Here is a 144,179-nt window from a genome sequence, read left to right as displayed (position 1 = left end):
TTCAGAATGGCTCATTTGTTCAAGTAATTTCTGCCCCCGCCCCATTACATTTCCCAATTATCCAGGTCAAAGTTTAGAGAAAGAAAAAAAATGCTTGGAAAAAAAAAAGATCAGGTTCTAACATATTAGATTATGTTTTTACAACTGTGGTGAAAATACGGGCTAAACAAGCATTTTATCTCTGAGATAAAGGCTAAAAACAAGGAGGAGATAATATCGCCCGAGTCGTATGGGGGGGTGGGCGGGTCTTGCTTTTGCAGAGGGAGATCATTTTCATATGTAAATAGAGAGAAAGTTATTTTGGTTTTTGTTTGTTGCAGCAAGGAGATGATTTTTATTTTTGTTTAGATAATTACCCTGCAGGATCACAGAAATTGATCCATCAGAGTTCTCTCTATCGGAGTTTACTGATAATAGAAATGTTTAAAAGGAGGTCAGGCATAAAAGGAAATATGTAAGGAATGTGCAAAATAGATCGGATTGCAGCTGAGGTAACCTTTCTGTTCAGCCGTGATCTCAGAGTTTTAATGCTTTAATTTACAGCTGGTTTGTGTTTAGTTCTGATGCACAAAGCGAACTCCTGCACATGTCGCGATTCCTCTGTAAGGAGCTAACCTGGTAGGACTTTGCAGAAAGGCCTGGTTTTACAGAAAGGATTAACAGACCTGTGGTCATCAGATCTTCATCTTTCATTCAAAAAAAATCCCACAGAAAATTAAAAACAAGCGATCTAAATTTTTCAGTTTCTACATGGATCACAAACCATGAAATTCCATAAAAACACACAAGAAAATTATTAAAATCATGAACCATGTGATCAAAAAGTCTAGATATGATTTAATGGACCAACCAGGAAACAGATCCAAACTAACAACCAGGTGATTCCAGCCCCTTGTAGGTTTCCAGTTAGATCTATGGACGTCTGCAGCTCGCATACCACGAGCTGAACTGAACACACACGTTTTTATAAATGATGCATCCCTGTCGCCTCGCCTTTCACTGTTCCAATAAACACTGAGCTGCAGGTTCAAGAAGAAAGAGGTCCACTGCTCCCTGTCACCTTGCTCAGACTCCTTTCCTTCGCATTCATGGCTTCCCATCATGTCCTACCAATGCACACGTGTTAGGAATCTGCAGGATCCCATATTCAGCAACTGCTTTCTGCATCTTGTCCCACATTCTTCCTGCTCACCTGTTTCTGCATTGAGGCTGGGATCAAACCAGTGACCTGCAGCTGAACCACAGGGACCCAAAGCAGCAGAGAAACTGAATCTGCTAGAGGTCTGCCTGTTGCTTCAGTGTTATGAATGAAGGAGTTCCAGCAGCTAAACTTTGTAGCAGAGCTGCTGCTCTTCCACATGGATGGATGGATGGATGGATGGATGGATGGATGGATGGATGGATGGATGGATGGATGGATGGATGGATGGATGGATATATGGATGGATAACTGTTAACTGTAGAAATACAACATTAGCAGCTTTAAAGGAAAAGTCCGTTAATATTCAGAATTCAAACTTCTGAAAGTTCTTTAAATCTGAAATGATTCCATCCTGTTCAATAAATGATCAGTGTTTTTAATCCAGAGTAATTTTCATGTGAATGTGCTTTACTGGAGGCATCCATGTTTGTCAAAGAACACTACTGCCACCTACTGGTTAGTGACGTCACGGTGCGGTATCGGCTGTTGATCATCTTACCCCATCTAAAGATGGCGCCTGTGTGTGGGCTCGCCTCTGCCTGTCTCTCCGCTGGTCGATCTTTCTCACTGATCTCAGTAATCTACGCCGTTCTGTATTTCTTAGTACCCAATGGATGTGCCAGCGCTATTTGGACTTATGATCGCAGAGCTCTTTTTTGCATCAAAACGGCCATGGAATGCCTCTGCGGTGGCTGGGACAGCTACAAACGAACGTTCCCTCCACCGGTTGTGTGCCCGCCCTCTTGCCCTGAATACCTGCTCTTGTTGCGAGTCCCAGGAAACTCCAGGAAAAGGTCGCGGAGGAGAGGCTGCAGATCTGGTGTCCAGCTGAAGATCAAACATGCTGCACGGGCTACTGGCTCTTCTCACTCTGCCCGACGCTACCGCTGGTTACGACCGGTCCCTCTCCAGGAGGACGCCATCGGAACCGTGTCGCCGCCGCCACCCCTGCTCCAGCCCGTCTGGGTCGAGCCTCCGCCATGCCGCGATCCTGATGGAAGCGCTTCCCGGCGATCAGGATCATTCTCATCTTCCATGTCAACAACGGAGTTTCAGCTGAGCTGCTGGAACCGCTGGACACCGCAGCGTCAGCGTTGGCTACGACAAATCCCGATGCGCCCAGTGAGTACGACAGTGACGTCATCAACATTGAGGTGTGGGTTGCTGAATGCGCGCTCCATTGCAAATAAAGCTCTCTCTCTTGGTGAACTCTTCTCCAGAGAAAGTCTGGATTTTATGTTCCTAACAGAGACTTGGCAAAAGGATGGAGAAATGTATCATCTGAATGAGTTGTGCCCTGCTGGCTGTGCCATTTTAGGGAAGCCCCGCCCCTGTCGCCGTGGCGGGGGACTTGCTGCTGTGTACCAGGACAGGTACACATGCAGAATAACTGAAACTGAACTTTTTTACTCGTTCGAAGTGGAAATGCTGAAAAGTAGTCTTTCAAACACTTTTTATAGCATCTTGATCTACCGCCCTCCTGGCCCTGCTGGTGTTTTTATCAGTGAATTTAATAATTTTTTATCCTCTCTCATTAAACTGGAGAGAGTTTTAGTTCTTGGGGATTTTAACTTGCATTTGGATGATGATACATCCAACCCAGCAGTGGAGCTTTTATCTTTGATGGAATCATTCGGATTTAGACAACATGTATCAGGACCCACCCACAATAAGGGTCATACTTTAGACTTAGTCTTCTCACTTGGCCTCCATGTTACAGATGTCCGTGTCCAGGATGTCCACCTGAGTGATCACTACTGTATCTTCTTTAACTTAAATGCTCCTCCTGAGCTTAGGCCAGCCCCTACAAAGGCTAAAAGGAGGATCATAACAGAAGCTACAGCTGAAGGATTCTGTGCTCTGTTTGATTCTCGTGGTCTTCAGGAATGTGTGGATGTCAATGATCTCTTGCACCTTTTTAATTCTCAATGTGCCAAAATTTTAGATCAAATTGCCCCTTTTAAGACAAAAAATGCTGCCCATACACAGATGTGTCCTTGGATCAATGAACGTATTCTGGACTTTAGAAGGCTGTGCCGCAGAACCGAACGTCTGTGGAAGTCCACAAGACTTGAGGTCCACAGACTTTATCTTAAAGACCTCATTTCTTCTTTGAACAATATGCTGAAAGAAGCAAGATCTAAGTACTTTCAGCATTTGATTGCATCTAATAAAGGAAACCCGAAGGTGTTGTTTGACACTATAAACTCCCTTGTGTCTCATGCTAGTTCTGCTACCTCTGTGCTTTGCCAAGCAGATAGCAACGACTTCCTTTACTTTTTTACTGAAAAGGTCAGAAACATCAAGACTAAAATCCCACCTTCTTCTTACTCTCTCTCAGCTAGTGTTGCACTAATTCATTTAATTCAGTGTCCTTGGCAGACATTGCTGAACTATCTGCTAAAATGACCCCCACCGCTAATTTGCTTGATGTCCTTCCCTCCAAGCTTTTTGGAAATGTCTTTGACTCAGTCGGACCATGGGTCACCAGACTGTTTAATATGTCCTTGTCTTTCAGTGTGTTCCCCAGCTCCTTTAAACATGCCATAATAGAGCCAAGACTTAAGAAGCCCAGTCTGGACCAGTCAGAACTTAAAAACTATCGGCCAATATCTAAGCTCCCTTTTCTGAGCAAAATACTGGAAAAAGTGGTAGCTAACCAACTGACATCCTTCCTTCAGACCCATAACATCCACGACAAGTTTCAGTCAGGGTTTCGGAAACACCACTCTACTGAAACAGCCCTGCTGAAAGTGTCTAGTGACATCATGATGTCTGCAGACTCTGGAAACTGTACGGTACTGGTCCTGTTAGACCTGTCTGCAGCCTTTGATACGGTCGACCATTCCATCTTGATAAACCGGCTGCGGGATTGGGTGGGAATGACAGGTCCAGTTTTGGAGTGGTTTACTTCCTACTTAGCTGGTAGGAGCTTCAGTGTGGCAGTCAATGACATGATGTCTGAGCGGGGAGATCTCCAGTATGGTGTTCCACAGGGCTCAGTCCTGGGACCACTTCTCTTCTTACTTTATCTCCTCCCTCTTGGCCAGATTATCCAGCAGCACAGTGATGTGGCATATCATCTTTTTGCTGATGACATACAGCTGTACTGCTCCTTTAAAACCTCAAAGGTCCACAAATTACACTCTCTGATAAACTGTCTGTCCCGGATTCAGCAGTGGTTAAACAACAACTATCTCGCACTGAATACCGAAAAGACTGAGACACTCATTATTGCTCCTGACAGTGCCATCCCTGACATTAAACAGCACCTGGGTGATCTATGTTCCTCAGCCAAATCCAGTCTGCGTAATCTTGGAGTGATTTTCGATGAGGGGATGTCCCTTGCGCTACACTCAAAACAATTGATCAGGAACTGTTACTTCCATCTGCGCAATATCTCCAAGGTAAGGAAAATCCTCTCTCACGATGATTTGGAGAGAATCTTCCATGCCTTCGTCTCTTCAAGACTGGATTACTGTAACAGCCTGTTTACCTGTCTGAGCAAGAAGGAGCTGGGTCGCTTACAAATTGTCCAGAACTCTGCTACAAGACTCCTGACCCGTACAAATAGGACAGCCCATGTAACTCCTCTCTTGAAGTCCCTACATTGGCTTCCTGTTGCTTCCAGGATAAAGTTTGAAATCCTGGTCCTTACCTTCAGGGCCCTTCATGGACAGGCGCCTGGCTACATGACAGGTCTGATCCAGCCGTATACGTCGGTCCGTAGTCTACGGTCTTCAGGTCAAAACCTGCTTATGGTTCCTCGGACCCGTTTTAAAACCTGAGGAGACCGGTCCTTTAAAGCGGTGGCACCCCGTCTTTGGAATGAACTCCCCCTGTCCCTGCACTCTCTGGACTCGGTGGACATCTTTAAAAAACAGCTAAAAACACACATGTTTTCACTAGCCTTCCAAAGCACATAGCCTGTTGTTTTATTCCCTTATTTATTATAGCTTTTATTGCATTCTATCTGTTTTCCTTGTGTTGTTTTTATGTTATCATGTGAAGCACTTTGTGACTTTGTCTGTGAAAAGTGCTATATAAATAAAGTTTACTTACTTACTTGATCAAGTCCCAGTGCTGTATCTGGTGTTTGTCACAACGCGCTATTATCCAAGTCATCTTGAAAACATTCTTCTTCCAAATGTTGGCTACATATTACGGGTTTTTTCTCTGGCCAGAAGTTCGATGGCAAATCCTCCCTCTTCAAGTTGGCGATCCAACGACCAACCCGTCCGTGGAGGATCAGGAATCAGAAAGGTGGATAACTCTTTTTTTCACTTTTACCCGATGTATTCCAGCATCCAGCTGCCATGCACGTGGGCATTGTCAGTTTCACTATAGCTCTGGTGAATTTCAATGGTGAAGTCCTCTGGAAATCTTCAATAATTGTTGTTGATTGCAGATGTGTCTAGTAGTTCCCATTGATTTAGCTTGGAAAGCGGGGAGAATGGCGCTAGGCTTACCGCACCGTGACGTCACTGCTGGAAGATGGCAGGATATATTAAATTATTGTTATTTTTTTAATTAATGCTAAAATCATTAAATCACAGCAAAAATATTAGTTTTAGGTATAGATAATCTTTTTCTCTTAACTTTCTGTTAACTGCGTTACAGCTCGCATGTCCAGAGTGGATCCGAGGGCCGCTTTCTTACAGGTTTCTTTTTAACAGCTTCAGCACAGCTGATTCTTTCAGCAAACGCCTGTTAATCTGTTGTCTCTAGAAATCAGCTGTGCTGAAGCAGGGAAACCTCTAAAACTTGCAGGCCAGCGGCCCTCCGGCACCCACTTTAGGCAGGCCTGCGTCACGGTTATGTATCTTTATGTTATTTAATGTTTAATCAAAGTACCTTTGTTGTTCTGGGAGCAAAAACTGTGGAGGCAGCTTTAAAAGATTACAGGCCAGTTAAAAGGTTTTAATTGGCCTGATGGTCCACCTTTGACACATTAGAGAGGAAAAAACTGTATCAAAAAAGACCAGCAGCAAGTGCACCTTGAACCCCTTCTGTTATGCAGTAACTTTACATCCAACGCCCCCAAATGAACGTTGTTCAATTAAATGCTGTTGTAACTTTCCGCTATTTAATCATACAACTGTCTGACTGTCGTGTGTTGCTCTGTGAACAAACGTCCAACCGGCTGTGTGAGGACAACAGATGAAAATGGGATTCAAGCTCAAATCCTGGTCACACAGATACATCTGCACACATCTGCAGTAAGTAGTGAGTAGTAAGAATTTATTAACAAAATTTAGTTGATGTTGAGTCAACCATATTTCAGCTAAAAGCTTGTAACTAAAGTAGTAATAATCAACAAAACTTATGAGCTACTATGTACATATAGAGAAAAAGGCAACGAAAACAGTTGAAAACCATAATCAGCAAAATGATGAATCAATATTGTTCAACGTGGATTTTGTGTTTGAGAATCAAAATTTATCTTGAACAATTTGGATAGCGGTCAAATAAAAGTCGTAGGGAAGCGGCTGTTCCAACCGTTACATTTCCGAATTCTCCCAAGTGGTGCACGACTTTACACGAGTGAATATAGTAAATGTGATTGGTCGATTATCAAGGGGGCGGGATTGTTGTTGTGGAAGGTTAACAAGCAAGTTTGGTTGCTGCCGGTTTGTCGGAAGCATCTTCAGGGTTCGTACACCTTTTCCAAAGTCAAAATCAAGCACTTTTCAAGCACTTTCAAGATCCATTTTAAAACTTTTTCCAGCACCATGGCGTAGTAATACGCCATGGTGCAACCAGAGGGTGTCGCAATTCAGTATTATCAGCCGTACAGTTATCAATGCTGTTTTAAGGTCTGGGCCTGGGCCCTTTTTTTTTTTTGGAACGTTGGCGAGGCGGTAGCGTGAGTTTGGCGAGGCGGCCATTCTCGCCAAGATAGTGCTGCGGGAAACACTAACTTAGCCTGTGAATTCCTAGCTTGCAGTTACTAGCGTAAACAAATAGGCGCTAACGTTAACGTGTACTTGGCTACTTCAGTTGGCTTACTTAAAAGTCTATGACTTACTCTTCATGTGACTCGACGGCGCAGACTTGCCCATTGTGAAAAGCTGCACATCTTTTTTGCAGACTTTACAAGAGGCCACTGGTGGGGTTTGTCCCCGTTTAATCCATAATTTGTATTTTTCATCTTCCAGCCAACGTTCATTGAAACGACAACCTCCCGGCATGGTGCCGTAGTGGTTTCATGGGGGCGGAGTCACACGTGGAAACAGACTGGCAGATCGCAGTCACATATAAGCGAGCAGGTTTCATTTTCGGGCTCTCCAACATTTTATTTCTCCATTTAATAAACAAACGATTCAGTTTGATAGGTATTTGTTGCGAAAGAAATAGTTACAATTTCAAGCATTTTCAAGCATTTCATCCAAAATATAAGCACTTTTCAAACCTTGAAAACACAACGTCAAAATTCAAGCATTTTCAAGGATTTCCAGCACCCGTACGAACCCTTCATCTTGCTAACCAGTTAGCAACTTAGTGCTAGCAGGTTCCCAATGGGAAATTCCATTGGGACCAAGTAGCACTAAATTGGTGACTTAGAAACGACGCTGTCAAGGAACGCTATGGACAGAGGAAACATGCAAGAGGAGGAGAGTTTAGTGTCGGAGGTCGTGGATGAGTCTCCTCCGTCATCCATTTTTTATTTAGAGGAGGAAAGCGGGGACGAAGATGTTGTGGAAGAGGACGCCAGGGTGGCTGTGACTCCATCCTGGAGAGAAATATCAGCTGTGCTGCTGCCATCAACACCTTTGTTTCTAGATGTTGGAAAATCAGCCTGTTTTCCAGTGTAGTCATGTTTCTCTGACTGTGACTAACTGGATGTGCTCTCTTCATCCTCTGACATGGGAGCTGGCTCGGAGCTCGTCTGCCTGGCTGTGTGTTTCCTGGACGGGGCCGCCTGTGGAGCTGGTTGACAGTTGCCTTTTGTATCTATGCTTCTTTTTCTATGTCTGCTTCTGTCTCCTTGAACCCCAGTGGGCCTCAGCAGATGGCCGCTCACACTGAGCCTGGTTCTGCTGGAGGTTTCTTCCTGTTCAAAGGGAGTTTCCTGGTTTCACTACAGTGCAGTCACCATTAGCTTTCTTTTAAACAACATTAAAACCCATTAAATGATTGGAATTCATCAATATCACAAATTGTTTTGTTGTAAACTGTTTATTTTCCTGTCTTTTGCCAGAGGTGATACATCTGTTAATGTTCATTTTTGGAAGCTGAGGCATCAGCTGAGGATGTTCAGAATCATTTAGCATGTCCAGGCTGGGTTCTCTGTGGGCTGTGTGACTCATGCAGAGCGGCTCTCATTGCTTCTCTGCTGGATTAAAACTCCTCCCGTAAAACTCAGACACAGAGAAAAGTGCAGATAATCTGTTCCTTGAAACAGCTCAACTTTACACTGGAAGAACGTGGTCCGTTTAGCCAGGTCGGCTTTGGTTGCAGGCCTCTCATTAGGAGGGAAAGTGGCGGCCTAGTGGTTCGGGCTTTTTACTTGGAATCCAGATGTTCTGAGTTCGGGCCCCACTGTCACTCTAGGTACCTGAGCAAAATGCTCTTATCCCCACACTGCTCCCGGGCACCACACAATGGCAGCTCACTGCTCCCCAAGGGCATGAGTTAAATGCAGAGAGTTAATTTCGTTGCTCTGTACTTGTGACGGTGTAATGACAATAAAGGCTGGAAATATCTCCCAATATGGCTTCCTTGAGGGAGTTTTTACGAGCAAGAAGGAGACAGTTGGTGAAGTACAGCCAGATGTGTCAAATAATAAAGTAAAAATACTTTGTTATCTTACTTAAAGGAAAAGTCCGGTCAGCAAGGAGTAATTAATGGATCATTATTTATGCCTAAAAATAATATGTTTGCAGTGATTTAATGAATTTGGCATTATTCAGTAAAAAAAAAAAAAAAAAAAATTTTCCTCATGATCGCTGAGTCTTGGAGCGGCCATTTTTCCCCAAATATAGTAGCCCCTCCCTCCTGCCATCTTCCAGCAGTGACGTCACGGTGCGGTAAGCCTAGCGCCATTCTCCCCGCTTTCCAAGCTAAATCAATGGGAACTACTAGACACATCTGCAATCAACAACAATTATTGAAGATTTCCAGAAGACTTCACCATTGAAATTCACCAGAGCTATAGTGAAACTGACAATGCCCACGTGCATGGCAGCTGGATGCTGGAATACATCGGGTAAAAGTGAAAAAAAGAGTTATTCCACCTTTCTGATTCCTGATCCTCCACGGACGGGTTGGTCGTTGGATCGCCAACTTGAAGAGGGAGGATTTGCCATCGAACTTCTGGCCAGAGAAAAAACCCGTAATATGTAGCCAACATTTGGAAGAAGAATGTTTTCAAGATGACTTGGATAATAGCGCGTTGTGACAAACACCAGATACAGCACTGGGACTTGATCAACAGCCGATACCGCACCGTGACGTCACTAACCAGTAGGTGGCAGTAGTGTTCTTTGACAAACATGGATGCCTCCAGTAAAGCACATTCACATGAAAATTACTCTGAATTAAAAACACTGATCATTTATTGAACAGGATGGAATCATTTCAGATTTAAAGAACTTTCAGAAGTTTGAATTCTGAATATGAGCGACTTTTCCTTTAAGAAGAAATGTTTACTTTACTGGAGTCTTTATTTTTTAGACAACTTTTTACTTCTACTTCTTACATTTTTTGCAATTATCTCTACTTTCTGCTTCTTACATTTTTAAAATAGATACTCAATAATTTTGTTTAATTTAAGCTCATTTTCATTATGGCCTGTTGGTATTGAAAAAAAAAACAAAACAAAAAAAACGTATTAAAATTATTTGTTTCATCCAGCAGGGAATTTCTTTGTGGTTGGACTCGGTGCTGCCCCAACTTGTTGTTCACCACATACCAAAATAAATAGTTTTTCAAGATGATGTACAGCATAGATGCTACAGCATAAATATCTACATTTGAATACCATATTTGATCAACAAATGCTCGTGAACACGTGTCACAGAAGCTGCTGCTGCAGTTTCACGTTGAAGCTTTGATGCTTCAGTCGTAGACGGAAAAGAAAACAGAGACATTAACCTGCGGTGAAATGTCTTTTATCAAGTCCTCACAGCTCTTCCACACGTCGCTGATATCCATCAGCAAACAGTCATCCAGCCGGACGGCCTTTGATTGGTTGGCGAGCCATGAGTGGAGGAAGGAAAGTGAACAAGAGAAAGTTTTATCTCCTGCCTAGCAATGGAAGCAAACAGAGCGACAAAGCAGAGAAAAACAAAACGAAGAGGTGGATCCAGGGTACCGGCTGTAAGCATGCTGCTCCCTCAGCTGCTGTCTGCACTGAAACAGTGAAACTGCAGAAATCCGTTTAATCCTCTGTTCAATAAATCGGTGTGGAACAGAAACCGGCCCAGTTTTGATTGACTAACAGAACACGCCTCAAACAGTCTCCTGGACCTCACAAATAACGCCGCTGGAAAATGGGAGTCACTTCTGTTTATTCTCAGGAGAGGATGGAAGTTTCAAGCAGAAATAAATCTGATTTCATGTAATGATGTTTCTCACCATTTTCACGTGTGTTTTTGCTCCAATGGCGGCTAATTCTGCTCTCAGACCAGGTTTGGTGAGACTTCAGGCTGCCTCTTGTTCTTCAATCTCATCAACATTTGCATCGCGATCTGCAATGAATAGCCTCTCATTTTACACTGCAAAAAAATGAAATCTAAATAAGTAATTTCTTCTTAAAATAAGTGCATTTTTTCTTGAATTAAAGATTTAAGTGAGACACTTTGCCAATGGAACAAGACAATTTACACTTAGAATAAGAAAAAAACAACTGCATTGTCTTATTTCAAGTGAATTTTATCTAGATACCTTATTTTAAGAGTGAAAATACTAATTCCATTGGCAAATCATCTTATTTACCTGCTCAAATTAAAGGAATAGTACACCCAAAACATGATTAGCCTTCATTTTCTACTCACCCCCATGCTGAACAACACTCTGGAGTACTTTTTGATATCTCAAATGCATCTGGAGATCTGGGAGGCTTCTTGCTGTCTGCTGACATTCAAATAATGGAGGTCTATGGCGCCCGAGGCAGAAAGGTCCATAAAAGTCCACAAAAAACGTGTCAATATTCCTCCATACTGCTCGTCCAATGTATTCCAAGTGTCCTGAGTGGGTAGCATCCAGAATTTACTTGAAACAAAGTCATTTAGAATATTTTTAGAGCATAAACAGTAGTGTATAGGATTTCCTAAAAGCGCGTTCTCAAGTCTACGGAAACCGCGGCAGACCAAACCAGATGAAAGTGCGCATTCAGCGTCTGCTCTGCCAATAATGCAAGCGTAGAAGAAGAAATGTGCTGTTTACCTGTGCAAAGAAAGAAACAACGAAAGAAAAATGTCTGAGGACTTCAGTGTTGAGGAAGAGCATGAGTTCTTTGCCGAGCTGAATGCGCACTTTCATCTGGTTTGGTCTGCCGCGGCTTCCGTAGACTCATGTGCGCGCTTTCAGGAAATCCTATACACTACTGTTTATGCTCTAAAAACATTCTAAATGACTTCGTTTCGAGTAAATTCTGGACGCTACCCACTCAGGACACTTGGAATACATTGGACGAGCAGTATGGAGGAATGTTGACACGTTTTTTGTGGACTTTTATGGACCTTTCTGCCTCGGGCACCATAGACCTCCATTATTTGAATGTCAGCAGACAGCAAGAAGCCTCCCAGATCTCCAGATGCATTTGAGATATCAAAAAAGTACTCCAGAGTGTTGTTCAGCATGGGGGTGAGTAGAAAATGAAGGCTAATCATGTTTTGGGTGTACTATTCCTTTAAGGGTAAATACCCTTAATTTAAGACATTTTTACTCATTTTGAGATAATTTTTGCAGTGTAGCCTTCATTTAACTTCCCTGAATTTAACAGAGATATATATTTGATTCTAAGCAGCAGAGCTTCAACATTCGAACTTAATTAAAAAACTTCAAATCTTTCCTTTTGGTAAATAATCTCTTTAAGGCAACTGAAAGCTTAATAAAGCCTCAACAGATGCTACTTCTAGAGGTTTTTCAGGTCAAGGCGTTTCTTTTGGGTCTGAAAAGGAATCATTTAGTGCAGAACAAAATAAATATAGATTTTAAAAATCTATATTTTTCTTTCCTGATTTATATATAATACGTTTTTGTCTAAAAATCCTAGTCAAATATTTTAAGCTTTTATGGTTTACAGAGAATAAGCCAAGAGAATTTAGTGTCTTAGACAATGAATAAAAAAGCCTTAATCTGCTAATTATCTCCAAACATCTGCAGGACTGATGTTCACAAGCAGAGGAAGAGGCAGAAGGACATTGCTGAAAAAGTTTGTTGTTAAAAAGTTCTGTAGATCTAAGATTGGTCCAGAGAAAACAGATGAAAAATGGCCTCTAGGCTAATTCTGGTGCATTTGCAGCCATGCTAATTAATTCACTTTATTTATAGGGCGCCAATTCACAACATGTAATTTAAAGGCACTTTCCAGTTCACCAGATCATCTAGTCAGATTGATTCAAAGTTTTCTATCTAAAGAAAACAAGCTGATTGCATCGAGTCACTGATTCAAAGGCAATCCCTCACACTAACTATGCTTGTAGCGACAGTGGAGAGGAAAAACTCAGTTTTAACAGGAAGAAACCTCCAGCAGAACCAGGCTCAGTGTGAGCGGCCATCTGCTGAGGCCCACTGGGGTTCAAGGAGACAGAAGCAGACATAGAAAAAGAAGCATAGATACAAAAGGCAACTGTCAACCAGCTCAACAAGCGGCCCCGTCCAGGAAACACGTCAGAGGATGAAAGGGCTGGTTATACGCTCGCAGCGCGTGTCCCAGGGAGCTTGTCGCAGGTATGATGCAGACATTTTTGATTCATGCTCAATTTTGAAGTGTGGTCTGGGCTATGTCATTCCGTGCCACTAAACTGTTTATCTTTAATAGATTTGAATAAAAAAAAATTGTAACTCGGACTTCTGTGTGCTATTTACCTTTAAAGTTTTCATCAAAGTGAGTTGAAATTGATGAGAATGTAGAAATCATAAGAGGTGATGAAGATGAGGAGGACCAAACAAAGGAAGAAGCTGCTGCAAGGAGGTGCTAACCATTTAGAGAGCTAAGCTATATAGAGCTCCAGGCCATTTCTCATCAGTGTAATTGTGCGTTCTCATGTCCTCGTGAAACATCATCAGCCTCAGCCCTAGTGCTGTTCAAATTCACAAGAACAGCAAACCGAGAACGGGCAAAGTCCCCGGATGTTGTTCTCTCCCCTCCCTCTTTACCCAGCATGCTTCAGAGCAGACTTGTCCGTTCTCCAGACTGACAGCTTTCCCAGCATGCACTGCGGCAGCAGCAGCTTCCAGGTAAGCGCTCACAGAGCTCAGAGTTTTAAGCCTAAAGTTCTCTTTTCTGTTGCCGTTGTTTTATAAAAGGACGTATTAAGGTAATTGGAGGCGAGAATATTATACTTTACACGATATAGGCCATTTACTAATTTATTCCATAATTTGTAAAGAGTTCCGAAGTTGAGAGGACCATGGCAACCAGCAGACCCCCTAGGCTAACCGCAGCCAGTCTCGGACCTGCAGCAGCCAGGGCTAACATTAGCACATCTGCAGCAGCCAGGGCTAACGATAGCACGTCTGCAGCAGCCAGGGCTAACGTTAGCCCGTCTGTAGCAGCCAGGGCAAATGTTAGCATGTCTGAAGCAGCCAAACAAGCCTGACCAGAACCCCATGGAGGATCTAAGGAGTCCACGCTGCAAAAACGATCTAGAAATAATAAAAATGTCTTAAATTATGAGTATTTTCCCTTCATTTGAGTAGGTAAAATAGATTATTTGACAATGGAATGACTACATTTACTCTTAAAATAAGATAATTAGATCAAATGCACTTAAAGTGAGACAATGCAATTGTTTTTTTTCCTGATTTTAAATGTAAATTATCGTGTTCCATTGGCAAAATGTCTCACTTACCTCCTCAATTCAAGAACAAAATGCACTTATTTTAAGTAAAAATGACTTATCTAGGTTTCAATTTTTGTCACTGCAAAGGAAGATGAGTAACACCAGAACCAACGAGCCAGATGACCTCAGCAGAACCACAAGCTTTTCTCCACCACAGCACAGCGCATTGATGCAAAGGTTCATGCAAAAGGAGCTCGGACCAATTTCTGATGCATAAATAACATCCTTTGTCTATCTGTCCTCCATTATGGCGTCTGCAGGCAAAGCCGATCTGCTTCTGCATTACAAACCCTGCTCCCATTGGATGCCCTTCCTTTCAGATTTTACCCCGCTCCTTCCTCTACCCACATGGAAGTTACAAGACTTTTCCTAAAATGTAGGGATGCACGATATTGGGATTTTGGCCGATATCCGATATGCCGATATTTTAAAACTCATGTAGCCGATAACCGATATCGAAACTGATGTTAAAGCTGGACAAAAATAAGTACACTGCATGAAAAGTGGGATTTTCGTCAATATGCGGCACTGTAGATTGTCGTGGAACTTCAGGTTAGCGGCAGTTTACGACAATTTGCAGGCTTCGCCGAAAACTCCCGTAAATTGTCAGAAATTGACGTGGACTCTCTTAGGCAGTGTTCCCCCCATGCCTCCCCCCCATGGAATTCTAGGGGAGGCTTTAACATGTAATTCAATTCAATTCAATTCAGTTTATTTATATAGCGCCAAATTCACAACACATGTCATCTCAAGGCACTTTACAGTTCAACCAGATCATACAGTCAAATTGATACAAAGTTTTCTATCTAAGGAAAACCAGTTGATTGCATTGACTCATTGACTCAAATACAATCCCCCACAATAAGCATGCTTGTAGCGACAGTGGAGAGGAAAAACTCCCTTTTAACAGGAAGAAACCTCCAGCAGAACCAGGCTCAGTGTGAGCGGCCATCTGCTGAGGCCCACTGGGGTTCAAGGAGACAGAAGCAGAGATACAAAAAGCAGCTGTAAAAGGCGGCCCCGTCCAGGAAACACACAGCCAGGCAGACGAGCTCCAAGGCAGCTCCCATGCCAGAGGACGAAGAGAGCACATCCACTCAGTCACGGTCAGAGAAACAGGACCACACTGGAAAACAGGCCGATCTCCAACATCTATAAACAAGGGTGTTGATAGAAGCAGCACAGCTGATGTTTCTTTCCAGGATGACGTCACAGCCAAACAGGAACAGACGAGGCAAAGCTACTCTGAGGAAAAGAAGAGAGAGCAGAAGGTTAGAGATTGAACTAACAGATTCTGCAGAATAGGAGAACAGAGAGAGAATGAAGCAGAATGATGAAATGGGGGTCCCTATGTCCTCCAAAAGTCTAAGCCTATAGCAGCATAACTATAGAGATAGCTCAGGATCATGTAAATGAACATGCTGTGAGCTATACAAATGCAAACCAGGGTTGCAGGGGGGGTTTTACCCCAAGTGACATCTTTCTGGGTAAGAAATTCTCTGATACAAAGAGATCAGGCTTAGTATAGCCTCTTACATTTTAGCTTGAATTGATTTATTTAATTAAAATATAGAGACCAAAACAGATCTTTAGCTGACAGAGCAATACATTTAGAGCAGTTATTATAAAAAAAAAATTGCATTTAAGATAAAAAATAAAATGTTGTCTGTCAATATGCTCAATTCACAATTACTTAAGTGGAAAAGTTTCAAGAAATGAGTCTGAGATGATTTACTTTATAACATGGCGCATTATCCTGTTGGAAGTAGCCATGAGAAGATTGGTACACTGTGGTCATAAGGTCCGGCCAGGTCAAGATCCGCAATTGCAATCGCACCAAACAGGAAAAAGAACATCGACAAATTCCGGTTCGTCAAATTAAAATATAGCAGCAACAGATCGGTGACTAGAAATTATAGCACAATTCTTATATATATATATATATATATATATATATATATATATATATATATATATATATATATATATATATATATAAAAAAACTAACACCGTTTATTTAAATGATTGGATCCAAACTATTGGTTATTCACCAACGAGGACGCAGATTTCTCATCTCCATCAAAATATTTATTTTATACCGAGGGACTTAAACTTTAATCAAATCCATTCAAAAGAAACTTCTTATTACAGGAATGAAAAGAGATGCTGAGTTTGGGAGTAGAGAACAAGTTCATTAAAAAAAAAGCAGTTTTGAATTATCCTTATCCCCGTTACAAAAATCTACATATATATTTGGGCAGAAACTGAACATATGCTGGATGATGGTGGGATTTTTTTAATATGTCATATTAAATTAAGCGCTCACAGGGTTCATACAGGAATGAGTGACTCTAATTTAATGCTATTTTAATGCTATTTGAAATGATTTTAATGCCATCATCAAGAACCATGTACACAAGTTATTAGTGTACATGAAATATGAAGGAGCTGCAAGCAGAGTTCCATGACTCCTGTATGTATGTAAACACACACACACACATATATACGTATATATATATCCTTTAGCTTTTTCTCCGCCTGAAGCGATATAATATATCTGACGAAATTGTTTTATAAGCATTTTTTATTAAAGAATTATAAATACTTCGATAAACATATTTAAATAATTTTAGTGCCAATTAAGGCCTTGATTAAAAAAAAAAAAAGAATGATTTTTAAATTATTTTTATTGATCCGCGGACACCCTGGTTTATCTCGCGCATGCTCCCTACGATCTCCAAGAAACTCAGAACGGCGGTGTGCAGCCACAGTGGAGGATGTATGCTTTGCTTTGTGCAGCGGTCTGGAGCTTCTGGATTTCGGGGTAAAACTCCTCTTGGACGCGATGGCGACTCTGCATCGAACAAGACGAACTCAAAGAAGAGATGCTAGCGGTAAATACATGTTCGATTACTGCCTGCTAAGCTAATAGCAGCCTAGCCTAAGCTACCGGCTAATAGCGGCTAATAGTAGCCTTGCTAGAACAAGCTTTATTAAAGTGTATTTTTTGTGATTTACAGGAAGCAGTACGCCGTCTTCACAACTCGGAGACTAATTGCAGGCGCTATGAACCGGAGCAAGGGTAAGATTTAAAGAATATGCTTTCATTCTGCGGTAAAAGGCAATGGATACGGATGGATACCGATCATAGCTTTTACATTTTGTTTTCACAGACCTCCCATCTCGGCAAGTCCAGATTTGCACGATGTTGATAAAGACGACATTGTGTGTAAGTGACTTGTTTTAATGTTTTCTCCTTCCTTGTTACTGTGACTTGCGTTTGATTTTTTATTCATATCACTCTCATTTAATTGTTTTCCAGCTGCCTGTAAGACGTATTTTCAGACGGTACGCAGGAGCTTCAGATATACGCAGCCAGCCACACGCTGCGTGCGGAGGCTATCTGCTCGGAGTCGGGCCAGAAGAAAGAGGGTAAGACTTTATTTGGTGACTATTTTTCAGGTGCATTGATAGATGTGTTGTGTCCATACGCAGTGCACTGATTCATTGTTTTTTTTTCAGCTGCTGAAAGCGAGGCAGAGTGTGCTAGCAGATGAGGAAGTGGAACTCTGGAAGTCCGCCTTCCTCGGCGGTATCTCTGGATGGATTGTACGGTCGCCGCCATTTCGTAGGCCAGATCTCACTGAACTCTGTGTTAAGCTGCAGTCTCGGTTAGAAGCGATGCCGAAGTACAGGGCCACGCACAGTAGGCGTCTGCACATCGGACCTGCCTCGGAGGGAATGCTGCCTGTTACCTCCAACCCAGAGGAAGCAAACGGAGCGTTCACGGAGTTTTAATTTTTAGAAACGCATGTGTTTGGATACGCGTTGTATATAGTTGTGTTTCAATAAAGCTCTTTCTTTGCATAAACAGCTTCCTGGCAAATCTTCATTTCCTGTATAAATTCATTCATGTCCTTGATGGTAGCATAATAATTGTGTAGTAGTGTAGGATAACATAAATACACACCATATGAATGAATAAATATATGAATGAATAAATATATGAATGAATAAATATATATATATATGAATAAATATATATATATGTAAATTTATATGTAAATATATATATATGCCAACCAATCACGAGCGACTTTACTTGTTTAAAAAGAAGTGGTTCCGTCCAATACTCAGAAAGAAAATTAAAGCCTGGTGTGGCCACGTGTGGTTTTGCTGCCAATCACGAGCGACTTCATTTGTTTGAGAATAGTGGTTTCAGCCAATACTGAGAAGGTTATTCAAGCCAGACCTGGCCAGCCGCGCGGGTTTGCTGCATTCATATGCTAATTAGGGCCATTAGTACAGCTGATCGCTCTCCACATACGTCACGGTACGTTTCCGACAATTTGTGGCACGACAAACGCGGACAAGCACGGGTTGCAAATTGTCGGAAACTGACGAAAATCAGGCAGATCTGCGGGAGTTTACGGGGACGAAAATCTCACTTTTCATGCAGTGTAGTCAATGAAAATAGAGTTTTGTTATCCATTTCTGACACTTTGAAAAATAATATACTCAAATATATTTTCATATGCTGATATCAAATAGATTTTTAAAAACGCGGTATCGATCTATTTTACTTTCAAAATCTGGTGAAATTTCATCGTTCTGTTAGAAACTCTCGTGATATTTTGCAAATTCTTCTGAGATTTTGTTAGTAAAATAGATCGATACCGCGTCAATATATCAACATATAAAAATATGGCAACATTTGGTGAATTTTCGGGGGATTTCGTAGCATAACGATGACATATAGCAATATTTCATTAGAAAAAGAGATTAATATGGTGTTTTTAAATGGCAATATATCAGCATATGAAGATATTTGGATATTTTAATGTATCAATTTTTTTCCCTCGTCTTTAGAAGTTTTTAAGTCTGTAAAAAAAGAAGTTTTTGAGGAAGAAGAAGAAGTAGTATTTATTTTTTATTTTTTTAGACTCTTTTTTAGAAACTCAGAAGCTGATCAAATATCGGGTTAAATATCAGTGGGGGGTGGGCGATGTCCGATATTCAGTTTTAAGGCCGATACCGATAGGGGGCCGATTATATCGTGCATCCCTACTAAAATGTATTCAGATAAAAGTTAAATACACCACTTCAGCTCAGAGAGACAAAGCCTTCATTCCTCTGATTTACAGGATGCATTGATGCATAAATCTCAGTTTATCTCAGGGTTGAAATGACCCAAAAAGGCTCCACCTTCTTCACACGCAGTCACCAACCTTTGCTTAGATGTCCCTTCACATGCTGCACAAAGTTTTTACTATCCTCCAGTTCCAGAGGTGTCAAGTAAAGTTCTAATACTTTGTTTTACTGATGTAGAAATGTCATGTTGTTTCATTTAAGGTCATTTTTATTAGGGCCTGTTACTATTTAAAGAAACTCAAAAACCATCAAAATAATTTGTTTTATCCAGAAAATCACATACCAAAATAAATAGTTTTTCAAGATGATGCAAAGTTAAATTTGAAAATGTTACCATTAGTTATGACACTAAGAAAATGAAGTCTAAGGTAGTTATCATCCAGAATTGTAGAAAATTGTTCCTTTAATAGAGTAGAGCAGCAAAGCTTCTGTCCTTAACATTTTCTCCTGCGTTACTTTTACTTTTATACTTGAAATAGTTTTAAAACTTGTACTTTTACTGGAGTTAAAAGCTTAAGTCGATTCTCTTAACTGCTACAAAATTGTTTTTAAACAGAAGGATGTATCCTCCCTCTGGAGTAGCTAATAAACATGAAAACTTTTGACACCTATGTCCACACTGGAAAAACGATCTAGAAATAAGTAAAAATGTCTTAATTTAAGTGTATTTTACGGAAGAGGATTAGGGCCACTGAAAAAAAAAAAAAGAAAGTTAACTGGTTTTTAAATTTTATTTCATTTTAACTTGGGAAGAAAGTCAGAATTCTGACTTTTTTCTCGGGATTCTGACTGAATTCTGACAATAAAAAAGTCAGAATTCTGAGGAAAAAGTCAGAATTCTGAGATTAAAGTCAGAATCCTGAGATTGAAGTCAGAATTCTGAGAAAAAAGTCAGAATTCTGAGATTAAAGTCAGAATTCTGAGGAAAAAGTCAGAATTCTGAGATTAAAGTCAGAATTCTGAGGAAAAAGTCAGAATTCTGAGATTAAAGTCAGAATTCTGAGGAAAAAGTCAGAATTCTGAGATTGAAGTCAGAATTCTGAGAAAAAAAGTCAGAATTCTGAGATTGAAGTCAGAATTCTGAGGAAAAAGTCAGAATTCTGAAGAAAAAGTCAGAATTCTGAGGAAAAAGTCAGAATTCTGAGATTAAAGTCAGAATTCTGAGGAAAAAGTCAGAATTCTGATTAAAGTCAGAATCCTGAGATTGAAGTCAGAATTCTGAGAAAAAAGTCAGAATTCTGAGATTAAAGTCAGAATTCTGAGGAAAAAGTCAGAATTCTGAGGAAAAAGTCAGAATTCTGAGATTAAAGTCAGAATTCTGAGGAAAAAGTCAGAATTCTGAAGAAAAAGTCAGAATTCTGAGGAAAAAGTCAGAATTCTGAGATTAAAGTCAGAATTCTGAGGAAAAAGTCAAAATTCTGAGATTAAAGTCAGAATTCTGAGGAAAAAGTCAGAATTCTGAAGAAAAAGTCAGAATTCTGAGGAAAAAGTCAGAATTCTGAAGAAAAAGTCAGAATTCTGAGGAAAAAGTCAGAATTCTGAGATTAAAGTCAGAATTCTGAGATTAAAGTCAGAATCCTGAGATTAAAGTCAGAATTCTGAGGAAAAAGTCAGAATTCTGAAGAAAAAGTCAGAATTCTGAGATTAAAGTCAGAATTCTGAGAAAAAAGTCAGAATTCTGAGATTAAAGTCAGAATTCTGAGATTAAAGTCAGAATTCTGAGAAAAAAGTCAGAATTCTGAGATTAAAGTCAGAATTCTGACTTTTTTCCCATGTTAAACTGAAATAAAATTTAAAAATCAGTTAACTTTTTTTTTTTTCAGTGGCCCTAATCCTCTTCCGTAGTATTTACCCTTAATTTGAGTAGTTAAATGAGATAGTTTGCCAATGGAATCAGCATTTTTACTCTTAAAATAACATAATTAGATGATATACACTTAAAATAGAAAAATGAAATTGTGTTTTCTTATTTTAAGTGTAAATTGTCTTGTTCCGTTGGCAAAATGTCTCTTTTACATCCTCAATCCAAAAAAAAAAGCACTTATTTTAAGAAAAAATGACTTTTCTAGATGTTGATTATTTCCAGTGCAGATCCAAGCAGGCTCGGCCTCCTTCTTCCAAACTCCTTTAAAGACTGTGGGGCTGCTGGAGACAGAGATGGAGATTTAAGGAAGATTTGCCCACAAATCTGTATCACTGAATATGTGTTGTATTTTGGGGAAGTTTCAGTTTGTTTCATCTGGAGGAAAAGGCTTCAGTCTTTTTTAATCGTCAGATGAATCTTTGAAAAACCTCCTAACTTCTGCTGTTTCATGGGAAAAAGTAAGCAGTTGTTCTGCAGCTTTTGCTTGTTTCTTTTTGAGACGTTTCCTGAAGGCAAACGACCAGAAATCAGGATCCAAAGTTTGCTGCTGTTCTGTAAAACTTCTTTGCTCCTGATGGCTCACCTTCAGGGTTTCTCCCGTCATTCATAAAGGAACTTCATGCTGGAATCCTTCCCTCAAAGAAAATGAAATGAGTCATTAAAACCTGCAGATAAATGTGTACTTTTCCACATATTTATCTTGGAAATACATACAGCATGTATACGTTAAAAAGTTTCAGACTATTTGCTTTCATCATCCCTGGATATGAGTTAACTGTCCTCTGAAGCTCTGAGGATAATTTTTCACATTCTGAACATTCCCATCCTAAACGCATGCCTGTCTGTGGGATATTCCTGTAAGGCTTTTTGGTGTCTGTGTTTCTCCTGTTGAAGGGGGGGGGGGGGGGGGGGTCATTGCTGACTGGGTGCTGAGAGAGCTGCACAGAGGGAGCCTGCACAGATGACCATAATCAGACCATTGGTGGGACGTGATGACACATTAGGAACCGCTGATTGACTCCCAATCAATCCCCTCCGCCGGGTTTCGTGAGATGCTTTGGTTCACCTGGGAGTGCTGGTTGGAAAAACAGGGCGTGCGGAGTCAGAGCCAGGCGTTGGTTGGACGTCAGAGGCCGAGGCCGGTGGACCCCGCCCAGACGTTCCTCTCACAGACTCCTATTGTTTGGCCCCTGAGCTGGAGAATTCCTGGCGAGTCGAGGAGATTCCTCACTGTGTAATGAGCTATTATGTTAGCGCTCGCTTTATTCTATAGACTAATGAGTTCTGCCAGAAGCTCCTGTCTCAGGGGAATTATCTGCTCAGAGCTGCATGACAGAGAGGGAACCATTGTGTTAGGAACCTGTAGTGGGTGCAGGTAGAGAGAGGCTGCATGAAGCTGCAGGTTTCAGAGGGAAACGGCAAGAAATATACTCATTTATGGAGAGAGATGTGTTCCAGTATTATTGGAAGCATTGCAAAAAAGACAATTAGCTTTCAAACTGGAAATTTTAAGGAGTAAAGTTTCTGAATCCAAACATTGTTTTAGAATAAACTTTAATTTGTATGCAAAACTTCAACCAGTGTATTTCCGGTTTGATTTTTTTTCCAATTATTTAGTTTCTTTCAAAGCTTCTCATATTTTATTTCATTTTCCAAGTTTTCTGTTTTTTTAAATTCTTATTTTTTTATTTTAGTCTTTTGTGGTGTTAGACTGAGTAAAAAAAAAAGGTCAGTTTTACGTATTTCACCCTCCACACGTCTGGTTGGTCTGTGTACGTGTCAGGATTTGGTTATGGAGTTTAGACCCAAAAGCAGAGGCAGGAAGGCAGAGGGGAATTTCTTTAGATTTAATCAAAAAAGGGAAACTGAAAACAAAGGCGGGTTATCCAAAAATCCAATAATGAAAACGAAGTCCAAACAAGCATCAAATCAGAAGTCCAAAAATCCAAAAGAATCAAACATTAAAACTAGTCAAAATGAACCAGAAACCATGGAGACATCGGGGGAATCACTGTCACAACGAGGAAGACTCAGGAAGATGGAGTTGGAGGAAGTTTGACAAAGTTTGGCAGTGTTTGACGAGGACCCAGCAAAGGGGAACTGAAGAGAGAGGGCTTTTAAAGGAGACTGAGACAAAGAGGGGGCTAATGAGGAAACTGGGAGCAGGTGTGCACAGAGCAAGAGAGGGAAAGAGCTAGGGAAGAAGGAGAACACAAGAGGGCAGCAGAGAGCAACAAATAGAATCCTGGAAGACTGGAAATAACAACAAAATGATAATCAAATAACTAGGACTATAAAACATGGAGAAAAGGAAACTAAACAATAGAAAACAAGGAGTAAAGTAAGACTGAATACTCAAAAGAAAAACATAACAGAAACAGAAACCTGACAGTACGAGCCAATAGAAATGTTGTTGCTAACGTCCACATAAAGCAGAATATTTTCTATTGGTCAAAACATACAGAAATACGCTGGACAGACCTGTGAAATGGGATTTTAAAAAAATGCAGATTGTAGAATTTCAAAACAATAAATAGAAAAGATGAAATCCGAAAAATATGGAAAATAAAATTTCAAAAAAATAAAAAATAAAATAAGTCTCAAAAATATTATAAATGCAAAATACAATCTGAGAAAAAGAATCTAAAAAGAAATTCAATTGGAAAAATTAGCAAACTATATCTATAGGTTCAACCTTGGTTCTTGATTGAGAGGAATTTAATATTTCCTTTCCTCAAACATTTTCTTTGCTTTTGAGGTTTTATCTTCAGCTCATATAAAAATAAACGGTTTGAAATCAGGGCCTCCTCAGGACTCATTTAGCACCAGAATATTTTGTTTTATAGAGGAGTTCACCAGTTTGACCTCCAGGCCGTCTGTACCTTTGGCTGCAGGATCGTTTGCTCTGGCCTGTCGTGCTCTTCAGCTACTGTGAAGATCTTGTACTAATTTTTTTTGTTTTTGGAGCTTCCCATTAGAGACAAACATCTCTACTTTGGCCCCCAGCCATGGCTCCCTCTGCCCTGCATAGTTTCTGTACTTCAGTAAAACCAAATGCAAACTCTGAGGACCAAGAGAACCAAAGATCTTAGCAAGAACCAATAAACACCAAGGTTCCAAAAATAATAGTTTCAATATTTCTACAATTTAATTATTTAAAGAACTTTTAATTAGATGGTAGAGAAAATGTTGCAGTGATCTGGGTTAACTCTGCCTAACAGCGTTGACCGTTCCCCACCTGTTTCTATTTGCTGCCTGTCCCCTTGCTGACAATTAAGTCCTACTCATCACTGCAAATCAAGGTACCGTGTTTCTATTTGTTTACTACCAATACAGTAAGACCATCTTAGTTTAATTTGGTAGTATCCATTAGTGTTGCACCGCTACTGATACCAGTAGCCCTTCTGTTGTACTTCTGAGTAACAAAAGCTCTTAAAATATGGATGTGGAGTAATTAGCTAAGTGGCATTTAGCTGTTGCAAATCTGCAACATCTGCCTGGAGAGGGATAATGTAAATATCCGGCTAAACATTTACTAGCGTTCAGCTGATGCTAACCCTCTAAATGACTATGGCGTTTTCCTGTTACCTGGTCTGGTTGATAAAGGTAAACTCTGAGCTCTGGGAGCTTACTGGCTCTGTTGTTTGGCCTCTGTGTTCAACTAAAAATTAGTGTTGCACTGATACCGATACCAGTATCAGACGGGTCTCCCGATCTAGCTCTAAAATGGTGGTATCGGTATCGGTTTGTCACCCATTCCAGGTAGGCAATAAAAAGTTCTAATAGATTCACTTCAGTCTTTTTCACAAAGGTAGGCAGCATCTTGATAAAATCATGATGGCAATTATTTTACATCCAAATAGTATGCTGTTCTTCATATATACACAAACATCAATTTCAACCAGATGGTATCAGCCAATACTGCACAGCCAGGTGTCGGTATCAGGGCTAAAAAATGGCATCAGCTCAACAATAGTATCCATGTTAACTTGAAATAGTTCCTGTTCCCATAATCTAAGGTTTGGTGAATTCAGAGCTCAGCCGACGATGGTTCTGGATGGTTTTCTGTCAATGTTGTTATACTTCTAGGTTTCCACTGTACAAAGCAGAGAGAAACAGCTGACTGGCGTAGAATGCTGCCTGACAGGGAGGTACGTCTGCATTTAACAGGAATGTTGGATGGGGTGTTGCAGTTTGCTGGTGAAGATTCTCAGTCATCCAGGTCACAGTCATTCCAAAAATGTTCAAAATAAATCCACTGGACTTTGTTTCTGTTACAAATATTTTATTTATACTCCATTTGTGTTTCCTGGGTTGTGTACTAATGAACTATTATGATGTATAAAGTGTGATTTATCGTTTATTAACTCTTGCTAAAGATCGTTCCAGATAAAGGTCATGCAATGGACGGGTTGTGAAAGAGGCCTGCACATCCTCTATCACATGTGTTCTTGGAACAATTCAATTGTAAAACAACCATATGCTTTGTTTTAACCTATGTGCTGTGGTTTAAAGTAAGATAATTGTGTTTCCCTTTCCCTTAGTTAAACCTCAGCTTGTGTAATTAGGGACATCCCCTGACTTCAATAAATAATGAGGAGAAAGCTGAAGACTGGCAGAGTGGGTTGGAGATTTGTAAACTCTGCAGTCTCTTCCTACTCTCCTCGTGAGTAAAACTAAATTAATTGTCTCTGTGCCTTCTTTCTTTCCCTGTATGGATGTATGATGTTTTAGGTGCTTAGACCTGACAGTTTGGAAGTTTGAAGACGTTTCGTTTCCCATCCAGGAAGATTTTTCAATTCAAAATGTCAGAAATAGCGTTGAGTTCAATGCTTTATAGAGTGGACCAAAAACTCTTGTTTTCTAAGCCAAAACAAAATTGTTTGAAATTTTGAACATTTGAGCGAACTTTCCGAGGGGAAATTAGGGCGTACCAGAGCCACACATCCCAAAAACAGGGTGTATAATTTGCCGTTTTTTAGTACAATGCATGCCCATACAGTTGGAACTGTAACTATACAGTCATATGTTTACCTCACTATTTTTCATCACAATGTTTTTATCACTGCGGCTTACCTGCACTTTAAAAAATAAAAACATATTATAGAGCTGTACTTAACTTTTTGTTTACACCTTGGCGTACAAAATGACAAAATAAAATTCTTCTAAGTCTAACTCCATATGCATTGCTGGCTAAAAGCCTGGTGTGTACCACACTCAACATGGACCAGAGGAAACCAAGAAAAGAATCTCAGAATTAGAAAGAAAATTATAGACCAGCATGTTAAAGACAAACGCTATCAGACCATCACCAAGCAGCTTGATGTTCACCTGACCACAGCTGCACAGATTATCCAGAAATGTAGGATCCAGCGGAAGGGGGTTAGGATGATTCTAAGGGCCCTTGACTGAGGAGGGGCCCAAAAGAAGAAGAAAAGATTTGTCCCCCTATATTTTTCAAATATAAAAAGAAAATCCAGCAGTAAAATCATTAATGTTCATGTTCTCCCTCATTTTTCAGTCGTACTGGGGCTTAAATGCTACACACACGATTTGACGCAGTGATAACGAAAGAAATAAATGAACAAGAAAATGTGTAAATAAGCAGCAGTCAGGTAAAAATGTCCGCAGCTGAAAATGCAGCCCCCCCAAAGTCTGGGTTTAAAAAAGGAACAGAAAGGAAGGGGAAAGAGGAGAGAGGGAGAAGGCGTCCGATGCCGTGACCCAGATTTGACCCCCTCTACTTTTTTCAGAAAGTTTTGTTACTTGAATAGTTCAAATTAACGATACATTATTAACCGGTTGAGTAAAATAAGATAGCTATCTGCTGGATACATCTACTTAGTAATTCTTCCTCAATGTCGGAGGGGAATCACATCATTAATGATGCTGACCAGCTGGGTGCGTCTGAAACGGAGCATGATAGCTAGATTTTTATTATTATTTTGTTGTTTCATTATTAGCGTTGCGCCGTTGCCATGTTTTGGCCCCGATACCTGGCCGTGCATTATTGCATACCGATATCATCTGTTTTAAATTGATGTGTGTATAAATGAAGAACTGCAGACTACTTGGATGTAAAATAATTGCCATCATGGCTTTGTCAAGCTGCTGCCTACCTTTGTGAAGCAGGAAAAAGACTAAAACAAAGAGAATCCAGTAGAATAACGACCAACCTTTATTGGTTATTCATATACAGGTTTCAGATATTACCGGCTAACAATGGAACCAAACGACCCACTCATCGGTTTCCATTTGCATGTTTCCAAGCAATACAAGGCCTTGTCTATATAAAGACTCAAACTCACTGCGGATCCAGACATTTGAATTGAGAAAGCTTCCTGGAGAGGTGGAGAAACGTCTTTGAATCTTGGAAACCAAGTCCAGTGGATTGTTTTTTAAACTTTTAAGGAATGACTATGACCTGGATGACTGAGAATCTTCATCAGCAATCCAGTAGAACCTTTTATTGCCTACCTGGAATGGGTGACAATAGTTGAATAAACTTTTGGCTCTCAAAATGGTATCGGTGAACTACTTGTTGGTACTCGCTGATTAGCCTCGTGAGACCATCCTGATCTCGCGAGCTTTCAAGGTTTCACTCGCTAATCAGTCTAGAGACTCTCTGTTAAAGAAAATTTGGAGCCGTTCACCAAAGGAACGTCCAATCAGCGTTGGCTTTGAGGCGGGTTGAGGTGTGACGCAACAAGAAGCGCTACAGTTCAGTCTAAAGAACATGGCGGCTTCAGCCGATGAAACTAGCGTTAGCGTGGCTATTGAGCAAGTTTTATCGGAATTACAGAGTATTTCTTCACTGAAAGAAGAGCAAAACACTGCTCTGGAGGCTTTTCTCAGAGGAAAAGATGTTTTTGCTCTTCTCCCGACTGGTTTCGGCAAGAGTTTGATCTATCAATTGTCTCCTCTTCGTCGTCGCTCTGTTAGTACGTCATATGCTTCGTTGATCTGATTGGTTTATTTGGCCCGTCTATCACCAACATAGGCCAATCAGCTAACCAGTATTTTCGCCCCTTCCTAAAATTACTTCAACCGAAGGTTTACTCGCTGATACCTATACCACCATTTTAGAGCTAGATCAGGGGAACTGTACGATACTGGTATCTGTATCGGTACAACACAAATTTTTAGTTTTCAAGAAAAAAAAAAAAAACAGGCTTAATCCAGCATTTAATGATCCTATAGTGTGTCTGTAAATAACACAGAGGCCAAACAACTGAGCCAGAAAGCTCCCAGAGCTCAGAGTTTACCTTTATCAACCAGACCAGGTAAAAAGGAAAACGCTATGGTCATTTAGAGGGTTAGCATCAGCTGAACGCTAGTAAATGTTTAGCCAGATATTTACATTATCCCTCTCCAGGCAGATGTTGCAGATTTGCAACAGCTAAATGCCACTTAGCTAATTACTCCACATCCATATTTTAAGAGCTTTTGTTACTCAGAAGTACAACAGAAGGACTTAGTTGTGCATTTGCAACAAACAGTTTCTCTCCAGCTCACCACATGGCACTGCTGACTCACTTTCAACATGGCTGAGTCCTTGGTGTCACTGAAACAGATTTTCTAAGCACCAATTTCATGTATCACTACCAATTTCCATTATTTTGAAATCAATGCTACATCAGATGAATCATGAATGTGTTTAGATATGACACATGCCGATTAGTAGATTTTATCTCCTCTGGGTTTTTCACCAGAGGCCTCTCGATTTCAATGTTGTGGATTTGCAACGTGTGCCCAAACAGGTACCAATGGATGCTACATGCTTTATCTTCTAGTTTGCCTATATTTTGAGCAACTGTTTAACAGAAACGGCCTTCTCAAGTGGTTTTAAGATGTCATTTTGTGAGATAATTTTTTTTTCGAATTTTGTTTTGTTAATTTTTTGTTTGTGACACTCAAATAAAGTTAACCTTCATATCAGATTCAGTCTCCAGTGTTAATTTACCACTCCACTGGTTTACTATGTCAATCATGCATTATATCAAACTAAATGTGTAGACACTGGGAGCTTCTTTTACTGCTAAAAACTGACCTAAAAATAAGTAAACATTTTTAAGTGTATTTGCCCTTAGTTTGAGCAGGTATATATATATATATATATATATATATATATATATATATATATATATATATATATATATATATATATATATATATATATATATATATATATATATGATTTTTCTTCTAAATAATGGTCAATATAAATTGAAATGGCCTCCAGTTGTTTATATTGTATCCTGGGCACCGGCAAAGTGTTGGTTAGCCTCCAGCAGCCTGTTTTAAAATCTTTGTTAATTTTAAAACAGTTATGTTAGATTTTTATAATCAGATTTGTAGTGGCACTCTGCGTCCCAAAAGTTCGTTGTACCACCTTTGCAGTTTGTCTAACAGCCAATATTTGAATCACCCGACTGAAACCAAGTCTTCTTTTATGATGTTTACTTGAAGAACTCAAAAAAGTACACTTACAGAAAAAAGTGAAAAGGCTCGGTACAAATCGGTCAAAAAATTGTGCTGCTTCCACCGTATCCAACTGCAATCTGAACTCAAACGTAAATACTAGAAAAATATTAATGTTACGCATTACGTAGTGGAAGCCAAATTACTTTTCACAATAAAAGTATCCTTTTGTATTAACTAAGTTATACATTCTAGAACATATACTCATCATGAATTTCTTAAAAGTAAATTAAGCATATTTATACATTTTTAATCTAAATTATTATTCTATATGAACTCCCCATTAACTGGCTCTTACATTACCCGGCCCCTAAGTGGTTAGGTTGGAAAACTAAGCAATTATAAACTTAAAACACCAAGAGCCAAATCTTCAAATAAAAGAATGTCCACATATCAACTTGTCTTCTTCATTAGTCCTCTGGCATAGCTTCCTGAAGCAGGCATAGCTTGTTCACAGGTCGCTCCAGTGTGCTGGTATTGGTCTTCAACTTTACTCTTCTCACTGTTCCACTTGAGTCTGGCAATGTTTCAACTACTCTTCCCATGACCCAGGAGTTGCGGGGGGAGGAACTGTCCACCAAAAGCACTACATCGCCTGCCATGAGGTTTCTTCTAGGCTTCAGCCATTTCTGTCGCTCCTGAAGAAGTGGAAGATACTCGCGTGTCCAACGAGCCCAGAATAAGTCTGCAAGATATTGGACTTGCTTCCACCCTCTTCTGGCATAGATGTCATCTTTGCTGAAGACACCTGGAGGCAGGTTTGGTTGGGCCTTCAGAAGTACCAAATGGTTCGGGGTTAAAGGCTCAATATCATTGGTATCGTCTGAAACACTTGTGAGCGGCCTACCATTGATTATACTCTCAACTTCACACATTACTGTATGTAGGCCGTCGTCGTTGACAGACTGATCTTTCAGTAGGGAATTGAGGATTCTTCGTGCAGTGCGAATTTGCCTCTCCCAAACCCCACCTTGATGAGAAGCAGCTGGGCTGATGAATATCCACTTTATCCCCTTTGGTTGTAGGACTCTCTCAATCCTTTCATTATCCAACTGTTGGATGGCTTCCCTTAGCTCTCGTTCAGCTGCCACAAAATTTGTGCCATTGTCTAACCTCATGGTGGTAACTTGACCTCTCCTACATACAAAACGGCGGATGGCGTTTATGCAGGAGTCCGTATCTAGGCTGTCAGCAATTTCAATGTGCACAGCTCGGAGAGTGAGACACGTGAACATTACCCCGTATCTCTTGACAGTACCCCGGCCCCGTTTAACCTCAAACGGGCCGAAGTAATCAACGCCACTGTTCGTGAAAGGAGGTTGGTCTGGAAGGAGGCGATCTTCAGGTAAGCTTGCCATCTTTTGCTCACCAACCTTGCCAGTCATCCGACGGCACACCACGCATTGACCAATGATCTTCCTGATCGCGGAATTGGCTTGTGGAATCCAATATTTCTTTCTTATTTGTGCCAACACATAATTGCGTCCACAGTGGCCTGTTCTTTGATGTACGTCTCTCAAGATTAAAGTAGCAACTTTGCTATGTTTAGAAAGAATCACTGGGTGTTTGGCACTTTCTGGCATAGCGGACTTGTTAAGTCTTCCACCTACTCTTAAGGTGTCATCTTGAAGGATCGGGTCAAGTTTATACAGCGCACTGTTGCGGCTGAGTTGGCTTCCATTTCTCAGGACCTTGATTTCTTCCTCAAAGTGTTGTCTTTGACTGAACTGTATTATTTCTGTTTCAGCAGCATCCAGATCATCCAAGGTGAGTACTGTCCTTTTAGTTTGTAGTTTCTTCATATGTTGTTCTAACTTTTTTCTTTGTTTTTCAGGGTCAAGTTCAGTCTGGCTGATTGTTCTTAATGCCTTTTTGCGTTCTTCTTTATGCTCCCTCAGAGCATCCTTTACCTTTACAATCCAAGCCACTGATCGTTTCAGTTTGTTCCAATCCGAGTGATAGGTAAGTAGCTGGTTCATTGGTGCCATACTTTCTTCAACTTTGACCATGTGAACAGCGACTGTATTCTTGACCTCCAGGTCATCTTCTAGGCTTTCCTTCTTTCGCACAGGCTGTTCTGGCCAATCCTTTTCATTCAGCAGGAAATCATGTCCACTTATCCACATTCCTCCTTCGACCAAGCTTTTTGCCTTCAGGCCTCTGCTGGCTTGATCTGCAGGATTCTCATTTGTTCCGACATACATTCATTGTGAGGGCTTGGTTGCTTCTCGGATCATTGAAACTCTGTTAGCAACAAACGTTTTGAAACGTGCAGTGTCACTGTCGATGTATCTAAGCACCGTAGTGCTGTCTGTCCAGAAGACAGATTGTTGCAGTAGTATTTGCAATTCTTCGTGCAACATCTTGTCGACCTTCACTGCGACAACTGCTGCGGTCAACTCAAGCCTAGGGATTGTGACTTTCTTCAGTGGGGACACTCTTGCTTTAACCATAAGGAAAGCACAGTGTTTCTCGCCATGTTCATTCTCCAGCAGTAGATAAGACACAGTGCCGTAGGCATATTCTGAGGCATCTGAAAAATGATGCAACTGCGCTGCAGTATTGCATCCGAAGTTGATGGGTTTCCAACATCTACTCACATGGAAGTTGGAGAGGTAGGTGACATCTTCAAGCCATCTGCTCCACTCTTCAGCATGTTTTCCATCAAGTTTTTCATCCCAGTCAAGATGTTCCTTACAGAGATCTTTCAATAAAAGTTTAGCAGGCAAAATAACCGGCGCCAGAAAGCCAAGAGGATCGTAGATTGAATTGACGATTGACAAGATACCTCTTCTGGTCACTGGCTTGTTTTGCAGCTCTATTTTGTACAGGAAGGCATCCGATTCTGTATCCCACTGTACACCAAGTGTTCTTTCCACTGGTAGAGTGTCGTGTCGTAAATTCAGGTCTCTGACTTCAGTGGCTCTGTGCTCTGCAGGGATTGACGTTAACACTTTTCTGCTGTTGCTCATCCATTTCGTTAAAGTGAACCCTCCACTGCTACACAAAATTTGAAGTTCCTTGACCAGTCTCACTGCATCGTTTTCTGTGGCTACACTTTTCAGGCAGTCGTCTACATAGAAACGGCGCAGGACTGTCTGAACTGCGTCTGGAGATACAGTGTCCCTGTGATCCTCCGCAGTTCTTCTCAGTGCATATGAGGCCACACTTGGAGAAGAAGTGGCTCCAAAAAGATGCACTGCCATTCGGAATTCCTCTAATGGCTCGTCTAATCTGCCGTTGGGCCACCAAAGAAAGCGGAGTAAGTCTGCATCATGTTCTGGCACATTAACTCGGTAGAACATTAACTCAATGTCTGCCATTATTGCTACAGGCTCCTCCCGGAATCTAAGAAGGACACCAACCAACGTATTGGTCAGATCGGGCCCCTGGAGCAACTCACTATTCAGACACCGATCCTGGTAGGAGGATGTGCAGTCAAATACCACCCGAAGCTTCTTCTTTTTCGGGTGATAGACTCCAGGGTGTGGTATATAGAACACCCTGTTGTCCTCTCGGGTCAGTTGGTTTGTAGGAACCCGAACTGCATAGCCCTTGGTAATGATTGCTTCCATGAAGTTCTTGTAATCTTCAAAGAACTCAGGACTCTTCCTGAACTTCCTTTCCAAAGACGCAATGCGTTGCTCTGCCACACTACGATTGTTAGGCATCTGGAGCTTCTCATTACGGAGTGGCAATCCTACGCAGTAATGCCCATTCTTAAAAACTGTTGTCTTTTCCACAGACCGCATAAAAGCTTTGTCTTCTTGAGACAGCTCTTCCTTGTCCTCATAATTGCGTTCTGGGAAGTCAGTGTTGTACTGTTGGATCAACAAGTTCTCTATCTCCACCAACGAGATTCTGTTCACGAATGAGTGAGATGTTTCATTCTCCACTTCATTTCTCCTTACAGGTCCACTCACAACCCAACCTATGGTCGTCTTGATGGCGTAAGGACCTCCATCCTGGCCGTTAATGATGCACCAGGGCTTCATCGCTTTTGAACAGTTTGCTCCGATAAGTAGGCCTACATCAGCTTTTAACTCTGGTAAGTTCACTTCACTTAGGTAAGGCCACTGTTGGATATCAGACTGCTTGGGTATGTTTCCGGCATGAACAGGTATGCTGCTGTGAGTAAACACCTTGGGCAACTCGACGTACATACTGTCCTCCAGCCCACACACTTGGAGCTCTGATATAACCAGACTATCCATGAGCTTCTGGTTTTCTGGTGCATCCTGACCCATGGTGCTGAGACGTATTTTGGTTGGTTTCCCTTGCACATTCAATTTCTTTTGCAGGTCTTCCGTACAGAATGTTGCCGTGCTTCCCGGGTCTAGAAAGGCGTATGTTTCTACATACTTTTCACTATTTTTCGACTTGACTTTCACCGGTACTATCCACAGCACGCAATCAGCTTCTCCGGCCCCTGTGAGGGCGCAAGACTCCTGTGTGATGGGAACCTCAGCAGCTAGCAACTCTTCACCAGTAACGCCATCATTCTTTCTTGGTGAGGCGGAACTGCTATCTTTTTCTTTGTGCAGAATATCAGGGTGCTTTAAACCACATTCTTTGCACTCCATTTTTCGTTTACAGGATTTACTGAGATGTCCAGGGATTAAGCAACCAAAACATAGACCCTTTGATTTCAGGAATTCCACTCGTTCTTGATGAGACTGGCCTTTGATCTTACTGCATGAAGCAAGAGCGTGTGACTGCTGACAGTACAGACAGGGTTTATCAAAGGCGTTCACCGCTTTTCCATTGCTAGCAGGCTTGACCCTGGCAGTTTTTTCTTGAGGCTCCTTGGATTCAGGAACAACATTGGTTGCAAAACTGCTTCCACGAAACTCCTTTTTCACGGCCTGCTTTCCTTTTTGGTTCATCTTAGCAGCTATGGGTGAGCGACTATCAGATATGTCACCAAAGAGAGGATCGATTGCTATTTTAGCTTGGCGGTCTATGAAGTTCACCAAATCAGTAAATCTGGCCCTGTGACCACGTTGTTCTTTGAGGTTGAAAGCTTCTGTTCGCCAACATTCTTTCATTTTGTAGGGTAGTTTGGATATCAATGCGCGCAGATTGGTAGGATTATCCATCTCTTCCAAGAACTCAATATCTTCCATAGAGTTACGACATCCTATCAGGAACATTGCGTAAGCATTTAATGCTTTCCCATCCTCTGCTTTCACTTGTGGCCATTTAAGAGCTTTCTCCACGTACGCACTGGCGATCCTAAGCTCATCTCCATAATGCTTATGCAGGAGACGCTTGGCTTCCTTGTAGCCCTTGCACAGTGTAATGTGAGCGCAACTACGAACAAGCTCTTGGGGCTCACCATCTGTGAACTGTTCCAAAAAGTATAGTTTATCTTGGTCATTGTCTGTTTTCTGCTCTATGGCATGTTCAAATGCTCTCATGAAAGACTTGAACTGCAGCGCATCACCTTTGAACACGGAAATGTCTTTTATTGGTAGCTGCGAAAGCTGTTGTTGCTTTACTAACAATTCCGTTATTTCGTTCTGCTTCTGCATGACTGACACAATGTCATTCCCTGTTTGTGTTCTAGAGGTTTGGTTTGAAACTGGCGGTGGTAGTTGTGGTATTTGTGTGCGCTGCGCTTGTATTGATGCTCGAACATTCATTGTAGCATGTTGCGGTAGTGACATGCTAACTCTTTCCTTCTTTATGTTTCCACTTCTTGATTTTTGCACTGACACGTGACTAGCTCTGTCTTCTTCCAATGTTTCATACTCTTTAAGCACTTGTATTCTTGCTTGGCTTTCAGCTAATGCCGTCTCCAGTTCTAATTCTTCCTTTTCTGCTCTAATTCTAATTTCTTGGAATTCAAGCTCCTGTTTTTTCCTCAACGCTTCTTGTCGTTTCATCAGAGCGGCATGCTCTGCTTCTTGACGTGCACGTGTGGACGATACACGTGAGGTGTTGGAAATGTTACTTACATGAGAGTGTGCTTTAGCAACATTACTGGACCCTATCTGTGAAACACTGTCACTAGGCAAAACAGTATCTTCTTCATTTATCAGGTTTTCCCCCTCTGTGGAATCATGCACTCCTGTCAGCCATCTTTTTGTTTCTTTCATGAAGCCTGTTATCTGATCCATTTTAGGTTCGTACCAATTATTTTGGTCGTGAAATTTTTCCTCTTCAGACAACAGATTATAAACTTCCATATTGAGCCTATTAAACTCGTTTAGAGACTGTGCAAAATCGCTCTCCATCTTAAGCTGAACACTTTCCACATTTTGAGCATCACACTTCAATGTCTCTATCTCTTTAATTTGGCTGGTTAGAATGACTAACGCTCGTCTTTGTAATCCTATGAACCGTTGTAATCTTTCCTCAGCGCCCTTCTCAGTTAACTTGCGCTCTCTCTTCTGTTCCAATTTATCCTCGCCACGCGTGTCAGTATTTCCTTCAGCCATCTTTTAATCACGGAGTTAACGTGCAGTAAACAGGCACAGAGTTTGGTGCTTACTTCAACGTTGCCTTTCTTCTCTAAATGAGTGCAAACAAACTGTTTATCTTTCACAAAAGCTCCACATTGACCGAATCCGTTACTGACATGCACCTGCGTCTGGACAATTATCCGCATCCAGTGGAATTTTACTGACGGGCTTTAACTTTCATTTTCGTCAGCGCTCCTTCATTCATCCGTATAACGTCTCTTCTTGTCAATATTCAAAGATAAACAAGCCTTTTCGTTACCTTTTCTAGGAGAATCATTCAAAGGGTTACCCGTTTCAGTCTCTTTTTTCTCTCAGCGAGGCGTGAGCTTCTTTTTCTCCTTTTTTCCCTCAGCGAGGCGCGAGCTTCTCTTCTCCTCAGCCGCGTTGTCCAGTCAAGAAGAAACGAGGCTCCATTAGCAAATTTTTTGACTTTATGTAGTGGCACTCTGCGTCCCAAAAGTTCGTTGTACCACCTTTGCAGTTTGTCTAACAGCCAATATTTTAATCACTCGACTGAAACCAAGTCTTCTTTTATGATGTTTACTTGAAGAACTCAAAAAAGTACACTTACAGAAAAAAGTGAAAAGGCTCGGTACAAATCGGTCAAAAAATTGTGCTGCTTCCACCGTATCCAACTGCAATCTGAACTCAAACGTAAATACTAGAAAAATATTAATGTTACGCATTACGTAGTGGAAGCAAAATTACTTTTCACAATAAAAGTATCCTTTTGTATTAACTAAGTTATACATTCTAGAACATATACTCATCATGAATTTCTTAAAAGTAAATTAAGCATATTTATACATTTTTAATCTAAATTATTATTCTATATGAACTCCCCATTAACTGGCTCTTACAAGATTAAATTACAACCCTTACAAGAGATCTGTAAATCTTGATCGCTCTCATGAGCAGCCTGAAGCCGCCACACCAAAAATACATGTTTTATTGTCATTAAACGTATAAATGAATGAAAAATAATCAACATCAGTGTCTTTCATGGTGCCCCAAATTGCTCCCTGGACATGGCTGCAGGAGGAAAACTGGTGACAAATCAAAGAGAATGATAATATGGATGGAAAAAAAGGAGCTTAGGAAGATAAAAAAGATATTAAATGTGAACTTCAAGCTGAAGAAACATCCGAGTCAGATGCTGTAGGTTGAAACTCAGGGAATGTGATTTGTGGAGCATAGAACATATTCTGTGGAGACTTCACCTTTAAAACTATTGACTCAGTCGGGTTAATTCTTTATCTATCGAGCTAATTACAGATTTACATGATGCATATGATAGCAATGTAGCTGCCGGCCTCATTTTAAACCATTTTATTCTTAGATACAGAATGAGCCAACTAGCAGTGTTCATTTCCACCTTAAGGTAGCTCATATTTGCAGGTTTATATTTGCACGGATGTTACAGCGTTCCATGTTTCCACTTGGTTTTTGATCATGTTAAAAACAGAAAAGGTCCCTATGTCCTCCAGCAATCTAGGCATATAGCAGCATAGCTATAGAGAAAACTCAAGACTCAATACACAGTCAGTTCGCGAGGCTACAGAATTACTCCCTGCTGCATGGCGGATGCTAGCCTCGTGAGACCATCCTGATCTCGCAAACTTTCAAGGTTTCACTCTCAGATCAGTCTGGAGACTCTCCGTTAAAGAAAAATTGGAGCCGTTCACCAAACGAACGTCCAATCAGCGTTGGCTTTGAGGCGGGTTGAGGTGTGACGCAACGAGAAGCGCGACAGTTCAGTCTAAAGAACATGGCGGCTTCAGCCGATGAAACTAGCGTTAGCGTGGCTATCGAGCAAGTTTTATCGGAATTACAGAGTATTTCTTCACTGAAAGAAGAGCAAAACACTGCTCTGGAGGCTTTTCTCAGAGGAAAAGATGTTTTTGCTCTTCTCCCGACTGGTTTCGGCAAGAGTAGCCTGGCTGTTAGTACGTCATATGCTTCGTTGATCTGATTGGTTTATTTGGCCCGTCTATCACCAACATAGGCCAATCAGCTAACCAGTATTTTCGCCCCTTCCCAAAATTACTTCAACTGAAGGTTTCCAGATGGATATGCGGAACAAATCCATCTGGTGGAGTCAGGTTAGGCAGATGCACCTTTCCCTACTCTGAATAAGCCGCTTATAATTAATGTAACGACCAGTTGGAGGTCAGAACACTGAAGCCAAAGCGGCCCTGACTCAGCAGAAAGCAGGGAATTCCACACCCTTGATCCCAATAAACAAAAGGCGTGACGAGACACCTACTAAATCACCTTGATTCCTTCACATTCAGACCATAACATCGCCAACATGTCAGGAAACATAACAGAATCATGAAGTGATCAGCATTCAGTTGATTTATAGTTTTAAAACAATGACAGAAAAACCTGAAATGCTGTCGTTCACCTGAGATGGGAGCGAATAGCAACACACTTCAGAAACCTGAGATATTATTCTCTCTGATGCACATTTCAAAAACCTTTTGCATACCTTTATTGGGTTTTAACAGAGCTTAAACTCTAAACTTTGATGGAAAAGTAAATATTGAAGTGTTTGCATTGTGGCGTTGCTGCATGCGTCGGCAGATTTCCGTCTGCGAGGAAAAGAGTTTTGCAGCTTGATTGTCTGTCAGGCCTCCTCCTGCAGACACGTCTTCAAAACTGCTCCGAAAACAAATAGCAGATCTACAGGGTGGGGTGGGGGGGGGGATGACCTCAGTATTATGTTTAGAATCTGCAGGCTGCTGCTTTCTGTCACGATAACGCCCGCGGCGCAGAATCCTTCGCAGATTTGTTTGCTAAATGGGCCCGAACAGATTAGAACCTCTCAGCGGCGGACCGTTTTTCTTCTGCTGCCAGTCGGAGCAGATCCTCCATCATGAGTGGCGGCTGCAGGACGTGGGCGTGTCCATGTTTGAACCGAGCCCAAAAACAACTTGTATGACAGTCATTAACCGGGAGGGACAGATTCACGCAGCTCCTTAAAACATGACAACCCAGAGAAAGATCCAGCGCGTGTCAATCTGAGCTGCGTCCGGACTTGTCAGGGAGCATTAGGGAGGTGTTGCACAGCAGAGCAGATGAAACGACTTATTTTAAAAGAAAAACAGAAGAGGTTGCACTTGACTTTCTGCAGCAGGGAGATACAGATGTGTGGAAGAGTCTGTGACTCAGCAGCTGAACATAATGACTTGGATCTGAGGAGATAATAGAGCAAATTCTGCTGAGCTCAGTTTTTAAAGAAGACGAGGATCATTACAGGCTTGAAAACAAACACAGAGCTGGATATGTGTTTAAATCCAGCCTGCTGACAGAATCCGCTCCAGGATTGTTGGGATTCTGTGTTTACCTCTGATTTGGAGCCCAGATTAAAGGGCTGAGAGCTGCTCCTCATCCTCCACATCACATCGTTCTCTTTCTCCACAAACTCTCACTTTTTGTTTTGCTCTTTCCTCAGCTGGAGGTGAACCTGCAGGAATACAGATTGCTTCATTAAACACGCTGAGACTTGTTTGAACCTCACAGTCAGGTGGCAAAATGATCAACATTAATAGATTTATTACTTGCAAAACAAGAGCTGTGATTAACAAATTTCCCGGCATACCGCTGCTCCCTCAAAACAGATAAACAAGAATCAATTATTGCTACTACTGTAAAAACTTCAAGCTAACATTCATACATTACAAAGCTTTTCCAGCTCCTTTAAAGTAATTTATGTTGTACATTTTTCGGGGAAATGGGAAAGCGTGCAATTCAATTCTATTCAGTTTATTTCTATAGCTCCAATTCCCAACATGTCATCTCAGGTCACTTTCCAGTTCACCAGATCGTCCAGTCAGACTGATTCAACGTTTTCTATCTAAGGAAAACCAGCTGATTGCATCGACTAATTGACTCTTCAGCAATCCCTCACGACAGTGGAGAGGAAAAACTCCCTTTGAACAGGAAGAAACCTCCAGCAGAACCAGGCTCAGTGTGAGCGGCCATCTGCTGAGGCCCACTGGGGTTCAAGGAGACAGAAGCAGACATAGAAAAAGAAGCATAGATACAAAAGGCAACTGTCAACCAGCTTCACAGGCGGCCCCGTCCAGGAAACACACAGCCAGGCAGACGAGCTCCGAGCCAGCTCCCATGTCAGAGGATGAAGAGAGCACATCCAGTTAGTCACAGTCAGAGAAACAGGACTACACTGGAAAACAGGCCGTGACGTCACAAACCAGGAGGTGGCAGTAGTGTTCTTTGACAAACATGGATGCCTCCAGTAAAGCTCATTCAGATGAAAATTACTCTAAATTAAAAACACTGATCATTTATTGAACAGGATGGAATCATTTCAGATTTAAAGTACTTTTAGAAGTTAATATTCTGAATATTTTTCCTTAAAGTAAAGAAATTTGTGTGATTTTGCACTTAATACAGTTGCGCAGTAACAGTATAAAGTTTAAAGCATCTGTCCTAACATTTTGTTTCCTTCATTACTTGTATTTTTGTCATTTAAATAGTTTTAAAAACTACTTTTATACTTTTACTTGATTAAAAAGTTTATCCTTTAACTTCTACAAAAGTATTTTTAAAGCAGTAGGATTTATATTTCTACTGGATTAAATAAATATTAATACTTTTGACTCCTCTGCTGCTCTATATATTAAAGCATGCATTGGAGGAAGCTGGAGTACCAGGGGGGAGTCCAACCATGCACAGGGAGAACATACTGGTTAGAGTTTAAAGCTTTAAGAACAAAGTTTAAATCTTCATGGAGGATTTTTTTTTTTTGCTGCTTTCATGGCTGTAGTAAGATGTGAAAAAATAAATAAATAATTAATGATGCAACATGAAGATGTTTCTGAACTCTGCACTGCAAAAAGTGCCCATTTTACCAAGTCTATCAATCTTAGATCTATAACCAAAGTGTTTTTGATCTTCTAAAATGAGTTATTTTATTGTAACTTAGTATATTTTATTATTAAACAAAAAAAAAAACACAAAAAAATGAAATGTTAGAACTGTAAATATACATTAATATGTTTATATTACTCTTTTTATGTAATTTTGACTGATTTTTAAGGCTGCACTTAAAAAAAATGAAATTGTCTAGATAGCTGTTCTTATTCCTAAATTTCTTTTTGTATACACTTATGAAAACAAAATGACTACCGGTAAATAAATCTGTCTAAAAATCTATTTATTAATTTGATGCGCTAAGCAAGAGCAGATTCCGTTAGATTATTAATCTTATTTTGAGATGATTCTACCAAAATAAGAGCAACAGTGTGGAGCTCTGAGCAAAAATTGGATAAGTTTATGTCCTGAAATATGAAACTTCTATGAAGCTTTTTTAACTTCATGTTTATTTTTTTTTTAGATTAGTGTGTCTTGATTTCTCTTTGGTTTAATCGCTTTTTGAAGGGATTTTATGATCCGTTTTTATAATGACGAAGAGATTTGGGGATTTTTCTGTCCTCAAACTAATATTTACGGAGCCCCTCTGATGACATGGTCAAAAAAATGTTTAATTGTGGCCACGAAGTAGTATTTCGCGGCCACGCAATAAAGTATAACGTGCGCACGAAATACTTATTAATATCATTCCTGGACAACTGGGTAAGCAAATCGAGCGCGCCTTCTCTAAGGTCTAAGGCGCGCTCGATTTGCTTACCCAGTCAGTCTCCGCCAGTCACGTGACATTTGTTGCTAAGACGCCATTTTAGGTGGAAAAGGCGTAATGTAAACAACCGCAGCATAGCTAAACGAAGGACTAAAGGCCCGTTTACATAGCAGCCTGTCCAAGATAAGTCATTACAGTTAACATAAGCCTGAAAACAGGGGCGGATTTATTCATATTATTAATAAGTATTTCGTGCGCACGTTAAACTTATTGCGTGGCCACGAAGTAGTATTTCGCGGCCAAGCAATAAGTTTATCGTGCGCGCGAAATACTACTTCGTGGCCACAATTAAACTTTTTTTTTGACCATGTCATCAGAGGGGCTCCGTAAATATTAGATATTATAAACTTGAAAAAAACTGAAAAACAAATCACTGAAAATATACATAAACATTTCTTTTCTTGAAATTAGCATCTTTCCTCGTTTTGAGCAGGTAAGAGCTTTACCAATAGAATAAAATGATTTACGTTTAAAGCAACTCCATTAACTTTTTTTTTAAGTGAATAGTTATAAAAAAGTTATCTTCTTTTAAAGACAAAATATCTTTTCTTCTCATATTAAAGGACAAATAGATGCATTTGAAGAAAACATGACTCATTTCAGTCAAATTCTGCAGAGTTGGAGGAGTTCAGATTCTCCCTCTTCCTGCTTTTTCTGCTTCCGGAGGAAAAACCACCAACAGTAACCAAGGAGACGATCTGTTAGCGATAAATAAATTTATTATTGTTCAGCCAGAACTCGGCACCATTTCACAGAAATGAACCCAGCAAACATGAGACGGACCAATATGGCCTCCGTAGGAATAAATAAATAAATCAGAGGAGAACATAAATTACAGGAATGAGGTTAAAAATAAAAAAAGTCCAAGCAGCTGCAGGAGACCAAAGGTTCTGGTTTCAGTCATTAACACCTTCACTCTCCTCTTTCTTTTGAAATGCTTCTTTCCCAGTTTGACTCCTGGTCCGAGTTGTTTTCCCAGTAGACGGCTCCAGTGTCCAGGAAAACAGGAAGGGTCAGAAAACGGAGACGCGGTGCGGAATCTGTCCCGATACTCAGCAGGAGGAGTCTGCCATGTTTTCAGCTTATTCCAGATTTAAATCCATCAAAGCGTCTGAACAGAAGTGGTTTCATTTCTGGGCTTCACTGAGATGCTTTATTACCTGAGAATTTAAAAAAAGAGCTTTAAGGATCATAAAAGATCCTAAAATGTAATTTCTCTCCTAGAAATCGTGTTTCGTTTTATCTTACTGAAGAAAAAACTGATTTTATTTTAATGTGTCTAAACTTTGTCAGGCTGTGAAATAGGAGAGAAAATCAGCTTTCAGGATGAAGATCAGATTTTCCTTAAACCCTCTGAATCCGGACTTTTCTATATCTTCCTTTTATGGCTTTTTTAATTGTCTTATTAAATGTTTCTAATATTTTCTGTCTTTTTAGACAAACAATAAAAGTCTGAAAAAAAAAAAAGTCCGTTCATGTTTTCCGTGGGACTGGAATCCAGAGGTTTCTGTGTTTTTCTTCCAGTTTGGGAATCGGCTCTGCGTGTTTTCCACCTGAGGGGCTGAAGCTCAGGGGCCCGCCGCCCCGCAGGCACGTTCAGTTCTGGACACGGCCCTGCCGCTGCGTTCAGCGAGTTGTCAGAGATCGAAGCTGGTCCCGTTTAGGAGGCGGAGCTCTCGCCCTGCCACGCTCTCGCCCGGTGGGGACCCCTCGCCGCTGACTTCTCCAGCAGCAGGCGGGTCCTCAGAACGGCCCTGAGCGCCGCGGCCCGTTTGCTGCTGCTGATGATGTTAGACCTGCAGAGAGACACAAACAGACATCAGACACCAGAGCGAAGACATCTAGATAAAAACACCCGAAATCTGATTGGTTTCCAATTTTTTAGGTAGTTTCATGTTTTCAATCCTGGGATCTATGGAGCAACTTTTGGTCCATTATTGTACAAAGAGCACGTTTATATGGAAATATAAAAAAAAAAAAAATCCTGAAATGAAAATCTGAAAAACATTTTACTCAAAAAAGGGTTTTAAAAGTGACTTTGCCTTTTTCTTACATCTTGTTTTTTTTCACATATTTGTTGTTTTTCCATTTTATTTTTCCTCTTCCACAGATTCTATATTTCCTTTCTTAATCTTGCTTTCAGATTGAGTTCTAAGGTTTTCATTCATTGTAAACTGTGTTTTCTACGTTTTTTCAGCAACAATAATAGAACAAAATTAAAAAGTTTTGGATTTTTATCAAACTGAGTTTTTTTAGTAAAGTCGTTTTTTTGGCTGATTAAGGAAAAGGATGTGGATGGTTATGGATCATCTTTAAATTTTTAAAATGTATGTAAATGTAAACTGTAAATAGTTTGATCACCAAATGGTTTCAGCTTTAAGCCAAGTTGGACATTTTTATTTTTCTTATTTTGTTTTTATTTGTCACCATAAAAGAGACGTCATCCAGATGAAGTGTCCATTTCTGGAGCAGGGATTTAATCCTAATGCGTCTTCTAATGCAGCCAGTGGCGGTGCTAGATCAAATGTATCAGGGGGCCGGGGGGGCAGCGTGTTTTTTTTTTATGGGGGAACAGGAAAGCATGAAACAAAAAAAGGAATTCATATTTATTAAGAGAGCTGCATGAAGTGACATTTCCATTCAGTTAGGTTTAATTAAAATTCTACGTCTTCAAACTAAAAACATTTTGGGCTTGAAAATATTTTGGATTATCATTAAAATCAAAATCAAAATCCATTAGCAAAGCAAAAAAAGCAGCTCAAAAAAATTGTAGCTATATAAATATCTAAAAGATCAAATAAATATATTATTTGGAATATTAGGTCCATTCATAATTTAGGAATTTTACATATTTTTGACTAAATGTAAGTGAAAATTATTGTTTTTTTGTTTGTTTTTTTAATAAAATTTGAATTAGAACTAAAAAAAAAACCCTGATAAATTCAGCTGTAAAAATTATATTTTTTTTATTGTTTAAAAAAAAATAGCAGATGAAAACTGGGATCTTATCTCAATAGCGCTGAAGCTATAATCTTATTTTATTTAAAATAATTAGTAAAACAGAATTTGTAAAGAAAAAAAAGTGAAATAGATCCAAGGGACCCATCAGTAACCATGTCTGTTCCAGCGCAGATCATCATTAGAATTTCTTTTAATATTATGCATGGTTCAGGGGCCATAACATGATCTGCAGGGGCACTGGCCCCCATTGGCCCCTGTCTAGAGCCGCCCATGGCTGCAGCATGAAGCTGTGATTCATGGATCTTCAGTCAGAAAGGATGAAGTTCAGGTTTGTTCCTCATCTAATTGAGCTTAATGGTTTGATGGATCGCAGACACGCAGCAGAAGCGGAGCTTTCAGTGGAAACATGACGCGACACGAAGGTTCCCACGGAGGAAGGAATGAGCTGCAGGGATCAGCAGCCGTGGATGTTCTGTTCCTGACTCCCTGCGTGGAACTCTCTCACTCCTTCCAACACAAACTTTTTACCCACTCGGAGATTTTCCTCACCTGTTGGGCCCACCCGTGTCTTCTCTCTGTCCGTGGGCTGGGGAGCGGTTTCGCGCGCCTTCCACCGTCTCAGACCTGCGTGCACGTGATCACATTCCAGTCAGCGTCACTCAAACCAGTTCCCACGATCACGCAGGTGGCAGTGTTTTTTTTTTTATCTCTAATTATTATTTTCTCTCACCTGAGGCAGAAGTTCGTGCAGCTGCTGTCGTTTCCACGCAGACACAGACAGCGGGGGGTGCTCCTGGTTGCCATGGTGTCCGAGAGCGCGCGCTTTGCCCTGGGCGCGTTCCCCAGTCCGTAGGAGACCACGCGCCTGGATGGAGAGAAGAGATGATAGAAAAGTTAAAAAAACAACAACAAACTAAAGGAGAAAATCAGGAATAAATCAGCTGATCGGACCTTATTGCGCATGCGCAAAAAGATGAAAGCATTCCTGGTTATTTGATCCCTTTTTAAACTCCTGCTCTCATTGTTTTATTTTGATTTTTTTAAAAGGCTAATGTTTACCTTCTTTCAAATTTACTTTCAGGAAACTTATTTTATTTTTTCAAGAAAAATAAAATAATTTATTTCTACCACAGAAAGTTTCGTTTTTCTTTGATCATACTTTAATAGGGAAATAGACTCTTTATCTCTCAAATATCTTTAAACGAAACCAGATCCGAGCCTCATTAAAAGGATCTAATCTCTTTCTAACATGATATCCGATCATATTTGTTTTAATATTAAGTCTAAAACTAATTAATGGCACATTAATAGAGAAAACAGGAAAATGTTTATTTATTTAAAGTTAATAGAAGAAGCAATAAAATATAAAGTATTATTATAGGAACTAAATCCTCCTGATTTAGTTAGAAAGTTATTCTCCCGGAATAAACTAGAAACTGAAAGGAGTTAATATTTGTCCTGCGTGGATCACCTGCTCCACGGTTAAGATGTTCTGATAACAAAGATTTTCTAAAGATAATTTAAAAACATTTTTTGTTTAAAGCTCCAGTTGAGTTCAGGCCCCCCTCCCCGCACTCACTCAGGTGTGTTGACCCAGATGATGTCCAGGTGGCAGAAATAGACGCACTCTTTGTCCAGGAAAGTTGCGCAGGAGCAGCGCTTGTTGCGCACATGGCGCTGCGCCCGGGCGGCTGCGGCGGCAGCAGATTGCGGCTCTGCGGCTGGCGCAGACAGACCTGGGAGGAAAGCAGGTGGAAAGTCAGCTGCTGACAGTTTTTCACTAACTGTTTTAGTTTTAGTGAGCTAATCAAAGGGAATCTCTTACCTGTGCAGAAGATCCAGGAAAGCGTCACTGACAGCACGGAAATCCAAACCATTGAATCCATGTTTGTTTGTAAAATATGAGCAGAAATAATCCTTCAGATATGAACAGATGGTTATGAATCCGTCAGAGGTTCCCTGATGGTACTGAGGCTCCACATGTGCAGCGCTGCGGCTTTATATGCAGCCTCCTCCTCCTCCTCCTCCTCTGAGGTTTGTTTGTCCCTTTAGGTTTAAACTCGACCTGTGCCACAGTGGTGCGCTGCAGCTTTCAGCCAGCAGGCGGCGCAGTTTCCCCCGCAGAGGTGATCAGAACTGAAGTCAAACTGTTTAGAATGAAAGCAGAGCTGCCAAGGTCAGAGCCAGCGGTTTTATCTCTGCGGGTTTTCTCTCTAATCTAACCCAGAAACGGAGGAATAATAACATAAAAAACTCAAATAAAACCCTCAGGCCTCCATGGCCACTTCAGCAGGATTTAACTAATTTTAGGTGACTAAAAAAAGAATAAAATACTGCATGAAATGTTTAAGATAGTAATCATTTATAAACAGGTATGGTCAAACTTCCAGAACTACAGCTTCTAGATGCCTCCCTTCTTCAGTTCACCTGGATGAAGCTCTGCAGAGGAAACTGCAAGCATACAGCTGTCCTACAGGGGGCGCTCTTAGCTAAAGAGTCACTGCTTCCCGCAACAAGTTTAACAAAAAAGTTTAAAATCATTTCCAGCCAATAGTGTTTTTGGAATCCATGAGAAGACCTTATTACCTTTGGAAAATAAAAAAAAAATGGATATTTTGATGATTAAAAATTATGTCAATATAATAAGAAGAAACGCCAACTTGCCCGAATATATAAAGAAAGATAACTAAAGTGTTTTTATGAGAAATTCATGAAAAAACATTCTGAGAGTGAAAGAAATGCATTTTTTTTTCAGTCCAACATCACCTTAGAGGCATTAAAGCTGATACTGGCACTTACATGTTTTAGTTTATAAACCTAAATATAATTGTTAACTAGGCTTATTAACTTTTTTACTTTTCAATTAACTTTTTACCTTTTTTTTTACTTTTTTTTCTTCAGTTTAATTTACAGTAGATAATCTGTCTTTCAAGGGCTCTTCTAATTGGTCAAATGCCAAAAAAAGATGTACAGCCGGGTAGCAGCATCTATGCTGAATGTCTGGATGTAGATCTTGTGCTTCTTTAAATAATAAAGGGTTAAAACCTTCAACAATAAATGACTCTAAGAAAGAGATTTTAACCCAGACACCCAGATGAAACAAAATACTTTAAAAAGAGGAGAAATTAAACCCATTTTTATCTGGTTTGCACTAACTTTCAGGGGCAGATTTAGGAAATTTGGGGCCCTAGGCAAAGACAGGCAGGGGGCCCTCTGAATGGAGAAGAAAACACATAGAACAGACCCATTATCCAGATAGAGAAATGTTAATAGAATAGACATCCATTATCTGTTCTAGGTTTTGTCCCTCTCTTCTTTTCCCTTTGGCAAATGTTTAGAAAGTGACATAAATGTTTTTTTTTTTTTTTTTTTCTTCTGCTTTGTCAAAATTTCTAATTTCATATGTTATAGTTAAAAATATAAAAGATAAAAGTTTCGATTAGGGATGCACGATATTGGGATTTTGGCCGATATCCGATATGCCGATATTTTAAAACTCATGTAGCCGATAACCGATATCGATACCGATGTTAAAGCTGGACAAAAATAAGTAGTCATTGAAAATAGCAGTTTTGTTATCCATTTCTGACACTTTGAAAAATAATATACTCAAATATATTTTCATATGCTGATATCAAATAGATTTTTAAAAACGCGGTATCGATCTATTTTACTTTCAAAATCTCCTGAAATTTCATCGTTCTGTTACAAACTCTCGTGATATTTTGCAAATTCTTGTGAGATTTTGTTAGTAAAATAGATCGATACCGCGTCAATATATCAACATATAAAAATATGGCAACATTTGGTGAATTTTCAGGGGGATTTCGTAGCATAACGATGACATATAGCAATATTTCATTAGTAAAAGAGATTGATATGGTGTTTTTAAATGGCAATATATCAGCATATGAAGATATTGGGATATTTTAATGGATCAATATTTTTTCCCTCGTCTTTAGAAGTTTTTAAGTCTGTAAAAAAGAAGTTTTTGAGAAAGAAAAAGAAGTAGTATTTTATATATTTTTTTTAGACTTTAGAAACTCAGAAGCTGATCAAATATCGGGTTAAATATCGGTGGGGGGTGGGCGATGTCCGATATTCAGTTTTAGGGCCGATACCGATAGGGGGCTGATTATATCGTGCATCCCTAGTTTCGATTAAATAATTAATGAGAAAACATTTGAAAGGTTTTCATTGAATTAGAGCCATAAAATCCATGTTTTGATCCAGAGATCACTTTAGCAACACAAGTCTTTAACTTTGGTGCAAAACCTTTGTGGATCAGCAAGTCACTCCTTATATTCAGTTTATTTCTATAACGCCAATTTACAACACATTTCATCTCAAGGCACTTTACTAAACATTAAACAAACCTGCATTCTAACTCTAACCTACGTATAAAACTTGATCTAAAAATGTCCCTTAGATCATTTATTTAACAAACTGCTGATAACTGAACTGAAAGATGAAGCAAGAATGGATTAGATACAAAAAATAAAGGATTTCCCCGTTTAGATTTCAGCTTTATTTATTTCATCATCGTATTATATTAAATATATAATACGATGAATTAAATATTTAAACAAAAAAAACTTTTCTTACGGAAATAATAACTAAAATGATGGAGCACTGATGACTGAGACTGTCTGTGTAAAAGGCACATTGAAAAAACAGCATTCCTTTGAAATAAATTCAGCTCAGTTTATTTATAATTTATATATATTCTTCACAACACGTCAGATTTAAGGTTTAAATTTTTCTATGAAAGTAAAATCATCCGATTGCATTAATTCGTTAACTTTGCAGGATTCTCGCCCCCTGGATGAGCAGGTAGAGACAGTAGATATTCACTTGTATTTTGCCTTTTACTCTACGGCAATCCCTGAAACACAGAGCATGCATGCAGTGACAGTGGAGAGGAAAACTCCCTTTAAATGTGAACGTACGTCCAGCAGAACCAGAACCGGACTCAGTGTGAGCGGCCGTCTGCTGAGGCCAACTGAGGTTCTAGAAATAGAAAAGGATCATTGAAGCATTGATCCATAAGTATTTTCTATGTTAGAAAAGGTAGATCAGATCCGCAGGTGGCTGTCTGGCAAATAAACAACTCAACAGATGAGCTCTGAGCCAGTTTCATACCAAAAAACTATGAAGTAGATCACATTCAGTTACTCACAGTAAAAGCTGGACCCACAGGTATGTCTGGGAGAGAAACAGGACTAAACACTGGCCTGACTCTATCATCTATAATCTAAGTTGTTCATGGCAGCAGCACAGCTGATATTTCTCTGGGCTTATGTAAAAAAAAAAAAACTACTTAATTAAATGTTTTAATTCTATTGTTGGAGTCATTCTGATTTGTATGTTTGTAAAAACTAACTGTGAGTAACTGTGTTCCCTAGAGATATAGAACCTAAACTTCAGGCAGATACAGTGTTTAAACAGTCTGGTTAAAAGATAAACTGAAAAGTTCCCTTATTTAAAAGATTGATTCCAAACTGGGGGAACTAATAGTCTACAGTTTCTTTTCTTGACCAGGTTACAGTTAAAACAATACTGACAACTTTTGACTTCTGTAAAAGAAAAACATTCCTTGAAAGAATGGAAGGTAAAATATTACGCTTCTAATAACTACAGCACGGACCGGTCTGTGTTAAAGATAAACTGAGAAATTCCTGAGAAATACAGAAACTAGAATTAATTACTTCTATTGAATACAATCAGTTTATTTATAAACCGTCAATTCAAAACTTATCTCATCAGAAGGCCTTTATAGACAACTTCTGGAAACTACAGACCCGTCTTCATAAAAGAGGAACTGAAAAATGTTATTTCCTTATAATTGATAATAACAATAATAAAGCATCTGTGTAAAGGACAGACTTTTAATTTGTCTTATTTAAAAGGAAAGGTTTCCCAAACGAGGGGAAGCATTCTTTGCCATATTTTCCTTCTCAGGATGAATCAGAGTTTGGTTTTTATACAGCAGGACCTCTGCCTCCTTAAATGTCTGTTTCTAAATGTCCAGCAGGAGAAAATAAGCTTTGACTGTTGCTGCAACCAGGGGGGGATTTACCATTAGGCAATACCAGGCAGCTGCTTAGGGCCCCCAAGTTCCTGGGGGCCCCATAAACTCTGTTTCCATGTATGGTTAATACAAATATTCCTTAATTATGTTTTTGATAAAAGTCCTTTGGCTAAAATGCCATCAGAACGCTGATAACATTAAGTGTGTCTCAGCCCCCCCCTTCAGTGTCCACCATATTGGATCAGTCCATTTGCTGCACATGTTCAGAAAGGTCCAAACAGACAGCAGCAAACCATTTGAAAACAAACCATGCAAAGAGCAGTGTTGCCAACTTAGCGCTTTAGTCGCTATATTTAGCCACTTTTCAGACCCCTCTAGCACTTTGATTTCTAAAAAGCTCCTAGCGCCAAATCTAGAGGCTTTTTTCTGCTACTGGAGACTTTGGAGACAACATCTAAAAGCAGCGAACTCTGCTCTCCAGAGCGAGTAGATTGGTAACCCCGCCTCCTGCTCTCCTCTATCTTGTCTGCTGTCATGATTCATGCAGCTATTATTTCATCCAAATGAAAAATGGAGAACAGATAAGCAGATCATGGCTTGTCTACAGTGAAAAGAAGGACTGGGTTATTTACTTTGGCCTTTTTGGAAACACAGGAAAGAGCAATCAGCTAAGTGAGCTTAGTGCTTGGAAAAAATCTTTCATTCCTTTAGAGACAGCATGAAAAGTCAGCTGAGTACAAAACATAGAGAGGAAAACAAGAAGAAAAGGGACAAGAAGAGAGGGACACAACCTAGAACAGATACTGGATGTCTATTCTATTAACATTTATCTATCTGGAGAATGGGGCTGTTTTATGGGTTGTCTTCTCCATTCAGAGGGGCCCCTGCCTGCCTTTGCCTAGGGCCCCAAATTTCCTAAATCCGCCCCTGGCTGCAACTAAACAGTCAGGAAATCAAACATGTTGCTTCTCCAATACTGATGCATTGGATCCCAGAATGGCTGGAGCCATCAATAAATGAAACACAGCAGAAATAAGATTTAAAAACTCGCTGTTCATAAACATGAGATAGAATTCATATTTAAAAAACAAAAAAAACTTTAATTAATATATACTTACATGTGCATCCACTTTGCTGTCTCCATGGTGATATGCAACATACATTTCTTATTTTCTATTATTGCCCTGAATATGGAGGGAGTTTTGTTCCATTATTGTTGGCAAGATTTTTTTCTGGATTGCACTGAAAAAACACAATCAAGGAATGAAACGCTGAAAAATGCTTTAATCCTAAAGAGAGTAACTTTGCAGTTCCCTCTGTTTTCTGTATTTTAAATTTTCTCTTTTTCACAATGAGTTTTACAAGTTGCTTTTTTCTTCAAAATTTATTTTAGAGATGAAATTCTCTTTACGTTTGGGGGCGGACTTTCACTGGAGGGAGAATCTATGACGCATTTCTAATCATCTGTATGCACAAATTTTTTTTCCCTTTTTCTTTCTAATTTCTTGAATCATTACTTTTAGTTTTCCTGGAATAAAAAATGTAGTTCTCTTCTTACTGGAGTAGGATTGTTGCGTTCTGAGGTCAATATTTTTGCTGGAAACTGTGGTTTCACAATGTTCTATATTCCCAGGATGGACTAAAATACAATAAAATGGTTATGAACTGTCCCTAATTTTTATCTGAATGTGCTTTACTGGAGGCATCCATGTTTGTCAAAGAACACTACTGCCACCTACTGGTTAGTGACGTCACGGTGCGGTATCGGCTGTTGATCAAGTCCCAGTGCTGTATCTGGTGTTTGTCACAACGCGCTATTATCCAAGTCATCTTGAAAACATTCTTTTTCCAAATGTTGGCTACATATTACGGGTTTTTTCTCTGGCCAGAAGTTCGATGGCAAATCCTCCCTCTTCAAGTTGGCGATCCAACGACCAACCCGTCCGTGGAGGATCAGGAATCAGAAAGGTGGAATAACTCTTTTTTTCACTTTTACCCGATGTATTCCAGCATCCAGCTGCCATGCACGTGGGCATTGTCAGTTTCACTATAGCTCTGGTGAATTTCAATGGTGAAGTCCTCTGGAAATCTTCAATAATTGTTGTTGATTCTTGTAAACTTTGTTAAGCTAAGGGAAAAATATTAAATGCATAATAAAAACTGCAGAAGAAAAAATGCTGTTTGAGGCGTTTACTGACAGAAATATGCAGGAAATTTCCGTTTCTGAGCCTCCGATGAGCAGAGAGGGGTTGATCCCAGATCAGAGCTATTCAAAAAAATTTCAACCATGAAGAGACTTTTTTACTTTTTCTTTGTTAAGTAATTTTTCCTTAAGTTTCCAAGTTATTTTGAGCTTCAAAAATCTTTATCTGAATAGATTCAGTCTTCTTTCTTTCATGAACATCTAACTTATAAAGTTGTTCCAGGATTTTTGGTCTGACAGGCAGAAGAGGCCTGCAGTGACACAGGCCGTCCACCAGGGGTCTCTGTTGGGTTAGATTCAGCCTTGCTGAGGATGGATGAGTCACCTCTGAACAGGGCGGATCAGTCACATCCCTCATCTACTATTTGTAAAGAAATGAACATTAATCATCTTCTGTGAAGGAGGAGGAGGAGCTGATCTACCTGAAACCGCTGCTGCTGTTCATGGAACAGAGAGGTCAAAGGTCAGCAGCAGAAACAAAATGTCTGTTGAACCAGAAATATGCATAGAAGGAAAGTTTCTGCATGCAGAAAGTTAAGACTCATCCGGGTTTTTATGTATTCAACAACATTATTTGTCTGTTCGTCTTCTGCAGCACACAGAACCGGAGGTTCTCTCATCAGACTAAGATTCTTTGAAATAGAACTTTGTTTTTTTATGAATGTTAGTTTAAGCATTTTTGTTAGAAAAGGTGAAGGATATGGAAACTGAGGCCTGGTTTTAAAAAAATGTGGCTTTCTAATGTTCTGCAGAATATTTGTTCATTTTCTATAGTTCTGCTGCTATAGGCTTAGACTGCTGGAGGACATAGGGACCCCTTTTTCATCATTCTGCTTCATTCTATCTCTATTCTCCCACTCTGCAGAATCTGTTAGTTCAATCTCTAACGTTCTGCTCTCTCTGCTTTTTCTCATAGTAGCTTCATCTGGTCTGTTCCTGTTTGGCTGTGACTCCATCCTGGAGAGAAATATCAGCTGTGCTGCTGCCATCAACACCTTTGTTTCTAGATGTTGGAGCTTGGCCTGTTTTTCAGTGTAGTCCTGTTTCTCTGACTGTGACTAACTGGATGTGCTCTCTTCATCCTCTGACATGGGAGCTGGCTCGGAGCTCGTCTGCCTGGCTGTGTGTTTCCTGGACGGGGCCGCCTGTGGAGCTGGTTGACAGTTGCCTTTTGTATCTATGCTTCGTTTTCTATGTCTGCTTCTGTCTCCTTGAACCCCAGTGGGCCTCAGCAGATGGCCGCTCACACTGAGCCTGGTTCTGCTGGAGGTTTCTTCCTGTTCAAAGGGAGTTTTTCCTCTCCACTGTCGCTACAAGCATGCTTAGTGTGAGGGATTGCTGAAGAGTCAATGAGTCAATGCAATCAGCTGGTTTTCCTTAGATAGAAAACTTTGAATCAATCTGACTGGATGATCTGGTGAACTGGAAAGTGACCTGAGATGACATGATGTGAATTGGAGCTATAGAAATAAACTGAATAGAATCTAAAGACCTTGAATTAATCAGGAACTTCTTGAGTTTTCCTTCTGCTGATTCCAGTTGGTCTCAGAACAGGAACACAGAGGGGGAGGGGCTGGTTTATTTAAAGATGATGCAGTGTTGCTAGTGGCCTCCAGGAGCACTAAACCTAGAAATTACAGGTCTAGCGCCCCTAGTGGCTTAAAGTTACAGTGTTGCTTTGATTCAATTTTGTTTTTAGTTTTCATTTAGGTTATATTTTATGTTAAAAGTGTGAAAGTAATTCAGAAAAACATGAAATCTTCTGTAAGCACATTTTTAAAGCTGTATTTTTACTGGGATGTCAATCAGAACCTATTATTCTAATTCTGGTATATGGAGTAAACTTTGCTCCATTATTGTCATCTTTTGTAAATAAAAAAAAAGGCAATCGAGAAATGAACGTTTAAAACATTTTTTAGTAAAAAAAAAAAAAGGTTTTCAGAGTAATTAGATATATTTTCACATTATTGTTTTAAATCTGTTTTTGCTTGATTTAAAATAAATAATTTTTTTTACAGATTATATGTTTTCCCCAATTTTTTTCCCCATATTTCCTTTGATTGTGTTAAAGAAATAAAAGTTACTATTAATAGTTTATCAGAAAAGTTGGGCTTAGTTTATCCCTATTAGTTAAAATAAAACCCTGATTTTCTGTAAAAGATGCAGGCAGATGTCCGAAAGCTCCATAAACAAATATTTACTGATACAGTTAGGAATATTCATACAGCAATGTAAAGCTACCATAATGCACATACTTATATACTTATGAATCATATTGTGCACTGGATGGATTTTTAATAAATAGCTCAACACAACGTCTGTACACAGAAACATTTTCCCCCATAATCCATAGAAATCTACTCATACCGGTACAACATTAAGTCCCATCGATTTACGAGACAAATTTTCCAAAATAAATCTGAAATTCTTCTCCTTTCTTCATGTCTGTCTTCAAAATAAACACAAAGAACCACTGAATTATTTACAGCGTCCCAAAACATGAAACTCAGGAAAAAAGGCACGACCGTCTTTACAACATGTACAAAAGAAAAGCGTTGGTCATTGGGGGGGGGGGGTGATTGCACGTAACAACATCAGCATCTGTGCTTTGGCAGGAGGACAAACCCCTGAAGTGTTTTCAGTCTTACAAAGTGACGAGAGTTACAAAAAAAAAAAAAAAGAAGAAGAAGAGGGTCTCAGGTGGCGATGACGAGTCTGTCTTCGTCGTCGCTCGACGCCTCGTTGTATTCGTCGATCAGCGTCTGACGGCTGGTTGCTGTCGGTCTGGCTGCGGGGTCCGCCGGCGGCGGCTCCTGGCGCCACGGAGCTGCTGCTGGATGCTGCTGGGGGGATTTCTTCCCCTCCTCCTTCTCCACAGTCTGTGCGGGTCCCGCGGCTCCCCCCGCCGCCGTGCCACCGTGCTCAGTCCGCGGCGGCTCGCCGCTGCCCTGCCAGTCTGAGGAGCCCTGCAGAGGGCTGAGGGCCGACAGGGGGCTGAGGGAGGGGATGATGGCTGGCAGAGCGATGTTCACTATCTGCAGACCCGGCACCGCGTTCTGGGAGCCGCTCTGGGGGCCCTGGTTTGGCGTCAGGACCTGCAGGCCCAGGGCGGCGTTCAGCGTCAGCTGGGTGTTGGTGAGCCCCATCAGGTTGAGGGTCTCCAGCCCGACCGGCTGAATGGTCTGGGCCTGCAGGCCCGTCACCTGGCCCAGTGGGAAGCATGGCACCACGCTGCTGATGGGGGGCTGAGTCTGCTGGTTCTCCGGGTGCGGAGGGGGGGTCGCCGGGGGCAACGGGCTGGAGTTTCGGTGGATGACGCCCACAGCTGGGATGGTCAGCTGGACGGGCCCCGTCTGGATGGGGACGAAAGCCGTCATTCCAGCCGGAACCAGCTGGATCCCTCCGACCGGCACCATGCTGTAGGGGGAGCGGGTCGGCTGCTGGGAGTGCAGCGGCAGATGGCTGAACAGGTGCGTCTCTGCTCCCGCAGGTGGGGGCGCCGCCTGCAGGGGGAGCTGAGGCACGTAGGACGTCTGGGTGCCGCGGTCCACCGGCGTGCCGGACTCACCGGTCGCTGCAGGAGCAGCTGCAGAATCCTGTGGAGAAAGAAGCAGCGTCAGCTGTGAAGTTCAGAGCTTTATGAGGTCACTGAGGACGAGAGGTACGGAGGGAATTTTATTACAATATTGTTGCAGAAAAAAAAAAAGGTAAAGTCGTCCAGAAATTAAGTAACTTTGCAGTTTTTTTATTTCTTCATATCCATATATATATACATATATATATTAAAAACACATTTTAAAAACTATTTTTTCAAATGTTATGTATTTTTATCTTTGTATTTTATTTTTTAAATTTTCTTTTTCAGATTATAGCTTTTTGATAGTTTTAAGAGTTGCTTTCCTTTCAAATTGAGTTCCTCAGATCACCTTCTCTTCACATTGAGCCCAATCTAATGCTCACTATTGACCAATAAAAATTGTTTTGCTAACGTCTAGCCGACCAATAGAAATGCGTCCCACGCCCAGAAGTGAAGAGAATGTGATCCTAAAGAAATTTGTAAATAATACATTTTCTAAAACTCAATTTGAAGAACAAAAAATTTGAAATAATATGGAAAACATATAAAAAAAGAAAAACATGAAATTAACATATTAAATAACAAAATAAAACAACATTTAAGAAGATTTTTTAAGCGTCATTTCTGAATTGCATTTTTTTTTTTTGTTTAATATTCAATTTACAAAACATGTTGTTTTCAGCAATAGTGGAACAAGTTTTACTCCATAGAGCAGTGGTCCCAAACTCTAGTCTCTAAAGTCAGCTGTCCTGCACCCTTTAAATGCATCTGATGAAAATGAAAAAGAGAGATCATATCTCTCCTATCCTGGCTTCTCTTCATTGGCTTCCTGTTAAATCCAGAATAGAATTTAAAATCCTCCTTCTCACATATAAAGCCTTAAATGGCCAAGCTCCATCTGATATCAGAGATCTGATTGTTCCTTATGTTCCTAACAGAGCACTTCGCTCTCAATCTGCAGGTTTACTAGTGGTTCCTAGAATTTCTAAAAGTAGAATGGGAGGCAGATCTTTTAGTTATCAGGCTCCTCTCCTGTGGAACCAACTACCAGTTTTAGTCCGTGAGGCAGACACCCTGTCTACTTTTAAGGCTAGGCTTAAAACTTTCCTTTTTGATAAAGCTTCTAGTTAGAGTGGCTCAGGTTATCCTGAGCTATCTCTATAGTTCTGCTGCTATAGGCTTAGACTGCTGGAGGACATAGGGACCCCTTTTTCATCATACTATCTCATATACAGGAGTCACAGCAGGAATTAAGGAAGGATTAGGGAGGCTGGAAGGAGGGAGCATGAGAGTCTCACCTGAACGGCTTTGGAAGTCTGGCCCAAAATGGAAGCACTAATGGGAACGTCAAAGTCCGGATAGTCGATGGACATCTGCCTGCAGGGCGACACGGGGCTCATCATGTGAACCGACTCGGGGTCCGAGGTGTAGCAGTCAGAGGTGATGGTGGTGATGGGGGGGAGGGGAGCCGGACTGCAGCGAGACCCAGAGGGCTGCCGTCTGGGGGACGCCGGACTCGCCACGGGGACGGAGTCAGAGGCAGAGGACTCAGGAGGATTCAGGGGTAAGGACACGGAGCTGATGGACATCTGAGCGAGGAGAGCGCTGGGCGGGATGTCGGCCTCTTTGAGGGAGAAGTGCTGGGGGCTGGCGGACACCGACGGATTGGTGGACAGGCCCGACTCCGCCTGGCTGTCCTCCTCTTCCTCATCGTCGTTCTCCTCGTCGTCGGGTCCGTCCGAGTCGTCGCCGTCCGAGTCCTGACGATCGGTGCTGCTCATGTGACTGCGGTCACCTGAAGCAGAAGAAACTGGTGTAACTAACATCATCCACACCAACGCAGAAAACACAAATCCTGTGTACAACGCAGCTCTAGTTTTTTTTTCTTCTTCCTAGAACTGATTAAACGTGAATTTAAAATAATTTCAGAAGGACTGTTAAGTAAAATACCAGATTAGTCCTTTGAAGGGAGTCAGAGATCCACCATCAGTCATTATTTGATAGATATTGATTTTTAGATGTAAAAACTGTTCAGTCAAAATACTTAAAGCTGTTTAGTTTGAATACATTTGAATAAGACATCAGCATGTTGTTAACTCTGTAATGCATTCGTGGGAAATTATGTATGCTAGGTCCTGTAGCGCTAGCTCCATCAAGCTAAAACACTTCAAACTAAAATGGTTAAACTTTACATTTAATCTTTTTAGTTTGAACCAAAGGCGTTGAAATTCACGGAGCCCCTAAAGGGACATGGAGGGAAAAAATAAAGTTTTGCGAGATCCCGGCAAACTTTTGCGAGATCTCGCAAAAAATAAACGTTTGCGAGATCCTGCAATACTTTTTGCGAGATTTCGCAAAAGTATTGCGGGATCTCGCAAAAGTATTGCAAGATCTCGCAAAAGTATTGCGGTATCTCGCAAAAATATTGCGAAATCTTGCAAAAAAAAAAACTTTTGCGAGATCCCGTAATACTTTTGCGTAATCTCGCAAAAGTATTGCGGGATCTCGCAAAAGTATTGCGAGATCTCGCAAAAGTATTGCGGGATCTCGCAAAAGTATTGCAGGATCTCACAAAAGTTTTTTTCCCCCCTCCACGTCCCTTTAGGGGCTCCGTAGAAATTGATGAGAATGTAGAAAACACAGGAGCTGATGAAGACGAGGAGGAACAAACGGAGGAAGAAGGGAGAGTTGGCGGAAGAAGCTGTTGCTAGGAGATGCTAACATAGATGGAGAGCTATGCTACTAAGAGCACCAGGCCGTTTCTCGATTCACTAGAACGCGAGTACGGACTCGTGTTTTCGCCAGGTATGTTCTTGAGAAGAACACAGGAAAGTCTGGACTCTGGGAGAACGGGAGCACGCAGAACTAATATGGGTCAACTGGAGCAGAAGCGTACTGATGACATCACCACATTGGCTACTGCAGACAGGCTAACGTTAGGAAAAATCTGGAAAATTTGGGGGAAGAAACGCAGTGCATTGTCTAACATTGACACCAGTCAGAATAAATACAATTCAAAAAAGAAAAAAGAAAAGCTCTGGAAATGTTAGCTTTATCGCTACCCGATCCGTCCTGGAAGCACGATCCGTTCGATATATATCCTGGTTTCCAAAAAAATTTTTATTATCATGCTAAAATTAAGTATTTTTATCTTTAACTCGTGAACGAATGCTAATACACGTCTTTAAAAAAAAGTTTTATGACTCAAAGGACTAGATTTATGTTTAAATCGAAAGCCGAAAGAGTTAGCTCCTGGAAGTAGCGTAATATCCCATTTTATCAGAGTGATAAAACAGAAAGGATATTAAGACTTTTTAATTTTTTAGGAAATACATTCGTACGCTTACTATTTTTGGTAAAGGAGAAACGTCATTTAGATCTTTTTAACAAAATAAAATCGAGGGCGACTCGGCGCTAGGCTAACCACACCATGATGTCACTGCCGGAAGATGGTAGGAGGGAGGGGTTACTATATTTGGGCAAAAATGGCCGCTCCCAGACTCAGTGATTTTTTATTTTTTTACTGATTAAATTCTCTAAATTGAATTAGTTTTAGGAATAAATAATGATTCATTGATTATTCCTGGCTGACTGGACTTCTCCTTTAAAACGGTATGAAAGAGGTGGTCAGTGTTGATCAGTGGGCGGAGCTAACGTTAAGCCTGGTGTCTTAAAGCTTCCTTGTTTCCTCTTTAGTCCTCCAGTGTTCAGGAGGTAAGAGATGTGGGTCTGGTTCTGTCTTCGCCACCCGGCCGTCCTTATTTTCAACACTTTATGGAAAACTTTGTAATCCACTGTAGGTAATATTGTTACACTAAACAAATGGAATAATCACTAAATTGCAATAAAGGTCAGAAAAAAATATATGAAAATAGATTTTTTTTTTTTTAACAGGAGGTAATTCTGTTAGGGGACTGCAATGTGGAAAAGTCTGGGAACGCCTGAATTTGATTAAAAATCCTAATAAAGATGTATTTAAACATTTAAATAAGAGAAAATCTGATTTGGGGAAAAAAAAATTTTTGAAGGGAAAAAAAAGTAAAAAAAAAAAAATGATTGTCTCCAGAAAATCTGCAAAAATAAAAGCTATGATTTTGTGATGTCAAACACTGGCATGTCTGGTAGACCAGCTTCCCAAGGAAGGCAGGGATCACCATGGTGACAAATGACTTTGGAGCATCTTTCTTTAGTCGGTTTATGTTGTTGTTGTTGTTATGTTTAAATGTAAAATCAACCTTTGATCATTTCTGTCATTGGAGGAAAACGGGACGTTTCTGTGGCGCTCTGAGCCGCCAGCCTATCCGCTCCGTCACAAAGTTGGACTAAAGAACGCTCTCCGGCAGCTTCTGACTGGCTGTCTTTTTTCTAAAATTAGACGCAGCAATTTCCTCTTTCTGAACGCTGTGCCTGCCGCCCACATGCCCTCCGAGTTACCAGAGGAAGAAGCTGCCTTCAGACTTTCTAATTAGACCGAAGGAAAACTATTGATCCTCTCGTCTTCCTCTCGTTCCTCCAGAACAATCTACAGAAACCCATCATGTTTCAACATTAAATCCAACCACATATGATCCGCTGAGGCTTCATACCGGAGTCCTCTGCATCCTGATCCTCCACCACCCCTGCAGGGACCCCCATCTCCATGCACTTCTTACTGTGGGCCTTGGACTTCATGTGCTTGGTCAGATTCCCTGCAAACAGAAGAGGCAGCGAGGTGTCACAGGTGGGAAGAGCTGGAATGAAGGCAAAGAAGAGCTTTACATAACAGAGTGAGCTGCACGCAAAGGCTGAGTAACCAATGAAGACATTTTCAAACGAACGTGGGCTGCTGACTCTGAATACTGCTCTGCAGCGTTGCGTAGGAAGCAAGTTTGTATTGGAGATGGAGGAGTGACATCAGTCTGGAAGAGCTGCTGTGATGGTCATGTGCTGCTGCAGTGCATGCTCCGCCCATCAGGAGGCAGAAATGTGTTATTTTGAAACTTTATGAGTAGAAAATGTAGAAAGATGAGGCTGTTCAGAAGAGGTAAAATGGTCAGAACTGATTTTGAGGTTCATTCAAGTCAAATTCCTGCATAAAGTTTATAGTTTTTTCTTATTTAACCCTTTATAGAGCACTCAGTGAAACACTTTGAAAATAAAAAAATTCAAGCTAATAGTGTTAGAATCCAGGAAAATACCTTATTACCTTTCTAACAATAAAAAATATGGATATTTTGAAGGCAAAAGTGATTGTCAATGTAATAACGAGAAACACCAACTTGCCCAAATATGTTAAGAAAAATAACAAAAGTGCTTCTATAAGAATTCATGAAAAACACATTTTTTATTTTATAAACCTAAACATAATTGTTAACTAGGCTTATTAATTTTCTAAGTTTAAATTTTAACTTTTCAATAAGCTTTTTACCTTTTTTTCTTGTTCAATTTATTTTTTTCACCTCATCTAAATGGTCAAATGCAGAAATAAGATGTACAGCCATGTAGCAGTTTATCCTGAGCTATCTCTATAGTTCTGCTGCTATAGGCTTAGACTGCTGGAGGACATAGGGACCCCTTTTTCATCATTCTATCTCTATTCTCCCACTCTGCAGAATCTGTTAGTTCAATCTCTAACGTTCTGCTCTCTCTGCTTTTTCTCATAGTAGCTTCATCTGGTCTGTTCCTGTTTGGCTGTGACTCCATCCTGGAGAGAAATATCAGCTGTGCTGCTGCCATCAACACCTTTGTTTCTAGATGTTGGAGCTTGGCCTGTTTTCCAGTGTAGTCCTGTTTCTCTGACTGTGACTAACTGGATGTGCGCTCTTCATCCTCTGACATGGGTGCTGGCTCGGAGCTCGTCTGCCTGGCTGTGTGTTTCCTGGACAGGGCTGCCTTTTACAGCTGCCTTTTGTATCTATGCTGCTTTTTCCATGTCTGCTTCTGTCTCCTTGAACCCCAGTGGGCCTCAGCAGATGGCCGCTCACACTGAGCCTGGTTCTGCTGGAGGTTTCTTCCTGTTCAAAGGGAGTTTTTCCTCTCCACTGTCGCTACAAGCATGCTTAGTGTGAGGGATTGCTGAAGAGTCAATGAGTCGATGCAATCAACTGGTTTTCCTTAGATAGAAAACTTGGAATCAATTTGACTGGATGATCTGGTGAACTGGAAAGTGCCTTGAGGTGACGTATGTTGTAAATTGGCACTTTAGAAATAAACTGAACTGGATTTAATTCAATTATCTTTGCCGAATGGCCAGATATAGATCTTTTGCTTCTAGACCTCACTGAGGGACGGGGGTTGGGGGCGGCAACTCCATTTGTAAGGGGTATGCATGTGATCAAAAACGGTAACTTGCCCTATAAAGGGTCAATTTACGTATTTTCCGGACTATAAGCTCCACCCACTACATTTAATAAAAAAAATTGAAACGTATATTTATAAGCCACAGGGGGTTAGAAGCCGCTGCTATCTACTGAACTGTCCCCCACCAAACCTGTAGGGGGAGCTCTACGTATGGCCCCTGCAGTAGGGAAGAAGAATGCTAGCTCCTGTTAGCTTGTTAGCTCGCAGCAGTATGAGCTTCTACTGACAGATGGGGCTTCCTCAGCTCTTTATTTCAGCTCTGCAGTTGTTGAGCTTTAATGCTGCAAATAAATGCCAAAATGTGTGAATTCAGGATATCTGTTCTCCGTCGTGCCTGCTGCTAGCATGTTGTTGTTCTTTTATTCCCAAATATGACTTCCCACCTCTGGCGGGACCAGCAACGGGCCCATCAAGGAAAATGGGGAGATTTTGAATGGCTACTAGTGTGGCTTTGTCTCTCCCCGGGGGCAGAGTAACTATAAGGCAAAACTAGACTGTTGCCTTGGGCCCCAAGTTCATGAGTGCCGAATAAAACTCCTCATGCAGGTCTGGTTAATACAGTTATAACTTATTTTCCCACATTAATTATGTTTTTGATTGAAATTATTTAGCTAAAATGCCCTCAGAAACATGTTTTCAGTCTCCACTTCATTGGATCTTTCCATCTTACCTCACATGTGCAAAACATATATAGGAAAGCAGCAGCAAAACATGTGAAAACAAAAGGAGGCAAAGAGAAGAACCATAGCTGGAAAGAGGAAACATAAGCATTTTGAAGCCTTCGTGAAAATCATTGGTTGTGCTAAAATGTGCTGAACAGAACCCTGGGGGAGGGATGCGCTGAGCCTGGGACCAAGCAAGTCTAGTTCTGATTTTCCTCAGACTTTTCTGACCCTTTTTTGGTCCTGAAATCTCTTAACAGAAGAAAAGAGAGATTTGTAGCTCATGTCCTGGGTATGTCTCATGGGTGGTGGACCTTCTGAATCCATCTGCTCTCCACACATTAAGAATATCCTCCAAACTCTTTAGACTTTGATTTGCAATTTTATAAAGGCAGCTTAAAATCAGATGAAAATCTAATTTTGCTGCTCAAACAATGGATTCAAAAGACAGCCAACCACAGATGTCGGTGTACCATCCCATTACTGTGTGTGCAAACAGCTAAAGGTTAAACCGATATAATGACTTACCTTTCGTCTTAAAGGAGAAGTTGCAGTGGACACAGTGGTACGGCCGAACATCTGAGTGGGTGCGTATGTGTTTGCGCAGCATGCTCGGCTTCTTGCAGCGAATGCCGCACTCCTCGCAAATGTATTTTCCCCGTCCGCGGCCGCGTACGTACACGTACTCCTCATTGGATTTGTACCTGTGGGTTTGCAGGGTCAAGATGAAGCCGACGACGGAAACACAAAAGATCCTCAAAAAGAAAGTAGGTTGGTAACCATAAACTAGGTCTTACCCGCCATCAAATATTTTGATGCGACGTGGCTCTGTTGAAGGAGCTACTTCCTTTTCTGAATCATTACTGGTCTGAGGTTCTGGTTGTAGTTTACCTCTGGTTTCTGCTGATACAGACTTCTGGGTAACTAGAGCCTGTAAAAGGACAAGGAAATTGTATTTAGTAAATAAAAAACATAAAATCTGTCAAATGAATATATGATATTTTTCTGGTGACTCACCTTTGGCATAATGTCCTTGAGTTTGCCTGAGTAGGACAAGGTGTCAGACTTTCCACTTGTCTTTATCGCAGAGGTGTAGTGGATTTTTTTGGAGCTCTGCTTGGAGTCAAACAGAGATATTACCACCTTAGTGGGTAGCCCCAGGGGGTTGGGATTGTTGGGGCTTACACTCCAGGAAGCATATGCTGACGTCTTCTGATTAGCCTGCTGAACGTGAAGAGGCTTCCTCTTCATCAGGTAACACCATGTGAAGGTGGTGGTGGTCTTTAAACTTGGAAATGACAAGCGGTGGGTGTCCTTTGTGTTCACCACAGATACAGATGTGGTCAGTCTCCCTTGACCAGAGTGAAAACTGGCAGTTCGGATCAGGGATTTGGCCGGGGACCACCTGTGCTCATCAATTTTCTCCTGCGGCTTTAGGGCAGAGGTGGTGATGGTGGTGTCCTGACTCCCTGGCGTAGCAGTGAGAACAACCTCCTCCGCATTCACACTTCCCTTGTCTTTGTCAAGCCCAGAACCGTCAGGTGACATAGGTTTCACATCGTCTGTTGCTTCAGTGTCCTTCTCAGAGGTCGTTTTAACATCCGGCACAGGCGGAGCTTCGGTCTCAATTGGGCTGTCTGCTGGTTCTGTTGTGCAAACCTGCCGGACGAGCATTAGTTTCCTTTGTCTCGTAACCTCAGACATCTTTGAGTTCAGGTAACTAAGGGATCTTCCGTCTGTCAGACAGGCGACTCCGTGCTCATCCTTGGCCCGTTTCTGGTGCTTCTCCATGTAGATGTCCAGACTGTTGGCAGGGGACAGCATGCGCTTACTGGAAGCAATTGGTTCCTGCTGGGGGCAAAGTGTCACTGAGGCCAGTTTCTGCATGCAGATTGAAGGAACTTGGTCTGGATCTGGTAGAGGAGTTGTCTTTGCCACCAGCACAACTGGAGGGTTGCCCTCAACACTCTGAGATGATGACATGCTGTTCTTTTTGGACAGGGAGGAAGACGGATTCATCTGCTCATGAGTGATCAGAATCTGCGGCAGTGGGACAGGTCCATGTTGGTTCTGCGTATTAGTCTGCTCCTCATTTGACACAATAGTTTGGGTCTTGACCTCAGAGGCTTGGTGACTGGCAACAAAAACATTCGAGACTGCATCTGAAAATTTGGGAACGCTTAGCATGGGATTAGTTATTGGAATAGTGAAAATTGGCAAAGCAATCTGAGCTCCCTGGGTGCAAGAGAAGGAGAATGTTTGGTTTGTTCTCAGAGAACACTGGAGTTGGTATTTGGGAATAAAACATTTCTTCTCTTCAATGATGGCTGGTTTGTTTTGGACAGTTTCCCGACCCACTGAGATCTGGTGTAAGGGCTGCTGGATCTTCTGGGTAACCTTAACCCTTGACGCTTGGTGCCAAGGATGTGGAAGACCGTGGACTTGTGTTTGCTGAGTCGAACTTCCCAGATTAATGCTTTGCACCATTTGCTCATTCTTTTGCAGTGGCGCATCTGCCGGATGAAGGACAAAAGGCTGAGCTGCAGGGCGTCTGCTGGATATGTGAATCTGCTGGGATTTGTTCTGAGGAAAGGAGCTGACATTTGTGATTGAAGGAACTGCACTTTTCAGCACAGGCAGCTGACTCTCAGGGCCAATCTTTAAAGACATCTGTCGGACCAATGGCCCGCGCCTCCTCTCTATAAGTGGTACCTGAGAGAGTTGTCCAGTCTTTGGTTGACCTACAGGGGACAGCGATCTGCTGGGAGACACGTTTCCACAATCAAAGGATTTGCTACGATAATCACATGAAATCTCAACCGAGGGCTGGGTACAGGTAATCTGCTCAGATGCGGCACGTCTCATCATTCCAGGCACACCAAGGGTGTTGAAGGCTGCTGACAGACTTTGGGTATCCGGGACCTTTCCAGAATTATCAGCTCTGGATGGACTCTCAGATCGAGAAAGCTCGTCTCTGTCAAAAGAGGCAGAGATGCTGGAACAACGAGAGAGACTGCTGTCCCTACTGAGACTGCGTGAGAGTGTGGACTCAAAGCTGGATTCACCCGAAGAGTGATCAATCTGGGCCAACCGGATCCTTTTCTTTTTTGGGGGAAGTTTCTCCGCTGGTAACTTTGACAAACTCTCGCTTCTCTGAGGCCAGTTGAACTGATCTGGAGGCTTGTCTGCGGGCTCAGCAGCCTGCGTCTCGTGCTCCCTGTCCGAATCTTCTGTAACTAAAATCTCAGGAACTTGGATGTTACTTTGTCGAACAAGACGAGACTGATGGACGGGTGTGGAGTTTATACTCGGCCTGCCGTCACCGCTCGGCTCCTTTATCTGGTTCCCAAAACCAGTACTGCTGAATGGCGCCATTTTTTCATGGTAGGTGTTGGCAGAGCCAGCTGTTGTTCCATCTGTTTTAGCTTCATTCAGGGAATCTTTATTTATGGCTATGACTGGAGACACCCTATCGATAGAGTCTGTCTCAAATGAGCTGTGGCTGGTCAGAGAGTTGGTGTGTTTAATCACTGATGTGCCACTTCCCTGCCTCTGTAGCTCTCCTTTCATTGAGCTGCAGTTCTGGTTTTCTCTGATTGGTGATAGTCTAGAATCTGTGTTCATCCCTCGTGCAACAAGCTGGATCTGAGGTAGCTTTGACTGGTTGTTTTTAAGTTGGATGTCAACTATCTGAGTATGGCGAGGGAGCGTTCTGTTTGTAGGATCTATAGGGGATTCAAAACTAACAGAGCATGGTGGAATGGTGTCAGTCGGAGACTGATCGTCTTCATCTCCAACACTTTTCATTATCCTCCTCTTCCTGAAAGATGTCTGATGATCCAGTATCCCTGAGTTGATTGCTGACCTCAGGATGGTTGGGTGCTGTACATTCACGTGAAAAACATCTTGATCGCTCTCTTTAACAGCAACCGGCTTGTTCTTAGGGGCCCGGAGCTCAGAGCAGTAGAACTTTCTATGAGTTTCAAAGTTCTCCAATTTCCGGTACCGATTCCGACAGGTTTCACACTCGTACATTGTGCCTTTGTTCTGCTGTGGCTTCTTGTTTTTGTCCTGACCATGCTCAAATGACTTACTCCTCTGCATCAGGTCAGCAGAGATGCTTGGTCCATGATAGCCTTCATCCATTGAGCGCACAGAAGGGAGGCAATGACCCTCACTTGTTGAAAAGTCTTCCACCGCCACCTGTCTCACCAGGGTGCGGGAATGTATGGCAGGGTTTGGAGTTGGTGGAGCTGATGAGAATACCTCATCATTTAGGGAACCAATTTTATCATCAAATGATTGACAGCCCCTCAGAGGATGGGGGATGGGAGCAACATTTACAGGTAAGGCCGAATGTCCAGGTGTCGTTGGCATTGAGTTGCTCCGTGTTATTGGCAGACAGTCCATTGGAGGGTAGGGAGAAGGAACGGAGAGCAAGAACACTGGCTTTGACTTATCTGTGGGGGTGAATGGGGACTTTGGGATGTCTGAGCTGGAACTCGACCGTCTTCCTATCGGTTTTAAATCAAACTGAAACGAGTCTTTAAAAATGTACGATTTTGGGGAGTCTATGCTTCCTCTCCTGGACAGAGAAGTTCTCCGTGGCTTAACGCTATCCAGCTGTTTGTTGTCCACCACTGCTTCATTGTCAGATATCAGCTTCGAAATGCGTTCTTCCAGCGAGCGTGCGCTCGCTTCCAACAGTGGCCGCATTTGTCTCTCCGTGGGCCGTGATTTTTGCTCGGCTGCAACATGCATTACCGTTGTAGACAAAGAGGGGATGCTTGGAGGGGTGTTCTTGGTAATGTCAGGGTCAACTGGGGGAGTTATTTTTACAAATGGACTTGTGGGGCTCATGGCCTGGTCAGCACTTTCAGAGCGAGAGAAGTAACCAGAATCTGTGCTTCCTAAACTGCGGGGACTGAGTAAACACTTGGGCTGCTGCTGCTGCTGAGAGAAGTCTGTCGCTTGCTGTCGCTGGAGTTGAGCATGCCCAGCCAATAGAGGAGACTTGCACTGCTGGTCTTCATCTTCGCTCACAGTATCAAGTGAGAGATTTGTACCTTCCACCTCCTTCAGGGAGGACAGAAGGCCTGATCGCAAATTTGTGGCCTGAAATTCTCGTTGCCTTTGCACAGCAGCTTGCTCAGGTGCAGCACCAGTAACTCTTGGACTATCTGCCCTCAGAGGCGACACGTTAACTGGATACACAACAACTTTTGGAAGTGCAGCGGTCACTTTCGGTTCATAGGCCTTCTGACTTGGAGAGGATTTTACTAAAAAGTTTGGCTCTGCTGATGTTATGCCTGTACCCTGTAAACTGGTTTCAGAGGAAGCGGCTGTACAGCTTGGTGTAGCGTCTGGGTCCAGATCTGCAGTGCTACCCTCTTCGTCGCTGTCACCGCTCTCCTCTGCCTCTGAGTGTGTACTGGCAGCTTTGTCTGATTCTTGAGACAAAGATCCACCTCCAGATTCAGAGCGTGCCATAAGCCCCAGCTTTATCGCGTGAGCATGGGATTTCTTGTGCTTGTACAAATTACTCTTGGTTTTGAAGGAGAAGCCGCAGGTGACGCAGGGATATGGCCGCTCTCCTGTGTGAGACCTGATGTGTTTGAGCAGGACGCTGGGTTTTGCACATGCCCGGTTGCAGTATTCACACACATACTTTCCAGGCTTTTTAAGTTTTTGGTCCTTGGCAACTTGCTCAGCACCAAAGTTCATGACTGTGGTCATTTGCATCTGGTTTCCAGCTGGTGTTACTGGAACCTGAACAGTGCAGGGAACATTAGCAGGAACAGACTGGCATGTTTGTGCTACTGGGGGTTGGCTTTGGGGCAGAGCATTGGTGCCCATTGGAGCTGGTGGTCCACTGCTAAAGTTCATGTGCAAGCCGGACATTTCTGAACTTGAAACAACCGGGACAAACTGTGGGGCAGCAAGAGGAGCGGCGCCCTGCTGGGATGTCTGTAGATTTCCATGAGGAGCTGCTGCTATGCCAATTACATTCCCTTGTTTGTCGATGTAATAGGTCTGCATTTGGGGTGGCTGGGTCTGGAGACCTATGTTGACTGCAGGGAGGGGCGTTACTTCCCTTCTGAGCTGAGGATGAAGAGCAGCAGGTGGTTTGTTGATGGCATTGGCCTGTGAAGGACTTTTCCTCTCTGTCAGCTTGCTGAAGTCCGGTTCCATGGCCTTCAGCAGGGCGTCCAGAGGATCACTGCTGCGGTAAGACTCTCCCACGAAGCTGTGCTCTGGGCTCTTGCTGTCTTTGGCAAGAAGCTCTTCAGCGTTAACCTGGGAGGTCTCCTTACTGGCCGAGGGATCACGCGACGGTGGCCTAGAAGATGTTCCCTCTTGGTTTACCTTCTCAGCATCAGAAAAACGTGACCCCTCCTCGAGGGATGCTGCAGTTTGTAGGACATCTTCTGGATCTTCTTTTATGGGCTGAGATGTGGAAGAATCGTCGTTGGGTCGGTTAGGTAGGGACGGCGGTGTTGTTTTTCTAGGTGAAGAGTCGCTGACTGCAGCTGCACATATTTTTGACTTCAGGGGCTTCTTCACTGGAGATTTGGGATTTTTTTTCAGCTGATTCTCCGCAATAACTTTTTTCCTCTTCAGACCCTTTATGCTGTCCGCAGCCCCCCGAGAGTTCTCAGCTATGCCTGTGGAGACAGACAGAAAATGCATCATCTGTACAGAAGAACAGCTTTGTTACTTCTAAGAGCAAAAAAAAAAAAACATCCTTTATGAGCTGAAAGTAAATCCCCACAGGATTCAGCTTTTTTTATAATTAGAAATTAATATATTCTAACATTGAAATTCTTTCCTTAGCCCCAAGTGAACCATTAATAAAGCCAAATTGGGGGAGTGCTGGCCTTGTGGTTAGAGCTGAGAAGGATGAAAGTGTCCGATTTGATCCCCACAGCCACTCCCCAGGCGCCGCACAGTGGCAGCCCACTGCTCCCCATGGAGATGGGTTAAATACAGAGATAAATGTCTCAAATGTGAGATCAATAAAGTTTATTATAATTATTATAAAATAGGATTATATTGAAAGTGAGGAGAAATAATAGTATTTTTCATTACAACAAATAAAAATAGGGACAGATAGTGTGTATCCTATTGTAAAATGGTTAAGGTAAAAGAAAAATATAGAGTTTAGCATTTTGTTTTTTTCAGCCTCATCCTTTGGTCTCCCAAAAAAAATCTCCAATAAAATCTCTAAAATTTTCCAACATTACTATCGAGCAGCGTTTAAACTCGCACACTGAGCCAAATATACAGGAAAGTTTGTTCCATTATTGTTTTTTAGAAAAAAAAAAGGTTTTGAAAAAAAAAAAGTAAAGTAAATCCAGAAATTACACTTTGAAAAACTTCTAATTCAAAAAAAAAAATTGTAAGTAGTTTTGCGGTTTTCAAATTAAATTCAAATATTTCTTTTTCATATTTCAGTTAAAAAAAAACTTTTTACAGACATCATATTTAAATTATTTTTTTTTTCAAATTTCTGTTTTAAATTCTCTTCAGTTCAACGCGAACACAAACTCACGCTTGACCAATAAAAATGTCTCTTTGCTTTTCATTCTAGAGGACAGCCGCCCCCCCGAAGTAAAGAGGATTTCATCTACCGTATAAAATGCAATTTGAAAACAATGAGATTCTTAGAACCCAATCTGACAAAGACAAATTTAATTAAAAAAGAATTATGAAGTCTGTAAAATATGAAGCAAGAATTAATTTGAAATAAGAAATTCTTAGAAAACCTGTACACCCAATGAGAAGCTGGGAAGCCTTTAAAAGGGGGGAGAAAAATGGAAACCAACAAACTGGGATCAACTCCCAGAACCAACGAGAAAATAAGTCTGCAGTTGGTCCAGAAGTTCATAAACAGCCGGTCACTGAGAATCGAGAGTAAGGAAGAACATCTTTTAAATGTTGTATGTGTCCGATTTGTCCCAACAGCGTCTTTATGCAACTCAGATGTACAGTAGAAGCCATTTAAAATAGCCCTTCCCAGTCAAACGCCAGCAGAATGGCTGCCCACTTCCCTGAAAGCCCACTTCCTAGTCCATGTTACTTCAAGGCTGAACTATTGTAATTCTTTACTACCAGGAAGTCCACAAACTGTAGTTAAAAGTATTCAGCTGATCCAAAATGCTGCAGCCAGAGTTCTGATGAAAATGAAAAAGAGAGATCATATCTCTCCTATCCTAGCTTCTCTTCATTGGCTTCCTGTTAAATCCAGAATAGAATTTAAAATCCTCCTTCTCACATATAAAGCCTTAAATGGCCAAGCTCCATCTGATATCAGAGATCTGATTGTTCCTTATGTTCCTAACAGAGCACTTCGCTCTCAATCTGCAAGTTTACTAGTGGTTCCTAGAATTTCTAAAAGTAGAATGGGAGGCAGATCTTTTAGTTCTCAGGCTCCTCTCCTGTGGAACCAACTACCAGTTTTAGTCCGTGAGGCAGAGTTAGAGTGGCTCAGGTTATCCTGAGCCATCTCTATAGTTCTGCTGCTATAGGCTTAGACTGCTGGAGGACATAGGGAACTATGTTCCCTTTTTTCATTCTGTAAAAGTTTAGAAAAAACGATCCACTGGACTTGGTTTTCAAGGTTTGAAGACGTTTCTCCACCTCTCCAGGAAGCTTTCTCAATTCAAATTTCCGGGTCAGCAGTGAGTCAAGGCTTTATATGGACAAGGCCTTGTAGTGCTTGGAAACATGCAAATTGAACCGATGAATGTGTCGTTTGGTTCCATTGTTGGCCTGTAATACCTGAAACCTGTCTATGATTTTTGGTCGTTAACGGAGGGATTGTTCACCTTGCTGAAGAGATTTGGTACTTTGTTCCTGTGTGATGGGGTGGGGGTGTGATGACACCTGGAAGGGATCAACTCTATAACTGGATTGTAGGTTTTAGGAAGCTGGAATCTGAGTCCACCACCTCTGCTTAAAGTTGGTATTTCTCTCTTAAGATAGATGGCTTCCTTTTTTCATCATTCTATCTCTATTCCCCCACTCTGCAGAATCTGAAATATCAGCTGTGCTGCTGCCATCAACACCTTTGTTTCTAGATGCTGGAGCTCGGCCTGTTTTCCAGTGTAGTCCTGTTTCTCTGACTGTGACTAACTGGATGTGCTCTCTTTTATCCTCTGACATTGGAGTTGGCTCAGGGTTCGTCCGCCTGGCTGTGTGTTTCCTGGATACCTTTTACAGTTCTTATCTATGCTTCTTTTTCTATGTCTGCTTCTGTCTCCTTGAACCCCAGTGGGCCTCAGCAGATGGCCGCTCACACTGAGCCTGGTTCTGCTGGAGGTTTCTTCCTGTTCAAAGGGAGTTTTTCCTCTCCACTGTCGCTACAAGCATGCTTAGTGTGAGGGATTGCTGAAGAGTCAATGAGTCGATGCAATCAGCTGGTTTTCCTTAGATAGAAAACTTTGAATCAATCTGACTGGATGATCTGGTGAACTGGAAAGTGACCTGAGATGACATGATGTGAATTGGAGCTATAGAAATAAACTGAATTGAAACTTTCAGCTGAATCCCCTCCAACTTCCAGCCACTGGAGTGACCCCCCCCTCTTGCATGCTTTACTCTGACTCCACTCTTTCACTGAATTTCAGGTTCTGACCAGGAGATGATGCTTCTCTTTAAATCGTAATGTTCACAAATCATGACAGAAATATTGTAGGGGACCAGCGAAGGACCAGACCCCATAAAGGAAACTAAGAACACTTTGAATGGCTCCTACTGTACTAAAGGATCTACTGGTGGTTCGAACAGAAAGAAAACAAAGCAGGACATGTTATGTAACGCCGGTCGTGCTCCGTCACAGTTTCCTGGCCTCTGATGGTTTTACCCATGATGAGATCAGGGTTCCTTTAAGTTTCCCTGGCATAATTAGATTAAGGAACGCCCGCTCTTCCTCCAAGCTAATCCCTTCATTACGCACACAGGCTGCACAGGAACCCGCCCACCAGGGCCAAAGCTCCAGATTAACGCCGTCTGTGATCGAACACAACCCAGCAGGGACATCGGGTCGGTACCGGAATAACTGAGAGCATCTCATGGCCTTCATCTGCCTGCAGAGCGAGCGTTTGGACGGCGGGAAGAGGAGAGAATGTGATCCGTAAAACATATTTAAAAAAAAATGCAATTAGAAAAATGTAATTAAAAAAGAGAAATATAATATTGTAGAAAAGAATAAAAAAAATATTACTTTTGCCAAAAAAAAATAAAAATAATACGCAAAAAAATAAAACTTGAGAAAAGAACAAAGATTCTCTGAAAACCTTTTTAATTCAAAGTTTAATTTCTGGATTGTATTTCTTTGAATTTTCTAATAAATTCTTTTCTGTGGAACAATAGTGGAACAAAATTTACTCCATACAGCTGAAGTAAAACCTAAAGTCTAATTTAATCTCATAGAAGTCATTTTTGAGATAACAGCCACATTTAAAAAAAACAGTGGCTGATTTGTTTTAACCTGATTTAAAAAAATTTAAACCTAAAGAAAAATAATACATATCATTCTGTTTAATAAAAACAGCAGCGCTCTTTTTTCTAACTCATTTACTGTAAAAACTAAACTACTTTACTGTAATGTTAGTCAGAAAATACTAACTTTCAACAATAAATTAAACAAAAACTATTAAAAAAAAAAATTAAAAACACCCTAAAAATCAACATTTCAAGCCAATAGTGTTATTGGAATCCAGGTCAAGACCTTATTATGTTTGTAACATTTAAAAAATATGGATATTTTGATAGAAAAAATTAATGTCAGTCTAATAAAAGAAACGCCAACTTGCCCGAATATATTAAGAAAAATAACAGAAGTGCTTCTATAAGAAATTCATGGGGGAAAAAAAGAGTTTGACTTATTGTCAAACTCTTTTTTATTATTGTATTTTCAATTAGCTTTTTACCTTTTTCCTTGACTTAACTTTATTTTTTTCAACTTAAATTCCAGTAGGTAATAAAGGCCTCATCTAAATGGTCAAATGCCAAAATAAGATCTACAGACATGTAGCAGCATTTTTGCCCTATAAAGGCCAAAAGAAAAAAGTATATATTTTTTTACCTTCTTCCAGAATAACACGTTCATTCAGTCATATATCTGTCTAACATATATTCTATTTTTTTTAAATAAAAATAATGAATAAAGACATATCTAACTGCTACACCCGGCTACACTGCTTCGCTTCTTCTTCTTCTTGTTTACTACTGGTGGTTGGCTTTGGTCGCAGTACCGCCACCTTCTGCTCTGGAGTGTAAACGCTTCGCCTATGAGAAAAAGGAGCAGCGCATGAACCGAACGCAACACACGCGAACCGAACCGAGACAGTCGAACCGAACGGTTCGGACGGTTTTCATAAACCGTTCCATCCCTATTATAAACACGTTTAAGCCAGAATGATTTGACATTTAAAGATGATTTCGCTACGACTTTAGAGAAGGTATTTAGAGAAACAAATATTCTGCCCGTTTTTTCGATAATAACATTGTCCACACAACATTGTTTTCTCAAGTCGCATAAAAACGCTGTCGAGCGCCATAATAGCTATGCCAAACCTATAGGTGGCACTGTAGGGAGAGGAATAAAGCCAATCACTGACTAACATGAGCGTCTTTCGGTCCTTTTCTAAACAGCAAACATGGCGCCAGGTTGGTTTGTATGGACAGACAGCGAAGTAGAGCTTCGTGTAGCGTTAGACTACAAGGCAACTAAAGCCCGAGACAATGTCCACTGGGAATCTTTCCAGTCCAAATATGTTGACATCTTTATCCGATTCTTACACTGCAAAAAATTGAAATCTAAATAGGTAATTTGTTCCTAAACTAAGTACATTTGTTCTTGAATTGAGGAGGTAAGTGAGACACTTTGCCAATGGAACAAGACAATTTACATTTAAAATAAGAAAAAGCAATTGCATTGTCTTATTTCAAGTGCATTTTATCTAATTATCTTATTTTAAGAGTAAAAATACTCATTCCAATGGCAAATCATCCCATTTACCTGCTAAAATTAAGGTAAAATACACTTCATTTAAGGAATTTTTACTTATTTCTAGATTGTTTTTGCAGTGTAACCCAAAGAAACTGTAAACATCAGGCGCTCACGTGACGTTAAGGATTTTCTGGCACATAACGTGACGTTTAAGAAGCGTTTAAGAAGCTAACGCGCCGTTTATCCCTGTTGCTGCACATAACCGGCGTTATCAGAAATCTCCACTTTGGACGGAGGTTTTAGAAATAATAGTTTTCTGTGATAAAAACGTGGATTTCATGTAAACAAACTGCAGGGAAATATCTGCTTTTTCCCTTCGTGTAAACGGGTCACCAGTGTTGGGCAAGCTACTTGTCCAGTGTAGTGAGCTAAGCTATCAGCTACTCAACAATAAATTAAGCTTCACTACACAAAAGCTACCACCTAAAGAATTATAGCAAGCTAAGTTACACTAATGTGTTAAAAGTAGCTTAACTACATCAGAAGCTACTTAACGTTGTACCAACCTAATGTCAATTCAAAATGAGTCTGACACACTAGTTAAAATATTTATTAAAGATCAGCCAATGGCATAACACAGTGTAAACATTGCTTTATGATCAGCATATTAAAATAAAAACTAAAGTAATTACTAGTAGACAAACTAGTAAACAATCTGCTGTTATTAGAACCAAATTAAAGGTACTGTGTAGTGTTCTACACATGGAGACATGGCTATGAGTTTGCATTCAATGGACATCTCTAGGGAAAACAAAACCCTACAAAAGACCTCAATTAAAGAGTTGATTCAAGTAACAAACAAAACTGTTTACAAAAGAAGGTGAAAAAATAAAGAAGCTATTTAAGAGATACATATATATATGTCTCACCATTTAATTTAATTTCTACCTACATATTTATTCATTGTATTTTTGGAGGCAATTAATTGAATGCTTATTTATTTATTTATTGAGCATTTATTTATTTATGTATTTATTTTATATACGGTAGAGCTGTTCCTCCATAAATAAAAACATATTGTCTGTGCAAAGCCTAAAAACAGATTTATGTAAACATCCTGTCAGGTAAACTAGGCCATGAAAACACAATATGGAAGTTTCACTACTGCTCTCTAATTAGAGTATCTTAGTGGCACATATGGGAGAATTATCCTGCCATAATGCAAGAGCACATCATTTCAATTAGAGAAAAGAATTTCATGTTCTTGCTCTCAAAACTTATAATGCTCACACTCAAAACATGCGCTCTCTCTCAAATATTTTCTCTTCTCTCTTTGTTTCTTCTCTCAGATTTACTGCTTCTTGCACAGATATTTTCTCCTCTCGCTTGCCTCCTTCTCTTCGCGCACAAACCGCGCTCTGTTACGCTCGCAAACCCCTAGGCTCTGCTTGCGGATTTGTTTTGCTCTCTCAGACTGCAGTTGGATCGTTGCCTAGCAACCTTTCCAGCCAATAGAACGACAGGCTCGGAAAGGGTGCGCTTGTTTAACTCTACTGAGTGTGCCTCTGCTACTACGCCACTTATAAGAGCGTCAGCTGAAACTGCTATTTACAATAGCTTGTGGCTGATTGTTGTTTCAAAATAGAAAACCTGGTTTCATTTCTAAGTTTTGCCCTGGATTTTGTAGCGTTTGTGGACGCTACGTCGCTACTTGATCAAAACAATAACGTCGCTACAGGAAAGTTACTTGATAAATAAAGCAGCGACGCTACGGTCAAGCTACTGGAAAATGTAGTTAAACTAATAGCTTCGCTACATGTAGCGCCGCTACTGCCCATCACTGCGGGTCACAGACAGACAGGTATGGGGCAGTTTAACAAAAGAGGCAAAAGACTCCTTTTCCAAAGGGGGGGACCCGTTCCTCTGGTTTAATTTGCATGTTTTCTAAACAAAAACCAGGCTTTGTTGGGCTGCTGTATAAAACCTGGAACTCAACGCTATTTCTGACATTTTGAATTGAAAAATCTTCCTGGAAGGAAGAGAAACGTCCGTAAACTTGGAAACTAATTCCAGTGGATTGATTTAATGACTCTGACCTGGATGACTGAGAATCTTCACCATAATATTGCACATATTACACCCACAGAAATGCTCCGTTCTGACTGAAGCGACTCTAAACCTGACAGAAACCAGCTGGGAGCACTGGGAATCAACAGGAGTAACCAAACTGGGACCAGTTACTGCAGCGCAGCAGAGCCTGAAAAAAACGCTAAACCTTCTCAGCTTCACATCCTGCATATAAACCTCATCTCTCACAGAAGAAGCAGAGTTAGTGGTTGAAGCAGTCTTACCTTCCTGCGAAGCTTTGGGCTCCTTCAGCTCCTTCTGCGCCTCTTCGATTTTATCTGCAACAGAGAAGCAGAGAGACGTTTATGAGCTGGAGGATGGAGCGGCGCGGTGCGCTGCGGAGACGATGCTGATGAGGAAGCTTCCCACGGCTGCAGCACCACGGAGCTCCTCAAATGAAAAACAGACATTCCTGCAGAACTGCTAATCAGAACCAGGCTTCAGCGTGCAGCAGGTGAGGAGCTGCTTTCTGACTGATGCTGGAAACTTAAACTTGAGGTCGGTGTAAATTTTACGCCACAGAGCCGACCTCTGGCAGCTCCTGCCTAGAAAGACCTTCCTGTTCATCCGAACTGCTGCAGGATTCCTGCTCCTGTTCAAAAATTCTGATCCATTTCTTCTCTATTTAGTTTGTGAGGATGTTCTGATCTGGTTTGCTCTAAATTTCAGGGGCAGATTAAGGAAATTTGGGGCCCTAGGCAAAGACAGGCAGGGGGCCCTCTGAATGGAGAAGACAACACATAAAACAGATAGAGAAATGTTAATAGAATAGACATCCATTATCTGTTCTAGGTTGTGTCCCTCTCTTCTTGTCCCTTTTCTTCTTGTTTTCCTCTCTATGTTTTGTACTCAGCTGACTTTTCATGCTGTCTCTAAAGGAATGAAAGATTTTTTCCAAGCACTAAGCTCACTTAGCTGATTGCTCCTTCCTGTGTTTCCAAAAAGGCCAAAGTAAATAACCCAGTCCTTCTTTTCACTGTAGACAAGCCATGATCTGCTTCTCTGTTCTCCATTTTTCATTTGGATGAAATAATAGCTGCATGAATCATGACAGCAGACAAGATAGAGGAGAGCAGGAGGCGGGGTTACCAATCTACTCGCTCTGGAGAGCAGAGTTCGCTGCTTTTAGATGTTGTCTCCAAAGTCTCCAGTAGCAGAAAAAAGTCTCTAGATTTGGCGCTAGGAGCTTTTCAGAAATCAAAGTGCTAGAGGGGTCTGAAAAGTGGCTAAATATAGCGACTAAAGCGCTAAGTTGGCAACACTGCTCTTTGCATGGTTTGTTTTCAAATGGGGGGGGGGCTGAGACGCACTTAATATCATCAGCGTTCTGATGGGATTTTAAGGAAAGTCTTTTTATCAAAAACATAATTAATGTGCACAAATAAGGAATAGTTGTATTAAACATACATATAAACAGAGTTTTATGGGGCCCCCAGGAACTTGGGGCCCTGGGTGACTGCCTAGTATTGCCTAATGGTAAATCCCCCCCAGAATTGTTAAAGTGATGGAACACACACACATATCAAACTGCTTTTTTATTTGCAATGACTAAACTAGAGAATCATTTTGGACTAAAGGAAGAGCCTTTAAAAGTTTGCACACCCCTCCAGTTCAGTTACAGCCAGAAAGCAGCAATCAGGGCCAGAAAATCAAAGGTTTGGGTCGGTCCTGGGTCGCTGCTGGGTCAGCTGCTGGGTCAGCTGCTGGGTCAGCTGCTGGGTCAGCTGGTTAAACAACCTGTTTCTCTGGGTTCAGACTTCTGGTGGAAAAATGCGGACACATTTTCATGACACTTTTCAGACCGGATTGTTCCAATCAGGAGATCCCAGAGAGGCCGACCAAAGCAGCAAACATTAAAGAGAAAAGGTCGGAAAATGTCTGCTGTGTGGAAAACACACATCCTCTGCTCCTCTGCAGCGTTTCTGCCTCAATCAGCTAAAAAAAAATAAAAGATGGCCGTCACACAGTCATCAGCAGGAGGAAAGAACGAGGATGTTCCTCCTGGGTTTTCGTGCTCTGTGCCAGGAAACTCTGGAGCGGAGGAGGTCAGTGGATTATGTCATCCTGTGTGTGTGTGTGTGTGTGTGTGTTACTACAGGCACACCCTCCTCCATCTTTTTCTCCACCATTCGCCAGCAATTACATAACAGCGTCCCCACCCCTCCGCTGCAAAACAAAGGCTTCCTGCCAGCAGGAAAAACAGCGAGTGAGCGTTTGTTTACGTGACCGGCTGAGGCGACGGGAATCTCTGCTGTTTACATACAAGCAGCCGGGGCTTCGACACGTCTGCACTTCCTACCCAGATGGCAGGAGGGATTTCTAGCCCAGACTCCCATTAGTGGGAGATCTGGGAGGACGAGGCTGAGACTGACAGGTCTGCAGGAGAACATCAGCCAGCAGATGGGTGGAGGCAGCTGCTCCACTCCTTTAACCAGAGAACAAACAATCCTCCGAAAGCAAAGTCATACGAACCGCAAAAACATGACAGAAAAGTTCTGAAACTAAAACAACAGGATTGAGAAAGGAAGCCATCTATGTTAAAGTCGAAGGAAATCATATTTAAATGTCAAATCATTCTGCCTTAAACATAAATGTTCTCTTTATCAGACAATATTGTCCCAAAAGTTAGAAAATTTCTTAAAATCTGTGTTTTTTCTCGTTATCTTCTGCAGGCCAGTTAGTTCTACGTCAGCCTGAACACCTGAAATCGGCCAATCATATATCAACGGTCATCTGTCAATCAAATATTTTCGGTCATAGCATCTTGATTCATATGTCGCAGCTAATATACGCAACGGTTGAAACCAGAAATGAGAATAATTTCCTTCAACGGGGATTGCTTATACGGCTTAAAAATATATTCTCTGATTCCTTTCCAACTGAATCCAATTAATCGATCACAATGACAGACATTACTTTAAAAAAACAGCTTTATTTCAATCCTCTCTCTCTCAGGTGACCCTAATTGAAAGGGCAACAAAATCCAAGCATGTAAACAATGAAAATATTACAAATCAAAAGTCTGCAGCTAGACACTCAGCTACACTGCAAAAAATCTGAATCTAGATAAGTCATTTTTTCTTTAAAAAAGTGCATTTGTTCTTGGATTGAGGAGATAAAAGAGACATTTTGCCAATGGAACAAGACAATTTACACTTAAAATAAGAAAAAACAATTGCATTGTCTTATTTCAAGTGCATATTATCTAACTATCTTATTTTAAGAGTAAAAATACTCATTCCATTGGCAAACTATCTCATTTACCTACTCAAATTAAGGGTGAATAAACTCAATTTAAGAAATTTTTTAGGGATGCACGATATAATCGGCCCCCTATCGGTATCGGCCTTAAAACTGAATATCGGACATCGGCCACCCCACCGATATTTAACCCGATATTTGATCAGCTTCTGAGTTTCTAAAGTTTAAAAAAAAAAAAAAATACTACTTCATCCTCAAAAACTTCTTTTTTACAGACTTAAAAACTTCTAAAGACGAGGGAAAAAATATTGATCCATTAAAATATCCCAATATCTTCATATGCTGATATATTGCCATTTAAAAACACCATATCAATCTCTTTTACTAATGAAATATTGCTATATGTCATCGTTATGCTACGAAATACCACTAAATTCCACGAAATTTTGCCATATTTTTATATGTTGATATATTGACGCGGTATCGATCTATTTTACTAACAAAATCTCACAAGAATTTGCAAAATATCACGAGAGTTTGTAACAGAACGATGAAATTTCACCAGATTTTGAAAGTAAAATAGATCGATACCGCGTTTTTAAAAATCTATTTGATATCAGCATATGAAAATATATTTGAGTATATTATTTTTCAAAGTGTCAGAAATGGATAACAAAACTGCTATTTTCAATGACTACTTATTTTTGTCCAGCTTTAACATCGGTATCGATATCGGTTATCGGCTACATGAGTTTTAAAATATCGGCATATCGGATATCGGCCAAAATCCCAATATCCTGCATCCCTAAAATTTTTACTTATTTCTAGATCGTTTTTGCAGTGTAGATTATCAGTTAGTACACTTACTAATGTCAACCTGAGTGTAGGAGGCCACACTGAAAAAACTATCAAGAAATAAGTTAAAATTTCCTAAATCAAGTGTATTTTCCCTTAATTTTAGTAGGTAAGTTAGATAGTTTCACAATAGAATGAGTATTTTTACTCTTAAAATTAGATAATTTGCACTTGAAATAGGACAATGCAATTGTGTTTTCTGATTTTAAGTGGAAGTTGTCTTGTTCCATTGACAAAATGTCTCTTTCTTCCTCAATCAAAGAATAAATGCATTTATAGATTTCATTTTTTTCAAGTGCAAAGATTGGTGTAAAAAAAACATACAGATTTTCCAAAAATAAGAATAATTTGAATAAAAGCAGAGCTAACAAGCTGAGCTCTGCCTGAGAAAAACCTCCAAGCTGACCTGAACCGCATGCTAAACGCCCAGCGAAACCTGCAGCCCTCAATAATGCATAAAGACAGGAATCTGTGTGGCACCTCTGATCAGGAGAAGAAGTGACGTTACCTCCTGATCGTGCCTCTCATCCAGCGTCAAGCTGCAAACTGGAGGCTGACTTATTGATCAGCTCTGCGCTGCGCTGAGGTTTGCTGCTGCCCCCGCAGGAAGCTGCAGCCCGCTGATTATGGGGACTGCGTGGGCACCCCAGTTAAAAACTGATATAACGAGAAGCCAAGCGGGCGGTTAGAGATATGTGTGTGTGTGTGTGTGTGGGGGGTGCAAATGAAGATCTAGTCCTCCAGCTCTTTCTGACTGCAGCTGCAGCAATTATAAAAACACTCACGGACGAATTATCGTTCGAAAATAAATGAAATTAACAAGTCAGTGAATTATTCTTCACGCCGTTAAATCAGTGGCTTTGATCTGAACATCTGAGCCGCTGAAGGACGACGGATTTTATCCAATCGTAACGAGTCTTTACCACCAACCAGAGTACGGTGTTCTGTCAGATGGGCATACCCCATCAGACCAGCATACCTACAGTCATTACCAAGGGTGCACTGCAAAAAAATGAAATCTAAATAAGTAATTTCTTCTTAAAATAAGTGCATTTTTCTTGAATTAAGGATTTAAGTGAGACACTTTGCCAATGGAACGAGACAGTTTACACTTAAAATAAGAAAAAAAAATTGCTTTGTCTTATTTCAAGTGCATTTTTTTCTAGATACCTTATTTTAAGAGTAAAAATACTAATTCCATTGGCAATAAATATTATTTACCTGCTCAAATTAGGGTAAATACACTTAATTTAAGACATTTTTACTCCTTTTGAGATCATTTTTGCAGTGTGTATCTTTGTGATGAAAGTTGGTGGGGACACTCGAAAGGTGGAGGCTGACGCTGGAAAAACAATCTAGAAATAAGTCAAGATTTTTGAAATTACATGCATTTACCCTTAATTTGAGTAGGTAAGTGAGATAGTTTGCCAATGGAATGAATGCTTTTACTCTTAAAATAAGATTTTTAGATAAAATGCACTTGAAATAAGACAATGCGATTGTGTTTTCTTATTTTAAATGTAATTTGTCTTGTTCCATTGGCAAAGTGGATCTTTTTCCTCCTCAATCAAGGAAAAATTGCACTTATTTTAAGAAATAATGACTTATCTAGATTTAGATTTTTTCCAGTGTGGACCTACACACTTTTAATAGGGTTTTTATTTTCCAAAATTGAGCTCAAAGATTTTGTGGAGTAAAAAATGTTGAGGTACGTCTGTTCTTAGCCTCCTAGGCTTCAAACGAAGGTCATGAGAGATAAGAATGAGTCACAGCCTCCTTCCTGGCATAAAGGGGAGGATTGCTGTTATTAGGAGATCCATCTGACCAGTAAGAGATAGATTAACCTGCTTCTTTTTCTATGTCTGCTTCTGTCTCCTTGAAACCCAGTGGGCCTCAGCAGATGGCCGCTCACACTGAGCCTGGTTCTGCTGGAGGTTTCTTCCTGTTCAAAGGGAGTTTTTCCTCTCCACTGTCGCTACAAGCATGCTTAGAATGAGGGATTGCCTTCAAGTAAATTAGTTGATTCAATCATGCGCAAGACATCAGATTTGAGTTTAACCCTTTACTTTTGTACGAAAAATAGACATTAAACTAACTATTCCTTTAGTTATGTACGAAAAAATAAATAAATAAATAAAGGTCAGATCACCATACGCTTCAAAAAACACCAAAAAGTAAGTAATTAAATATGGTTTTGGACATGATTAAAGGGATACACGCCCGTTGAGGTAGTTTAAAGTGTATTTTTTATACAAATTAAAGGAATAAACTAAAGGGATAAAGTGATATTCACCGCTGTGACCAGGAGCATGAAGGCCAACGCTGCCGCTGATTTACCCAAAACGTTAAACAGTAAAATATGCAACTTAAGAGATTAAAAAACATTATTAATTGGGTTGAAATAAATTAATTCATGATCAATATAAAGTCGATTGATCTTTTCGATTCAACTCATTATCAGATACGTTTTCTGAAGCATCAAAAAGACCTTCGTTTAACATGAAGGGATAAATCTTTTTTACAATATGCTGAATATTTATTGTTCCATCTGTATTTAATATAGAGGTGAGTATTGGTACCGTTGCTGCGATACGATACGCATCACAATACTTGGGTCACAATATGATATTATCACGATATTGCAATATCATTATATATGGTGCTATCTGCCACAGTAGTGGTGAAGAGACCATTTTCCCTCATTGTTTTAGGTGAGATATTAGGAACTGAAAGATCAATATTATATTGGGTAGCCGATATAATATAGATATATCATCAAGTCGATTTTGGTGATAAATCACCAAAATCACCCCAAAAACACGCCAATTAAATACTGACTGAATAAAGAAAAGCAATTATCTCTAAGATATAAAACAAAGGAACTGATCAGGTTAATAAATAGAAAAATAGGAACAAAACAAGTTAAACACAAATAATTTCCAATGTACCAAGATGTAAATCATTTGAATACAGGGCATGTCGCTCCGACATGCGATATTGCGATACGCTTCTGGGTTCTTGTTATCCTGAAAGACCCTGATATAAAGGAGGAGAGCTGGGTAGCGCTGTGGCTAGCTGTGCTCAGTAGCTAACAGGTTAGCATCTTTTAGCTCGCTCAGTTAGCCATATTAAGCTGCACTACTTTTAAATTCGTCTCAACAACTGTTCGTTTCCTACAAGTAGAATAACTTTTATTTGTCTAAAATCTCAATGAAAGTAATTTTTTGTCCTCCTCTGCCCTCAGATCTTATTAAAAAGAATAAAAATAAATGAGCGTTTTTGTGTCACCTTGTTAAATGGTAGAGCTCAGTGTTAGAAAGCAAGACTTTCCTTCCAGACCGATGATTGTTTTCTACTTTCGGCTACTTTAGATCGCCAATGAAATCTAAATAATAGCAAATAAAGGTTATAATATGTTGAGACTCTAATAGAGATTTGATCCTTGAGAAACGGGTGCAATACAGTTTGTCCGAGTGGATGCCATGTGATGAAGTCATAAGAAGGGGCGGGGCCCCGAGCAGATCTTTGGTTTCTAAACAACCAAAACCTGAACTAAAAGATCCAAGAAGCAGTTAAATTCGCCAGAATTCACCAGAACGTGTCGGTGACCAACGGGTCTGTCGATCTAGAACCTTTCCAAAGCAAAGGAGGCGCAAAAATAAATTAGCTTCTTAATTCTGACATCAAAGAAATTTGCACAAAGACAGAGGGTGATACGTAGAGCCGACCCGATCCAAGATCCAACAGAACCAGAACCCGTCTACGGTTAGGAGCCGCCTGCTGGGACCCACAGGCAGGTTTACAGGTTTAAAACAACATACCAGAGTTTCTGCTCCAGGAGCTTCTGTTTACTGAATCAAGTTCAAATATTATTGTTGCAAAAAACACATTTTTTAAATGGAAATTAAATAACTGCAATCCAGAAATAAAGTTTTGAAAAACATTTTAATTTTCAAAAAAATTTAGGAGTAACTTCACCATTTTCTCAGAATTAGTTATTTCAAATTCTATTATTTTTTGTATTTTTTTATTTTATAAAATAATGCAATTATAAAATCTGAAAAACAAAAATGTGGGGGGGAAAAATATAAACAAAATATGAAATTATAAAACCTTTGATAAATAATTTGAATAAACAGGGTGTGAAAAAAAATGTTTTAAAAAAGTTAATTTAAAAATGTTTTTCTGTTTCATTTCTGGAATGCTGTTTTATTTTAATTCCATTTACAAAATCTGCTCTTTAATTTACTAAATTCAATCCATACAGATTCGCACTAATTCATGGATGAAGAAGGTCTGCCTTTAATGTAACCATCAAACCCACTGACGGACGGTACCGAGGCCTGACGGACGGTACCGAGGTCTGACGGAGGGTACCGAAGCCTGACGGACGGTACGGAGGTCTGACAGATGGTACTGAAGCCTGACGGAGGGTACCGAAGCCTGACGGACCGTACCGAGGTCTGACAGACGGTACGGAGGTCTGACAGATGGTACCGAAGCCTGACGGACCGTACCGAGGTCTGACGGAGGGTACCGAAGCCTGACGGACGGTACGGAGGTCTGACAGACGGTACCGTGGTCTGACAGATTGTACCGAAGCCTGACGGAGGGTACCGAAGCCTGACGGACGGTACAGAGGTCTGACGGATGGTACCGAAGCCTGACAGACGGCACCAAAGCCTGACGGACTGTACCGAGTTCTGACGGATGGTACCGAAGCCTGACGGATGGTACCGAGGTATGACAGACGGTACGGAGGTCTGACAGATGGTACCGAAGCCTGACGGACGGTACCGAGGTTTGATGGATGGTACCGAGGTCTGATGGACGGTACCGAGGTATGACGGACGGTACCGAGGTCTGACGGACGGTACCAAGGTCTGATGGACGGTACCGAGGTCTGATGGACGGTACCGAGGTATGACGGACGGTACCAGGGACTGACGGACGGTACCAAGTTCTGATTGACAGTACCCAGGTCTGACGGACGGTACCGAGGTCTGATGGATGGTACTGAGGTCTGATGGATGGTACCGAGGTCTGATGGATGGTACCGAGGTCTGATGGACGGTACCGAGGTATGATGGACGGTACCAAGGACTGACGGACGGTACCAAGTTCTGATTGACAGTACCCAGGTCTGACGGACGGTACCGAGGTCTGATGGATGGTACTGAGGTCTGACGGACGGTACCAAGGTCTGATGGACAGTACCCAGGTCTGACAGACAGTACCGAGGTCTGACGGACGGTACCGAGGTATGACGGACGGTACCAGGGACTGACGGACGGTACCAAGTTCTGATTGACAGTACCCAGGTCTGACGGATGGTACCGAGGTCTGATGGATGGTACTGAGGTCTGATGGATGGTACCGAGGTCTGATGGACGGTACCAAGGTATGAAGGACGGTACCAAGGACTGACGGACGGTACCAAGTTCTGATTGACAGTACCCAGGTCTGACGGACGGTACCGAGGAAAGATGGATGGTACTGAGGTCTGATGGATGGTACCGAGGTCTGATGGACGGTACCGAGGTATGACGGACGGTACCAGGGACTGACGGACGGTACCAAGTTCTGATTGACAGTACCCAGGTCTGACGGACGGTACCGAGGTCTGATGGATGGTACTGAGGTCTGACGGACGATACCGAGGTCTGATGGACAGTACAGAGGTCTGATGGACGGTACCAAGGTCTGATGGACAGTACCGAGGTCTGACAGACAGTACCGAGGTCTGACGGACGGTACCGAGGTCTGATGGACAGTACCCAGGTCTGACGGACGGTACCGAGGTCTGATGGATGGTACTGAGGTCTGACGGACGGTACCAAGGTCTGATTGACAGTACCGAGGTCTGATGGATGGTACTGAGGTCTGACGGACGGTACCAAGGTCTGATGGACAGTACCCAGGTCTGACAGACAGTACCGAGGTCTGACGGACGGTACCGAGGTCTGATGGACAGTACCCAGGTCTGACGGACGGTACCGAGGTCTGATGGATGGTACTGAGGTCTGACGGACGGTACCAAGGTCTGACGGAGGGTACCGAAGCCTGACGGACGGTACGGAGGTCTGACAGATGGTACTGAAGCCTGACGGAGGGTACCGAAGCCTGACGGACCGTACCGAGGTCTGACAGACGGTACGGAGGTCTGACAGATGGTACCGAAGCCTGACGGACCGTACCGAGGTCTGACGGAGGGTACCGAAGCCTGACGGACGGTACGGAGGTCTGACAGACGGTACCGTGGTCTGACAGATTGTACCGAAGCCTGACGGAGGGTACCGAAGCCTGACGGACGGTACAGAGGTCTGACGGATGGTACCGAAGCCTGACAGACGGCACCAAAGCCTGACGGACTGTACCGAGTTCTGACGGATGGTACCGAAGCCTGACGGATGGTACCGAGGTATGACAGACGGTACGGAGGTCTGACAGATGGTACCGAAGCCTGACGGACGGTACCGAGGTTTGATGGATGGTACCGAGGTCTGATGGACGGTACCGAGGTATGACGGACGGTACCGAGGTCTGACGGACGGTACCAAGGTCTGATGGACGGTACCGAGGTCTGATGGACGGTACCGAGGTATGACGGACGGTACCAGGGACTGACGGACGGTACCAAGTTCTGATTGACAGTACCCAGGTCTGACGGACGGTACCGAGGTCTGATGGATGGTACTGAGGTCTGATGGATGGTACCGAGGTCTGATGGATGGTACCGAGGTCTGATGGACGGTACCGAGGTATGATGGACGGTACCAAGGACTGACGGACGGTACCAAGTTCTGATTGACAGTACCCAGGTCTGACGGACGGTACCGAGGTCTGATGGATGGTACTGAGGTCTGACGGACGGTACCAAGGTCTGATGGACAGTACCCAGGTCTGACAGACAGTACCGAGGTCTGACGGACGGTACCGAGGTATGACGGACGGTACCAGGGACTGACGGACGGTACCAAGTTCTGATTGACAGTACCCAGGTCTGACGGATGGTACCGAGGTCTGATGGATGGTACTGAGGTCTGATGGATGGTACCGAGGTCTGATGGACGGTACCAAGGTATGAAGGACGGTACCAAGGACTGACGGACGGTACCAAGTTCTGATTGACAGTACCCAGGTCTGACGGACGGTACCGAGGAAAGATGGATGGTACTGAGGTCTGATGGATGGTACCGAGGTCTGATGGACGGTACCGAGGTATGACGGACGGTACCAGGGACTGACGGACGGTACCAAGTTCTGATTGACAGTACCCAGGTCTGACGGACGGTACCGAGGTCTGATGGATGGTACTGAGGTCTGACGGACGATACCGAGGTCTGATGGACAGTACAGAGGTCTGATGGACGGTACCAAGGTCTGATGGACAGTACCGAGGTCTGACAGACAGTACCGAGGTCTGACGGACGGTACCGAGGTCTGATGGACAGTACCCAGGTCTGACGGACGGTACCGAGGTCTGATGGATGGTACTGAGGTCTGACGGACGGTACCAAGGTCTGATTGACAGTACCGAGGTCTGATGGATGGTACTGAGGTCTGACGGACGGTACCAAGGTCTGATGGACAGTACCCAGGTCTGACAGACAGTACCGAGGTCTGACGGAGGGTACCGAGGTCTGATGGACAGTACCCAGGTCTGACGGACGGTACCGAGGTCTGATGGATGGTACTGAGGTCTGACGGACGGTACCAAGGTCTGATGGACAGTACCCAGGTCTGACAGACAGTACCGAGGTCTGACGGACGGTACCGAGGTCTGACAGACAGTACCGAGGTCTGATGGACGGTACCAAGGTCTGATGGACAGTACCCAGGTCTGACGGACGGTACCGAGGTCTGATGGATGGTACTGAGGTCTGACGGACGGTACCAAGGTCTGATGGACAGTACCCAGGTCTGACAGACAGTACCGAGGTCTGACGGACGGTACCGAGGTATGACGGACGGTACCAGGGACTGACGGACGGGAAACAAGTTCTGATTGACAGTACCCAGGTCAGACGGACGGTACCGAGGTCTGATGGATGGTACTGAGGTCTGACGGACGGTACCGAGGTCTGATGGACGGTACCGAGGTATGATGGACGGTACCAAGGACTGACGGACGGTACCGAGGTATGACGGACGGTACCAGGGACTGACGGACGGTACCAAGTTCTGATTGACAGTACCCAGGTCTGACGGATGGTACAGAGGTCTGATGGATGGTACTGAGGTCTGACGGACGGTACCAAGTTCTGATTGACAGTACCCAGGTCTGACGGACAGTACCCAGGTCTGACGGACGGTACTGAGGTCTGACGGACAGTACCCAGGTCTGACAGACAGTACCGAGGTCTGATGGACAGTACCCAGGTCTGACGGACGGTACCGAGGTCTGATGGACAGTACAGAGGTCTGATGGACGGTACTGAGGTCTGACGGACAGTACCCAGGTCTGATGGACGGTACTGAGGTCTGACGGACAGTACCCAGGTCTGACAGACAGTACCGAGGTCTGATGGACAGTACCCAGGTCTGACGGACGGTACCGAGGTCTGATGGACAGTACAGAGGTCTGATGGACAGTACAGAGGTCTGATTGACAGTACCCAGGTCTGACGGACGGTACCGAGGTCTGACGGATGGTACCGAGGTCTGATGGACAGTACAGAGGTCTGATGGACAGTACAGAGGTCTGATGGACAGTACAGAGGTCTGATTGACAGTACCCAGGTCTGACGGACGGTACCGAGGTCTGACGGACGGTACAGAGGTCTGATGGCTGGTACCGAGTTCTGACTGGTTCCCATCTCCGCACAGAGGAGCACATTGCAGCAGACAACCAGAAGATTCAGCTGCAATATAAACACTCACCTTTAGTGAGGTTAGGTTTTATCTGCTGGGCTGGGTGTTTTGTTTCTGTTGCCCAGCAACCAGCAGGAAGTGTAAAGGTCCCGTTTAAGGAAATGGCCTCCCCAGTTCAGTCATAAAAACAACGAGCTGTCAGTTTTACTTTTCCTTTAAGTGCAAATAAAACAACGACAAACGAAGAGCCGGAGGCACCGGAGTGGGTTCGGATCCTGCACCCGGTTCTTCTGCAGGCTGAAACTCACACCCAGAACCAACATCTACTCGGGTTTAAAGACCCACAGCTCTCTGCAGAGCCAGCAGGCTTCACCACAGAAAGCAGAAAAAACAGAAGGAAGCAGGACTTACAGAACCAGAACAGTCCAGGGGGGGTTCTACAGGCAGCTGAAGTCCAGCACCGGGCGGATCAGCCTGGATCAGTCGTCCCTATCTGACAGCTCTGACTGCTTCCTGTCTTTGTTCGGTATCTCCTCCACGGCTCGGAGCAGAAAACGAGCTCAAAAGAAGAATCTTTCCGACAGGAACCGACCCAAAGGATCAGAGTGTGCAGGACAGAACGTCCACCTCTTCCTCTGGATTCGGTCCCAGGATCGACTCTGTGTGTTTCCTGCCTATCAGCTGGGGCTGCGCAGCGTGCGCCTTCCTCTCAATAATGTGACGAGGAGGGGAATTCCTGTAAGGCCTGCGGTGCCTGGGAGGGGGGGGGGGGTGTGAGAAGCAGGAGGGCCCGGCAGCAAAGAACCGCCCGGGCGACGACGTCACTGAAACTGGCTGCGGCACCTCCAGGGGATCCTCCTCCTCCTCCCCCCTCAGCGTCTCTGCTCGCTCAGCAGCAGCAGGAGGAACAAGTCCTGCTCTGCAGCTGCGCTTTCACTTCCTGTTTCACTCCTCGGAGTTTTGTTGTTTTTGCAACAATGTGACCCAGAAGCAGCTTCCAGCAGATGAAACCGCCGGTAGCTCAGCATCAGGCTCATGTTTAAAGGTTCTGCCGGCTCCACAGAGCCGGGACCGTTTGGGTCGGTTTGCTGCTGTCAACACATTCAGAAGATGAGCAAAAACCTTCGAATGTCAGCAGCAGGTTATCGGGTCCAAACCAGCAGAAGTTTATCATCCTGCAGAGACGAGGAACTCCACCTCAGAATCTACAGGCCTCAGTTAACATGTTAGGGGTCAAAGGTCATAGCAAAAATAAAACAACCTCTGAACCAGCAGCAGGGTTCATATCCACTTCCTGAGGTCACTGGGAGTTTTTATAGTTGCAGAGAAGTTCAGTATTTAGGCCTGACTTTCTGCAATGTCACGGCGCGGTCATCGTCCCGCTCTGTAAGCGAGCCAATGGCAGCAGCGGAGACAGGTCGGCGTCTGAAAGCTGAGAGCAAAAACAAGCCGTGACTCATCCAGCAGCTTAGCGTCAATCCGTGCTGCCCTTAGAGACGACCGGCTGGGGAGCGTCCATGCGGGACAGCTCAGCAAACGGCGGCTGAGCCCGGTGAGGTCATCCAGCGGGAAACCTCCTGCAGGTTCCTAGCGCTCATTCAGCTTCCTGGGCTCGCTCCAATCTGCCGCCGCTTACAATTAGAGACCTTCCTTCGTCTCTCAGCGGCTTTCATCTCCTAAAACAGTTGATCAACTAATAATTTCGGTAGGTTCTGTACTGCTGTTCCGTTCATTTCTATTTCGATAACTGATGAGTTTAACTGGAGATCAACTGATACCGTTTATTTTAACCGATTATTTTGATATCAGTCTAACCGATCTCCAATAAGTGATGCTGATGTTCCTGGAGCTGATATTGCTTTGCCTTCCTCCATTTACAACATAAAAAAAAACAGCAGAATGATAATAGATGCTATATGAAGTTTATAAAGTTCAATATGAATCTAAACTTAGGGTGCAACCAACCGTAGTAGCTTCATCTGGTCTGTTCCTGTTTGGCTGTGACTCCATCCTGGAGAGAAATATCAGCTGTGCTGCTGCCATCAACACCTTTGTTTCTAGATGTTAGAGATCTGCCTGTTTTTCAGTGTAGTCCTGTTTCTCTGACTGTGACTAACTGGATGTGCTCTCTTCATCCTCTGACATGGGAGCTGGCTCGGAGCTCGTCTGCCTGGCTGTGTGTTTCCTGGACGGGGCCGCCTGTGGAGCTGGTTGACAGTTGCCTTTTGTATCTATGCTTCTTTTTCTATGTCTGCTTCTGTCTCCTTGAACCCCAGTGGGCCTCAGCAGATGGCCGCTCACACTGAGCCTGGTTCTGCTGGAGGTTTCTTCCTGTTCAAAGGGAGTTTTTCCTCTCTACTGTCGCTACAAGCATGCTTAGTGTGAGGGATTGCTGAAGAGTCAATGAGTCGATGCAATCAGCTGGTTTTCCTTAGATCGTATGATCTGGTTGAATTGTATCTGTAAAGTGCCTTGAGATGACGTGTTGTGAATTGGCGCTATAGAAATAAATTGAATAGAATGAATCCGTCGATTATTTTGCGATATAGCCAAAGGTTCCTCAAAAAAATACTTTTCACAGAAATTAAACAGATTGTCAGACAATCATTTATATATATTTTTTTATCTTAAATGCAAAATATTTATATAGTTTTTTACAGTTTTGGTATAATTCCTGCTCTAAATGTGTCACTCTATCAGCTATAGGCAGGTTTTAGAGTCTCTATACTCCAGTTAACAATTAATCGATTACTAAATCAGTTGACAATCATTTCAATAATTGATTAATTATGATTAATCTGACTGTTTCAGCCCTAATTTTAACAAAAACAAACTTTATCAAGGAAGTCAACAAAGACATAAACAATGGCTTCAAGCGGCAATGCATCCGCTTCACCCATCCATGCACTATGAATCAGTGAAAAAAAATTGTCTTGTGAACGTAAACTGAACTAAAATCCTATAATCTATGGAAATGTGGCTTTATGCAGGGGTGGTTCTAGCAGGGGGGCATGGCCACCCCTAACCAATCATTGGCCACCCCTGTGGCCACCCAAACAGGTAGCTGTTCCCCCTGGAACAAGCAGTTCTCCACTAAGCCTGATGGTGGCAGCAGTGATTTCCTACTTTAACATTTTAATGCTGGATTTTTAACCAAAAACTGACAAAAAAAAATACTACAAATAAAGAATGTTTGCTCTTTTAAGAATAATTTTAAAAGTTTTTCTAGGGGAGAGTTTATCTCTGCAGTCACCAAGGAGTCTTCTCTAAAGAAAAAGAACATCGCTAAACCCAATTAATGGAAATATTATTTAGAAACATACATTTATTTAAATGTTACTGATATATAAATATGTTCATAGCTTTATCAGCAGAAACTCTTATTTATTTTCCTGTTTTATTTTGATCAGCATCGATCGACCATAAGATGTTTTTGTTGCCTCTCAGTTTTCAGCCACTCCTCAGCCCTGAACGACCATCCCTACGAACACTTTCTGGAACCGCCACCCGTCAGGCACCTTGCTAATGTGGACACCTCTGAAAATCCCTTATGCTACATTGAGGAGAAGCAAAAGTGCGCGTTCTGCTTCATTTTTGATGCCTGTACAAGTTCAGTTCCGACAGGCGGCTGAAGCATCTTTTTCTGCTCTAGCTGCGCTGGTCTGATGCTAATTGGTTCCCCCTGGCCAAGCCGCCCAGAGCGGAGAGCCTTAATCCTCTGATAAGGAAAATCTATGATAGAATATTAAAAAGAACGTGCATTCCATCCGTTTCCAGATTTATAAAAAGGTTTGAAATTTTCCGACATGGCTGTGAGTCCACTGAGACAAACAATCCTGGTTCTCCACTGAATAATTACAGGTTTAACGGTCCGAGCCAAGAGCCTCGGTCTACGCTGCTAACTTCAGCTGTGGCAAAACCAGAAATAGCCACAAATGGGTCAGAACAAAAGGCCTCAGGCTGCCAGAGATCCTGCAGGCGTCACTTTGGGTCCAAAATGCTCCCATTAAACCTCTGAGCCCCAAACATCTGATGGAAGCTGACGGTTCTACTCAGGAGGGGATTTTCCATTAGGGTATACTAAGCAGTTTCCTAGGGCCCCAAGTTCCTGGGGGCCCCATAAAACTCTGTCTACATGTATGATTAATACAACTATTCCTTATTTGTGCACATTAATTATGTTTCTGAGAAAAATCCTTTGGCTAAAATGCCATCAGAACGCTGATAATATTAAGTGTGTCTCAGCCCCCCCCCCTTCAGTGTCCACAATATTGGATCAGTCCATTTGCTGCACATGTTCAGAAAGGTCCAAACAGACAGCAGCAAACCATTTGAAAACAAACCATGCAAAGAGCAGTGTTGCCAACTTAGCGCTTTAGTCGCTATATTTAGCCACTTTTCAGACCCCTCTAGCACTTTGATTTCTAAAAAGCTCCTAGCGCCAAATCTAGAGACTTTTTTCTGCTACTGGAGACTTTGGAGACAACATCTAAAAGCAGCGAACTCTGCTCTCCAGAGCGAGTAGATTGGTAACCCCGCCTCCTGCTCTCCTCTATCTTGTCTGCTGTCATGATTCATGCAGCTATTATTTCATCCAAATGAAAAATGGAGAACAGATAAGCAGATCATGGCTTGTCTACAGTGAAAAGAAGGACTGGGTTATTTACTTTGGCCTTTTTGGAAACACAGGAAGGAGCAATCAGCTAAGTGAGCTTAGTGCTTGGAAAAAATCTTTCATTCCTTTAGAGACAGCATGAAAAGTCAGCTGAGTACAAAACATAGAGAGGAAAACAAGAAGAAAAGGGACAAGAAGAGAGGGACACAACCTAGAGTAGGGGACGTTTTCCAGGACAGGTGTTGTGAATGAAACGGTGCCCAGCTTGAAAGAGCTCCTGTGTGTCTCTGAATGTGTGCATTGATGACTGAAAGACATCTTCTGCCTCCATTTATCTGTTTACTACAGTCTGTTTGATTCATGTTAATGTGGATTTAGAGACATTTCAATTAGTGGAAAAAAATGCAGGAGGGAATATAAAAAAAAAAAAGTCTAATAAACCAACATTTTCTTGACCTCCGCTCTAAAGGGTTAAAGCCTTTGATGGAGGTAGTGGAGGCGGCCTTCGGTGGTTTACGGCGGTCAGCTGCAACGTTCATTTTTCCGTTCGGTTAAACCGATCCGTCCATCGGTGCATTTCCGCTTTGCGAGATCAGGTCATGGGGGTCAGGGTGTCCAGCAGGGAAACCCAGACTCTCCTGGCTACACTCTGCAGCTGCTAATCCTGCAGGATGTGATCTGCTGCTCACTCGGGCCTGCGGTTCTCTAAACACTGCAGACTTTAGGGAAAAGAGTGAAACTTCCTGAAAAGCCTGAAGATGAGAGAGACACATTTATAACTCAGGCTCTGACGCACAAGCAGAGGAATCTAACAGGATTCGCAGAGTTTTGAACCAGTTGGCAGCTGTTGCTCCGATTCTAATCACGATGCCATCCTCTCTGCAGGAGGAGAGACTATTAAAGCCGCCGAGCCTTCCAGGAAAAAGAGACGAGTCTTAATTAGATCTGAGGCTTATGAGGCCGGGAGCAGCGAGGCTGTCAGGAAATAAGGAGCTGGATGGACGCGGGGTCAGCGGCGGCGTTATGAAACGGGACGCAGCTCCGCCGCACCGGGCGCCTCTCCATCATCCGCCTGCCTCCGACACCTCGGTGATGGAGCCCAGACGCTCCTGCTGTAATGTGGAAAAATGAGGGCAGTGGAAACCTCATTAAAAGCCAATTTTATCAAAACTCACTCTGATCTGACTTTCTGCTGCGGCAGGAGGGAAGTTTTTCTTCAAGTTCTGCTGTTGGACTGAGGACCGCCTCCAGGTGTCTTATTAATGTCTGCCCCCCTGCATCGCCACGGCAACGGTGACCAAACCCAACTTTAAAAACATTCATCTGCTGTTTGTTCTCATTCTCTGATATTTAACCGACTTAACTTAATTATTCTGCAGGCTAGTTTGTAGTTAAAACAGAAAAAAAAAAACTTTTTAAAATAAAAATATAAAAAAACAGGATAGAGGAAATAAATGTAGTTCTGCTTTACTTTAAAATTAACCACAGGCTCATTTATTTCCATCATCCATCATCTGGATCCTGCTGTAATTGACTGCTGTTGCCAAGCAACCAAACATTGATTATCTTATTAATGCATATTTAGGATGCATATAAATTATTTTGTGAAGCTCGATATCGATGCGAGTCCGACTCGTTCCAGCGAACATCTGGTAACATGTTTCTACATCGTTATTCTATCGGATCGCGTTCGCCATCGCAGCTCGGTGCAGAACTTCATCATTCCCATTTTTTTTTTTTCATTTAAAAAAAGCTCATGTTTACACTGGAAAAACGATCTAGAAATAAGTATTTAAGTGTATTTACCCTTAATTTGAGTTGAGGTAAATGAGATAGTTCAGCATTTTTACTCTTAAAATAAGATAATTAGATGATATACACTTAAAATAAAAAAAATGTATTTGTGTATCGAGGCACGTCAGGAGAGAAGTTAAAAGACTACTGGTACTTTGTAATTTACAGGGTTCCTACAGCATGAAGCAAGTTAAATTCAAGACTTTTTAATGCCACTTGAAATAAAAATTTAAGACTAAATTCACAAGAAACACAAAAAAACCTGCTTGCGATAACTTAACCCAAAGGTTTATTTTAACATAAACCACTGCACTAATGTTTCAGATTTTGAAAAGCTTCCCATACAGGAAGAAAGCTAAAAACACACAAATGACAGATATATTTGTACAATTATTTAACTGAATTCACAAACTTTGTTTTAGCAGGGAACAAAACAAGTCAGTTTTAAAGCCCCAACATAACCAGTGCTAAGTCTTTATTGCAGCTATTTTTCTTTGTATGGTTTTCTTAGTATGTTTGATTTGGTGATAAGTGGAGGCGTTGCAGAGACAAGGGTGGAACTAAACTGGGAAATACCGGCTGTTTCTCTGTAACTCCATTTTGACGCTTTGTGTTTCGTGCTTCGCATGTGCGACTCCACTGCCTTAATTCCCATCGTTCTGAGCTTGAATGACTTCTTGCATAAATCCACTGAGCCTCATGTATGTTCCCTGGTTTTAGCCATGGAGGAAACTCTTGGCTGGAGACAATTTTGGTTACATTAACACTTGCTCATATTTTCCAGACAAAAAGTAAATGGTGCATCTCCCAAATGTCCCGGCCGCAACAACGCTTTATTGGTTCCGCTATCGGGACGGAACCAATAATGGCGAGCAGTTATTTATTTTAAATAAAAAAACTAAAATTTTAATGTTTTATTTAGATTACAAAAATAAATCGTAATAACAATAATCCTATTTATGATGTTTTAAAAATTAAGACCAACGAAAGACTGATTTAAGACATATTAACACCAATTAAAGGAATAGTACACTCAAAACATGATTAGCCTTCATTTTCTACTCACCCCCATGCTGAACAACACTCTGGAGTACTTTTTTGATATCTCAAATGCATCTGGAGATCTGGGAGGCTTCTTGCTGTCTGCTGACATTCAAATAATGGAGGTCTATGGCGCCCGAGGCAGAAAGGTCCATAAAAGTCCACAAAAAACGTGTCAACATTCCTCCATACTGCTCGTCCAATGTATTCCAAGTGTCCTGAGTGGGTAGCATCCAGAATTTACTCGAAACAAAGTCATTTAGAATGTTTTTAGAGCATAAACAGTAGTGTATAGGATTTCCTAAAAGCGCGTTCACGAGTCTACGGAAACCGCGGCAGACCAAACCAGATGAAAGTGCGCATTCAGCTCGGCAAAGAACTCATGCTCTTCCTCAACACTGAAGTCCTCAGACATTTTTCTTTCGTTGTTTCTTTCTTTGCACAGGTAAACAGCACATTTCTTCTTCTACGCTTGCATTATCGGCAGAGCAGACGCTGAATGCGCACTTTCATCTGGTTTGGTCTGCCGCGGTTTCCGTAGCGTCGTGAACGCGCTTTCAGGAAATCCTATACACTACTGTTTATGCTCTAAAAACATTCTAAATGACTTCGTTTCAAGTAAATTCTGGACGCTACCCACTCAGGACACTTGGAATACATTGGACGAGCAGTATGGAGGAATATTGACACGTTTTTTGTGGACTTTTATGGACCTTTCTGCCTCGGGCGCCATAGACCTCCATTATTTGAATGTCAGCAGACAGCAAGAAGCCTCCCAGATCTCCAGATGCATTTGAGATATCAAAAAAGTACTCCAGAGTGTTGTTCAGCATGGGGGTGAGTAGAAAATGAAGGCTAATCATGTTTTGGGTGTACTATTCCTTTAAGGCCTTAGTTTTATTTTGAAGAATTCAATGCCTTTCAAGACTTTTTAAAGACACGGGAACCCTGATTTAATTTATAATTCTTTATGGACTAGAAATAATTTGTTGAGTCTTGTTCTATGCATCTGTAGATGGTGGAATTTGTGTGTGTGGAATTTTGTTGTGCATGTGTGGCTCTTGTCGTTTGCCGGTATGAATCACATATGTGAATTTGTGAAAGTTGAAACCGATCTTGCGCCATAGCAGAGGCAGGGAACAGAAACATCTACTGAATCCACTAATGAATCAGGGAAATGCTGCTACAGACATGCTGGAAAATAACTGATATTGGCCCAAAATATCTTCTGGTCGATGTATCGGTCACTTCCTACACCTTCATTACCTCCTTTTTTTGGTATTGGTTTCTCATGCATTGCTGCTTATCCATTATTATTGTTTTGATCATAAAGGATTAATATTTAAAGTAGGAGGTGTGTAACTTTTAACATCATTGCACCATTTTTCTAATAGGAGGAAAAAGGAAAACCTTAACCTTAAGAATCTGCCCCTGGAAAATAGTTAAAATGATCTCAAAACAATCAGTATGGCCCCTAAAAAAACCTGCATCAGTCCATCTCTACCTTCAACGCGCTGTTAGATTTTTCTAACGCTTCTTCAGCTCCAGTTGCTGCTGTTGTCGTGTTTTTCAGGTCATCGTTGATGTTGCCTCTTCAGCTCTCCTGTGCTGTGGGATTGTTTCACAATCAGCCGTGGAGGCTTGGCTTTTAAAGGTCAGCGCTCGCTGCCGTCCGCGCAGACGTGCAGCCTTTAGCAGCTGCTTCACACATTTTCACACTGTTTGCAGATTCTTTAACTGGTGATTTTCACCAACTGTTTGGTTTTATACGTTTGTGGGTTTCTTTTTTTTTTCTTTTTCTGCTGTTTAGTTGAAAATGTCTTAATTTTTTCAGATAGTTTGTTAACATCTTTGATGCCCTGTATGGGGGGAATTTTGTTCCATCATTGAACAAGCAAAGAATGTGTTCTAAATGGGGAAAAAAAGAAAAAAAAAAAAAAAAAGGAAATTTGAAAGGAAAAAAAAACATAGAAAACTATTTTTTGTGTTTTTTTTTTTTTTGTACTTTCTGCAAAATTGTGTTTTACAGAATGTGATCTGTAAAACGCTATTTTGAAAAAAAAATGTGATTCTTAATGATTGATATATACATTCATACATATATATATTAGGGGTGGAACGGTTCACAAAATCCACGGTTCGGTTCGGTTCACGTTTTCGGTTCGGTATATGTTGATCTGCATTTTTTCTGTGTGTTTTTGCAACAATAATGTAACAGAAATCACTCCATAGCCGTCCTGCATGATGCAGGATTTTGAAGTTTCAGTTTAAACATTAAACTCTTGTTTGGTCTTTATTGATTTATTTTTCCATCAGGTTGGTAATTAGTGCGAATTTTGTCTGTTTTTTCTTGTACTTAAACACTCCGCTAGCGCACTGTTTTGCTTTTTTGCGATAAATGACATGTATACACATCATTTATTCATCTATTGTTTAGGATTTCGCTTTAATAAACCAGTTCAAGATGCTCACCGTCTGGTTCGGATCAAATATCTGCTCCAGTTATATAAGCTGTGATCGAATGATTGAGGAATGCTTGAAAACTTTCCAGTTGAGTCGTATGATTATAACTAATGATCTGAAATAAATATGTATGAAGGTGTTTCTATGCAGGGTTAGAGGCAGATGTTTCCAGCTGTAAATGAGGTAATCATCTCGCTCCTAGGCGCTGATGTAAAGCCGCTGTCGTTCGTCGCTGCAGACGTTCCCAGCGGGTGGCTCCGGGGCCTGCGGCAGCCCGCCTACGTGCATCGGTGTCCGGCCTTGCGGCCTCCCTCTGGGGGCTTTTCCTGCAGCTGCTGTTTTTTCTTCCCTGCCACCAGACGACCATCTGCTTTCGCAGCACATGCGTGTTGTTGCTCATCCTCGCTGCAGCAGCGTGTCACAACAGAGCGCTCTGCGTTTCGTCTGCGAGCGAAGCCTCTGATTCAGCGGCTCGAGGAAAGCTGTGACAGTTTGTTGGGAAACAGGGAAATTTCACAGCTGCTTGTGGGTTTTTCTCTTTGCAGGAATAGATCTGAGCTGCAATCTGAACCGTTTCATCAATGATGAGGTCGAGTTTATCTTCATTAACATTAAAAGATGCTGATTTTAAGCTATGAACACAAATTTTTCCGGTTTAAACAGAAAATATCTATTTTTTTCTAAAGTCTCCCACTTTTTTTTATTTTGAATCTGCCGCCCACCTTCACCTGCTGCTGCTCCTGCATGAGAGGAGGTTACATAACCAGGCCTCTTCCTCTTTATGTTTTCTCTTCCTCCTCCTCATAGCCTCTCAGTCCTCAACCTTCATCCTTTCTCACTGAATCTAAACTCATTTTCATCTCTTCTATTAAAGTTCTGCAGAAGAACCAAAGCTGGAAAATTCCGATCATCAGAAACAAACTGATTAAAATTTTTCTGGTTTGTACAGATTTTCTGATCGGCCCATTCGGGTTTTTTTTTTTAAAGAACAAACAACAAAGGTAAAGAAAGTTCTGTGTCAGCTCTCATTTAAACTGGTCCTCGGGTTAAAACAGGAACGACATCCTGCTGGCTGCTGTGTTTATGAAGCGGATTGATCAATAATTGGTCCATGGATCAGTAACCTGAGCCGATCACACTGCAAAAAATCTAAATCTTGATAAGTCATTTTTTTTAAATAAGTGCATTTGTTCTTGAATTAAGGAGATAAAGGAGACATCTTGCCAATGGAACAAGAACATTTAGATTTAAAATAAGAAAACACAATTGCATTGTCTTATTTCAAGTGAATATTATCTAATTATCTTATTTTATGAGTAAAAATACTCATTCCATTGGCAAACTATCTCATTTACCTGCTCAAATCAAGGGTAAATACACTTAATTTAAGAAATTTGTACTTATTTCTAAATCATTTTTCCAGTGCAAGGAGGAATCGGCCTATTCCATCTGTGGCCGATGGATCGGTGCATCTCTGGCTGGAGAATCGACTGATGGCGTTTCCCTCTGAACACATTAGATTCTTTAAAACATGCAAAAATCATCAACCATAGAAACTAAATAACTAAACGTTTAGTTTTGAACAGGAAAAGCTAAAATACTGAATAAGTCGGTTATTCTTCCTTGAAATGAGTGAAATATCCTTTGTTTTCAGCAGGTAAGAACATTTACCGACATTTAACGATGATTTTCGTTTAGATTAGAAAATTAAAACAACTCTACTATCTTATTTAAACTGCATTCTATTTATTTCTCTTCTTTAAAGGACAAAAAATATTCAATTTAATGCAAACTGAGATGTATTATTTTTAGGGAATGTTTTTTGATTTTTGCAGCTTAATTTAAGTTTCTATTTTATTTCATCCACTGGAAAAGCGATCTAGAAATAAGAAAAAATGTCTTAGATTAAGTCTATTTACTCTTAATCTGAGTAGGTAGTAGTGATAGTTTGCCAATGGAATGAGTATTTTTACTCTTAAAATAAGATAATTAAATAATATGCACTTGAAATAAGATAATGTAGTTGTGTTTTCTTATTTTAAGTGTAAATTATCTTGTTCCATTGGAAAAATGTCTCTTTTACCTCCTCAATTCAAGAACAAATGCACTTATTTTAAGAAAGAATGACTCATCTAGATTTAGATTTTTTGCAGTGTGATAAAAAACTGCAAAAACGATCTAGAAATAAGTAAAATTTTCTTAAATTAAGTGTATTTACCCTTAATTTCAGTAGGTAAACAAGATGATCTGCCAATGGAATGAGTGTTTTTACTCTTAAAATGAGATAATTAGATACTATGCATTAGAAATAAGACAATGAAAATGTTTTTTCTTATTTTAAATGTAAATTGTCTTGTTCCATTGGCAAAATGTCTCACTTACCTCCTCAATTCAAGACAAAATGCACCTTTTTAAAGAAAAAATTACATTTTTTGCAGTGAAGCGTCCAGGTTTTAAAGTAGGAATGTTTCCTGGTCGGATGAGTCCGTTTTCAAACCTCTGAACAGAAACTTTAATTTGAGAGCAGCGGGGTGTCGGGTTTCCGGATCAACACATCCGGAGCGGTTGCTAAACGCAGAGGAAAACCAAACTCGTACCTCGGAGGGAAAAGGGAAGTGGAGGGAAACGGAGGAGACGAGCCGCCTGAGCCGTACCTGAGATGATGAAGAGCGGAGCAGGAACGCTGGAACCGGCGGGAAACACCTGACGATCCGCAGCCAGAAAACAACATTCCCAAATAAAAGCTGGAATTCCAGAGCTTCTGCTTCCCCCGGTTTCCCTAAAGTAGACCGCAGGTCTGAGAGACGAGACTCTGTCCGCTCTGAGATTTCACTTCTCGCTCCTGCTTGTTTTCTCCTCTGTCACTGGAGCCCTCCTCCTCTCCTCCCTCCTCTGCTCCTTTTTTTTTTATCCTTTCTGTAAGTCAGGGAAAGCCCTCCCTGCTCAACTTGGCCGAGCCGACTGGAGAGCGCTCCCTGCTATAAAAAGCCAAACAAAGCAGGATGAAGCTCTAAAAACAGCACAGCTCTTTAAATCCTCACAACACTCTGAACATGAGATTAGCTTCAGCGCTACGAGCTGGCACACCCCCACAGGGGGCTATAAATACTCATCAATCCGATCCGCACATCGATCGGAGCGCTGCGGGCTTTGATGAAGACCTGAGCTCCTCATCCTCAGACAGGAGGAAAACCACCGCGGAGCATCACCTGATCTGAACAACAACCGTTACCCTGACATAAAGAAACCTCCGCTTCCTTCAGGCGTGGAGGAAATAAACAAACTCCTCATTATGAAGCAGAACATCAGCAGGTTGTTGATAAAAGCTGATTAGGGTTGATAATCTGCTGATTTAATACAACCAAACATGAATCTATGATCAAAGATGTCAGGAAAAACCTGAAGAATCATTTATGAACTTCTTGTTGATGATCCAATCAGCTTGGAGGTGGAATAAGATAGGAGAGGAATCTGCTGAGTCATGTTTGGACCTGTTTCTGATGGTGATTCCCATCAACTTCTTAAAGTCGTAGGCGGCTGTTCCAAACGTTACATTTCCGAATTCTCCCGAGTGGTGCACGACTTTACACGAGTGAATAAAGTGAATGTGATTGGTCCATTATCAAGGGGGCGGGATTCGTAAGCAAGTTTGGTTGTGGCCAGTTTGTGGGAAGCATCTTGCTAACCAGTTAGCATCTTAGTGCTAGCAGGTTCCCAATGGGAAATTCCATTGGGACCAAGTAGCACTAAATTGGTGACTTAGAAACGACGCTGTCAAGGAACGCTATGGACAGCGGAAACATGCAAGAGGAGGAGAGTTTAGTGTCGGAGGTCGTGGATGAGTCTCCTCCGTCATCCATTTTTTATTTAGAGGAGGAAAGCGGGGACGAAGATGTTGTGGAAGAGGACGCCAGGGCGGCAGAAGCTTGGTTTGGTGTAGAAGGCTTCCAGCCGTACATGTTTGAGCCCTTGCCTCGCAACGCTGCCAGTTCTGTTAGCTCTACGCCTGCCGAAGACACAGACGTCCATCCCCGTGAACACTGGGACGCAACTCAATGGGAAAGGAAAGGATTCTGGTTTCAACCGTTGCGTATATTAGCTGCGACACATGAATCAAGATGCTATGACCGAAAACATGCTATTGACAGATGACCGGCGATATATGATTGGCCGAATTTAGGTGTTCAGGCTGACGTAGAACTAACTGGCCTGCAGAAGATAACGAGAGAAAAAACAGATTTTAAGACAGGATTTTTTTTTTTTAAATAGAAAATTTCTAAATTTTGGGACAATGTGGTTTGATAAAGAGTACATTTATATACATGTTTAAAGGAGAATTCCGGTTTTTAACACTTTTAGCCCATTTTCTGTAGTGTCCAGGATGAACGTTTTTTTCTTTACGAAACTTTTTTTGGAACGTCATTGAACAGCGCTGACGACCCGGTGAGTAGCATATTTAAAAAAAAACAACGTTTAAGGTTGTTTTAAGGACATTATCGGACATGCACAATGGAAGCCATTCTGAAGCAGCCAGGGGGGGATTCTGCATGAGCCAAAAAGCAGAGACAGGACCAATCGTCAAAATTTTGGTGTCGATCATTCGATTTCATCCTGGACACTACAGAAAATGCGCTAAAAGTGTTAAAAACCGGAATTCTCCTTTAAGCCAGAATGATTTGACTTTTAAATAAGATTTCCCTACGACTTTAAAGGGGAACACCTGTTTTTTTACATTGGGCCCTTGATTTTCCGTTATTCCATCATGTTCTACTCACCCATATGAGTTTCGTGTCATTTGGAGCCTTTCTGGAGATATTCTGTTAGCTTATATCAAGTAACGTCTTCCTATGGGCAACGACTTGAAGGCACAAACTAAACTGTTCATCATTTAATTCTTTATGGTACGCCAGCATTCACAACATGTAGGCCAATCACTGACATCCGCCGTTATATTTTTATATATTTTTTCTAAAACAAAGCAGAGTGTGTATGACGTCATCCGTGCCAAACTGGAGTACTGACAGGCGGCGCTCTACCCCTTCTATTCATTGTAGCTAATCTGAATCGTTCATTTGGAGAGTGAGATCATCTGTGGTAGCAGCACTAGACATCTTCCAGGCATGTGAGGAAAACTAGCAGCAGTTCAGCCGACAGGAAGAATGAATGGTAGCCGGCGCACGCTGATGACGTCATACACACGCCGCTTTGTTTTAAAAAAAATATAAAAATAAAAAATCTAATGGCGGATGTCTGGGGGACAGTGATTGGCCTACATGTTCTGAATGCTGGCGTACCATTAAGAATATATTATGAACAGTTTAGTTTGCGCCTTCAAGTCGTTGCCCATAGGAAGACGTTACGGAATATCTTCAGAACGGCTCCAAATGACACAAAACTCATATGTTTGAGTAGAACATGATGGAATTACGTAAAATCAAGGGCCCAATGTAAAAAAACGGTGTTCCCCTTTAAGGCCAGGTGTACACTGTACGATATTTTCAACCGTTGTACTCGGCTACAACTCAAACTGTATGACGAAACCGCAGGGCTTAAAAGTTCACATCTTACACTGTACGGCCTAGCGCTCTGATGTGATCTACCCGCCCACACTGCACGTCCAAAAACCACACGCTGAACTCAGCGCCGAGAGATGGCGCTGGTCGGACTGGCCAATCTGAAACAAGAAGAAGAACTCCCTTTTTGCACATATGCAGTTCACCAGGTTTTGGTCAAGCTCTGGTGAGCGTGTCGCAGATACTTTTGATTTCTGCCCAATATTGAAGCGTGGTCTGCGCTATGTTATTCCTCGCCACAACGCAAGAGGGCCAATCATGAACTAGCTATGGGTCTAGATACGGTCGAGGCGGTGAGGAAGTGGGAGCGAGTTTGTGCGACAACGGAGGGACATGAGGGCCAAAAATAGCGGGGATCCAGGTGGAAAAAGGGTCCCAGCGTTCTTGCGCACCTCGCTCTTCTAGCGGGTCCATCTTCAGTTGTTTTCCAAAAATGGCGGTCACACAAACAGAACAAGCCGGCAGGTACCAAACAGGAAATACGTACAGTGTAGAGCGGATGTAGATTTGACCAAATCTGCGTAATTTAGCAGTAAACAGTAGCTAGGTTAATACTGCGATCAAAGACATCTCTCTATGCAGGCCGGGCGCCTCCTGGCGCTTTGCTGCTCCCCTCAGGACCCTGGCTTGTGCATCATTTCATGGGCGTTACGCTGCCGTACGTTATGCATAAGTTAGGCTCTCGTTGGACAGAAGTTCTGGACTCATTATGATACTCTATGCATATGCCCAAAATAAAAAAATTAAAAATACATAGAAAGTTCAGCATCTGCCAGCGTTTTAGGAGATTCTGGGATGTCAGGCATACGCTGGATAAATCATCAGGGTGTGACAGGTGACCTTAGCCTTTTCCTGTTTCAACACACCTGATTTACATCAGTGAGTTATATCTGGGCTTCTGTAGAACTTTGTGGGCAGCAGTTGAGGTAATTCCTTCATTTGAATTAGATTTACAGAGACTGGGACAGTCTAACATCCGTCGCTCTGCTGCTGCAATTCAGGAGGAGTTTAAATGATGGTACGATGTGATGCAGGACAGGACCTGGAGCCGTCCGTCTTTGTGTTGGAGATTTACATTCGGCTTGTCTGAGGTTTTCTCACGATCCTCGCTACACAGACATAAAATTGTTAATGATTAATCTATGATCTGCATATCTCAGGCCTGCAGGGGAGGACGCACACACTGACACAGAGTGAATGAGTCTGCAGTGAGGAATCTCTTTTATGAGGCACACCTGAAGCTCAGTCTGACTCACCGACGCCCTGAGAGCCTCTCCAGCTCCTCACTAAGGTACATGCAGCGGAGTCAGGGAAGAAGTCAGGAAATCCCACAACAAGTGGCTTCTAATTAGGAAAAGGAGGCAAATGACCCAAGAGGCTGAAGGTGTTTGATTGAACCAGAGCACATATCACCCAGAAGCAGACATAAAACAAGGTTTCATTTTACAGTTTACTACATGGTTTTTATTCTGCTTTGGTTCTAGAACGTTTGCTTATTTTATAAAGTTAGGGTTAGGGTGATTTTATTTCTTTATAAAGAAATTAAATCTCAGAAAACAGAAAAGTAATTCTAAAATCTTTTAAGAAGATTTGTTCTTCCTCAAATCTGCATTTTAAAATGCGTTATTGATCTAAATGCTGTTCATCAAACATCCAAACAGGTAAATAGTCCCCAGGTGTGTTCAGCTGATCTTTCTCTGGCTGCACGCATGTCGCCTTTAACCAATCAGAGCTGCAGGCTGGAAGGAAGCCGCTGGTTGGGTTGTGTTTCCAACTTTCTGGAGGAAATCAGCTTTTATAGCGGACCGCAATCCGGACCCAACCTGATTTAAAACATTTATAAATTACCGCACATTGTCCGACTACAGTGTCTAATTTCACTTGCGCCTCTTCTCCTGTTAATACGGTAAAGCCCTGGGGAGCGTCCGGCTCCAGGCTGCACCATGAACAGAATCAACAATAAATCTGGATCCAGGCTCAAAATGAGCTCCTTGATATGTGCTTGAGAATGGCTTAGTCTCCGGTTAAACCCAGGTTTAAAGCCTTGCAGGGCAGCCTAATGTCCACTGCCAACATTAAGACAGAAAAAAGAAAGAAAATAAAAAACCATCTTTTCAGGGGTTTGAGAAAATATGGGAATCAGGAAACTGATCGATTGTTGTTCTCTACTTCAAAAAAGACTTTTAAAGATTTTAAAATGGAAGAATTTTCTATTTTTTTTTTAAATACTTTTCTTTATTTAAAAATGTATAACATAACAAGGATGCATAAAAAACTCATTTTCTTTCAGTGTTAAATTCTGTTTAAAGTAACAGATTATAATTAAAAATATCTCCGGACCTTTACTGGTTCATCATTTTTTTTTTTTACCCGCTGATTTTTAATTGGTTATCCCTGTTTTATAGAGTTATAAGTTTTTAGTCACAAACTATAAACATGCAGCAGGTCTAAAAAATGTTGATGAGCTAAAATATGACCTGAAGCGGAGTCTGGGTCAGCGACGTCCGCCCAGCATCGCCTCCAGTTCTGTTCTGCTGCCGTGTGAAAGTTAACGGCTGCATATGGTCCTTTTTTTCCCTACGGAAGAGGATTAGGGCCACTGGGGAAAAAAAAAAAAAAAGTTAACTGATTTTTATTTTATTTTATTTCAGTATAGTATGGGAAAAAAGTCAGAATTCTGACTTTTTTTATTGTCAGAATTCAGTCAGAATTCTGACTTTAATCTCAGAATTCTGACTTTAATCTCAGTATTCTGACTTTTTTCTCACAATTCTGAGATTAAAGTCAGAATTCTGACTGAATTCTGACTTTAATCTCAGAATTGTGAGAAAAAAGTCAGAATACTGAGATTAAAGTCAGAATACTGAGATTAAAGTCAGAATTCTGAGATTAAAGTCAGAATTCTGACTGAATTCTGACAATAAAAAAGTCAGAATTCTGACTTTAATCTCAGAATTGTGAGAAAAAAGTCAGAATACTGAGATTAAAGTCAGAATTCTGAGATTAAAGTCAGAATTCTGAGATTAAAGTCAGAATACTGACTTTAATCTCAGAATTGTGGGAAAAAAGTCAGAATGCTGAGATTAAAGTCAGAATTCTGACTTTAATCTCAGCATTGTGAGAAAAAAGTCAGAATGCTGAGATTAAAGTCAGAATTCTGTGAGAAAAAAAGTCAGAATTCTGAGATTAAAGTCAGAATTCTGTGAGAAAAAAAGTCAGAATTCTGAGATTAAAGTCAGAATTCTGTGAGAAAAAAAGTCAGAATTCTGAGATTAAAGTCAGAATTCTGACTTTTTTATTGTCAGAATTCAGTCAGAATTCTGACTTTAATTTCAGAATTGTGAGAAAAAAGTCAGAATACTGAGAAAAAAAGTCAGAAATCTGAGATTAATGTCAGAATTCTGAGAAAAAAGTCAGAATTCTGACTTTATTCCCATATTAAACTGAAGTAAAATTTTAAAATCAGTTAACTTTTTTTCAGTGGCCCTAATCCTCTTCCGTATTTCCCTCTACCTAGTAGAACTGCTTTATTTTAAAGTATAGAAAACTAGATTATAGGGAAGCCAAACGGGGAACACGGGGGAGGACAGCGGATCTGTGTCTGATTTATCTGGACAGGTTTCAGTGGGTTTTTTTACAGTGGGGAATTTCGACGCCTTTCCTGCCCTCTCGGCTCTCCCTTCACGTCCGTAGGAGGTTCCAGCAGTCGGACACAAGAACAGCACCTGCAGACCCGCATTCATCCCGCTCAGTTTCCCTGGCAACCCCTACACGGGGCTGTGCAAACCATTAAGCGATGCCAGCTCGGCACACACAAACAGAGGCGCCCCCACACAGCCAGCCTTTCTCAGGGCTTCCGGTTGCCTCAGCTTCCCTCCTCTTCAAGATTCAGGGACTTTCTTCCCCCTTAAAGCTTTCTGAATTTATTTAGCGCCTCTCATGTCACATCTTCCCAAAGCAAATAAAAACCTGCCCCCCCCCATGCTGGGGCCCTGGCTGCACATCTCTGCAGATGACATGTTTCCTCTGGAGTGCGTTTCAGCTCTCCGCCTCCTCACTGTGTCATCAGCACATCTCCGACTGATGCGACGCTCCGCCACCGCAGGCAGGATTTATTCCAGCGCTCTGGATCTCTGCGCTGACGTGTGCGGAGGCAGAACCGACCCTCCTGCTCCAACTTCAGCACTCCAGCTTTGGAGTTTCTGCTCCGGAGAGCTCCCAGGCCGCAGGAGCTCGCCTGCAGAGGGAGGAATGTGCTCCAGCTGTGCTGCTGCTGCTGCTGCATGCTTTCAGCAAACCCGAGGAGGTCCTGTTCGTTAGCTCCAATTTGCCTCAGCTCGGCCAAGCTTTCACTAATGCTCCGCTTTGAAAAGTTTACACCCAATAATTGGCCTGATGAGGCAGCAGGAGGACTGCTGTGAATAATGTGATAAACAGAAACTAAGCCAGGTAACACTAACTGCTTTATGAACCTCATCATGACTCACAACACCATCCTGTAAAGAGAGACAGAAGAAGAAAAACATCTTGTTCTCTCAGAGCTCATAAAGAAACACAAACACGACCTTTAGAGGCGAAGGGTTTAGGAGGCGGCGGCTGCAGGATTAGTCAGCAGCAGTCAGACTGAGAATCTGCACGCAGCCGCTGAGGAACGACCGACAAACGGTTGGTTTGGCAGCGAAGATACAGACCAAAACTGAAGCAAACATCAACCCACAACATTTACAGAAAGAAACTAAATAATGACCAGATCTGTTGAAGGAACAATTAACGGATCAGTATTTATACCTAAATCTAATACGTTTGTGGTGATTTAATGCATTTTGAGTTGATTTCTGGCACGATCACTGATCACATCTTTGCCCAAATATAGTAGCCCCTCCCTCCTGCCATCTTCCAGCAGTGACGTCACGCTGCGGTAAGCCTAGCGCCATTCTCCCCGCTTTCCAAGCTAACTCAATGGGAACTACTAGACACATCTGCAATCAACAACAATTATTGAAGATTTCCAGAGGACTTCACCATTGAAATTGATGGCAGCAGCAGTTCGATCGATGACAGTTAGACACAGTCAGAGAAACAGGACTACACTGGAAAACAGGCCAAGCTCCAACATCTAGAAACAAAGGTGTTGATTTCTCTCCAGGATGGAGTCACAGCCAAACAGGAACAGACCAGATGAAGCGAGATTGAACTAACAATTTCTGCAGTGTGAGAGAATGAAGCAGAATGATGAAAAAGGGGTCCCTATGTCCTCCAGCAGTCTAAGCCTATAGCAGCAGAACTATAGAGATAGCTCAGGATAACCTGAGCCACTCTAACTAGAAGCTTTATCAAAAAGGAAAGTGAAAGTGGGGGTGATAAAACAAATAATAAAATAAAATACTTATTTAAAAGTACTTATTACTTCTACAGGGGTTGACGTTGAGGATTTTTACCCCCAGAAACAATTTCTACTTGCCCGGTATAATGTTTGATTAATATAGTTCCTAATATTCATTTTTGTATATATATCAATGAAACATGTTTGTTTTTTAAATGTTTTTTGTAATTCAGTATTTTTTAAGTTTCCAGGTTCCTGGTGTGTATCTGCATGCGTCAGATAATGAACTCCAGCCTACATTACCGTGTTAACATGCTTTTCAATCCTTCTTGCACATTCTTTTCAAACTAAACTTTGCTTTAAACTGTTGTGTGCTTGGAAAAATATAAATTGTTAAAAATCTAAAAAAAAACTTGACAGGTTAAAAACTTAAGATAAATCACAAGACAGAAGTCAATGTCACAAATGAATAACTTTTATTTTAGAGTCACGGTATGTTTATACAAGATAATACTATTAATATAATGTGACTTTTCTAGAGAGTCATTATAGTTATTTTATTCAGGGTTTCCACAGTCTGACATCATTTCAGAATTCCCTGACTTTTAACTGACTCAGGATTAGTTTTCCCTGACAAAATAAATGCAGCCGTTTGTCATTTTGGTAACTACGTCCAAATTACCGCTAGGTGGACAAAAATCACGCCATCTGGAGGAAAATCACGCGGCTTTTTCAAATAATGCGAGAATGTGTACAAAACAACAAAAATGGCGCCGGCAACGCTTCTGGGTCATTTTCAGTGAATGTCGGTGATTTTAAAGTAATTTTGAGTGAAAAAAACATTTTTTTTTTTGGGGATCATGAAATTTTTACTCTCCCAAGAATAAAAACTACTTGCCCCGGGAGATCGGGCCCCGGGATTTTTTCTGCTGCAGATCTCACGATTGGCTTATTTTTTCCCAAACATTTTTTTTTTTTCTTTTACATTTTACTTTTATTTATCTATTGTTTTACATTTTACTTTTATGTATTTATCATGTTTCAATAGGAGGTTGATGGAAGACTTTTGCATTTTTGCGGCTCCAGAATGATTTGTTTTTTGTTTTTTTGGTCCAATATGGCTCATCTGGGTGGAGCGAAAACAATGCGTCTGATTCGCACCAATTCCCGGACAAAAATCACGCCATCTGACGGAAAATCAAGCGGCTTTTTCAAATCACTGAGAATGTGTACAAAACAACAAAAATGGCGCCGGCAACACTTCTGGGTCGTTTTCATCAAATGTCGGTGATTTTAAAGTATTTTTGAGTGATAAATAAGTTTTTTTTGCGATCATTGCCCGACAGGCAAATAGAATGAATTTTGTACTCTCCCGACAATAAAAGAATAAAACATTTTAGTTTTATTCTTTTACACACAGAAAATGAGAATTTCGGTTATAAGAAAATGTCTCAACGTGTCTGCAGTGATATTACATTTACATTTAATAATAGGCTGAAAACTACGGAAGAGGAGTAGGGCCACTGAAAAAAAAAAAAAAGTTAACTGATTTCTAAATTTTATTTCAGTTTAACAAGGGAAAAAAGTCAGAATTCTTGACTTTTTTCTCAGAATTCTGACTGAATTCTAACAATAAAAAAAGTCAGAATTCTGAGAAAAAGTCAGAATTCTAAGATTTAAGTCAAAATTCTGAGAAAAAGTCAGAATTCTAAGATTTAAGTCAGAATTCTGAGAAAAAGTCAGAATTCTAAGATTAAAATCAGAATTCTGAGAAAAAAGTCAGAATTCTGAGAAAAAAGTCAGAATTCTGAGAAAAAGTCAGAATTCTAAGATTTAAGTCAGAATTCTGAGAAAAAGTCAGAATTCTAAGATTTAAGTCAGAATTCTGAGATTAAAGTCAGAATTCTGAGATTAAAGTCAGAATTCTGAGAAAAAGTCAGAATTCTAAGATTTAAGTCAGAATTCTGAGAAAAAGTCAGAATTCTAAGATTAAAATCAGAATTCTGAGAAAAAGTCAGAATTCTAAGATTAAAGTCAGAATTCTGAGAAAAAGTCAGAATTCTAAGATTTAAGTCAGAATTCTGAGATTAAAGTCAGAATTCTGAGAAAAAGTCAGAATTCTGAGAGAAAAAGTCAGAATTCTGAGAAAAAAGTCAGAATTCTGAGAAAAAGTCAGATTTCTAAGATTTAAGTCAGAATTCTGAGAAAAAGTCAGAATTCTAAGATTTAAGTCAGAATTCTGAGATTAAAGTCAGAATTCTGAGATTAAAGTCAGAATTCTGAGATTAAAGTCAGAATTTTGAGAAAAAGTCAGAATTCTAAGATTTAAGTCAGAATTCTGAGATTAAAGTCAGAATTCTAAGATTAAAGTCAGAATTCGGAATTTTTTTCCCAGAATTCTGACTTTTTTTTCTCAGAATTCTGAGAAAAAAGTCAGAATTCTGAGATTAAAGTCAGAATTGACTTTTTTCCCATACTATACTGAAACAAAATAAAAAAAAATCTGTTAACTTTTTTTTTTTCAGTGGCCCTAACCGTATTCTGTAGAAAACAGAATCTCACGTTAAAAAATTCTGATGACATTTTGCTTTCCTTCAAGCAGAAGTTTTTCTCTGTTTCTACTAAAGGTCCAAGATGTTGAAGGAGAACCTCCTTCATAAAGACATTAAACACCTGCCAAGCAAGCCGTCATATATAATAAAAGCAGAAAACAACCAGCCTCATCACTGCATGCTTCTAGATTAATGCAACGTAACAACCAGCGAACTGAACAGCTGTTTTCCTCCTTCCACTCATTTGTTGTGTTTTTTCTGTCATGAAAACTGGCGTGTCCTCGGGTCCACCCTGTCGCGGCTCTGCCTCTGTGAAAATGAAAGCTTCCCTGAGATCACCACGAGTTAAACAGACATCGCAGGGCGAGTTTCGGCCCGTCTGTTGTAGTTACGGTTGCTAAAGCCCAGCTTCATCCTGTTCCCTTTGTTTGAAGCTGCATGCAGTCATTTAAGAGGCCTTCTCGGAAACACTGGTTTAGCCGCCCGAACATGACACAACAAGTAAGAATCCAGCAAGGATGTTAACCTCTTCTCACCCTCTTGTTTACAAAGCCAGACGTTGGCCAACCAGGAGGAGCGCTCTGCTGTTAGCATACACTACGCCAAGTATATAGTGAGTTAGCCAAAAAAAATGGCATTTTTTTTCCCGCCAACAATGATTAAAGTAAATAAAATAACAATTAGGGCTGCAACTAACGATTATTTTTCTAATCAATTAATCTATTTTTTTTTATTAATCGATAAATAACCAGATAGCCAAAGGTTCCTTAAAGATTTTTTTATGAAAGTAAACCAGCTGAAACCAAACTTTTTCCACTTGAGGAGTTCTGAATAGATCAGATTGACAGAAACATCTTTTTTATGATGATGCAAAATGTTTAAATATTTCTTTTAATCTAATCTGGTATAATTCCTGCTGTAAGCGGGTCGCTCTGTCAGCTGAAGGCATGTTTTAAAGCAGGCATCCCTAAAGTCGGTCCTGGAGGGCCGCTGTCCTGCAGGTTTTAGAGGTTTATCTGCTTTAGCTCAGCTGATTCTGATGATTGCTGTTCAGCAAAAGCCTGTTTATCAAATATCAATGTAAATCAGCTCTGCTGGAGCAGAGAAACCTCTAGAACCTGCAGGACGGCGGCCCCCCAGGACCGACTTTGGGGATGCCTGCTTTAAAGTTTCTAAACTCCAGTTAATGATCAATCAATTACTGAATAAGTTGACAATTATTTCAATAATCAATTAATCTGATTAATTGTTTCAGCCCATATAATAATCTTATTATAGAAGATATTTTTGGAAGGAGGGATAATATTTTATTTATCATAAGACATTTCTTTATTCTAAACTTATTTATAGTTTATATTAAAGAAAATACATATTTTTTTCAGATGTTCTGATCTAAGCAAAGAACCTAAAAGCAAACTTAGAAAGTATTAATTATCATAAAAAATAAAGTCAGAATAAAAAAATCCAAGCAATTGCAGAAGCAGAACAGCAAAGCAAACAGTAGAAATATAAAGAAAACAAAGACTGATAATGCAGGTCAGAGTAGAAACTAGAAGCTGTTAAGCAGAAAGTTCAGGCTGAGAAGTTCTGCTGCTATAGGCTTAGACTGCTGGAGGACATAGGGACCACTTTTTCATCATTCTATCTCTATTCTCCCACTCTGCAGAATCTGTTAGTTCAATCTCTAACGTTCTGCTCTCTCTGCTTTTTCTCATAGTAGCTTCATCTGGTCTGTTCCTGTTTGGCTGTGACTCCATCCTGGAGAGAAATATCAGCTGTGCTGCTGCCATCAACACCTTGGAGCTTGGCCTGTTTTCCAGTGTAGTCCTGTTTCTCTGACTGTGACTAACTGGATGTGCTCTCTTCATCCTCTGACATGGGAGCTGGCTCGGAGCTCGTCTGCCTGGCTGTGTGTTTCCTGGACCGGGCCGCCTGTGGAGCTGGTTGACGGTTGCCTTTTGTATCTATGCTTCTTTTTCTATGTCTGCTTCTGTCTCCTTGAACCCCAGTGGGCCTCAGCAGATGGCCGCTCACACTGAGCCTGGTTCTGCTGGAGGTTTCTTGCTGTTAAAATTGAGTTTTTCCTCTCCACTGTCGCTACAAGCATGCTTAGTGTGAGGGATTGCTGAAGAGTCAATGAGTCGATGCAATCAACTGATTTTCCTTAGATAGAAAACTTTGAATGAATCTGACTGGATGATCTGGTGAACTGGAACGTGCCTTGAGATGATGCGTTGTGAACTGACGCTATAGAAATAAACTGAATAGAATTGAATTTGAAAGTGTACCATCAAATTGATATCTATTGCTGATTCTTTTTAGTCGATAATGCCTTTTCTTCCCCCATTTACATAACAAAAAGTGACACAATGATAAAACATGTTACACAGGTCTCTATGTAAACATAAAAAATGAACAATGGAGGGAGCTTCTAGAAAACCGGACGTGAAGTTTTCTAGAAGACGTTTCTCCTCTCATCATGTTTATCTAGTGGTGGGGAGAACTGCGTCGCTGCTGACTGCAATAAATCGGCTGACGGCAATGCAAGAGAAAAAGGCTATAAATATCAGTCGATCTCTGCTGTGAAACATACGTTAGTGCTGTCACCATTATAAGCAGAAAGTAGAGCATGGACAGGGAAAGGGAAAGGCTAGCACCTGTGGCTGTGAGACTAAACACTGGGAAAATAGCAGGAGGAAGCAAAACATTGTGTGAGGACCAACATGTCCATCTGTCTGGGTTAAGAGGATGTTTTTTGTTCTTTGGTGGTAAAACTTTAAATTGACAGTTTGAAGGAATGATTGAACTAAATGGATATTCTGTAACGCTGCAGCGACGCAGCAGAAAGGCTGGGGGGGGGGCGAATGTTTGAGTTTCTCTGTGTTTGTGCGACGGCCTCTCAGAGGAAAACCACTGCCTCAGAGCTGCTTAGAGACCAGCTGAGTGACAAAGCAAACAGAAACTCAGGAGTTCCTCAATTCCTGCTTCTCTGACCGCAATCTGCGTCATAAGTTCAGTCCTGCTGAAGAGGTGTTTACAGTCCCCCTGAAGCGGGACACGTGAAGCTGATGGTTTTCTCTAAATCCTGAATGTTATGAATGAATCCCACAGCCGTCCCCGTGAGGCAGGACGTTCCGCAGACCGCCTCAGAGGACGGCTTTTCCTGCCTCAGAACTGAGAAGATTCTGCTGGTGTTTACAGACTGTGGGAGTCTGTTAGGATGGAGATAAAAATACATTCAGCGAAAACAGAAGCAGCTCATGGTTCCTTCCTGTCCTCCGCTTGTTTGCAGCTCCTGCTCGTTCCTGCAGCCGGAATGGCTCACCTGGACCTGCAGGTGTTGCTGCTGATCTATGAAGCTCAGCGTTGATGTAAGAACATCTGCTGCTGAGCAAATATGTGCCGGTGCTCTGTCAGATCAGCATACCCTGTCAGATCAGCATACCCATAGTCCAGGGGTCGGCAACCCAAACTGCTCAAAGAGCATTATTGGACCAAAAAAACAAATCATTCTGGAGCCGCAAAAATGCAAAAGTCCTCCATCAGCCTCTTATTGAAACATGATGAATACATAAAAGTAAAATGTAAAAAAAATTATTTGGAAAATAATTATCTAACAGAAGTCAATCTGAAAAATAGAAATCTGAATTAAGTACACTACCGTTCAAAAGTTTGGGTCACATTGAAACTAGTGTTGCACCGATACTGATACCAGTATCGGACGGGGCCCCGATACTGCCCTAAAATTGTGGTATCGGTATCGGCGGGTACCAACCAATAGGGCACCGATACCATTTTGAGAGCCATAAGTTTCTTCAACTATTGTCACCCATTCCTGGTAGGCAATAAAAAGTTCTACTGGATTCACTTTGTTTTAGTCTTTTTCCTGCTTCACAAAGGAAGGCAGCAGCTTGACAAAACCATGATGGCAATTATTTTACATTATTATGGTATCGGTATCGGCCGATACTGCACAGCCAGGTATCGGGTATCGGTATCGGGGCCAAAAAATGCCATCGGCGCAACACTAATTGAAATGTCCTTATTTTTTAAGGAAAAGCTCTGTACTTTTCAATGAAGATAACTTTAAACTAGTCTTTAAAGAAATACACTCTATACATTGCTAATGTGGTAAATGACTATTCTAGCTGCAAATGTCTGGTTTTTGGTGCAATATCTACATAGATGTATAGAGGCCCATTTCCAGCAACTAGGGATGCACGATATAATCGGCCCCCTATCGGTATCGGCCTTAAAACTGAATATCGGACATCGGCCCCCCCACCGATATTTAACCCGATATTTGATCAGCTTCTGAGTTTCTAAAGTCTAAAAAAAATAAAAAAAAATACTACTACTTCTTCTTCCTCAAAAACTTCTTTTTTACAGACTTAAAAACTTCTAAAGACGAGGGAAAAAATATTGATCCATTAAAATATCCCAATATCTTCATATGCTGATATATTGCCATTTAAAAACACCATATCAATCTCTTTTACTAATGAAATATTGCTATATGTCATCGTTATGCTACGAATTCCCCCGAAAATTCACCAAATGTTGCCATATTTTTATATGTTGATATATTGACGCGGTATCGATCTATTTTACTAACAAAATCTCACAAGAATTTGCAAAATATCACGAGAGTTTGTAACAGAACGATGAAATTTCACCAGATTTTGAAAGTAAAATAGATCGATACCGCGTTTTTAAAAATCTATTTGATATCAGCATATGAAAATATATTTGAGTTTATTTTTCAAAGTGTCAGAAATGTATAACAAAACTGCTATTTTCAATGACTACTTATTTTTGTCCAGCTTTAACATCGGTATCGATATCGGTTATCGGCTACATGAGTTTTAAAATATCGGCATATCGGCCAAAATCCCAATGTCGTGCATCCCTACCATCAACAATCACTCCAGTGTTCTAATGGTACAATGTGTTTGCTCATTGGCTCAGAAGGCTAATTGATGATTAGAAAACCCTTGTGCAATCATGTTCACACATCTGAAAACAGTTTAGCTCGTTACAGAAGCTACAAAACTGACCTTCCTTTGAGCAGATTGAGTTTCTGGAGCATCACATTTGTGGGGTCAATTAAACGCTCAAAATGGCCAGAAAAAGAGAACTTTCATCTGAAACTCGACACTCTATTCTTGTTCTTAGAAATGAAGGCTATTCCATGCGAGAAATTGCTAAGAAATTGAAGATTTCCTACAACGTTGTGTACTACTCCCTTCAGAGGACAGCACAAACAGGCTCTAACCAGAGTAGAAAAAGAAGTGGGAGGCCGCGTTGCACAACTGAGCAAGAAGATAAGTACATTAGAGTCTCTAGTTTGAGAAACAGGCGCCTCACAGGTCCCCAACTGGCATCTTCATTAAATAGTACCCGCAAAACACCAGTGTCAACATCTACAGTGAAGAGGTGGCTGCAGGATTCTGGCCTTCAGGGCAGAGTGGCAAAGAAAAAGCCATATCTAAGACTGGCCAATAACAGAAAAATATTAAGATGGGAAAAATAACACAGACATTGGACAGAGGAAGACTGGAAAAAAGTGTTGTGGACGGATGAATCCAGGTTTGAGGTGTTTGGATCACAAAGAAGAACGTTTGTGAGACGCAGAACAAATGGAAAGATGCCGGAAGAATGCCTGACGCCATCTGTTAAGCATGGTGGAGGTAATGTGATGGTCTGGGGTTGTTCTATCGGAACAGAAAAGCTTGTTTCAAGAGAGTCATGGACTCGGTCTGGCATTAACTTGGCCTCCGGTGGTGGTATAAAGCAGGCTGGTGTCACCTTTGAGCAGAACGTGTCCCTTAAAGTCGTAGGGAAGCGGCCCTTCCAGCCGTTGCATTTCCGAATTCTCCTGAGTGGTGTCCGACTTTACACGAGTGAATAAAGTGAATGTGATTGGTCCATTATCAAGGGGGCGGGATTGTTGTGGCAAAGGTTCGCAAGCAAGTTTGGTTATGGCCGGTTTGTCAGAAGCATCTTGCTAACCAGTTAGCAACCTAGTGCTAGCAGGTTCCCAATGGGAAATTCCATTGGGACCAAGTAGCACTAAATTGGTGACTTAGAAACGACGCTGTCAAGGAACGCTATGGACAGCGGAAACATGCAAGAGGAGGAGAGTTTAGTGTCGGAGGTCGTGGATGAGTCTCCTCCGTCGTCCATTTTTTATTTAGAGGAGGAAAGCGGGGACGAAGATGTTGTGGAAGAGGACGCCAGGGCGGCAGAAGCTTGGTTTGGTGTAGAAGGCTTCCAGCCGTACATGTTTGAGCCCTTGCCTCGCAACGCTGCCAGTTCTGTTAGCTCTACGCCTGCCGAAGACACAGACGTCCATCCCCGTGAACACTGGGACGCAACTCAATGGGAAAGGAAAGGATTCTGATTTCAACCGTTGCGTATATTAGCTGCGACACATGAATCAAGATGCTATGACCGAAAACATTTGATTGACAGATGACCGTTGATATATGATTGGCTGAATTTAGGTGTTCAGGCTGACGTAGAACTAACTGGCCTGCAGAAGATAACGGAAAAAAAAGAGATTTTAAGACAGGATTTTGTTTTAAATAGAAAATTTCTAAATTTTGGGACAATATGGTCTGATAGAGAACATTTATATACATGTTTAAGCCAGAATGATTTGACATTTTAATATGATTTCCCTACGACTTTAAAGCCCATATTTACAGCTTTATAGGACTTCCCTTTTTTCTCTCCTGCAGCAGCATCACCAGCATGAGAAATAATGGAGCTCTAACCCCTCCCAGGAGTCTTGGGGTCAAGGCAGCGTCTCATCCGTAGCGGAAACATCAACTCTGAAAAAGCAGATATCCTCACTTCTCCTGTTCGGCGCTGGTTAGAAACTTCTGCTGCCGTCATATTGCAGCGCAGTTAGAGGTGGAGAAATCATTGCAATGACCTAAAATAAAAAAATATCCCAAAAAGACTCATTTGTCTTTCTGACAGTAACCTTTTAACAAGGAGATTCAATTAGGAATGCAAATGATCGATTCATGAATTAATTTATAATTGATTGATTTTAATAATTGACTTACGGTTAATTGATAAGCGGCCATTTTCTAAAAATAGCTGAGTTTTCTCTTGTATCAAGAGCATTTTGGAGTTTTTCTAATATGCTAAGTTTAAAAGAAAGTATTAAGATATAATTATGTACTTTAAGTATTGCATTATTATATTTGAATACTTTCAGTTGTATAAAATACATACTGAATAAATTAAAATATGTTTTCTCAAGCATTATTAAATTTTGACATTTTTATAAGGATTAAAGCTGCAACTATGATTATTTAGCAAATTGATTAATCTGACGATTTTTTTTTTTCAATAAATTGATTATTAATCGGATGGCAAAAAGTTCCTTAAGGAAGGCTTTTTAAGAAATCAAACCTGGATAGAGCAGATTTACTTTTTTTTTTTTAATCTTAAATCCAAAATGTTGAAATATTTTTTTACAATCTAATCTGGTATAATTCCTGATCTAAGTGAGTCGCCCTGTCAGCTAAAGCATGTTTTAAGGCGGGTGTAAACTGTGCGATTTTTTTGCCCTTTTCAGGCTGATTTTCCAGTCATGCAAGAATTTTCCGATTTGGCCGACTTTCATCCTGATGGTGCGTAGCGAACAGGGGGTAACGAGGGGCGATCAGCCTCTAACAACCAACTCCCCATCAGCAGAGATGTGTTAAAAAATACTCTGGTAAAAGTGGAAGTACTGATTAAACTTCTTTACTCAAGTAAAAGTAACAAAGTACAGGCTTGTAAATTTACTTAAAGTATAAAAGTAAAAGTAGAAACCACTTTTTTCATGCCGTTGCCTACATTTTAAATGGATGTCTGCCAATAGGACTAGATCTCCGTTGTGTTCATTTTCAATCATCTCGTCGTCCATGCTACTATGCTAACGCCACCCGCCACCAAGCTGCAATGATTTGCCGCCAATGAATACCGCCGAATCTGTCGATTCATCTTGTAGTGGTGCGTCAAATGCAACGTAGATTCCCATCCAATTAGATTGAATTTGGTATTGATGACGTGAAAAATAATAACGGTAACTCCTTTGAAATGATTCAAAACTAAAGTAACGAGCCAATTTTTTTAAATGTAAGGAGTAGAAAGTACAGATATTTGTGTAAAAATGTAAGGAGTAGAAGTAAAAAGTCGCCATAAAAAGAAGTAGTAAAGTAAAGTAAAAATATCAGAAAAATCTACTTGAGTACAGTAACGAAGTATTTGTACTTCGTTACTTCCCATCTCTGATCATCAGGAATCGTAAGGTCGGGAGAAAATCAAACATGTTTGAAATTCCATCGGTCGTTTGTTTAGATTTTTTGTTTTTTTAAATTTCTTTTTTATTTCAAATTTAATTCTTTTAAAAAAGAATTTCCAGGTCACATTCAGTTGACTTTGGGGCAATCGGTCTGCTGGACAGTAGGAATATATTTATCGGTCCAGAGCGAGCGTTTGGATTGGGCTGGAAGTGAAGAGGATGCTCAATCCCAAACCGGCCCCTAAGCACTAAACCCTGGTACCCAGGTCGTCTAGGGCCATATAAAATCCCTTTCATTTTCTCCGAAATTCCGTTTTAACTTTTGAAAATTCCGTTCCCCCCCCCCCCCCCATTTAAATTTTTGCGGATTCAGTTTTTTTACCCTTTACAGTTACTTCAGTCGTAAAAAGAATAAAATGTAAACAAATAAAATAGGAATGACCTTAAATTTATTGAGGTAAGAAAAAAAAACATTTACTGCATGATGCAACATAACGCCGCACTCTAAGTATTAACAAAATATTAATGGTTATGAACCAATGGTTATAAATAAAAGTGCTCCTTTTTCAAAAAAAAAAAAAAAAAAATAGGACCTCTCGATTTCAGGATTATAAAGTATTTCATAAAGAAACATATTTTCCATACAGTACATTCACTTCACTTCCAGACCTTCTATTTCACTGCTTGCTAAGCGGCTATGGGGAGATCTTTAAGCCACATGGTAACAAATGCAACAAAAAATATCTCCTACTGCACCTTTAATTCCTGGATTAAAAAAAAAAATTAAATAAAAAAAATAATACCTGGTTCGGATTGTTTTGAAATTTTAATTTTCAAAACGTACTCTTTGTCTGCAGCAATAATGGAACAAAATTCACTCCATACTTTAACAAACGTCCAGATTTTTTTAATAAACCAGAGCAGAACCTTTGAAAGCTGGTTTAACGCATCAGCTGACCGCTGCAGGCGGTTCCTTGGGTCGTCAGGAAGAAGCCTTTCTCCAGAGCGAACATGTGACAGCATGCCGCTTACATTGAGCTTCCTGCCTGCAACAGGAAATGCCTCCAAAGGACGGGCGAGGAACCGGATCAGCAGAAGTCCAAGAGACGCCTGAGAAAACGACTGGGATTTCACCAGAACCCAGGACAACAAGTCACATCCAGTTCGCTTTGCCTGCGATTAGTGGGAATCTGCCCTCCGGTGATGCTCGTTCAAATCTGCAGCACAACAAAGAATGACTCACAGTTCGCCTTAAATGAGATCCGTCTGCTAGAAACCAGCAGGAACTCCCCCCATCCGGGCCCTGCAGCAGAACGCCGGATCACAGCCCAGACCTGATGGTGCAAGATCGCCTCCTCAGCATGACGCCATGCTGGGTTGTTTCTTTGGATGAATAACGTTTGGAGCAGAGAGGAGGATGAGGAGGGATGTTTGAGCCTTCGTCTCTGACCTCGTTCTTCCAGCATCATCCCATAATATTGGAGATAGCGGTTCCCTCCACACACAAGGGACCATTTTAACCATTTAAGGCTTCAGAGCCTGGCTGACCCCGGTCTCCGGGGGCCCTGGGGCCACACTGAGAGCCATTTAAAGAAACTAGAAACTGGATATTTTGTCTGGAAACAGGAGCCAGGGGATCCCTGCTGGATGTCGGCCAGGCCCGGCGGAGCGAACGGTTCTGGAACCTGATCCTGTCCGTGCCTGAAGGAGCTGCAGCATGTTCCAACTAAACCCGAGAGGAAACTGTTCCTCATCGATGCATCGGTTTCATCCTGAAGTTCTGCATCAGAGACCAGAAGGTTTCCAGCCTGCAGGTTCACACCCAGCATGAGACGCCACAGAATCCGCGAACGTCTGCTGTCGGCTCACGGCGCAACCGGAGCGCCGCCAGGCCGGACGGGGCTCAGGCTCCGGCGTCCAGCCGCTGCTTCAGGCTGTCAGGGAATAGAGCTGCAGCTAGATCAGCATCTATTCAGCTTCTATTTGTCCTTTATTCTCTTTAAGGTCATAAATGGAACACCAGGATCATCATCATCATCATTTCACTGGGTAGCAGCGGCGGCTGGTGGAGTTTTCTCCAGGGGGGTGGGGCTATAACTTCAAAACAGACGTATACCAAAAACTAATCAAATGTATACTAAGTTATCACGCCAGTATATTTATATGAATGCCAACAACAAAAAAAACATTATAAAAACACTTTATGAAAACAAAACCTAATTTCATGTCCAGGTTTACTTCTTGTACATAAATCTTGTCCTTCTGAGGATGTGGGAGTAAATCTGTGTTTTGCACGCTCCAATATGATGTCACAAACCTAAAAAAATTATGCACCACTTTAATATTGGAGAAGCTATTGGTCAGCTTTCTTTTATATATATAAAAATGATTTATTTTCTGAGAGTGTGTTCATTTAAAATCATAGGGAAATCATATTTAAATGTCAAATCATTCTGCCTTAAACATGTATAATAAAATTTAGAAATGTTCTATTAAAAAAATCTGTGTTTTTTCCGTTATCTTCTGCAGGCCAGTTAGTTCTACGTCAGCCTGAACACCTAAATTCAGCCAATCATATATCAACGGTCATCTGTCAATCAAATGTTTTCGGTCATAGCATCTTGATTCATATGTCGCAGCTAATATACGCAACGGTTGAAATCGGAATCCTTTCCTTTCCCATTGAGTTGCGTCCCAGTGTTCACGGGGATGGACGTCTGTGTCTTCGGCAGGCGTAGAGCTAACAGAACTGGCAGCGTTGCGAGGCAAGGGCTCAAACATGTACGGCTGGAAGCCTTCTACACCAAACCAAGCTTCTGCCGCCCTGGCGTCCTCTTCCACAACATCTTCGTCCCCGCTTTCCTCCTCTAAATAATAAATGGATGACGGAGGAGACTCATCCACGACCTCCGACACTAAACTCTCCTCCTCTTGCATGTTTCCGCTGTCCATAGCGTTCCTTGACAGCGTCGTTTCTAAGGCACCAATTTAGTGCTACTTGGTCCCAATGGAATTTCCCATTGGGAACCTGCTAGCACTAAGTTGCTAACTGGTTAGCAAGATGCTTCCGACAAACCGGCCACAATCAAACCTGCTTACGAATCCCGCCCCCTTGATAATCGACCAATCACATTCACTTTATTCAGTTGTGTAAAGTCGGGAATAACTCAGGAGAATTTCGGAAATGCAACGGTTGGAACGGCCGCTTCCCTACGACTTTAAATCAGTCCTACCTGTCTTTATCAATGCTAGGTCAGATTCTGACATTTGAAAAAGGAGGCAGGGAAAGCAGAATAAAGCGTTAGCCTCGATGCATGCAGTTAGCCTAGCCTAGTAGCTAAACCAGGTCCTGCTAAACCACACTTCCTGTAACCTCGGATCGCAGCTCTCCTGCGCTCTGAGCTCTTCTATCCTTCTGTATTGCAGAGGAGCTGCTGGACAACTTTTAACGAAGGTCAATGGGTAACGATTTTTGAGCCCTAGGGCAGAAATACGTCACTAATCTGACGAAAAATGGAATGATGCTTTACTAAACATCAAAGATTTAATACTCATCTTGCACATCTAAAAATATATATTGTAGGGATACACGATATTGGGATTTTGGCCGATATCCGATTTGCCGATATTTTAAAACTCATGTAGCCGATAGCCGATATCGATACCGATGTTAAAGCTGGACAAAAATAAGTAGTCATTGAAAATAGCAGTTTTGGTTATCCATTTCTGACACTTTGAAAAATAATATACTCAAATATATTTTCATATGCTGATATCAAATCGATTTTTAAAAACGCGGTATCGATCTATTTTACTTTCAAAATCTGGTGAAATTTCATCGTTCTGTTACAAACTCTCGTGATATTTTGCAAATTCTTGTGAGATTTTGTTAGTAAAATAGATCGATACCGCGTCAATATATCAACATATAAAAATATGGCAACATTTTGTGAATTTTCGGGGCATTTCGTAGCATAATGATGACATATAGCAATATTTCATTAGTAAAAGAGATTGATATGGTGTTTTTAAATGGCAATATATCAGCATATGAAGATATTGGGATATTTTAATGTATCAATATTTTTTCCCTCGTCTTTAGAAGTTTTTAAGTCTGTAAAAAAGAAGTTTTTGAGGAAGAAGAAGAAGTAGTATTTTATTTTATTTTTTTAGAATTTAGAAACTCAGAAGCTGATCAAATATCGGGTTAAATATCGGTGGGGTGGCCGATATTCAGCCGATACCGATAGGGGGCCGATTATATCGTGCATCCCTAATATATTGATATATTTCAAGATATTTTACATTTATATTTAAAATTAATTATAATTTATTTTTTTTATGTCGTAATCAGGGCCATTGGGTGGGTGGTGCGGCGCCCTAGCACCCTCTATTGGCCAGCAGCCACTGCTGGGTAGCTGTACTTCCAGATTAGTTATAAAAAAAGAGGAGAAAAAACTAACAATAATGAAACGTTCAGACATAGAACCTGCTTAAAATAGTTATCTAAATTGAATTCTCTTTATTTAAAATTTTTTTTTTTTACTTTAATGACAGACCCGGACCAAAAAGATCGACAAATTTTTACACCAAGATCTCCAGAAACTCTGAAACATTCAGGCCGTCCGGTTCTTTCATACAAGGAAGAAAAACAACAAACATTCTGGTTTAATTGGTTTCTAATGCAGTTTGCGGAGAAACACCTGATTCCATCATGAGGTCCAGACTGGCTGCCGCTGACCGCACCCAGATGAACTTTTCACATCATCCTCTCATTTAGTCATTTTGGTACCCAATAAGGGTGTGCAAAATAATCGTCATGACGATGCATCGCGATTCTAATTTTTGTGATCTACTGCATCGAATCTTGAAGGCAAGGATCGATTATTAAAAAAACAGAAAAAACAAATAAAATACATGATTGGTTGGCGCACATCAGCCAAACCAAGTGCAATACAACTTCCAGTCCAGCAGATGTCGCTGCGGATGTGTTGACGCCCGCTGCTTTGTGTCACAAGCATGTCCGGCCGCGGGAAACTGCGACGAGTCATTCGTAAACAAAACATGGAGGACACTATGAAAATTCGGCTCCATCACATTTCACGTCAGATGTTTAGATGCATTTTGGCTTTAAAAACAAAGAAGGTAAAAATTAAATTGATATTTCCAAAAGGGGAAATATACATTTGAATGTTTTCGTTTCATTGGTTTAAAGGACCACTGAGGCCATGTAAACGGCACTGATCATCCTTATTTTGTTATTTTAAGTTGGATGAATCCTCAGATCTTTTTGTCAGTGTGTCCACTCAGTAATAGTAATATTTCTGTCCAGTATTTGTTTCCATGGCAACGCCTCCAAAAGTCATTTCAATAAATACAGCTATGTATGAATTAGGGCTGCAACAACGAATCGATAAAAATCGACTTTTAAAAGCGTTGGCAACGAATTTCATCATCGATTAGTTTTGTCGCGTGATTAATGCCTCATCCGCCGCCGCCGTCATCACTGCCACTTGACTGAAACGGGGGAAGAAAAAAAATTACGGCAGAGCGAGCCAGCGCCGTAGGTGCAGTGTTGCCAACTCAGCGACTTTGTCGCTATATTTAGCGGCTTTTCAGACCCCTCCAGCGACTATTTAAAAAAAAAAAGCGACTAGCGACAAATCTGGCGACTTTTTACGGTGTCACTGGCGGCTTTTGGAGACTCTTACGTGAAAGCATGTATCGTTCCTACTCTTGTCCTGCAGCAGCACCCCTAGTTCTCTCATTTTTATTCCAAATACAATTTATAATTTGAATCACAGGGCTACTTTTATCTCTATGGTTCAGTATTTTCTCCAGTAGCAACTTTAACTGCTATACTTTCCTGTCTTAAAAGGCAGAACTCTTCTAGTCTGAAAAAACCTCATTTGTTGAAATGGGGGGGCCTATTGTTTGAACCCCTTAGGGGCTTTTAAAAACAAAAATGCCTTTTTTGCACCTTATGAAACAAAGTAGCCTATATTTTGTGGATGCACAGCTACATTTCTCATGTAAGTTTGGGTAGTTTTAACACAAACATTTATTTTCCATATTGCACCAGTACAGTTAATGAGCAACCTGTACTCGTGTGCTTGTGTGTTCTGTCTAAAATGTTTATTTTGGAATAAAGAGGTTAATATAAAAAATATCTTTTGTCCGATTCATCGATTAATCGAAAAAATAATCGGCCGATTCATTGATTTTTAAAATAATCGTTAGTTGCAGCCCTAGTATGCATTCAGTTGCTTTCAGAAAATATAGCAATGCATCATGATGCATCGCAATATTTCAAGTATCATGATGCATCGCGATAGAATCATTTGAATCGTAATTTGAATCGATTATTGACTTCTTTGCCAATACCCACCCCTAGTACCCAAGTTGTTTAGGGTTTGAGTCAGTCCATGTCTTCCACTGACAAGAACTAAGCAGGAGAAAATGGACAGACGGATGGATGGATGGATGGATGGATGGATGGATGGATGGATGGATGGATGGATGGATGGATGGATGGATGGATGGATGGATGGATGGATGGATGGATGGAACCACATTGAACTAAATTGGTGTGACACCAACTGGAAGATCAATCAGACTACGAGGAAACACAATAAAAGAAGAAGACAGGATCTTTTTCGCGCTGAAGCAGAACATTACCCAAGGCCTTTAAATCTTCAAACCTTCAAGCAAACAAAATGTTTTACGCACCGAGTCAGTCAAGTCATTTCAAGTCAGCAGAACCAGAACCTGAGAGACGCTCCGACACTGGAAGACCAGCGAGCGAGCCTGAAAACCCACCCATCCTGATTTGACCTCAACATAATCCAGCAAAGTCAGCTCAACTAAAAACAGGGTCAGGATGTGAGAACTGGATCCGTGCAACATGAGAATCCTGCAGAGAACACCATCGACGCCAGCAGCAGCACATGGTCCTCCCCGAGGCCTGCAGAGAAACGGCGAGCCGGACCTGACGGCAACGCCGCTGCAGGCGGGTCCACGGCTGCACAACAGCTCCAGCAAAGCTAAACTTCTCTGCTCACCTTTCAGGTTCTTGGGGTGGTTCTGCTTGGTGCGTGGCATCTTTTAGCCTCCAATCACAGATGCATCTTGGGGTTTATCGTCTAACCTCGCGGGGAGCAGACTCCTGAGCCTCAGTCCGGGTGCATCTGCAGGAAACAAAACACACAGAGATCCTGTAAGCAGGGAGGGAAACAGGCTCCATCCCAACGAGCGGCGTGCAACAGGGCATCTGTGTGATTGATATGCGAGGGGGGCGACCAGATCCTGCAGATAAGGAGGCGAACCTGAAGTTAGAGGCAGAAAGGAAAAGATCAGAATCCCTTTAAAGTGAGAACGGCTCTGCTCTGGATGGAACCATCATCTGATCCGATGATCTGCTTCCTCTCAGGCTGCAGCAGCGTCTCCCCACCAGCCTCCCTCCTCATGCAGCAGCAGGACCCCCGCTTTGTCTCCCCTCACCACTGTTGCATAACTCTACTACAACTGGGTGAGGGTTTGTATCTACAGCTATGACATCACCTCCCTGCTCCTCATCCTGCAGCGGCTCCATCATCAACAACACCACCAACAGGAAAATCAAACCCACAGACCCACAGATGCTCACCTGCAGCCAGCTCAGTCCACGCTGGACGGACATGCGCACTGTCAGCCTGCGCTTTAAGCAGGGAACGCTGCGTCCTAACAGGTGACGCACACCTGGGGAGGCTTGAGGGAAAAGCAGGCGCTGCAGGACCAGACGACCAGCCGCAGCCTGAGTCCTGGGAGGAAGCTGCAGGGCACGCGCAGTCTGACACAAACACACCAAAAAAAAAAAAAAACAGGAGCCAGCCGCGTACGCGTGGACAGCGTGGATCTTCAGGTTGTGGCAGCACGTGAACGCCCTGCGAGAGAGGGCGGAGTCAGGGAAAACCCCTCTGCAACGCTCGGCCGGGTAGAGCCACTAACCGCCAGCACGCGCACGCGCACTCACAACATCGTTTCGTGGACGCGCCCGGGGTTTACCAACGGCTCGGGGCGCACGCGGACACCACGCAGAAGGGCGCGGACACGGCCCGGGCGGCGAGCGGACCCCATTACCGGATGACCCTCTCCGTCCTCCGCCTGCAGCGGCGGCTCGACCCGCTGCAGGAACGCGGAGAGGGAACGCGGAGCGGCGGGCTGCTCATACTCACAGGCGCAGGTCCGGTTCGGTCCGGTCCAGCACGGCTTTCAGTGACGGAGTGGGGGGAGGGGGGGGGGGTCAGCTCTGGTTCTGCTTCACCTTCTACCTCACTTTCAGACAGGCCCTCTGACGTCAGGGGGGTCCCGTCTCCGCCTCCCAGACACGAGGGGGGGTCTCCCCGGCCTTAAGGGGGTTCCTGACGGCCGCCAAAACCTGCAGGTTTCCCGCCTTCTGAGCGGAGGTCCAACCAGCGTCGCTCAGCGGGAGCCCCCCCTGCCGGACCCCCACCCTGCCTCTGCTCGGCTCAGAGTTCAGGACTGACGGTTTTCCCGGAGGTTCCTTGTTGTCAGGTCACGTTGTTCCCCTCCGCCACCACCGACCGGGCTTCCCCCTGCACACAGCCCCGCAGCAGGGTCCGAACAGCCGGGGGAGACTTCCGGGGCGGTGCCCGGTGTGCGGAGGCCTCGGCCGGTCCAGAACAAGCAGGAAAAAGCGTCCTTTAGCTCCCAGAGAGGGAATCCAGCCTTGAAGCTGCAAACCCAAACAGCCACAGGATCCAGAACAAAGACAGCTGCAAAAAACAACAAGCACAGAAATAAAAATCTGAACTAAGCTGAGGAAAAGTGATAAAAATAATATCAGTGATTTAGATAAACATTTAAATCTATTATTTTAGTATAAACTGCCAACTGCTTAAAACATTTTATTCAGTTATCTATTTATCCCTGGTTCTTTACTGATTTATTTATTTGGCAGTTTACATTAATAAGCATTCCTGCAAATGCACCAGAATCAGCCCAAAGGCAGTTTTTCATCTGTTATTCCTGGACTGATCTTAAAACTACATAAAAACACAACAGTTAGAATTCTATAGTGAAAAATATAAAAAGCAGTTATAACTAGAGGTGTAAATCACATCCATCATGGCGATTCGATTCAGTATCGATTTCCTGACCCAACGATTCGATTATTTTCGATACTCAGGAATACACCACGATTCGATTAATCGGTTAATTTTTTATTATTATTATTATTTTTTTTACACCTTACAGGCTAGACAATGTTTCAAGTTTGAAATAAATCAATGAAAGCTGTAATATCGTTATGCATGTTTTAAAGAAACAACAGCAATTATCAGAAGTAGAAAAGTTGCATCAAAAAATACTGCACTAAATCAGTGCAATGAGTGCAATTCAATACCTCGACGTCCCGCCCCCTCCACAGACGCTCCGCTGCTCCTCTCCCTAATTGTAGCTGAACGCAGACAGGAGGCCAGCTTGTTTTGTTTTTATGACTGAAATTGCGGAAAACAACTCGTGAAGTTTGACCCGCTAGAAGAGCGAGGTGCGTGAGAACGCTGGGACCCTTTTTCCACCTGGTTCTCCGCTCTTTTTGGCCCTCATGTCCCTCCATCGTCGGACTAAACTCGCCCCCACTTCCTCTCCGCCTCGGCCGTATCTAGACCCACAGCGTGTAGCGCAGACCACGCTTCAATATTGAGCATTGAGCATAAATAAAAAATGTCTGCATCAAGCTCACTGCAACACACTGCTGTAAGAGTATAACCAGCAAGCGAGGTAGGAGGGCAAAATAGGTTTAGCGCCACCGCAGCACGGGAGGGAGAATTACGTCCAGGAGCAAATGGATAAAAATAGACTGGATGGAAAAAAAAAACATGAATCGATTCTCTTCCGGACGTGTCGATGCATCGGATCGTCGGCTGTTGGATCGATGCATCGATACAAAACCATTATTATTTACACCCCTAGTTATAACTCTTCAATACTTGTTCAAAAATACAGAAATAATGTTCACTAGACTACAGATTTTAGGCTAATGACTGAAATGAAAAAGGACTGATGTTCTTTTTCATTTCCGACCCTGAAAGTGCAGCTTTGAGTATAAATGCATTCCAAAAAAGTTAAAAACAATCCAATGGACTTTGTTCAAGGTTTGAAGACGTTTCTCTTCCCATCCAGGAAACTTTTTCAATTCAAAATTTCAGTAATCAGCTTTCAATGAAAATCAGCTTTAGTGGAGCAAGGAAACCTTTAAAACCTGCAGGACAGCGCCACTCAAGGACCCACTTTGGGGATGCCTGCTTTATACAGTAGCCCAACAAAGCCTTGTTTAAAAGCAAAAACTTCTCCATCCCATATGTTGTTCTGAAAAACTCGAGGATTTTCTTTAAACACAAAATCCCAGAACATTTCAAACCAAACAAGACCCTAAAACAGAGACTAGAGCATCCTAACGATGAATCCCCCACATCGATTCTGAATGGAGTGGTGTCTGCAGTTAAATGCAGTGAGGAATGCTCTGATCTTAATATATCACTTTACTTGGATGTATCACTTTACTTGGATTTTCACTTTATTTGGATTTTCACTTTATTTGGATTTAGTTTTTACACATGCATAGATATATGTACTGATATATATACAGAAGAGCTATATGTGTATATATTTTATCTCTTTTTATTCTTATTTTTTATCTTTATTATATTGTATAGTTGGATGTGTGTATATATTGTATAAAACTGTAACTGGAGCGTGTAACAAAAGTAATTTCCCTTTGAGATAATTATTTCTAGTATTTCTGATTCTGATGATTGGAGAAACCAAACAACCTCTCCACAGACGCATGGCCCAACAAAGAAGAGCGCCCTCCTCTGGACAAGATTCTGCGCTACATCTACATCTGATGGACAAAGGACATTCTTTGGAGGACCAGAATGTTCACATTTTGGACAAAGAAAACAGGTGGTTTGAGAGGGGCGTGAAGGAAGACATCTATGGGGGGACTCAGATTTCAGCTTCCAAAAACCTACAATGCAGCAAAACAGCTAATCCTTTCTCGCTATCATCATAACCCTGACCTTTTTACAAGAGAACAGAAGACCTCACCTATTCAGCCAGGCCAACAATTCCCTTTAATGACCCCCTTTCAGAGACATAGACAGGTATGGGGCATTGCAGGATAACAATGAAGCCAAACGACCCCCATTCCAAAGGGGGGGACCCGTTCATCCGTTTAATTTAGCATGATTTCTAAACAATAACAATACTTTGTTAGGCTACTGTATAAAACCTGGAACTCAACGCTATTTCTGACATTTTGAATTGAAAAAGCCTCCAGGATGGGAAGAGAAACATCTTCAAACTTGGGAAAAAAAGTCCAGTGAAGTTTATTTTACTTTGTTGGAAGCAGCAGTAGATATTCCCTCCATGCCAGAAGGAAAAAAATATCAAAAAGCTGATTTCACACAGAGAAACAGAGACTTATGTTCATTTCACTATTTCACAGTCCTGTCTCAGGACATTTTTCACTCAATTACACAATAAAACGCATTTAGATTCTAAACTCCATATTAGTTCAAGTGGTTTTTATCACATTCCATTAACGTCTAATTTGCACATCTAAACCCAAACTCCTCTCAGTCACGAGTAGCATTACAATGACCTTTGTGAAATCACTCAGTCTCACATTTTCCACTGCAGCCGCGTCAAAATAAACGGTTAAAGCTTTGATATGCTGAGGAAGCTGCCTGCATGGTGGGAAACAGTTTCAAGCTCCTCTGATGCCTGAGAGATAAAACCATGAAAAGGCCCGCTCACATGCAGACGGCTGTTCGAGATCATATAATCCGCCTTTAATCTGATGTTCTACCTTAAATCGATTCCGTGAGTATCAGACACAAACACCAATCCTGATTTCTGATGTTCCTCGCATTGAAAGGGTCCATTTGGGTTTTTTTCTGGAGGGATTCTGTGAGGCAACCGACGGACATTAAAAAAAGAAAAAACTGGAGATTGGAATCCTGTTTCTATGGAACATAATCTTTTTTATGGGGTAAGATAACTGTCAATAAAACTGGTGGATTAAGGTTAAAGTTTAATGTATTTCAAAAAGTAATTAATTGAGCATCTAATTTCTACAAGAAGTTTAAAAATGATTGGATTTTTTTAGATTGGAGAAGCACAAGGCGGGTCTTTGAAAGTCTTTCTAAATATAACTGGATTAGTAGTAAATTTAGAAACTCAGATGTTTTTCATTTTAATTTTAGAAAATAAACGATAAACAGGATGAAAATGTGATTCAGGCTGATGTTTATACTAATTGTGTTTTTGTTTTTTCATTAACATTCTTTCATTCCCAGTGGATTGAAAGGAACAATTTGTCGGGGCCTTTCGGGGAACGTTTGGATAAACGGATCCATCAGAGCTGCTCCTGATGGATCCAAACATGGTCAGCCCTGCTCATCCTCAGGCTGTGTTCGCAGCTGATGTTTTCAGCGATGACACATCTCTGAGCAGAAAAAAGTCATGCCACAGTCAAAACGTTTTCAGAAACACAAAAATAGATCCCACTCTGCAGAAATGTAGCAGAGCAGCAGCGGCTCATTGTACTTTTCCACTGGATGAATCCTGCTCCTTACCGCAGGAAAGATCTGAATTTTTAAACTAAGGACCTTAAGCTGTGTTCTCATATCCAGTCGGACTCTTCGGCTGCTGCACACGGTGTCTGAGAAAAGCATGGCGGCACGTGAAGAAAGTTTACTGCAGCAAAGGGGAAAAACTCTCCATTAATAAGTCACTGTGACAAGACATGGTACCAGGACAAACTGCAGAACTTTAAAGTTTAAAGAACTTTAAAGGATCACGGGACTTAAAACTGACTCCTCCTTACACGTCGAGCCGAACGGACTCAGTGGAGAAAAGCCAGGACACGATCAGGAGACAAACACCATCTTCACACACAACTAACAGGAATAGTAATATTTTTCCCCCCCCCAGATTTTATTGTCATTACACTGTCACACTGAAGTCCTCTCTCTGCATTTAACCCTTCCCTTTGGGGAGCATTGGTCATTGTGCAGCACCCGGGGAGCAGTGTGGGGGTTAACGATCTTTTACTCAGGCCCCGTCCACACGAAGCCGAACCCTGGCCTAAACGCACACATTTTTCACCAAACCAGCCTCTCATCCATACAAAGCCGGCGTTTCGGGGGTCTGTAAACGATCTTTTTTTATTCAGCCTTCAGAGTGGGAAGATTTTGAAACGCCGTTTTCGCGTTTCCATCTTTAAGCTCTAACCGCATTTTTTTTTTACACGCATGCGTCATAGCGTCGCCTCTAAACACGCATGCGCGACACAGTATCACAACAACAATGGCGCCGTACTGTGTTGAATGGTTGCTGCTAATGCTACTCACCCTGCTGTCGGGCTTACAACAGAATCTTCTTCTTCTGGAATATCTCCAGGAAGAACAGAGCAATATCGACGACATAGTTCAGCACCTGAATTTGACTGAACCATGAACATGGACCCGCAGGGCAACCATGTATAAATATTAGTGCGCATGCCCAACATTTCGTTAACTATTTTTGCTTTGGCACCACAGCGCCACTTACAGGCCTGGCATACATTTTGCAGCGTTTTCATGCATTCGTGTGGACGATCACATTTATTTTACGTCTCCGTCTTTACGACAAACGTTCTGGAAAATATTAGCGTTTCGTGTTCGTTTTGACTTCGTGTGGACGGGGCTTCAGGCACCCAGAGTGGCAGTCTGTGGGAGTGGGGCTCGAACTCAGAACTCAGAGATAGGGGTCCCTGTGTCCTCCAGCAGTCTAAGCCTATAGCAGCAGAACTATAGAGATAGCTCAGGATAACCTGAGCCACTCTAACTAGAAGCTTTATCAAAGAGGAAAGCTTTAAGCCTAGCCTTAAAAGTAGACAGGGTGTCTGCCTCACGGACTAAAACTGGTAGTTGGTTCCACAGGAGAGGAGCCTGAGAACTAAAAGATCTGCCTCCCATTCTACTTTTAGAAATTCTAGGAACCACTAGTAAACCTGCAGATTGAGAGCGAAGTGCTCTGTTAGGAACATAAGGAACAATCAGATCTCTGATTAACACAGAAACTGAAGTTTGTTCAATTATATTTCACTGGTTCTAATAACCGTTTAAAACAGCTGAAGAGTAAAAGAGTGAAACTAAGGAAGGAGACTAATTAATACATAGGAAGGGATTTTTTCCCCATTGTTGTTGCAAGTAAAGCACAACATTCTTAAATGGAAATTGAACTCAGACCCTCAGGATTCCCAGCTCTATGCCCTAACCACTAGGCCTCCACTCCCCTCCTTCAGCCGCTGCACACAGTGTCTGAGAAAAACACGGTGGCACATGAGGAAACTTTGCTGTAGCAAAGGGAAAATCTCCCCATTAATAAGTCACTGTGCAGCAGCCGCCCACCTCCACATCACAGGCTTCCTGCAGACATCAGAGTGGGACTCCTGGCTCAGATCGGCTTTATGACTCACCTCCGTCAATTGCAACAACTTTAAATGGTACATTTGAATAGTGAAACTTTTTGCTGTGCAGGAACAGGAAGGAGAAGTTTCCTCTCTGAGATCTGAAAGGTGCTGTAGGGATGTGGAGGAAAGAGCTCCCCTCTGTTTCAACACAACGGAGCTTTGTGACAAATAACGGTGGCAGAGAAAAACTGAAAGATCTCGAGTTTTTCCAGCAGTGAATGAAATCTAAAAGCAGGTGTGGGGTTTCTTTGAAGTTCAACTTTACAAGCATTTCTGGTTATTTCTCTAACCCTCAGAAGATCAATCCGCCTTAGTAAAGGTTAGAGGCAGTTCGTACGATGGTGTGAATGAAGATAAGGTCAAAGGTCAGGAGTTAACTGGTGATGGTTCTAATTTAACATGCAGAAGATTAATTCTATTCAGTTTATTTCTATAGCGCCAATTCACATCATGTCATCTCAAGGCAATTTACAGATCATCCAGTCAGATTGATTCAAAGTTTTCTATCTAAGGAAAACCAGCTGATTGCATCGACTCATTGACTCTTCAGCAATCCCTCACACTAAGCATGCTTGTAGCGACAGTGGAGAGAAAAAACTCCCTTTGAACAGGAAGAAACCTCCAGCAGAACCAGGCTCAGTGTGAGCGGCCATCTGCTGAGGCCCACTGGGGTTCAAGGAGACAGAAGCAGACATAGAAAAAGAAGCATAGATACAAAAGGCAACTGTCAACCAGCTCCACAGGCGGCCCCGTCCAGGAAACACACAGCCAGGCAGACGAGCTCCGAGCCAGCTCCCATGTCAGAGGATGAAGAGAGCACATCCAGTTAGTCACAGTCAGAGAAACAGGACTACACTGGAAAACAGGCCAAGCTCCAAGGTGTTGATGGCAGCAGCACAGCTGATATTTCTCTCCAGGATGGAGTCACAGCCAAACAGGAACAGACCAGATGAAGCTACTATGAGAAAAAGCAGAGAGAGCAGAACGTTAGAGATTGAACTAACAGATTCTGCAGAGTGGGAGAATAGAGATAGAATGAAGCAGAATGATGAAAAAGGGGTCCCTATGTCCTCCAGCAGTCTAAGCCTATAGCAGCAGAACTATAGAGATAGCTCAGGATAACCTGAGCCACTCTAACTAGAAGCTTTATCAAAAAGGAAAGTTTTAAGCCTAGCCTTAAAAGTAGACAGGGTGTCTGCCTCACGGACTAAAACTGGTAGTTGGTTCCACAGGAGAGGAGCCTGAGAACTAAAAGATCTGCCTCCCATTCTACTTTTAGAAATTCTAGGAACCACTAGTAAACCTGCAGATTGAAAGCGAAGTTAAAAACATAAGGAACAATCCATCATTTATAAAATCTGAAATTCAAAGAGTATTTTGCCTTATCAAAAAAAAACTTGACTGGGATGAAAAAAGTCTACTTCTAGCAATAAGAACAGGACTTCCTTCCTTCCATAAAAAATGCAATTTTTTTCATATAATGAAAATTGACTGATACTTCATCTATGATCCTTTTTCCATTAGGAGCTGAAGGGCCATATTTTACTGAGCGTGAATGGCAGGTGGCCCCTGAGCCGCACTTTGGGACCCATGCTGAGCGTTTTAATGAATACTCCTTTCAGGGCATCCATCATCGCTCTTCATCGACCTCCCTGTTGGAGAGCTGAGAGCAGAGAGAACTGTGCAGCTCAAATGAGCGTCCATGACGAGGTTCATCAGTGAGTCGGAGGAGGAAGACTGATGGATATTAGCGGTCTGTGTAATGAAGCCAAGTATTCTTGGGATGCAGCTTCCCAAGGAAAGACTTCTCCTGTCTGACCAGAATAACATCAACACTTTTTGTTAGTGTGGTAATTATATAAGTCCTGTTTTTCTCTGTGTAATCAGTTAATGTTTGGTTTTTGGGAGGGTTTAGTGCTGCTGCAGTGAAGCAGCTTTTCAAATGTGGTTCTGGGGACGCAGGCTGTCGGTTTAAAGGTAGCTTCATGCTGAAAGTGTCCTGATCGCAGCCCTCAGCAGCTGATCTAATTACTTCATTCACCTGCCGTACCCTCCCTACTCTCTAATTATCATTCATCTTATCCACCTGCTCCTCCTGCTTTTCATACAGTTCAGCGCAGCTGGGGAGTGGCGGCCTAGCGGTTAGGGCATAGAGCTTGGAATCCTGAGGTTCTTAGTTCGAGCCCCACTCCCACAGACTGCTCCCCGGGCGCCGCACAATGGCAGCCCACTGCTCCCCAAAGGGAAGGGTTAGATGCAGAGAGTGAATTTCTTTTTTCTGTACTTGTGAAAATGTAATGACAATAACAGCTTGGAGAAAAAAAAATCCTAGTCCTGTTTGTTTTAGTTTCTGTTTGTTAGTTTCAGTTTGAGTTATATCCGTGGTTCATGTCCCCGCTCTCGGGGGCCAGTGTGTAGAGAGGGTGTTTGTCTCCTGTCTCTTGGTCATGTCCTGGCTCTTCTCCACCGAACCCTTTCGGATCGACGTGTGAAAAGGTAGTCAGTTTAAAGGAATAGTACACCCAAAACATGATTAGCCTTCATTTTCTACTCACCCCCATGCTGAACAACACTCTGGAGTACTTTTTTGATATCTCAAATGCATCTGGAGATCTGGGAGGCTTCTTGCTGTCTGCTGACATTCAAATAATGGAGGTCTATGGCGCCCGAGGCAGAAAGGTCCATAAAAGTCCACAAAAAACGTGTCAATATTCCTCCATACTGCTCGTCCAATGTATTCCAAGTGTCCTGAGTGGGTAGCATCCAGAATTTACTCGAAACGAAGTCATTTAGAATGTTTTTAGAGCATAAACAGTAGTGTATAGGATTTCCTGAAAGCGCGCACATGCGCGATCACGACGCTACGGAAACCGCGGCAGACCAAACCAGATGAAAGTGCGCATTCAGCGTCTGCTCTGCCGATAATGCAAGCGTAGAAGAAGAAATGTGCTGTTTACCTGTGCAAAGAAAGAAAGAACGAAAGAAAAATGTCTGAGGACTTCAGTGTTGAGGAAGAGCATGAGTTCTTTGCCGAGCTGAATGCGCTGGTTTGGTCTGCCGGCTTCCGTAGCGTCGTGAACACGCATGTGCGCGCTTTCAGGAAATCCTATACACTACTGTTTAGGCTCTAAAAACATTCTAAATGACTTCGTTTCGAGTAAATTATGGACGCTACCCACTCAGGACACTTGGAATACATTGGACGAGCAGTATGGAGGAATAATGACACGTTTTTTGTGGACTTTTATGGACCTTTCTGCCTCGGGCGCCATAGACCTCCATTATTTGAATGTCAGCAGACAGCAAGAAGCCTCCCAGATCTCCAGATGCATTTGAGATATCAAAAAAGTACTCCAGAGTGTTGTTCAGCATGGGGGTGAGTAGAAAATGAAGGCTAATCATGTTTTGGGTGTACTATTCCTTTAAAGTCCTGTGATCCTGGATCCTGGATGGAGCCAATTTAAAGTTCTGCAGTTTCTCCTGGTACCATGTTTCGTCTCTGTTCCTCTCAACCACTGAGCCGGCCTGTCTCCATCTGAGCATGTCTGTTTGAGGTTGTTGATGGACCCATGGAACTCTGAACCTGCCTGAACACTCCATGGATTCATGGATCTGTTGGTTCCTGTTTGGATCGGAACTCCTGGTTGGGCTGCGGATTCCTGGATCTCAGAACTGTCCTGTTCTGAACTGTTTCCCTGAGCCTACCTGACCTGGACTGGATTCATGCCTGCTTGCTGGGGTTGCAGCATCGGTGACACTCTGGGCGGCTCAGCACCATATCTCTTTGGCAGTCCATCGGCTGGAACCTTGGCTTACCCGAGAGGATGGACTGGACTGTTAAACCAGGTAAGTGACTCACACACATAATCATCTCCTGTCTTATTATCGTGGTCACTTACCTTTGTTACTCCTACAACCAGAGTGCCTGTGATAAGTGTTGCCCCGCCTCCCCTCCGCAGCAACTGAATGTTGCAGATCCACAGCAACCCGTTTCTGTTCTGTTCTGGCTCGGAGCTCGTCTGCCTGGCTGTGTGTTTCCTGGACGGGGCCGCCTGTGGAGCTGGTTGACAGTTGCCTTTTGTATCTATACTTCTTTTTCTATGTCTTCTTCAGCAGATGGCCGCTCACACTGAGTCTGGTTCTGTTTCTGCCGGAGGTTTCTTCCTGTTTAAAGAGAGTCTTCCTCTCTACTGTCACTACAAGCATGCTCAGTTTCAGGGACTGCAATGATGAACAACACAATGCAAGCAAATATCGACCGTCCCACCTGCTTATCTAGAGGGAGAGAATCTTGAAGAGTCAATAAGTCGATGCAATCAGCTGGTTTTCCTTAGATAGAAAACTTTGACGGAATCATCTCTGTAAACTGCCTTTGAGATGGCATGTTGTCAATTGGCGCCGTAGAAATAAATTAAATTGACATTTTGAATAATATTTTATATGTAGAGGAGAAGTGGACATGGAAGAATGAATGTTACGCCATTTTTAATAGTAACCGGTGCAATAAAGAAATCCGATCTAAACTTATTTGCTTAATCCAGGAGACGCGTGTCCAGCCTTTTCTTATGGAGAATTTAAAGTTAAAATAGTTCTGCTGCGACCCAGTTAGAGGTCAATAAAAATTGCATGCAGCGTCTCTGAGAGGCAAAAAACATATTCAGTAACAATAAACGACAATTAGACACCGGCTGTCGGTGGGAGAACCACACTGTCCGATTTTCTCCAGCAGGCTCCGTCCTTCAGTTTGATCTCAGTTCACTGAATAAATAAACAGCAAACTCCTGAGCTTCCCCTGCAGCCATGAGGATCAGTTATTCCAGTCCTGCAGTGACTGGAGCAGTACAGCCCACCGCTCTCCCTCGGAACAAGCGGATCCTCTGTTGGTGTCCCTCTTATTTGCAGGGTGTTTCTGCTGATTTGTTTGCTTCATATCAAAAATAGATCCTAGATTCACAGAAAGAGAGCATTCAGATGGAGAGTTACCATTAGGCAATACTATGCAGTTGCTTAGGGGCCCCAATGTCCTGGAGGCCCCATAAAACTCTGTTTATATGTTTGCTTAATACAACTATTTGTGCACATTATGTTTTTGATTAAAATCCTTTGGCTAAAATGCCATCAGAATAACATTAAGTGTGTCTCAGCCCCCCCTTCAGTGTCCACCATATTGGATCAGTCCATTTGCTGCACATGTTCAGAAAGGTCCAAACAGACAGCAGCAAACCATTTGAAAACAAACCATGCAAAGAGCAGTGTTGCCAACTTAGCGCTTTAGTCGCTATATTTAGCCACTTTTCAGACCCCTCTAGCACTTTGATTTCTAAAAAGCTCCTAGCGCCAAATCTAGAGACTTTTTTCTGCTACTGGAGACTTTGGAGACAACATCTAAAAGCAGCGAACTCTGCTCTCCAGAGCAAGTAGATTGGTAACCCCACCTCCTGCTCTCCTCTATCTTGTCTGCTGTCATGATTCATGCAGCTATTATTTCATCCAAATGAAAAATGGAGAACAGAGAAGCAGATCATGGCTTGTCTACAGTGAAAAGAAGGACTGGGTTATTTACTTTGGCCTTTTTGGAAACACAGGAAGGAGCAATCAGCTAAGTGAGCTTAGTGCTTGGAAAAAATCTTTCAATCCTTTAGAGACAGCATGAAAAGTCAGCTGAGTACAAAACATAGAGAGGAAAACAAGAAGAAAAGGGACAAGAAGAGAGGGACACAACCTAGAACAGATAATGGATGTCTATTCTATTAACATTTCTCTATCTGTAGAATGGGGCTGTTTTATGGGTTGCCTTTTCCATTCAGGGGGGCCCCTGCCTGTCTTTGCCTAGGGCCCCACATTTCCTAAATCCGCCCCTGGCTGCGGTATAAATAGGCTAGTGTGTTTTTGTTTGTTTTTTCTACTCTTTTTATTGTCCTTGCAGCTGATATTAGCCACCGCCTGCCTGCAAACATCATAATCCCCCCCCCCCCGCTCTCACCACAGACACCTGGATTCCTCTACATATGGATCCTCTGGGTTTCTGGGTCCGACTGCAGAGTATCAGGTCCCATCAATCCTCTCCTTCATTGACTCTGATGAAAGGTGGACGCTTTGTTTACACCGCAACGTTTGATGTTGCATAACTGAATCTGTTGCCATGGAAACACCTCCCACCACCCCACATGCTCCATTCACCTTTCAGTCCCTCTCACGTTTAGACATACAAACACACGGCCCGTTTCCCCGCTGACTGATCCGCTAAAGTTCCTGATCCTGGAAGATAAGAGAGGAGGAAAACCATCTGAACCACAGCAGCTCATCTCTCAGTTATTCATGTCAACACGTATATTCTCCACATTTCAGCCCTTGAATGTAAATACTGCGGTTTTCCGCCTTGAATCTCATTTCCAAAGCTTCCAGGGTTCACTTTCCTCTTGGAAATTTAACTTGCTCTTCAGGATTAAATTATCGGCCAAATTTAAAGCCAAATGGATAAACGGATCCAAGAAGTGCTGTTGTTCGACGCTAAATGCTGTGACAACAACAGGACCTCATTACGGAGGCTTGGATGTTTGGATATTCAGAAAATAATTCTATTCAGTTTATTTCTATAGCTCCAATTCACATCATGTCATCTCAGGTCACTTTCCAGTTCACCAGATCATCCAGTCAGATTGATTCAAAGTTTTCTATCTAAGGAAAACCAGCTGATTGCATCGACTCATTGACTCTTCAGCAATCCCTCACACTAAGCATGCTTGTAGCGACAGTGGGGAGGAAAAACTCCCTTTTAACAGGAAGAAACCTCCAGCAGAACCAGGCTCAGTGTGAGCGGCCATCTGCTGAGGCCCACTGGGGTTCAAGGAGACAGAAGCAGACATAGAAAAAGAAGCATAGATACAAAAGGCAGCTGTCAACCAGCTCCACAGGCGGCCCCGTCCAGGAAACACACAGCCAGGCAGACGAGCTCCGAGCCAGCTCCCATGTCAGAGGATGAAGAGAGCACATCCAGTTAGTCACAGTCAGAGAAACAGGACTACACTGGAAAACAGGCCCAACATCTAGAAACAAAGGTGTTGATGGCAGCAGCACAGCTGATATAGAGAGAATTATCAGCTGTGCTGCTGTACAGTTCAGTACAATGATGTATTTTCAATGTCGATAGACCACCACCTAATTATTATTTGGTTTCGTCTCATTGATGAAAACTCAAACGTACGACTAGTCGTGTTTTAGTCATCAAAGATCCATGTTTAGCTCATCAGTTTTCGTTATCATGAAAAAAAAAGGAGCGTCAACGAAATGATTTCATCATTGATGACGAAAACAACACCGATCACCACTTAGGACAAGTTAGAAGGATGCAAGAAATGGAGAAAGCTGCCCAGAACGGAGTGGATCAAAAGTCACTGGCTGTTCTGTGAAGAACCAGAACATT

General features: G+C 41.7%; 2 protein-coding genes across 4 annotated transcripts; both read right to left on the bottom strand.

The window, feature by feature from the left end:
* Positions 1-42,544: 42,544 nt before the first annotated feature.
* edn1 (endothelin 1) lies at positions 42,545-46,790 on the bottom strand. The gene is made up of 5 exons (XM_038275159.1): positions 46,630-46,790; positions 46,384-46,540; positions 45,535-45,669; positions 45,354-45,428; positions 42,545-43,639 (listed from the first exon to the last, which is right to left on the bottom strand). Exons 1-5 carry the CDS (start codon positions 46,688-46,690, stop codon positions 43,504-43,506), a joined length of 564 nt encoding a protein of 187 aa, XP_038131087.1. The 5' UTR covers positions 46,691-46,790; the 3' UTR covers positions 42,545-43,503.
* An 8,421-nt stretch (positions 46,791-55,211) lies between these two features.
* On the bottom strand, positions 55,212-130,763 carry hivep1 (HIVEP zinc finger 1). 3 transcript variants are annotated; one of them, XM_038275155.1, is made up of 9 exons: positions 130,449-130,763; positions 129,297-129,422; positions 77,924-77,977; positions 64,634-70,281; positions 64,414-64,547; positions 64,145-64,320; positions 61,202-61,303; positions 57,914-58,410; positions 55,212-56,634 (listed from the first exon to the last, which is right to left on the bottom strand). In XM_038275155.1, the coding sequence occupies exons 2-9, from the start codon at positions 129,334-129,336 to the stop codon at positions 55,735-55,737; spliced, it is 7,551 nt and encodes a 2,516-aa protein (XP_038131083.1). In that variant the 5' UTR covers positions 129,337-129,422; positions 130,449-130,763; the 3' UTR covers positions 55,212-55,734. The 3 variants fall into 3 exon arrangements, with proteins under 3 accessions (XP_038131083.1, XP_038131085.1, XP_038131086.1); XM_038275157.1 differs by lacking the exon at positions 130,449-130,763 and adding an exon at positions 129,881-130,079; XM_038275158.1 differs by lacking the exon at positions 130,449-130,763 and adding an exon at positions 129,561-129,709.
* Between the last annotated feature and the right edge of the window lie 13,416 nt (positions 130,764-144,179).

The sequence above is a fragment of the Cyprinodon tularosa genome, unplaced genomic scaffold (assembly GCF_016077235.1).
Source record: "Cyprinodon tularosa strain WSP-4 unplaced genomic scaffold, ASM1607723v1 ctg943, whole genome shotgun sequence".
Taxonomy (NCBI): Eukaryota; Metazoa; Chordata; class Actinopteri; order Cyprinodontiformes; family Cyprinodontidae; genus Cyprinodon; species Cyprinodon tularosa.
The sequence above is the reverse complement of the archived record's forward strand: the minus strand, read 5'-3'. Positions and strand labels throughout refer to the sequence as shown.

Coding starts and splice junctions, on each gene's coding strand:
- edn1 (XM_038275159.1), bottom strand. CDS start 46,690: ATGGATTCAATGGTTTGGATTTCCGTGCTGTCAGTGACGCTTTCCTGG. Junction 46,541..46,629: donor TTCCTGGATCTTCTGCACAG/GTAAGAGATTCC, acceptor CTTTCCTCCCAG/GTCTGTCTGCGCCAGCCGCA. Junction 45,429..45,534: donor TGCACGAACTTCTGCCTCAG/GTGAGAGAAAAT, acceptor ACGTGCACGCAG/GTCTGAGACGGTGGAAGGCG.
- hivep1 (XM_038275155.1), bottom strand. CDS start 129,336: ATGCCACGCACCAAGCAGAACCACCCCAAGAACCTGAAAG. Junction 64,321..64,413: donor ATCAAAATATTTGATGGCGG/GTAAGACCTAGT, acceptor GCAAACCCACAG/GTACAAATCCAATGAGGAGT. Junction 61,304..64,144: donor CTTCTCCTTTAAGACGAAAG/GTAAGTCATTAT, acceptor TTCTGTTTGCAG/GGAATCTGACCAAGCACATG.